The 113,650-nt window shown below is 45.6% G+C and overlaps 1 protein-coding gene and 1 long non-coding RNA gene across 3 annotated transcripts; one reads left to right on the top strand and one right to left on the bottom strand.

Moving 5' to 3' along the window:
• Positions 1-41,903: 41,903 nt before the first annotated feature.
• Positions 41,904-96,039, bottom strand: LOC132827724 (phosphoribosyl pyrophosphate synthase-associated protein 1). 2 transcript variants are annotated; one of them, XM_060844412.1, is made up of 12 exons: positions 95,947-96,039; positions 94,161-94,262; positions 88,896-88,948; positions 84,641-84,707; positions 79,881-80,053; positions 76,595-76,710; positions 58,995-59,050; positions 52,016-52,161; positions 50,702-50,746; positions 45,760-45,830; positions 43,037-43,183; positions 41,904-42,384 (listed from the first exon to the last, which is right to left on the bottom strand). In XM_060844412.1, the coding sequence occupies exons 2-12, from the start codon at positions 94,241-94,243 to the stop codon at positions 42,226-42,228; spliced, it is 1,116 nt and encodes a 371-aa protein (XP_060700395.1). In that variant the 5' UTR covers positions 94,244-94,262; positions 95,947-96,039; the 3' UTR covers positions 41,904-42,225. The 2 variants fall into 2 exon arrangements, with proteins under 2 accessions (XP_060700395.1, XP_060700396.1); XM_060844413.1 differs by lacking the exon at positions 50,702-50,746.
• Positions 96,040-101,660: 5,621 nt separating this feature from the next.
• LOC132827737 (uncharacterized) lies at positions 101,661-108,002 on the top strand. The gene is made up of 3 exons (XR_009646036.1): positions 101,661-101,743; positions 104,614-104,685; positions 107,989-108,002. It is a non-coding gene; the product is annotated as an uncharacterized LOC132827737 (long non-coding RNA).
• Positions 108,003-113,650: the final 5,648 nt, after the last annotated feature.

Here is a 113,650-nt window from a genome sequence, read left to right as displayed (position 1 = left end):
TAGGGGCAAATCTGGTTCCAGCAAAGAGAACTGACCAAAGGGAACGAGTGACCATAGTATGTCCAGATTCACATGGTGGGCAGAGGGTCAGAGACATGGGGGCAGGGGACTGGGGGGTCATGTCAGTGGGCTAGTGCTGCACAACTACAGGCTCATGTTTCACCATGGATTCCACCATGACAGGTGGGACAATCGGAATTTCATAAAAGGCTGGAATTAAAATTAAACTACTGGACAAGAACCGAGTAGCCATCATCAGGTTTGGTTAAAAAAACGGATTCATTCCTGCCCCTTAGGGAGGGATGTCTCTTGTCTTTCCCTGGTCTGGAATCCATGTGACTCCAGACACACAGCATTGGGGTTGATTCCTAATTAACAATGAGATTGGACAACAATGACTATATTACATGCATTAAAAAGGTAATTAAACAAGACAAGGGTTAATGGGGTTAAATAATATATTCAGATTGATAGGTTCTCAGACAGCCAGGAGACTTTCGATTGATGGGTAATTTTCTGATTGGCAAACTGGAATGAGGCAGATACTCTCGGGATTGGTGCTGCAGCCTCCAAGGTTCATATCAAATGGAATTGATTGGGTAACTCACGTCCAAGACACACGGGGATCCATGTCCAAGCCAAGCTCTTGGATTGAGCACAAAGTCCAGGCTGACACAGGGCACAGTGTTGCACTGTTGGAGATGTTGCACTGTTGGTGGTGTTGCATTGTTGGAGGTGCGGTACTGTTGGAGGTGCTGTGCTGGTGGAAGTATTGCATTGTTGGAGGTGCTGCACTGTTGGTGGCGTTGCATTGTTGGAAGTGTTGCACTGGTGGAGGTGTTGCACTGGTGGAGATGCTGCACTGTTGGAGATGTTGCACTGTTGGAGGTGTTGCACTGTTGAAGGTGCTGTACTGTTGGAGATGCTGTACTGTTGTAGGCGCTGCGCTGGTGGTGATGCTGTACTGTTGGAGGTGCTGCATTGTTGGAGGTGTCGCACTGTTGGAGATGCCGTACTGTTGTAGGCGCTGCACTGGTGGTGATGCTGCACTGTTGGAGGTGCTGCACCGTTGGAGGTGCTGCACCGTTGGAGGTGTTGTGCTGGTGGAGATGCTGCATTGTTGGAGGTGCTGCACTGGTGGAGGTATGCACTGTTGGTGGAGCTGCACTGTTGGAGATGTTGCACCGTTGGAGGTGCTGCGCTGGTGGAGATGCTGCATTGTTGGAGGTGCTGCACTGGTGGAGGTATGCACTGTTGGTGGAGCTGCACTGTTGGAGATGCTGCATTGTTGGAGGTGCTGCATTGTTGGAGGTGTTGCACTGTTGGAGATGCCGTACTGTTGTAGGCGCTGCGCTGGTGGTGATGCTGCACTGTTGGAGGTGCTGCATTGTTGGAGGTGTTGCACTGTTGGAGATGCCGTACTGTTGTAGGCGCTGCGCTGGTGGTGATGCTGCACTGTTGGAGGTGCTGCACTGTTGGAGGTGCTGCACTGTTGGAGGTGCTGCACTGGTGGAGGTGCTGCGCCGTTGGAGGTGCTGCGCCGGTGGAGATGCTGCACTGGTGGAGGTATGCACTGTTGGTGGAGCTGCACTGTTGGTGGAGCTGCACTGTTGGAGGTGCTGCGCTGTTGGAGATGCTGCATTGTTGGAGGTGCTGCACTGGTGGAGGTATGCACCGTTGGTGGAGCTGCACCGTTGGAGATGCTGCACCGTTGGAAATGCTGCACCGTTGGAGGTGCTGCACCATTGGAAATGCTGCACTGTTGGTCGTGCTGCACTGTTGGAGGTGTTGCACTGGTAGGGATACTGCACCATTGGAGGTGTTGCACCGTTGGAGGTGCTGCATTGGTGGAGGTACTGCACTGGTGGAGGTGTTATCTTCAGGTGGGATGTTAGACTGATGTTCTGCTAGTAAATCATCTCATGGCAGTATTCTGAGTAACAGTAGGAATCTATCTGAATGTTCGTGTCAATATTTATCCTTCAGTCAGCATCATAACAAATCGATGATCTGGTGATTAGTACTTTGAAAACAGAAAATGCTGGAGATCACATTGGCTCAGGCAGCATCCATAGAAAGGCTAACTTTTTAAGTCTCGATGTTTCTTCATTAGAGCTGCCATGAAGATAAGGAGGGGGTGACATTAATGCTGTAGCAGGGGTTGGGCTGCTGGGGTAGAAATGATGTTGATTGTGGAGTCGAACTCAATGTGGTCGATTAAACACAATGTAAGAGCAAACCCCTGCAGATGCTGGAATTTGTCCTGACAACAGAAAATGCTGCACATTCCGATCACTTCATGTGATCTGTCAACATCCTTTCTCCTCCAACAGTCCAAACCCTAATGCTTCCCCCAAAGTACAGCATAAATACTGCCCCCTCCGCACCTGCTCTGATGAAGAGTTATCTTGATTGCTGAGCTCGTTTAAACCCCCTCAAATAGGTTTGAGTATATTTACGATGAGTATATTTAAGGTTGAGTATATTTAAGGTTGAGTATATTTAAGGTTGAGTATATTTACGATGAGTATATTTACGATGAGTATATTTATGTTGAGTATATTTAAGGTTGAGTATATTTAAGGTTGAGTATATTTACGATGAGTATATTTACGATGAGTATATTTACGATGAGTATATTTACGATGAGTATATTTAAGGTTGAGATCAATAGATGTTTGAACTTTCAGGGAGTCAATGGATATGGGGAGCGACAAGAGAGAGTCTGAGCATTGGTCTTGACCTTGGCCCAGGACCAACTCCTATTTGAATTTCCTGGTGCTCCCAGGGACTTTCCCAATCACTTACACCATTAAACTTAAACAACACACAACATCAGGTTATAATCCAATTGGTTTATTTGGAAGTACTATATTTAGGAGCGCAGCTCCTTCGTCAGGTAGCTGTGCTCCTCCACATCATGGCTACCATTTTGCTTGCTTGTCATCTGAATGGTTGAGACAATTCTAAGTCACTGGCAGCGGTTGGCTCAATCCTGTTTTCTGGGGATTGGTCACTGCTCTTTGTGGTGAGATGAAAGTCTGCAGATGATGCAAAGCTTGGAATTGTCATAAAAGGAGAAAGTGAGGACTGCAGATGCTGGAGATCAGAGCTGAAAATGTGTTGCTGGAAAAGCACAGCAGGTCAGGCAGCATCTAATGAGCAGGAGAATCGATGTTTTGGGCATGAGCCCTTCATCAGGAATGAGGAGCCCTGAAGAAGGGCTCATGCCCGAAACGTCGATTTTCCATCAACACATTTTCAGCATTGTCATAAAAGGAAAGAATTTGAATCTGTTTGGGGATTGGTGACTGACTGTTTGCTAGGAATTGGTGTTGGTACCATCAATTCTGCTATTTTTATTATTAATTGGATGGAGGCACCATCAGTAATTTCCAGTTGTTATAAAGACCTTTGTGAGGGTTCAGACTGGACATGATGCTCAGACAAATTTTAATGTACCGGGAGACTGAGTTCATGGCTGGCACATGATATTTGACTTGGATCAATACAGTACTGTTTGTATGTCCAGGAGAACAGTCAATATTTATTTATTTATTGCCCTAAGTAGCTTGTTGCAAAGTCCAGTGAAAAGTGTTGCATAGTGTTACCACACTCTGGTGCCATCTGAAAACACAGAAATATAAACCAAAACAGAGAATATACAGGCAAAAAAAGAAGGAATAAAAGAATATCTAACCTTTCAATCCTTCTTCCGTTGTCATGGGCCCTAGGCCTTTTGGCCAGACACCCAGACCCACTCTTTGGCACCATTTCACCTCCATCACCACCCTCATCACTATGAGGCCTCACTGGCCCTCACCACTAGGCCTCATACTGGACTGGCCCTCACCACTAGGCCTCATACTGCGCCCAAACTCACTTCCACTATCTGCATGAATCTGTGCTGGAAACAGATGCTACCGGGAACCCAAACTCAACTCAGCCACCACCATGTGTCCGTGCTGTTGGACCCACTCGACACCGCAAACAATCTCTTCACCAAAAGGTAAATAAAACAAAAAAGAAGAGAAAGAAAAAAAAGGAGAAGAGAGGCAAAACCTAAAGCAAATGAGCCCTGGGCCCAGACGTCCTACTCCACTGCCACCAATATTCAGACACAGTTGAAGGAAAACATTAAGTTGGAGAAAGTCTGTGTCAATGAGCAATCTTCTGAATGTGCATTAGAGCAATGTTGTGATGCTACAGCTCAACAATACTGCGTGCATTTACAGGGTCACTGATCAGACATACTATCTCATCCCTGTAGACAGTCTTGATCAGGCCTCACTTGAAATACGGTGTCTTCATGTGAAGTATGATAGAGAGGCTTTGGAAAAGGTGAAGTGGAGAGGCACTGGAGTATTTCCCAGTATTTTCTGGTCACTGATACAAGCCACAGGTTCAGAAAGCAGCAAGGATGGCAAATGGTAGTTTGACTTTCATTACAACAGGGTTTGAATACAGGAGCAAGGAAGTCTAACTGTAGCTGGACAGGGCTTTGATGAGACCACATTTGGAATATTGTACGCAGATTTGGTCTCATTAACTAAAAAAAGATAAATACTTGCTATGGAGGGAGCACAGCAAAGATTCACCAGACTCATTTCCAGGATTGCAGGTTTATTTATGAAGAGAGATTGGGTTGACTGGATCTGTACTCACTGGAGATCCGAAGAAGGGAAGAGGATCTAATTGAAAGATAAAATTCTGATGGGGCTGAACAGGCTGATTCCAGTGATGAGGCTTCTCCTGGTTGGGGGGATCAATAACAAGGGGTTACAGTTCAGTTCAGACTGAGATAAGGAGAAATTTATTCCCCCAGAGAATGGCCTCCCCCTATTCAGCTGGAGTCTGGGCTGCACACATTAGGAAGAATGTTATTTCGGAAGAGATGCTCATATCCCAGAGAGAAAAAGGTTAGGGTTGGGGTTTTCAGGAACAGTGTCAGGGCTGAAACCTTTAGAGTGTAAAATATCTGCTGTGGGCCCAGATATTGTTCACCAACGTTGCTAAAACAGGATTAAATACCTGCTCCAGGTGGAGGATATGGAAAAGCAGTGGGCCTTGGTGTGGCATGGAGTGAAACATTAACTGCACAGTACCCAATGACCCATAACCACTGTGGGTCAAAGCCATCAAACATGTCTGAACAGCTCCAGCTACTTTGTACATGAGCCAGTCATTGAGACAGATTGACTGACAAACAGTTCACCAAGTACATTCTGTCCATATCAGAACCAAGGCACACTGTTGACATTCATTGTTGTCCTGTGCCCAGGAACTCAACAAGCACAGACATGTAACTCAAGAGCAGCTATTTCCTGTCCCACTAAATTCCTAAATCCCACCTCAGTTCGGAGGAACCTTACGTTCCAAACCTCAATGACATGGATCCCAGTTTCAACCACGAGAACAAAAGATGGAAGCCACAGGAGCTGGGAATTTACCCCCGACACACCTAAACAGAAATGTATTTGCTATGAGTCCAAGATCAATAACTGAGAATATTGCACACATCACTTTTGGAGATGACAAAGTGGGGGGGAGCTGGTGTTGGATTGGGCTGGACAAAGTTGAAAGGTCACACAACAGGCAAAGGCAGACCAGCTGTGCCAACTCTGCAGGGTCCTCCAGACTAACATCTGGGCACTAGTGTCAACATTGGGAGAGCTGTCTCACAGACGAGTCAAGGAACAGCCTGACACAGTCATACTCACGGAATCATATCTTACAGACAATGTCCCAGATCCCACCATCACCATCCCTGGATAGATCCTGTCCCACCAGCAGGACAGACCCAGCAGAGAGGGCAGACAGTGGGATACAGTCAGGAGGGAGTTGCTTTGGGTGTCCTCAACATTGACTCCAGACTCCATGAATGGGCAAGGAAACCTCCTGCTGATGACCATGTACTGTCCTTCCAAGTTGAACAACATTTGGAGGAAGCACTAAGGATGGCAAGGGCGCAGAATGTACTCTGGGTGAGGGACTTCACTGTTCACTAGCAGCACTACTGATCGAATTGACATTGGGAGAATAGCTGTTGGTGTGGCATGATGGAAGTTCATAGAATCATAGATTCCCTTCAGGGTGGAAACAGGCTATTCAGCCCAACAGGTCCATGCTGACCCTCTGAAGAGTATCCAGACCCTATTACTCTACATTTACCCCTGACTACTGCACCTAATCTACACAACCCTGAACACTACGGGCAATTTAGCATGGTCAATTCCCCTGACCTACACACCTTTGGACTGTGGGAGGATACCGAAGCACATGGAGGAAACCCACGCAGACACAGGGAGAATGTGCAAACTCCACACAGACAGTCATCTGAGGGTGGAATTGAACCCAGGTCCCTGGCGCTGTACCGGGTCAAAGTTTATGATATATTATTTTCTTGGGAACTTGGATTCTAAAGCGATTCTAAAGCTGATGTCACAAGGAATTAAGGGCTACGGGAGAATGCTGGTAAGTGGAGTTGAAATGCCCATCAGCCATGATTGAATGGCGGAGTGGACTCGATGGGCCGAATGGCCTTACTTCCACTCCTATGTCTTATGGTCTAAAATAGGATTTTTGAGTTTCTGTTCTGTGAAGGTGACTTGTTTTGAAAGGATCAGAAAGTCACTTTTTTTTTAAACAGCAGTCAGGACAACATTTCCAAGAAATCATTGAACGTTACTTGCTGAGATAATTACGGCTTATTGTTGATGTGATGTGTTTATCACCTACAGCAAGGCAGAAATGCAGAGGCCACAAGGGGGTGAATTCACTAGAACAGCTTCATCCCAGATGAAGTGCAATGCAGTTTTGGCAATCTTCAGGCCATCAGAGCTGGGCAGAAGTCTTGAGCTGTTTTATCAGCCCTTACTGCTTTTCCTTAGAGTCCGGTAAGAAACGTCGGTGATTTAGTCAGTGTCTGTTTGTCCTTAGTAGAGACAGAGAGAATTATACCTAATGAAAGTGCAGAAAGTCACTGAAAGGAAACATGTGACCTCCTCAGTTGAACAAACCGTTCTGAACTGGAGACAGTAATGATACTGCATTGGGTGGAGTGTCTCAATAACCTGATGTCTAGTGAGTGACCACAATGCTAACTAAATAGTAAATATAAACCTCACAATCTACCAAGGCAGGTTTCACTCTGGAACCAGACGTGAGGAGATAGTGGGGCCCCTAGCAGAGATACTCGTATCATCTATAAATACAGGTGAGGGGCTGAATGGCTGGAAAGTGGCTAATGTTTGTTTAAGAGGGGAGGTAAGGAAAAGTCTGTGAAAAGTGAGTCTGACTTAGATGGTGGGTTATTTGTTGCAAGTGATTCTGAAAGACAGGATTTAAATGGATTTGGAGAGGCAAGGAATGATGAGGGATAGTCAGCACATGGTTTTGTGCAAGGGAAATCATGTCTCATAAACTTGATTGAGTTTCTTGAGGAAGTAACCTAAAAGATTGGCGAGAGCCAAGTGGTAGACATTGTATATTTGGATTTTAGTAAAGCCTTTGACAAGATTTTGCGTGGTAGACTATTTAGTAAAGTTAGATTAATGGGATTCAGGATGATGGGTTTGCCAATTGGATACAAAATTGGCTCAATGGCAAAAGACAGGGAATGATGGTGAAGGATTGCGCTTTGGAGTGGGGGCCGGTTACCAGCAGGGTCCCACTCCCAGTTCCCGGATCAGTGCTGACTCAACTTTTGCTTGTCATTTTGTATAAATGATTTGGATGAGAATAAAGTAGGCAGGGTTAGTAAGTTTACAGATGACACTAGGATCAGTGGCGTAGTGGACAGTAGAAAAAGGATTTCTAAGATTACAAAGAGATCTTCTCAATTGGGCCAATGGGCTGAAGAGAGTCAGAAGGAGTTTAATTTGGATAAATGTGAGGTATTACATTTAGGTAAAACAAAGACAAGACTTATACAATTGGGTAAAGTTGTATAACAGAAGAATCTCGGGGTTCAGATACATGATTCTTTGAAGATTGCATCATAACTAGACAGAGTGATTACAACGGTGTTTGGCAGGTGGGCGCCATTGCTCAGACCTTTGAGTTTAGGAGTAGGAGTTTATGTTGAGGTTACACAGAATATTGGTGAGGCCTCTTCTGGAGTACTGTACCCAGTTCTGGTCAGCCTGTTTAAGAAGGATATTATTAAACTGGAGAGGGTTCAGCAGAGATTTACCGGGATGTTGCCAGGATCGGAGGGTTTGAACGACAAGGAGGGGCTGGGATTGGCTGGGACTTATTTCAGTGGAGTGAAGGAGGTTAAGAGATGACCTTATAGAGGTCTATAAAATAATGAGGGGTATGGAGTGGTTTCCCCAAGGCAGATGGATTTCAAGACTAGAGGGCATGTTTGTAAGTGAGAGGAGAGAGATTTTAAAAAGACATGAGGCACTTTGTTTTTAAACAGAGAGTGGTTCTTGAGTGGACTGAACTTCTCGAGGAAGTGATAAATGTGGGTACAGTTACAAGAATTAAAAAACATTTTGATAAGTATATGAATAAGAAATGTTGATCAGTGAGATATGGGCCAAGTGCAGGTGAGACTAGTTTAGTGTGAGATTATGTTCAGCATGAACTGGTTGGACCGAAGGGTCTGTTTCTGTGCTGTCTGACTCTGTGACCAGTATTACCGTCAGCTGGCATCATGACACATGCTGGAGGAGGAAACCTTCATTTGTTCAGATGTTCAGCCTCACTGTGGCACTATCACCATGCTAAATGGGGCAGATGGCAGACAAATCTAACCATTCAAAACTGGGCATCCATGAGACACTGTGGTCATCAACAACAGAATTTTATTCGACCACAATTGGTAACCTCGTGGTCCAGCAGACCCCCATTTTGCCATTGATCTCAAGCCAGGGGTTCAACATTGGTTTAATGAGGAGTGTGGATGCCAGGAATATGACCAGACTGAAGCAATCATCCAATCATCGGATTAGGTCAACATTCAACATTCTACAAACAGGATGTTCTCCACCTGAACCACACTTTCCAAAGCTACGCTAAATGTGAGGCAGTTGTGATCACTGTCACCAAAGTGTTCTCCCACCGTGAGATCTGACACTTGTCCTGGCTCGTTGCCAAGCACCAAATCCAAAATGGCCTCTCCCCTCGTCGATCTGTCTACATACTGAGTAAGGAAACCCTCCTGAACATCTGACAAAAATGGCTCCATCCAAACTATCTGCACTAAGGAGGTTCCAGTCGATATTGGGAAAGTTGATATTCCCTAGGAGAAAGTGAGGACTACAGATGCTGGAGATCAGAGCTGAAAAATGTGTTGCTGGAAAAGCGCAGCAGGTCAGGCAGCATCCAAGGAGCAGGAGAATCGACGTTTCAGGCATAAGCCCTTCTTCAGAAAGTTGAAATCACCCAGAACCACAGCCCTGCTACTTTTGTATTTTTCCAGAATCTGCCCTCCTATGAGATCTTCAATCTCTCTACTGCTATTAGGTGGTCTGTAGAAAACCCCCAATGTGGTGGCTGTTCCTAACTTCCACCCATACTCTCTCAGTATACAAACCTTCCTCAACAACCTTCATTTCTGTAGTTGTGATGCACTCTCTGATTAGCAATGCTACCCCCCCCCCCCCACCTCCTCCCCCCCTCCTCCTGCAGCCCTGTAAACTGCAGGAGATGGGTACAATTGAAATTTGGAGCTTATTCAAGGAACAGTTACTGTGTGTCCTTGATAAGAATGAATCTGTCAGGCAGGGAGGAAGTGGTCGAGCGAGGGAACAGTGGTTTACTAAAGAAGTTGAATCTCTTGTCAAGAGAAAGAAGGAGGCCTATGTAAGGATGAGACATGAAGGTTCGGGCGCTTGAGAGTTACAAGTTTGCCAGGAAGGACCTAACGAGAGAGAGCTAAGAAGAGCCAAGAGGGGACGAGGAGTCATTGGCAGGTCGGATCAGGGATAACCCTAAAACTTTCTACAGTTAAATCAGGAATAAAAGAATGATTTGAGTAAGATTAGGGCCAATCAAGGATAATAGTGAGAAGTTGTGCGTGGAGTCCGAAGAGATTGGGGAAGCGCTAAATGAATATTTTTGTCAGTATTCACACAGGAAAAAGACAATGTTGTTGAGGAGAATAGGGAGATATAGGCTACTAGACTAGACAGGATTGAGGTTCACAAGGAGGAGGTGTCAATAATTCTGGAGAGTGTGAAAATAAATAAGTCTCCTGGGCCAGATGGTATTTATCCCAGGATTCTCTGGGAAGCCAGGGAGGAGATTGCAGAGCTTTTGGCTTTGATCCTTATGTTGTCATTGTCTACAGGAATAGTGCCGAAGACTGGAGGATAGCAAATGTGGTTCCCCTGTTCAAGAAGGGGAGTAGAGACAACCCAGGTAATTATAGACCAGTGAGCCTTACTTTGGTTGTGGGTAAATTGTTGGAAAAGGTTATAAGGAATAGGAATTATAAACATCTATAAAGGAATAATTTGATTAAGGATAGCCAGCACAGTTTTGTGAAAGGTGGACTGTGCCTCACAAATCTTAGTGAGTTCTTTGAGAAGATAACCAAACAGATGGATGAGGGTAAAGTGGTTGATGTGGTGTATATGGATTTCAGGAAGGCGTTTGATAAGGTTCCCCACGTTAGGCTATTGCACAAAATACAGAGGCATGGATTGAGGGGAACAGCGGCTTGGATTAGAAATTGGTGAGCTGAAAGAAGACAGAGGGTGGTGGTTGATAGGAAATGCTCATCTTGGAGAGTTCAGTTACTAGTGGTGTACTGGAAGGATCTGCTTTGGGGGCCACTGCTGTTTGTGATTTTTATAAATTACCTGGATGAGGGCATAGAAGGCTGGGTTAGTAAATTTGTGGATGACACTAAGGTCAGTTGTGGATAGTGTTTAAGGATGTTGCAGGTTACAGAGAGACATAGATAAGCTGCAGAGCTGGGCTGAGAGGTGGCAAATGGAGTTTAATGTGGAAAAGTGTGAGTTGATTTACTTTGGAAGGAGCAACAGGAATAAAGAGTACTGGAGTAATGGTAAGATTCTTGGTCGTGTAGATGAGCAGAGACATCTTGGTGTCCATGTACATAGATCCCTGAAAGTTGCCACCCAGGTTGATAGGGTTGTTAAGAAGGCATACAGTGTGTTAGCTTTTATTGGGAGAGGGATTGAGTTTCGGAGCCACAAGGTCATGCTGCAGCTGTACAAAGCTCTGGTGTGGCCGCACCTGGAGTATTGTGTACAGTTCTGGTCATTGCATTATAGGAAGGATGTGGAAGCTTTGGAAAGGGTTCAGAGGAGATTTACTAGGATGTTGCCTGGTATGGAGGGAAGGTCTTATGGGAAAGGCTGAGGGCCTTGAGGCTGTTTTCATTTGAGAGAAGGTTGAGAGGTGACTTAATTGAGATATTTAAGATAATCAGAGGGTTAGATCGGGTGGACAGTGAGGGCCTTTTTCCTCAGATGGTGATGGTTAGCACAAGGGGACATAGCTTTAAATTGAGGGATGATAGATATAGGACAGATGTCAGAGTAGTTTCTTTATTTAGGCAGTAGTAGGGGCGTGGAACACTGCCTGCAGCAGTAGTAAACTTGCCAACTTTAAGGGCATTTAATTGGTCATTGGGTAGACATTTGGACGAGAATGGAATAGTATAGGCTAGACAGGCTTCAGATTGGTTCCACAGGTCAGCGCAACCATCGAGGGCTGAAGGGCCTGTACTGTGCTGTAATGTTCTGTGTTCTGCAGCCCTGTAACATCCAGTCACAAATGAGGGTAATTACTCAATGCTAGTAAAACCATCACATTTGAACCATAATTTCCGGAGACAGTTCCACCAAGACAGAATGATGTCTGGGGTGGGGTGGGGGGGAGGTTAGCTGAATTGTGCTTTAGACAGTGTGACCCAGGCTCCAGGGACATGGCTATAACCGTCCTCCCGGTTTAAAAATGAGGCCAGTGAGTAATGAGATCAGGTGATCTGAACTTGGGTTTTCAATGGATGCAGGTTGTAGAAGGACAGTAAAACATTGTCTCTGGTGTGGACACCATCATCTTGTAGCTAAAAGCAGCAGCCAATCTAAACTCAGCAAGGTCTATAAATAACAATTGAGATAAGGAACTAGTTAATGGTGGTGGTGCTGGCTCACGGCTGGATGTTGCCAGGATACCAAAACAACACCAGACTCTTTTTAAAAAAAAACCCAGAATGTTTTCCATCAATCTGCAGAGGCAGAAGGGGTCAGTATAACATGTTGTCTGAGAAACAAGAGTGCTTGTTTACTGTACTGGAGTGACAGCCACACCATGTCCCCTCAGGACATTGCAACAGAACTCTGAGGCATACAGAGCGTCAATCACTGAAACAGGCTGATAGCATTCAGAGCTGGCAGATAAAATCCCTGTGGGACAAACCCATTACAACAGGAAACACATCATGGGGATCAACATGTCAAAAAGACAGGTAAACAAGACTTAAAAATGGGAATGTGTTTGTGACTCAGCTATTCACAACTTGTGTGAATAATTAGATGTGGGGATTAAATGTACTATTTATCATCCTAAATCCAAATTAGTGAATGATACCAAACTAGTTGGGAGTGGGAGTTGTCTACAGGTTTCAGACACTTTGAGGGGGATTTAGAGAGGATAAGTGAGTGGGCTAAAAATCAACAGATGGAATACAATGTGGAGAAATGAAAGGTTATCAACTTTGGTAGAAAAAAATATAGAGAATGTTAAATGGTGAGAGACTAAGGAAGTGTTGAACTTCAAAGAGACTTGGTCCTTGTTCATGACTCGCTGAAACTTACCATGAAGGCACAGAGCTTTTCAGAGACCACATCTGGAATACTGGGTATAGCAGCAGGTGAAGGAATATGGGTAACGCCAGTGAGTTAATAGCCCAGAATTCCAGGGTAATGTTCTGGGAACAGGGATACAAATCCTACCATGGCAGATGGTGAAATTTGAATTCAATCAAAAAAATCCAGAATAAAAAGCTAGTCTAATGGCAACCATGTCATAAAAACCCATCTAATTCATTCATGTCCTTCAGGGAAGGAAACCTGCTTTATCTGGTCCGGCCTACATGTGACTCCAGACCCACACCAATATGAGTGACTCTTAACTGCCCTGTAGGCAATCATGAGTAACAATGCTGACCTGGCCAGTCTCACCCACATCCCCTGAACAAACTGGGGGAAAACAAAACATCAGCCTTGGCAGACACTCCAAAGGATAATCCAAAGATTCTACAAGTAAGTTAAGAGCAAAACAGGGACGGAATACGGTTCCTTAAAGATTAATGAGGTCGGCTATGTGTCAAACCACTGGAGATGGGAGAAACACTAAATGAATATTTTGGATCAGTATTCACCATGGAGAAAGGTTTGGAGGCGAGGGGACTCAGGGAAATAAATACTGATGTCGTGAAAACAGTCCACATTACAGATAGGGAATGCTGAAAGTCTTAAAAAACATAAAGGTGGACAAATCTCTGGATCAAGTGCATTCCAGGACATTGTGGGAATTTGGGAAAGAAATTGCAGGGCCCCTGGGAGAGATTATCTACACCATCTACAGCCTCAGGTGAGGTGCTGGAGGACTGGAGGGTGCTAATGTTGTGCCTTTAGTTTAAAAAGACCCAAAGACACATCTACCAAACACTTCTTCAGCAAGGACAGTATCATCAAGCTGGTGGCCCTATGCCTTCCCACCCACTTCACCTTCAACAACAAAACCTACAGCCAAACCAAAGGAACACCCATGGGATCTCCAATATCAGGGTTCTTAGCAGAGGCAGTAATGCAGAGACTTGAACAAACAGTTCTGCCAACCATCCAACCCAAACTCTGGGTCCGCTACGTGGACGATACCTTTATCATTGCTAAACGAAACAAATTAGAGGAAACCTTCAAGACCATCAATAATACCCTTACGGCATAACATTCACTAAAGGAGGAAAACAACAAACTGCCATTCCTAGATGTCCCAGGAGAGCAAACAGTCAATGGGCAACTTCAAACCAGCGTCTACAGGAAAACAACACGTACGGACCAAATTAGATTAGATTAGATTCCCTACAGTGTGGAAACAGGCCCCTTGGTCCAATCAGTCCACACCAACCCTCAGAAGAGCAACCCAACCAGACCCATTCCCCTCTGACTAACACACCTAACCTATGGGCAATGTAGCATGGCCAATTCACCTGACCTGCACATCTTTGGGCTGTGAGAGGAAACCAGAGCACCCAGAGGAAACTCACACAGACAGTCACCCAAGGCTGGGATCGAACCTGGGACCCTGGTGCTGTAAGGCAGCAGTGCTAACCACTGAAACACTGTGATAAATACTCAACTACAGAAGCAGTCATCCCAACACCCACAAACAAAGCTGCATCAGAACATTATTTCAATGATCCACCACACACTTGCAGCACAGAGGAACTATGAAGAGCAGAGGAAAATCATCTATACAGTGTATTCAAAAAGAATGGGTACCCAATGAACACAGTCCGCTGATTTCTCAGCAACAAACCCAAACAAGCAGATAAAACCCGTCCAGAAACCCTCGCCACTCTCCTCTACATCAAAGACATCTCAGAAATGACTGCCAGACTACTCAGACCCCTTGGCATCATGGTAGCCCACAAACCCACCAACACACTAAAACAGCAGCTAATGAACTTGAAAGACCCTATACAGACAACAAGCAAAACTAATGTCATTTACAAAATACCTTGGACAAACAGGCAGAAAATTAGCCACCAGGATACATGAACATCAACTAGCCACAAAAAGAAATGACCCTCTCTCACTAGTACCCTCACATACAGATGAGGAAGGACATCACTTTGACTGGGACAACACATCCATCCGAGGACAAGCCAGAGACACACACTAGAATTCCTAGAAGTATGGCATTCCAACTGGAACTCTATCAACAAACACATTGACTTGGATCCCATCTACCACCCCCTGAGAAAAAGAACAGGAAATGACATCACCAGAAAACATGACATCACTAACCCAAGGAAATCTAAACATATAAATAGAAAGTGGGTCATATCAACAGCGTTTCACCAGAGGCTCACTGATGATATTACCTAGTGTGGTGACGAAACGTCTGAAAATGAACCTTCCAACCTTCCAACTTAGTGAGCAAACCTACATCCAGGTGTTCAACAGGGATCGGTGCTGGGTCCACTTTTGTTTGTCATTTATATAAATGATTTGAGTGAGAATTTAGGAAGCATGGTTAGTAAGTTTGTGGATTACACCAAAATTGGTGGGCAGTGAAGAAGATTATCTAAGATTATAAATGGATCTTGATCAACTGGGCCAATGGGCTGAGAAGTGGCAGTGGCTAAACGTGATGTATTGCACTTTGGTAAAACAAACGCAGGCAGCACTTATACAGTTAATGGTAATGTCCTGGGTCAAGCTTTGGAACAGGGACCGAGGAGTTCAGATACATAGTTCTTTGAAAGTTGCATCACATTTCAACAGGGTGGCTAAGAAGGTGCCTTCACACTTGCCTTCAGTGCTCAGACCACTGAGTATAGGAGTTGGGGGTGTCATTGTTAAGGTTTTACAGGACATCAGAGAGACTGTTTCTGGAGAACTATTTACAGTTTTGGCTGCCCTGCTATGAAAGGATATTATTAAATTGGAGCAAGTTCAGAAAAGATTTACCAGGATGTTGCCATCTGGATAAGTTGGGATTTCTTTCACTATAAAGGTTATAAGGTCTTGAGGAGCACAGATAAGGTGAATAGCAAATGTCTTTTCTCTAGGGCAGGGGAGTTCAAAACTAGAGGGCCTTTTTTTACAGGGAGAGAAGAAAGATTTAAAAGGGACCTAAGCAGGAACTTTCAAACAAAGAGGCTGGTTGGTATGTGGAAGCGAGCTGCCAGAGGGAGTGCAGGTACAATTACAATATTTAAAACACATTTGGACATGCACATGATTAGGAAAAGGGTGAGACGTAAATGGGCCAAACACAGGCAAGTGGGACTAGTTTAATTTGGGAAGTTTGATTGGCACGGGCACATTGGACCAAAGGGCCTGTTTCCTTGCTGTATGACTCTATAAACCCATGAAAGGGAGTACAACAAAGGTTCATGTAAAATCATAGAATCCCATACAACATCGAAACAGACCATTTGGCCCACCACATCCACACCGACTCACCCAGACCCACCCCCCTACTCTATCCCTGTAACCCTGCACTTCCCATGGCTAACCTAACCTGCACATCTTTGGACTGTGGGAGGAAACCGGAGCACTTGGAGGAAACCCACGCAGACACGGGGAGAATGTGCAAACTCCACACAGACAGTCACCTGAGGTAGGAATCGAACCTGGGTCCCTGGTGCTGTGAGGCAGCAGTGCTGACCAGTATATACAATAATTATGAGGAGAGGAGTCTTGGATTTGGAGAGGAGCTCTTCCTCACACGATGAGTATAGTAATTAAAAATGATTAATTAATTATGATTGCATTGAAAATAATTGCATTTCAAAGACATGTCAGAAGTAAATTATTGCAACGAAGTGAAAAGATAACAGTTAATCATTCAGAAAAAACAGGAGATCAAGCAGCTACCAGCCACTGGGTCTGAGAATTGGGGAAACACAGAAATGTGTGAGTTTTCCAGAGGGGCATGACATGGGGATGAAATGTTAGCTGAGTGTAGATTTACAATAAGTTGAATTCAGAATCACCACCAAAAGTGAAGGTTTTGATTTCCTTTTAAATAATTTTACTGACGTGGGATTTTTGACAAGGTCAGCATTTGTTACCTGTTCCTAATTGCTGTATATTAAGTCCTTTCAGAGGGTAGTTAAGAGACAATCATTGTTGCTGTGGATATAGACGAAGGAACTGAGGGCGTTGTTGCTAAGTTTGCAAATGACACAAAGATAGGTGGAGGGACAGGTAGGTGTTGAGGAAGTGGGGAGGCTGTAGAAGGACTTAGACAGGCTAAGGGTGAGCAAAGAAGTGACAGATGGAATATGATCAGGGCAAGAGTGAGGTTATGCACTTTGGTAGGAAGAATAGACTATTTTCTATGTCTAAATGGGGAAAGGCTTTGGAAATCTGAAGAGTAAAGGGATTTGGGTGTGCTCATTCAGGATTCTCTTAAGGTTAACGTGCAGGTTCAGTTGGCAGTTAGGAAGGCAAATACAATGTTAGCATTGATTTCGAAAGGAATAGAATACAAGAGCAGGGATGTGCTGCTGAGGCTGTATAAGGCTCTGGTCAGACTGCATTTGGAATATCATGAGCAGTTTTAGGCCCTGTATGTAAGGACAGATGTGCTGATGTTGGAGGGGATCCAGAGGAAGTTCACAAGAACAATCCTGTGGATGGAGGGCTTGTCATATGAGGAAAGGTTGAGGATTCAGGTTCTGTGCTCAATGGAGTTGAGAAGGATGAGTTGTGATCTCATTAAACCTTATTGAATACTGAGAGGCCTGGATAGAGTGGATGTGGAGAAGGTGTTTCCACGAGTGGGAGAGACTAGGGCCCAAGGTCGCAGCCTCAGAGTGAAGGGATAACCCTTTTGAACTGAGATGAGGAGGAATTCCTTCAGCCAGAGGGTGGGGAACCTGTGGATCACATTATTGCAGAGGGCTGTGGAGGCCAAGTCATTGAGTATATTTAAATCAGACATAGATAGATAGGTTTATGATTAATAAGGGGATCAAAGGTTATGGGTGAAGGCAGGAGGATGGATTGAGAAATATTGGCCATGATTGAATGGCCGAGCTGATTCTGACTAAATGACCAAGTTTATGGTCAGGTAAAACTGGCAGATTTCTATCCCAAAAGAACATTATTTTTTGGCAGCAATTATTTATTTATATATGGGATGTGAGCGTCACTGGCTGGGCCCAGCATTTATTGCCTGTCTCTAGTTTCCCCTTGAGAAGGTGGGAGTGAGCTACCTTCTTCTACCGCTGTAGTCTACCTGCTGTGGGTTAACCCACAATGCTCTTCGGGAGGGAATTTCAGGATTTTGACCAAATGACAGTAAAGGAATGGCAATATATTCCCAAGTCAGGATGGTAAGTGGTTTGGAGGGGAACTTGTGGAGGGTTCCCATGTCTCTGCTTCCCTTGTCCTTCTAGATGGAAGTGGTCATAGGATCTTTAGTGAATTTCTGCAGCACATCTTGTAGATAGTACACACTACTGCTACTGAGCGCCGGTGGTGGGGGTAATGGATGTTTGTGGATGTTGTGCCTGGATGGTGTCAAGCTCCTTGAGTGTTGTTGGGGCTGCTCCCATCCAGGCAAGTGGGGAGTATTCCATCATACACCTGACTTGTGCCTTGTAGATGGTGGACAGGCTTTGGGATGCCAGGAGATGAGTTACTCGCTGCGGTATGCCCAGCCTATGACATACTCCTGTAGCCATTGCATTTAATTGGTAAGCCCAGTTGAGTTTCTGATGAATGATAACTCCCAGGATGTTGATAGTGGGGGATTCAGAAATGGTATCATAATTGAATGTCAAAGGGTCGTGGTAATATTGTTTCTGGTTGGTAATGATCATAGCCTGGCATTTGTGTGGCATGAATGTTACTTGCCACTTGTTGGCCCAAGCATTTGAACACAGACTGCTTCAATATCTGAGGAGTTGTGAATGGGGCTGAACATTGTGCAATCATCAGTGAACATCCCCACATCTGACCTTATGATGGAGGGAAGGTCATTGATGAAGCAGCTGAAGATGGTTAGGCTGAGGACACTACCCTGAAGGACTCCTGCAAAGATGTCCTGGAGCTGAGATGACTGACCTCCAAAAACCACCACCATCTTCCTTGTGTCAGATATGATTCTAATTGATCACATTGCTGAGTTGACCATGAAATTAGCTTTTAATTCCAGTTTATTAATTGAATTCAAATTCTATCAACTCCCATATCTTCAAAGCAATTAACTTGTGTCTCTGGACAGTTTGTTCCAGTTACAATACCATGACCTCAACACCACCCATTGGAAGGGCCAGAGGCAGCTGTGAATATGAAGACCTCCAGGACTCCACTCAGAGAATGAGAGAGGGTCTTGGACAGTTGCATCAGTGTTGTAGGGTGGAATCTGGGAATAAATGAAGATCCCTCCAGCTGGAGAATCAAGAATGAGACTCTGATACAAGATGAAAGAATACCTTAAGAACCAATGGTGACCATGCCATTGACACAGAAGGTTGCTGCTCACAGTCCACTCTGTGCTTGATCCCTGTAGATCTACTAAAGGAGATTTAAAAAAACAAGAAGCTATAGACCAGTTAGCTTAATGCCTGTGTTATTGAACAAAATGTTATGTCTATAATAAAGAATCTAATAGAGCATTTAGAAATAAATAAAAAGATCAAGGACAGTCAGCACTGTTTCATGAAGGGGAAATGGTATCTGACAAGTTTGCTATAATGTGAGGTGCTAACAAGCAGGATAGATAAATGAGAAGTGGTAGATGCCACATTTGGATTTTCAGAAAGGTTTTGATAAGGTACTATATCGCCATCTACTTAAGATGAAAGTCATTGGTGTTGGCAGCTGTATATTAGCATTGATAGAGGACCGGCTAACTAACAAGAGTTGGAATTGATGGGGCATTTTCAGGATGGCAACCTGAAACTAGTGGAGTTCCACACAAATCAGTTCAGGCACCTTAACTATATACAAGATATGGATGAGGAAAGTGAATTTACTATCGCCAGTAAAGGAAGGCAGGTGGAGAGGATGAACCAGTTTGCAGGGGGATACAGACAGGTTAACTGCGTGGGTAAACGTTTGACAGATGGAATATACTTTATTGTGGAAAAGTAAGAATACACACTTGGGCAGGAAAACTAAACTGAATGTTATATAAATAGAGAAAGATGGAGGAATTTGCCTGAACCACTAAAAGCTAGCAACCAACTTTAGTGGATAATAGGGAAGGCAAATGGAACTGTGGCTTTTATTTCAAAGAAATGGAATATTAAAAATGAGGAAGTCTTGTTAAAACTATACAATGACTCGTCAGCCCAAAGCTAACATATTGTTAACTCCTTATTTATCTAAGGAAAAATATAGACTGGCATTGGAGACAGTCCAGAGACGGTTTACTAAAGCTGGTCCAGGGTGTGGAGAGGGTGAGTAGATTAGGCCTGTACTTCTTGGAATTTAGAATGAGAGGTCATCCTTTTCATAGAGTCATAGAGATGTACAGCACGGAAACAGACCCTTCGGTCCAACCCGTCCATGCTGACCAGATATTCAAACCCAATCTAGTCCCACCTGCCAGCACCCGGCCCATATCCCTCCAAACCCTTCCTATTCATATACCCATCCAAATGCCTACAAGGCTCTTAGGGACCTTGATAAGGTAAATGTGGAAAGTCTCTTTCTCCAATGTGGGAGAGCCCAGGGCCACATGTCATAATGTGAGCTAGTGTTTGCTCTGCTTAAGACAGAAGGTAGTGAATCTATGGAGACCTGTAAATGACTGGGTCATTCTGATTCAAGACAGTTAGACAGATTTTTTTAGACAGTAAGGAGAAATCAAGTGTTATGGAGAAAAGTCAGGAAAATGGAGTCAAGGACGATTAGATTAGCCACAGTCTCACTGAATGGCAGAACAGACTCAGTGGGATGAATGGCCCACTTCTACTGGACATGGTATCCTCTGGGATGTTGTCCATAAGGAATGATTTTGTGAGTATGTCCGACTATTCTGAGACAGTTTTCCCAATTTTGAAACAAGCCCATGATATGGAGGGAACATGGAGTCATCTTGGAGGCAAACTAAATGAACAACGTGGTTCAACAGACAGTGGTTAGGGGTCGATTTGGAGTCACTGCCGGGCAAATAGTGTTTGCAGTGGGGTCCAAAGACAATTGCTTTGCCCTTTCTGAGACTTCAATTCTCCTGAATAGAGAGGAGAAAGAAAGAGAATACAAACTTGGAATTCTCTAATTAAGTGAAAGTAAAAATAAAAATGTTAGATCCATAAAACAGAACAGGACAAAGCTGAATTATAGGAGTACAGGAGAATTGGGGGGGGGGGGGGGGGGGGTGGAAAAGGGATGGAAGAAAGGAGTGGAAGGGGAAAAGAAGGGATGTAACTAATACAAAAGGAAACACCAAAGGATTTTAGAAGCATACACACATTAGAATTAGAACAGAAGATGAGGCTGATCACAGAGCACATGAGATCTTCTCGTAGAGGCAGAGGGCATTGTGATCACAGGGTATTGGTCATCACGGAGAATGCTGCCAATGTGATGGTAAAGGTGGCCAAGGAAGACTGATTGGGGTGTGACCACCTTTTTATAGAGAAAATAAGCAGTGAATGTTTGTGATGCAAGATCACACTATAGCTAGAACTAGTAAATATTTTGTGTTACAGGATAAGATTTTGGGGATTAACTCTGTTTAGAACAGCATGCTATTCCTTCAATAATATCACAAGATATGATGTATACACCTGAGCTCGTTCTCTGTTCAAAGGTTTGTTCAAAATGCATCATGTCAACAATGCAAAACTGTCTCTGCCTGGATCAAGTCCTAGGCTTTTGAGAAGTTGTGAAATGTTTGTTTCCATCTGGTCTTGGAGAACAAAGCAAGAGGTTTGTTTAGTTTATATGTCCATCGCACCATTGTGGTTTTCTGTCTGACGTTCTCCTGTTGATACTGAAGCAACAAAGCTCATTGTTATAAACCACTGAAGCACATCATTCTAACATTCTCTGTTCTCCATAATCATCTTTTGTTGGTGTCTTTACTCATCTGAGCTGCAGGTTTTGTTACCTTTTCATGATGCTGGTTCATTTTAATAGGTAAAAGTAAAGTTGCCCTAGTCTTACAAGACCAAAGGGCTGCTCTCTCATCAGAGAGATAACTGATGGTGGCTTAACCAAGAAATTCCTCATGGTCACCTCAGCCAGTGTGGGAATTGAACCCACACTGATGACATCACATTGCACTGGAAATCTGCCTTTTTTAAAAACCTAGAATTACCTGTTCACTAATTGATGGTGCTAAAGTCTACCATCATATATACTTAGCACATACGTCATATACAGACTGCAATGATAATGAGGTTGTTTGACTGTCCCTGCTTCAGCCAGACTAGAGTTGATATCAACACTGCTGTTTTTAACAATACCCCTGATTCTGGGCAGTAAAATCTGCTCTGTTTCAATATTTAACATACATTTGCTCAAAGTGAAACCAAACTGGTGTTGTTTGTCTAATCCCATGCTCCATACACACAGCTTCCTGGGAGAACTGTAATCAAATGTTATTCTATACTCCTATAAGTTTTGTCAGCAGACATCAATTCTTTATGTTGGGGAAACTCCTTCTAAAGAAATGGAAAGTCCAAAGTCACAGCTGATGAAGGAGCAGTGCTCTGAAAGCTAGTGATTTCAAATACACCTATTGGACTATAACCTGGTGTCATGTGACTTCTGACTTCCAACACCAGCACCTCCACATTAAAGAAACACATTTCCTAAGAGTGGAATATAGCATCCATATCTGAGAGACACTCTTCAAATTCCCCTTGTGTTTCTCAGCAGAATGCAGTCAAGACACACTTCAATAATGGGGGAACATTATGTTTTTCAACGAATGACCTTTGATGGAAGCCTTCTATATCTAAATCCCATCGTCACAGAATGATACCAGGAAACTAGATGCAAGGAAAGATAAGAGGAATTGGGCTTATTCTCCTTGGAGCAGAGAAGATTAAGAGGTGATCTTATTAAGGTATTCAAAATTATGAACGATTTTGACAGGGTAAAGAAGAGCATTCTGTTTCAACTAACTGGTATATCAGTAACTAAGGGTCACAATTTTAAGACTGTCAGCAAGAGAGCTCAAACTCAGATGAGGAGAATCTGCTTTAACCACAGAGTTATTAGGATTTGCAATGTGCTGCCTGGGAGAGTGGGGGAGGGGAAATCCACTGGAAGTTTCAAAAGAGAACTGGGTATATATTTAGGAATGAAAAGGAGGCTCTATGGAGATAAGACAGATGATTGGAGTAAGCTGAGTAGCTCATTTGGGGGCCAGTACAGGTACGATGGACTGAAAGGTCTCCTTCTGTAAAATTCTACCATTCTAGGGTTTAAAGAAAAAAAATACACAAGTCCATCAGTACCTTCTTCACCAGCCCTCTGAGAGAAAAGACTTAGAACATAGAACATTACAGCGCAGTACAGGCCCTTCGGCCCTCTGTGCATACCTGTCATACCAATCTGAAGCCCATCTAACCTACACTATTCCATGTACGTCCATATGCTTGTCCAACGATGACTTAAATGCACTTAAAGTTGGCAAATCTACTACCGTTGCAGGCACAGCATTCCATACCCTTACTACTCTCTGAGTAAAAGAAGCTATCTCTAACATCTGTCACCCCTCAATTTAAAGCTATGCCCTCTCATGCTCACCGTCACCATTCATGGAAAAAGGCTCTCCCTGTCCGCCCTATCTAGCCCTCTGATTATTTTATATGTCTCTATTAAGTCACCTCTCAACCTTCTTCTCTCTAATGAAAAGTCCCTCAACCTTTTCTCGTAAGACCTTCCCTCCATACCAGGCAACACCCTAGTAAATCCCCTCTGCACCCTTTCCAAAGCTTCCACATCCTTCTTATAATGCGGTGACCAGAACTGTACACAATACTCCAAGTGTGGCTGTACCAGAGTTTTGTACAGCTGTAGCATAACCTCATGGTTCCGGAACTCGATCCCTCTATTAATAAAAGCTAAACACTGTATGCCTTCTTAACAACCCTGTCAACCTGGGTGGCAACTTTCAAGGATCTGTGTACCTGGACACCGAGATCTCTCTGCTCATCTACACTACCAAGAATCTTACCATTAGCCCAGTACTTTGCATTCCGGTTACTCCGACCAAAGTGAATCACCTCACACCTGTCTGCATTAAACTCGATTTGCCACCTCTCAGCCCAGCTCTGCAGCTTATTTATGTCTCTTTGTAACCTACAACATCCTTCGTCACTATCCATAACTCCATCGACCTTAGTGTCATCTGCAAATTTACTAACCCACCCTTCTACACCCTCATCCAGGTCGTTTATAAAAATGATGAACAGCAGTGGACCCAACACCGACCCTTGTGGTACACCACTGGTAACTGGGACTCCAGGATGAATATTTCCCATCAACCACCACCCTCTGTCTTCCTTCAGCAAGCCAATTACTGATCCAAACTGCTATATCTCCCACAATCCCATTCCTCCACATTTTGTACAATAGCCTACTGTGGGGAACCTTATCGAATGCCTTGCTGAAATCCATATACACCACGTTAACCGGTTTACTCTCATCTACCTGTTTGGTCACCTTCTCAAATAACTCAATAAGATTTGTGAGGCACAACCTACCCTTCACAGAACCGTGCTGACTAACCCTAATCAAATTATTCTTTTCTAGATGATTAGAAATCCTATCTCTTATAACCTTTTCCAACACTTCACCAACAACTGAAGTAAGGCTCACTGGTCTATAATTACCAGGGTTGTTTCTACTCCCCTTCTTGAACAGAGGAGCCACATTTGCTCTCCTCCAGTCTTCTGGCACTATTCCTGTGGACAATGACGATTTAAAGATCAATGCCAAAGGCTCGGCAATCTCCTCCCTAGCTTCCCAGAGAGTCCTAGGATAAATCCCATCTGGCCCAGGGGACTTATCTATTTTCACACTCTGCAGGATTTCTAATACCTCTTCCTTGTGAACCTCAATCCCACCTAGTCTAGTAGCCTGTACCTCAATATTCTCCTCGACAACATTGTCGTTTTCTAGAGTGAATACTATTGAAAAATATTCATTTAGTACTTCCCCTATCTCCTCTGACTCCACACACAACTTCCCACTACTATCCTTGATTGGCCCTAATCTTACTCTCATCATTCTTTTATTCCTTAAATACCTATAGAAAGCCTTAGGGTTTAGCCTGATCCTATCCGCCAACAACTTCTCATGTCTCCTCCTGGCTCTTCGGAGCTCTCTCTTTAGGTCTTTCCTGGCTACCTTGTAACCCTCAAGCGCCCTAACTGAGTCTTCACATCTCATCCTAACATAAACCTCCTTCTTCCACTTGACCAGATTCCACTTCCTTTGTAAACCACGGCTTCCTCCCTGCCTGACAGGTACAGACTTATCTAGGACACTCAGGAGCTTTTCCTTGAATAAGCTCCACATTTCTAATGTGCCTGTTCCCTGCAGTTTCCTTCCCCATCCTATGCTTCCTAAATCTTGCCTAATTGCATCGTAATTGCCTTTCCTGCAGGTGTAATTCTTGCCCAGTGGTATACACCTATCCCTTTCTATCACTTAAGTAAATGTAACAGAATCGTGATCACTATCATCAAAGTGCTCACCTACTTCCAAGTCTAACACCTGGCCAGGCTCATTACCCAGTACCAAATCTAATGTGGCTTCGCCCCTTGTTGGCCTGTCTACATACTGTGTCAGGAAGCCCTCCTGCACACACTGGACTAAAACTGACCCATCTATAGTACTTATTGTATAGTGTTCCCAGTCAATATTTGGAAAGTTAAAATCCCCCCATGACAACTACCCTGTTACTCTTGTTCCTGTCGAGAATCATCTTTGCCATCCTTTCCTCTATATCTCTGGAACTATTCGGAGGCCTATAGAAAACTCCCAACAGGATGACCTCTCCTTACCTGTTTCTAACCTCAACCCATGCTACCTCAGTTGAGTCCCCAAACATCCTTTCTGCAACTGCAATACTGTCCTTGACCAACAATGCCACACCTCCCTCTCTTTTAACATCTTCTCTGTTCTTACTGAAACATCTAAACCCTGGATTCTGGATCAGTGGTGCTGGAAGAGCACAGCAGTTCAGGCAGAATCTGAGGAGCAGTAAAATCGACGTTTTGGGCAAAAGCCCTTCATCAGAAATACAGGCAGAGAGCCTGAAGGGTGGAGAGATAAGTGAGAGGAGGGTGGGGGTGGGGAGAAAATAGCATGGAGTACAATAGGTGAGTGAGGGAGGGGATGAAGGTGATAGGTCGGGGGTGAGGGAGGAGTGGATAGGTGGAAAGGAAGATAGGCCAGTAGGACAAGTCCGGACAAGTCATGGGGACAGTGCTGAGCTGGAGGTTTGGAACTAGGGTGAGGTGGGGGAAGGGGAAATGAGGAAGCTGTTGAAGTTCACATTGATGCCCTGGGGTTGAAGTGTTCCGAGGCGGAAGATGAGGCATTCTTCCTCCAGGCGTCTGGTGGTGAGGGAGCGGCGGTGAAGGAGGCCCAGGACCTCCATGTCCTCGGCAGAGTGGGAGGGGGAGTTGAAATGCTGGGCCACAGGGCGGTGTGGTTGATTGGTGCGGGTGTCCCGGAGATGTTCCCTAAAGCGCTCTGCTAGGAGGTGCCCAGTCTCCCCAATGTAGAGGAGACCGCATCGGGAGCAACGGATACAATAAATGATATTAGTGGATGTGCAGGTGAAACATTGTTGGATGTGGAAGGCTCCTTTAGGGCCAATAAACACAACAGGTCTTCTTGTGTATGAGAAAAAAAATTCTCTGTCAAAACCAAAATAAATTAGTAGCCTCTGTGTTGCAGTCTTCCCTGGGTATTTTGCTGTGCCGAACTGAACAGTTTCTCCACACAGTAACACCCACCTTTCCAAATTTCTAAACCCAGCTGGAGTTGTTAATCAAGCATTGTTCACAAACTCATTTTTTGTACCTTCCTCACCAATATTTATGATCAAGACTGCCATTCCTTATCCCGTGTTAGAGTTTTTCACACCTCCCTAGTTTTATTTCCCTTTACCAATAGCAAGACATGACCGATATCCATCATCTACAGCCCACATTCAGCTCCAAGGAGCGAAGGGAAAAGGAGGTGCCTTTCCGCCACACCATTGGGGCTCCTGCTATTTAACACCCACCAACCCCCCCCACCCCAAAAATCTTCTATCTTCCAGAAGGCAGCATTACCTTGTCAACCCCTTCCTTGTTGGTCTCAGTGTTCTTGCGGAGTTGCAGTAGGTTCCACATATCTTGCACCGACTTGCCATGTTTCTTGCTGCTCTCCAGCAGCTCCATGCCAGTGGGCAGCCTGCTCAGTTCCTGCACTTGCTGCTCCACATCCAGCAGCTTCTCCTCCAGCTGTAGGTATGGTCCCCGACCCCTGGTCCCACGGGGCTCTGGCCTCAGCAGTTGCTGCTGTAGTAGGGGCTGGGGTCTGCTGTCCAGTGGGGCTCTGCCTGTATTGTCCAGCAGCTTGAGGAGCTCGGGTTGCTCGGTCTGGACATGCTGGATGTCCAGGGTCTTCAGGATAGCGTGCAGCAGGGAGTGGAGAGCCAGGAAGTTGACCATCCCGGGCTCGGGGTGGCTGATGGACAGATTGGCCAAATCAAAGAGGCTGATGGTGACCGACATGTCGCCGCTGGGAGGGCCGCTCTCCGGACACTGCTGCCCGCTGCGGCTCCGACTGAGCGGCCAGTGGCCGGAGCCCAGGACCGGGGCCGGAGCCGGAGACACCGCTCCCCTGGACACGCCCCTTCCATAGCAACCGTCACTAGGGACCATTGTTACCAGAGGGCGCAGCCAATCCAGCGGCAGCAAACACCCCCATTGGATAAGGAACTTGTCACTCACACTGCACTGACCAATAACAGCGAGCTGCTGACTGTTACCCAGCAACAGGGGACGCGGAGGGATGCCAGCGAGAGAGGGACAGAGACAGAGAGAGGAGACAGACAGAGGGAGAGGAGAGGGAAGGGAAGAGGGGAGAGGGGAGGGGAGGGAAGGAGGGAGACAGGGGAGACAGCCAGGGAAAGGGGGAGAGGAGAGGGGTGAGAGAAGGTGAGAGGGAAGTAGACGGAGGGAGAGAGGAAACGAGAGGAGGAACAAAGAGAAATGGGGAAATAGTCTGGGAGGGAGAAAGGAGAGTGAATATCCAAAGGTGATAGAGTGGGGGGGGGGGGGGGGGGGGGCGGTGGTAGGACTGAAGGCTAGTAGGAGCTGATGATGGATGAGTAACTGGAGTGACCACAAGGAAGATGAATAACAACCTCCGTGTGACACATGGAGTCAGTAAGATAACGAGGCAAAATCAGTGCTGGAATTTCAAACTAAGAATTCAGTCACATTTGGAGTCAGACAGAGGGAAGGTACAAATGCTGCTCACAGACACCAGTAAACGCTGCAGGAGAAATCACCAACTGTCAAACAAGAAAGGCGAGCAATGTCATTCCTGTAATTAATCAATTTCTGTAAAAACCCATCTGGTTCACTAAGGTTCTTCGGACAGGCAAATTTGGTGGCCTGACCCAGTCTGACATATTTGTGACTCCAAATCCAAATCTGTGTGGTTTACTCTTAACTGCCCCCAGCCAATCAAGGATTTTTACTTACTCATAGAACATAAACATATCTGGCTGTTGGAGAATTTATTTCCTGTCCTTGTCGCCCGTGAGGTGGTGGGTGTGAGCTACCTTCCGGAACCACTGTATGGGTATAGGTTAACCCACAATATCATTAGGGAGGGAATTTCAGGATTTTCACTCAGCAACACTGAAGGAACAGTGATATATTTCCAATTCAGGGTGTGAAGGGCTTGAATGGGGATTTGCAGGTGGAGGATGTCCCACGTACCTGCTTCTCGTAACCTCCTAGCCGGAAGTAATTGCAGGTCTGAAAGGTATAAAGGATCGTTGGCGAATTTCTGCAGTGCACCTTGTAGACAGTAGCAGTGTACAAAGTGTCAGTGGATGGAAGTGGTAATCAAGTGGGCTGCTTTATCCTCATCCAGGCAACTGGGGAGTATTGACGTGTAGGTATCTACAGGATTTGGGAAGTCAGGAAGCAAGTTACTTGCTCCAATATGCTAGCCTCTGATCTGCCCTTGTAGCCAGCATTTTATATGGCAAGTCCAGTTCAGTTTCTCATTAATGGTAACCCTCCCCCAGGATATTGATGGTGCAGGTTTCAGTGATGTAACACCAGTGCATGTCAAGGGGAGGTTGTTGGATAGTAGCATATTGGAGATGGCTATTGCCTGGCATTTGTGTGCGTAAATAGACAATAAATGCAGGTCTGGGCAACTTAAATCCCAACTTTCAACTCCTCATTCCTGATGAAGGGCTTATGCTCGAAACGTCGAATTCCCTATTCCTGAGATGCTGCCTGGCCTGCTGTGCTTTGACCAGCAACACATTTTCAGCTGTGATCTCCAGCACCTGCAGACCTCATTTTTTACTCCCAACTTTCAACTCCAGGACATGGGACTATAGGAGGTATCACCATGTTTGTGTACATAGATAACTAGTTACAGGGTGGAAACAGGAGATTACAATCTCAGACTTCTTCTAATGAGACAGTTGTTCTCCAAGGTTTCAGTTGTGCATTCATGGCTTATTGGCATCAACAAAAAGGTCAGTATTATTCCACATAGGCAGCAGTCCAAGATTGTGGTGGTAGGGCTGAATTGCCTTCTTGAACCACTGCAGGCATTTAGTGTAAGGTCGTTTGGGAGTGGAAGAGTTCCAGTGACTGAAGATACAGCAATAAATTTCCAAGTCAGGATGGTGAGTGGAAGCATCAAATTGTGGCATGCCCATGTAGCTGCTGCCTCTGTCCTTCCAAACATTTGAGGTACAGCAATATAGACTCTGCACGCAGGAAGCAGCCACCAGCTGCAACAGAGCTCGCTCATTGAAACAACTCCATGTCTATGAGGTCTTAACAGGGAAGATGCTGAGAGACTATATTCCCTCTAAACTATTTTACCCTATCTTGATCATCCTTTGCTGATTTTTTAAAAAACCTTTTGGATCCGCAGGCTCATTATTTTTTCTACATTATAAACCATTTCTTAATAAAATATAGAAAATAAGATCGTCAACTTTCAAGGTACTATCACTATGAGGATTAAGGACTGGCTAAAGATTGCATATTCATTGAAAATTATGACTAATTCCTTAAATGTTTGCCACTACTTATCTGTCCTAATATCTTTTAACTGAAAGCTCATTCTATCTCAATCAACCCTCTAAATTTATCGCAAAGTGAAACAGAAACTCCCAAACACTCAAAAAATTCCCATGTTATGAGCATGTTGCACTGAAAATCCTTCAGTACATTAAATAACGCTATCGTGTTGCAAATTTAAATAGCCTGCTTCCACATTTATCATTGTGGACTAAAATGGGAAAGGAACTGTTTTAAAACCAAGAATCGTGGAAGGAACTACCGCTCAATAACGAGAACTTTAGTTGTGCTTACACTCTGGTTGTAAGTTTGTTTGCTGAGCTGGTGGGTTTGTTTTCAAATGCTTTGCCACCATGGCAGGTAACATCAGCAGTGAGCTTCTGGTGAAGACTGGGTGTTCTGTCCCATTTGTGTGTCTTGGTTTGTTGTAGTGGGTGATATCATTTCCAATTTAGTTTCTGAGAGATTGGTAAATTGGGTCCAAATGTTTATAAATGGAGATCTGGCTTGAATGCTCGGCCTGTTGGAATTGCCGTGCAGGTCTTTGTTTAGCCTATCCCAAGATTGATGCATTGTCCCAGTCGAACTGGTATCCCTGTGTCTATAGATAATAGCGATAGTTGATCATGTCTTTTGGTGGCTAGTTGGTGCTCATGTATCCTCATGCTTAGACTGTTTCTTTGCCATTGGTGCAAGAGAGGAGATAAAACCCTGACGAGGGAGTTAAGGAGGGAATGGTCTCTGTGGAACACTGATAGGGGTGGGAGGGGAAATCTCTCGCTGCTGGTGGGGTCTGACTGTAGGTGGTGGAAGCGCACAGGATGATGCATTCTACCCTAGAGCTTTGGGGGAGGGGAGGAGAGAAGAGAGTTGAGGATCAGGGGGGGTTCTGTCCTTGTTGCAATTGGAGGGGGTGGGTTCAAGGGCAGAGGTGTGGCAAGTGGAGGAGATAGGCATTGTTTATCATGTGGGAGGGGAAATTGCAGTCCTTGATGTAAGAGGCCACCTGGAGTGGAATTACTCCTCCTGGGAGAAGGAATTGGGAGTAAGGGATAGCACTATTACAGGAGGGGGGTGGGAGGAGTGTAGTCCAGGTAACTGTGGGAGTCAGTGGGTTTGAAGAAGCTATCCACGTTGAGTCGGTCGCCAGAAATGCGGACAGTCTGGGCACCACATTACCAAAAGGATGTGGACGTTTTGGAGAGGGTGTAGAGAAGGTTTGAGAATGTTGCCTGGTATGGAAGGTGCTAGCTATGAAGAGAGGGTGAGTAGGTTAGGATTGTTTTCATTAGAAGAGATGGTGGGTGGGGGGAAAGACCTGATTGAGGTCTACAAAGTCACTAAGGGTTTAGAGAGGGTAGATAGAGATGAGCTTTTTTTCCTCAGGGTGAGGGTTTCAATAACAAGAGGTCATGCTTTCAAGGTGAGGGGTGAAATGTTCAAGGGAGATACACACGGCAAGTACTTTACACAGACGGTGGTGGGCGTTTGGAACACGTTGCCAGCAGAGGTGGTAGAGACAGGCACAGTAGATTCATTTAAGATGCATCTGGACAGATTCATGAGTAGGTGGGGAGCAGAGGGATACAGATGCTTAGGAATTGGGCGATAGGTTTAGACAGTAGATTTGGATCGGCTCAGGCTTGGAGGGTCGAAGGGCCTGTTCCTGGGCTGTAAATTGTCTTTGTTCTTTAAAATGGTGATGGAGAGGTCCAGGAAGGGGAAGGAGGTGTTCAAGATAGTCCAGGTGAACTTGAGGTCAAGGTGGAAGATGTTCGTGAAGTTGATGAACTGTTCAACCTCCTTGTGGGAGCATGAGGTAATGCCAATACAGTCATCGAAGTAGCTGAGGAAAAGGTGGGGATGGTGCCAGTGTAGCTGCAGATGATCGACTGTTGCACGTACCTGAAGAGGCAGGCATAGCTGGGGGCCATGAGGGTGCCCATTGTTAGCCCTTTGGTCTGAAGGATGTGGGAGGATTTGAAGGAGAAATTGTTGAGGGTGAGGACCAATTCAGCCAATCAAATGAGTGTGTTGGTGGAAGGGGAAGAAATGTCATGGTGGATGGATATATACAGGGACTGGATGTTCATGGTGAAGAGGAGGCTTTGTGGGGCTGGCGAACTGAAAGTCATGGAGAAGGTGAAGGGTATGGGTGGTGTCCAAAATGAATGCAAGAGATCCTGGACCAAGGGGTACAGGATGGTGCGAAGGTAGGCAGAGATAAGTTTGGTAGGGCAGGATGGATTGGCTGGGGCAGTCAGGCTTGTGAATTTTGGATAAGGAGCTAGAACCAGGTGCTGCAGGGCTCCCAGACAATGGGGTTGGAGGTTGTTGGTGGAAGGTGAGTTGGTACCTGGCTTCAACGGTGTACAGGTTGGTGTGCCAAACTATAAATGCACCCCCATCCCCCCACCTTGTCTGCTGGTTTGATGGTGAGGTTGGGGTTGGACCAGAGGGAACGGAGGACTAGATAGTGAGAGGTTGGAGTTGGGGAATGGGGTGGACAGGTTGAGGTGATCAATGTCAAGCGGCAGTTGAACATGGAGATCGAGGGCAGATAACAGACCTGCACAGGGCATCCAAATGGATGGGGTGTTTTGGAGGCAGAAGGTGGGTGGAAGTCCTACTGGAAAAAGCAAGCACGAAGACGAAGGCGATGGAAGTTCAATGTCGTGATGTGTATTGACTTTATTGATGTGGGAGCGTAGTGGGATGATGATGTGGCCTTTATGGAGGACTGATCGTTAATCCTCAATGAGGGGGGGCCTGGGGGAAATGGTAAAAACATGGCAGGGCTGGGGGCGAAAGGATCTGGTGTGGGGCTGGATCTGGGAGTCGGGGGGGGGTGGAGACAGTCTCTGGAGTGGATGTGGTTATGAGATCATGGGTGATGTCACCAATGGAAGTGATGCACAGCGTGGGGTCAGAAGCGGCATTCGGTTTCCTATGGGTGTGGAAGTGAGGTCCCATGTAACGTTTGTGATGTCTTCAGCGGTAGCTGCCTGTTTGTCGGTGGTGTCTCAGTGAGTGATATCAGTGGGGGCAGAAGTGGCTGAGGCAGTGGCAATGACGGGCAGAAGTGACATGCAGGGTAGTCTTCGTGGGGGTCCGGGTGGAGATCACTGAAGGGGGGGCCCTGGCAGTGATCACTGAGGGGGCGGGGTCCTGGTGGGGATCACTGGGGAGGGAGGGGGGAAAGAGAGGTCCTGGCGGGGATCAGAGGGGGGAGGGTCCCAGAGATCACTGGTGGGGGGGGGGGTCCTGGCGGTGATCACTGAGGGGGTATGGTTGGTGGTGGCTGTGGTGTAAGTGACATCAGTGCTGCGATGGTGGCAGCTATCGCAGCCATGTGGCTAATGGTATCTGAACAGTTCTGGAGGCCTGGAGAATAGATGATAGATGAATCCAGAGTTTGGAGGTTAAGTACATGAAAGTTTGGTGTACTTACGTTCCTTGATGTCCGATAAGCTGGAGAAGCAGCATTTGTTGAGTGTATGGATTCTTCGCAGGATGAAGAACAGCAGAGGTCCTTTGCAGGTCAGAGAGTGTGTGGCCCTGAGCTGGCGCAGAGCTGACTGCAGGGTGTGTAGGTGGCTGCGCATGGCTGACTGCAGGGTGTGTAGGTGGCTGTGCATGGCTGACTGCAGGGTGTGTAGGTGGCTGCGCATGGCTGCAAGAGTGGAGCAGAAGATCCAGAGGGCAGACTATGGGATGGGCACTGTGTGTGTTATGAAGATGTGGGTGTACTGTACCTTTAAGAAAGTTAAAAGCAACAGAACAACCTGACAGAACCAAGTGTTCTGAAAAGAAATATAATGTAACATTAGGTCGAACAACTCGATTAACTGGTTGCATGGAAATAACAAAGCAGATTCGAATTAGGCCAATCAGTTTAAATTATACCCTGAAAAAAAATACCAAACTCCAAACCAGTTTGAATTTAGTATGTTGTCAATCTTAAAAGCCAATGACACAATCCGATGCTCTGGGGTGGGGGTGGGGGTGGGGGGTATAAGACCAGGGAAAATTGAACAGTTGAGATGAGAACTGCCAAGCTAATGTCATCTGCACACTGCCCAGAAAATAGCTCTCTTAAAAGGTACCTTTATCAATCAGTAACCTGTAAAGCAGAATCCCCCCCAAAAAAAGACGACAGGAATACAGAGAACATAAAGCTGCCTGGCATTGAGATGAGAAGTTTTGTAAATCTTAATTGGGAGTTTTAACAGACTAGTATTATAGAAGGGAAGGTTAAAGATAGGTTAGAAGGAGGAACTGTAAATAGTTGTTAGTTAAATATTCTCTGTTATACTTTAAGAAATAAAGTTGTTAATTTTTACTTTAACTAGTTCTTGGCCTCTTGAATTTTCACAGATTACTGCACGGGATAAATCTTTTGTGTTGCTGTTTTTTTAAACCAGAAGCAGGCGTGTTTACCCCATGTCGTAACCGTGGGGACTGCTTCCCCAATACCCCGTGTCGTAACCGTGGGGACTGCTTCCCCAATATTTTGCTGCACCCACAACAATGTTTTAGACATTTGTATTTAAAGTGGGTTAGAGTTTCACCCTAGTGGAGATAAATGTTGATCAGCATTATTTTGTTTACTTGTGGCTAGAATTTAACTTGTTTATGATGAAGTTTTTTTTACAAAGTACAGGAATCCAAGTCAGCGTTTTCTGTCAAACTGATACCAAGCATGTAAATTAGTAACTTTGTGTAATTAAAGTCATTATCTTATGACAACCCAAGGAACAGTCGGCTTGAGATTCAGCACACCTTCCCAAGTGAAACGTAACAGTTTTTAAAAATAATACTCTTCCTAGTTACAATCTTAAATCTCATCTGTCCCTTGAACATGCAGATTGATCCTCCCCTTCTGCCTGGTAGCTGAACACCAGTAAAAGGGAGGTCTTTTATCACAGCACCTTTCAAGATGGTGCATTGTAGAGGGCTGAACAGTGAGTGCCGAGGGGCAGAGGTTTACAGATAAAACAGAGCCTGCCAGCCAGGAAGACAAACACTTCTGGTGGGCATACAGATTTTGCTTGCAAAGGAACAAAACAGCAGAACTTGCTAATGCCATCAGATCCAACCAGAAAGATAATCATCATATTGAACCTTGGAAGGAGCACACTGGAGGAAGCTGGAGGCAATTGTTAGTTCAGGTTGGGCATGAGAGAAATAAAATTCACATTTACAAAGTTGCAAGTAAAGGAGTTTGTTGATGTGCAACTGATAAACCTGATGCTTAACCTGCACCAAGCAGCTCACCACAACGTCAGGCTAGAGTGTGTGAATAATGACTTTCAAACATGAAGCCAAACAGGATACTGGTTACATTCTCCCATCACAAACCAGGTTATGTTTGTCAGCAGCTCACTGAAGTAGCCACATCCTCCGCCTCTGCTCATCTGTTCCCAGGATGACCAATTCCACCTTAGAAAATGCCAGTTGGCATCCTTCTTCCAAGATTGCAAATTCCCTTCCCACGTGGTTGATGATTCCCTCCAGCACGGTGGGCGGCACGGTGGCACAGTGGTTAGCACTGCTGCTTCACAGCGCCAGAGATCCGGGTTCAATTCCCGCCTCAGGCGACTGACTGTGTGGAGTTTGCACGTTCTCCCCGTGTCTGCGTGGGTTTCCTCCCACAGTCCAAAGATGTGCGGGTCAGGTGAATTGGCCATGCTAAATTGCCCGTAGTGTTAGGTAAGGGGTAAATGTAGGGGTATGGGTGGGTTGCGCTTCGGCGGGTCGGTGTGGACTTGTTGGGCCGAAGGGCCTGTTTCCACACTGTAAGTAATCTAATCTAATCACACCACCTCCACTTCCTGTACCTCTGCCCTTGAACCCCATCCCTCTCAGCATATCAAGGACAGAATCCTTCGATCCTCACCTTTCACCCCACCAACCTCTGTATACATCACATAATTCTCTGCCACCTACAAACTGACCCCACCACCAGGGATATATTCCCCTCCCGACTCGTATCAGCGTTCTGGAGAGACCATTCCCTTTGCGATTCTCTTGCCAGATCCACGCCCACCTCTCACCCCTCTCACCCCCCCCCCCCCCCACCAAACACCACCTTCCCCTGCCACTGTAGCGAAGCCTGCCCCCACACCTCCATCCAAGGTCCCAAAGGATCCTTCCACATCCGACAGAAATTTACCTGTACTTCCACGCGTCATCTGTTGTATCCGTTGCATCTGATGTGGTCTCCTCTACATCGGGGAGACAGGACGCCAACTTGTGGATCGTTTCGGAGAACATCTCTGGGACACCCGCACCAGCCAACCCCACCACCCTGTACACTTCAACTCCCCCTCCCACTCCACCCAGGACATGCAGGCCCTGGGTCTCCTCCATCGCCAAACCCTAACCACCCGACACGTGGAGGAAGAATGCCTCGTCTTCCACCTGGAGACCTGCAACCACACAGGATTAATGTGGATGTCACTAGTTTCCTCATTTCCCCTCTCCCCCATCATCCCAGTCCCAAGCCTCCAACTTAGCACGGTCCTTTCAGCCTGTCCATTGTCCTTATCTATCCATTCCACCCTCCTCTGACCTATCACATTCCCAGCTACCTTCCCCCAACCCCACCCCTCCCACTTCTCTCTCAGCCCTGGCCCACAAGCCTTATTGCTGATGAAGGGCTAATGCCCAAAACACCGATTTTCCTGCTCCTTGGATGCTGCCTGACCAGCTGTGCTTTTCCAGCACTACACTCTCTACTCTGAATTGGCCACATACAGAATAGAAAATCGAGAGAGAAATGCTACCATTCTGCTCAGAAGTTTAGATGAGGCAAGCATGAATGAAATGTATCTGCTGCACACTCAGTACATGGTGCTCCCCATGACCAGCAAGCAGTTTTATCTGCACTCAGAATACAAATAGCTTTCCATTCTCAAATTCAAAAATAGCACCAGCCTGCGTTGATATTTACTGCTTTGCCCAATTACTCTAAATTCACATTTCAGTGCATTATAGTCCTAATATGGTCACAAAATATTACATTTTAGATACACAAACTGAGCAAGAACTGAAACCTATATCAGATTGGCAAGTAACTACATAGTGCAGAGCAATATAGAGAGCCCTAATCAATGTGATTGCCCCAAAACATGAACAACTGACAACGTTTGGTGAAACTGATCATTAAAGTGCATGGAAGCAAATGGGAGCATTTGAGCTGTGAAACTATTGGGAGAAAGTGAGGACTGCAGATGGTGGAGATCAGAGTGGAGAGTGTAGTGCTGGAAAAGCACAGCAGGTCTCAATCCTGATGAAGGGCTTATGCCAGAAACATCAATTCTCCTGCTCCTCGGATGCTGAATGTCCGGCTGTGCTTGCCCAGTGCCACATTCTCCACTATGAAATGACTGGCTTCTCCTTTACAAATGGTGATAGGCCAACAGATTCAGAATAAAATACACGCTGCTGAAAAAACATTGTTAATTTAGCATCAACGTCAAATCTGAAAAGCCAGTTAATGGATGAACAATCTGTGGAAGAGGTCTGGGTTAGAAAAGGATTTTCCCAAAGATCTGTTCTCAACATACTACAGCATAGTCACTGTTTGAGAGTACGCTGTATTGCATGCCAAACGTTATGACACATCCAAGAAAGATGCAAGATATCAACCAGGAGCTCACTCTTGTTTCCACTTCAAAGATAGTACATGGTGACAGGTCTCTGGGGTAGGAACCCTTCCCATTCAAACTCCAACACACACTACTTTTCTTCCACAAGGTTCACCTCCTGAGGTTGGAAGCATCACAACCCACAGTCCAGCAGGGAAACATCCAGCAGGTTGAAGGGCTGAATGGCCCACACTCCTGCTCCTATTTTCTATTTGCCAGCTTGACCCACCATGTAGAGAGGTACTTGGCACCAACGTCATTCATCAGTAGCTCCTTAAAGAGATGAATCCCACGAAGATGCAGTCACCAAGACAGAGGCAGAGCACATCTGACCATCCCATGAATTCGGTGGTCAACTGCAAAAGGAGAAAATACAGCAGCTGACCACTGTGGAAATTCTAAAATCCATCAGAGAGGATTCAAGCTCAGAACTATACACACAGAGCAACACGAGTGACTGAACTGATCTTGAAGTCTTTTTAGGAGATATTCCTGCAATGCTGGTTTTGAATAATTCACAAAGCTCATTACTTCAAATACATCAAAAGCCACTCAACCACGACAGACATTCATTGATCCATGAAAGTAACGTCTACAGACTTGACCGCTGCTAAGACAACAGGCCTCAGGGAACATCTAGCAAACATTCCTGGTTCTGACAAACTCAAAGTATACATTATTCATGTAGATGACAAGAATAGGGAGTGTACAGTGAAAGAATAACTGACACTCAGTGGAATAAAGCCAACCTAATGCCATTCCAGAAAAGAAACTAAGCATGAAGGTAAACTTATCAAGACCCCAATGACTCATACAATATAATAACCGGGAATCATCCAGTCAGCACAGCCAGGGATCAGATTTACCTGATCAATCCTAAAGATGGCTTAAGTCAGCAGCAGGACCATCTGCTCAGTCCTCAATCATCATGGAAAAGGAAACAGCTATGATTAACCTGTTAGTTACCTGGGTCAACCGGAGACTAGCTTTAAGAAAGAAGGACGAAAAAAGTCACAGACTCAAAGCATTAACCATTTTTCTCTCAAGATGTATTTTATCGGTAGGATTGAGGAGCCATGAGGTCATGCTGCAGCTGTACAAGACACTGGTGCAGCCGCACCTGGAGTATTGTGTACAGTTCTGGTCACTGCATTATAGGAAGGGTATGGAAGCTTTGGAAAGGGTTCAGAGGAAATTTACTAGGATGTTGCCTGGTATGGAAGGAAGGTCTTACGAGGAAAGGCTGAGGGTACTGAGGCTGTTTTCCTTGGAGAGTGTTAGATAGGGAGGACAGTGAGAGCCTTTTTCCTCGGATGGTGAAGGCTAATATGAGAGGACATAGCTTTAAATTGAAGGGCAACAGTTTTAGGACAGATATCAGGGTAGTTTCTTTACTCAGAGTAAGAGGCGTGGAACGGCCTGCCTGCGACAGTAGTAGACTTGCTGATGTTAAGGGCATTGGACATACATATGGATAATAATGGAACGGTGTCGGTTAGATGGGCATCAGACTGATTTCACAGGTTGGTGTAACATCGAGGGCCGAAGGGTCTGTACTGCGCTGTAACGTTCTATGCTGTCAGATCTTTTGAGCTTCTCCAGCATTTCCTATTTTTGTTTAAGAAAGAAGGGAGAGTTGTTTACTAATTGTATTGTTACTATACTAAATTCCTGATACAATTGAGAATATAATTTAGAAGTAGTCCTGGGCAAATAGAATAGTGGTTGTTTGCGTCCTCTATGAAACATGTTCTTTTCAACAAGTACTAAAGCCCATAACTAAGGCCAGGAGATGGTTATCAACAAATGTTGCATAACCCATAAGTGGATGGTCTTATACTCTCCAAGCACTAACAAAGATATCTCACCACAGCAATCAGTAATAGCATTTCACTTTCACCTCACTGCAGGTTAGTTTCCAATGTCAGTTCTACCTCCTTGTATCTTTCTCAAACGCAAACAACTCATCCCATCCTTCAAAACGTACAGAGCCTTCCTGCACTGCATAGAACCTCAGCTACTCCCAACATTTTACCCACCCATCCCCTGAAGCACCCTCTCTCACTCCGCACACTAGCTTTACTTTTCTGTCTTCTTCCCACCTCTCCGTTAGCCCCCATCCTCAGCTCCCAATGTCCTAGTTGGTGCAGAGCTTCCTCTCACCTGCACCTTCCCTCATAATACCTGCCATCACCCCCCCCCCCATCCTCTTCCCAATATTGTAAGCTACACTCCCCACCCCACCATCCCAGTGCAGAGTCCCTCTCATGCACTATTGCTCTCACTTCCCCCTTACAAACAAAATCTGTTCGAAACATTACCATGGCCTCACTGCTTCCTGTGTCACCAATGTTTCTCTGCTACACTCTGTGCCCTCCACTGCATATTTTGTGTTTCTTACAATAGAGTTCAAGGTTCATACATGGTTAAAGTAGTCTTTTCAAGCCTGGATCGCTAATGACAGCCAATAGAAACTCAAATTAATCTAAAATCCAAGACTGTCAGCAGCTGCAGAACCATTCATGAAAAGATGCGGAGAAAGAAGTGGCAGTCATTCAGTCCCTCAAAGCTACCTGCATTTCAGTTAGATCATAGCTGATCTGTACCATCACCCCACACTCACCTTTGCTCATAACTCTGTATACATGAGCCCACAGATCTAAGAATTTCCATGGACCCCGGCATCAATAATTTTGAGGTATATAATAAAACAAATAAACTTGGTTAGTTTGAAAAATTATTTAACAATTAACAATCTAATATGAAAATGCATCACCTTACTCCAGCAAGTTAAAGACAGATGGCCCCTGGAACAAATACACTGTTCTGTAAAATAATTGGGATGGACCAAGAAGAAAACTACCTGTGGGATAGATATTTTAATCAAATTGGGATGGCACGGTGGCTCAGTGGTTAGCACGACTGCCTCACAGCACCAGGGACCCAGGTTTGATTCTAGCCTCAGGTGACTGTCGGAGTGGAGTTTGCACATTCTCCCCGTGTCTGTGGGGGTTTCCTCCGGGTGCTCTGGTTTCCTCCCACAGTCCAAAGATGTACAGTGCAGGTAAACTGGCCATGCTAAATTGCCCATAGTGTTAGATGCATTAGTCAGGGGTAAATATAGGGTAGGGAAATGGGTCTGGGTAGGTTACTCTTCAGGGGGTTGGTGTGGAGTTGTTGGGCCGAATCTAACCTAATCTAAACCTTTTCAGAGATAGAGCAGGTGGGATCTGAATTAGGTCTCCTAGAACAGAGAGAGGGACGCTACCACTGCATCACAAGCACCCTTCGTATATTAGCTGGGGGGTTCTGGATTTAGCCCTGCAACAATATCTCTCACCCACTGAGTGGATATCAACAAGGCCCAAGGCCTAAGCTGATGACTATAGGCAGCAGAGTGGCTGGCACAGCTGCCTCACAGCGCAAGGACCCAGGTTCAATTCCAGCTGCAGGTGACTGTCTGTGTGGTGTTTGCATGTTATTCCTGTGTCTGCGTGGGTTTCCACCCACAGTCCAAAGGTGTGCAGGTTAGGTGAATTGGCCATGCTAAATTGCATTATACAGTGTCCAGTGATGTATAGGCTAGCTGGATTAACCATGGGAAATCCAGGGGTACAGGGTTGGGGGGGGGCGGGGAGGAGAGGTGGAATCTGTTTGGAACATTTCTTGACAGTCAGTGTTAAATGACCTCTTTCTGCACTGCAGCTGAACCAGTTCCTCGTTAAAATTGAGATCACAGTGAACCTTGGTTTATGCAGTGCACGTCGTAACCACAGCTAATTCTGAGGTAATCACGATAGTTTAGTGGAGCAGAACTTCAAGGTGGGCATATCTGGAAGAGAAGTGGCAGTGCTTAAACACTAAATAAAAACCTAAAGAACTGCAGATGCTGTAAATCAGAAACAAAAACAAATTGCTGGAAAAGCTCGGGTCTGGCAGCATCTGTGGAGAGAAATCAGAGTTAACATTCGGGTCGAGTGACCCTTCCTCAGAAGCATTAACTCGGATTTCTCTCCACAGCTGCTGCTAGACCCCAGCATTTCCAGCAGTTTCTGATTTACAGTATCTGTAGTGTTTTTGGTTTTCATGATAAGTTAGTGTTCAGTTCGGAAGCAGCCTGTTACTTCCCTGTTCCCCAGGAGAGACAGTCAAAGTTTATACCTGAATAAATAAAAGAAAATTCTGATTGTGGAGTCAGCAGATACTTCACTATCAACATTTCATCTCATCTCTCTGGCACGATTTGTCTAAGCAGTTCATACAGGAAGTTGAGTTACCAAATTGCATGGAGTTTATTGATAATATACAGCATTAAAACAGCCATCAAGCAGCAATTTTCAACAGACTGTACAATCTTTATCTACAGAATGAAATGACAATACAGTAACTATTTAAAATGTTGATTTGAATGCAGGACATCCCTTGTGTTCTCGCACAACAATATTTTTCACAGACAGAAATACTCAGCCACTGGAGGCACAGAACAGACTGTGCACTTAGCAATTACAGCTGTTCCAGGCAGTACTATAATGCAATTGCATTACTGTCTGCTACATACGTTTTAGCTTCAGAGAGGGGACCCAGAAAAAGCTAGTCATCAACGGTGATGTTGCGAAACAGGTACGACATGGATTCCCCGTTGTGGATGCGACGAATGGCTTCAGACAGTATCATACTGACATCGACAGTTTTGATCTTGGGACACTGCAGTTTCTGAACTTCGTGAGGGATGGTATTGGTTACAACCACCTTCAGGGAAAAGGAGAATTAACTGATATTTATACTTGAGAAACTGGAGTACACGGGAAACAGAATCAAAGTGGTGAACACACTTTTGGGAGAGTGGAGTGGCTTGCACTTTGTCTTACACTCTTCAGAACTGAAAGCAAATAGGTGAGTTTTTAAACACAATTGTACTAAACAAAAGGCAGTGTACAGGGGAGTGAACAGCCAACACGAGAGCACATCCAGGAAATAAGTGCTCAGTGAATGTAACAAAACATTTAACTTGCACTGCAGGCCGACAGCGAAAGGAATTACATTTTAGAAAATAACGTAGCAGGAGGCTCAACCTTAAACTAAAACACGATTGAAAATATTAACCTCTGAGGAAACTCTTAGTTCTTTCCTCCTCAAAACTTCTTTAGCTCCCTGTTAATTGTACTCTCGTTACAATCATAAAGTGCCTTGCAACATTTTGACATTAAAAAGGATAGCATGACATTTCTCACAAGCTGCTAGCTAACTCCATCTTCACCGGATGAAACTGCAGACACAGCCCAAAACTAGTTCACATCCACAGTTACACATCTAGTAGGACACCGAGAACAAGTATGGGGCTTCTTAACTCCTCACTCACTGCCTAGAATTCAGTCAGATACAAGGATAATAAAGTCCATACCTCATTAATGGCTGACTCCTCAATCAAACAAGGGGCATCAGCAGAAAGAAGACCATGAGTAGCCATGACATATATTTTATATGCACCCCGCTCCTTCAGAATCTCAGCAGCTGCTACAAAACCATCAACGTCATCGATAATATCATCCTGTTCAGAAGCAGGGTATTATTGTGTTGTTGTTTGGGGGGTGGGGGGGGGAAAAAATGAAGAGAAACAGCTGTCATCAGTATAACTTCAGCAAACAGCTCCATCCTACATTCCAGAGAAATATTACCACAGCTTCACTTTATAAACATCTATTGTTTATTTAAGTACCACTACCCAGGATCAGCTTAATTGGCTATTTACTACATTTACAGAATCTTGCGCCATATAAATCACCACATAAAGGAAGAAACCAGTTGCGTTTAAGATCAGTCTTGAGCATTAATTGCAGATTTTCCATCTATGATCAGTGAAGCTCCCAGGGCCTAACTCAGTGCCACCTGCAGGGGAACCATTTAGAATATAGAACATTACAGCGCAGTACAGGCCCTTCGGCCCTCGATGTTGTGCTGCCCGGTCATACTAATCTGAAGCCCATCCCACCTACACTATTTCATGTACATCCATATCCCTGTCTAATGACAACTTAAATGCACTTAAACCTGGCAAATCTACTACCGTTGCAGGCACAGCATTCCATACCCTTACTATTGAGTAAAGAAACTACCTCAGACATCTATCTTATACCTATCTCCCCTCGTGTTTGCCGTCCCCATACTTGGAAAAAGGCTCTCCCTGTCCACCCTATCTAACCCTCTGATTATCTTGTATATCTCTATTAAGTCACCTCTCAACTATCTTTTAACGAGAACAGCCTCCAGGCCCTCAGCCTTCCCTCGTAAGACATTCCTTCCATACCAGGCAACATCCTAGTAAATCTCCTCTGTACCCTTTCCAAAGCTTCCACATCCTTCTTATAATGCGGTGACCAAAACTGTACACAATACTCCAAGTGTGGCCGTACCAGAGCTTTGTACAGCTGCAGCATAACCTCCTGGTTCCAGAACTCAATCCCTCTATTAATAAAGGCCAAAACACTAACAACACTATCAATCTGGGTGGCAACTTTCAGGGATCTGGGTACATGGACACAGATCTTTCTGCTCACCTGTACTCCCAAGTATCTGACCATTAGCCCAGTACCTTGCATTCCGATTACTCCGTCCAAAGTGAATCACCTCACACTTGTCTGCATTAAACTCCATTTGCCACCCCTCAGCCCAGCTCTGCATTCTATGTCTCTCTGCAACCTACTACATCCTTCGTCACTATCCACAACTCCACCGACCTTAGTATTGTCCGCAAATTTACTAACCCACCCTTCTAAGCCCTCATCCAGGTCATTTATAAAAATGACAAACAGCAGTGGACCCAACACCGACCCTTGCGGTACGCTGCTAATAACTGGACACCAGCATGAACATGTTCCATCAACTACAACCCTCTATTTTCTTTTAGGAAGCCAATTACTGACCCAAACTGCTTGGTCTCCCATGAGCTCATTCTTCCGCATTTTGTACAATAGCCTACTGTGGGGAACCTTATCGAACGCCTTGCTGAAATCCATATACACCACATCAACCGGTTTACTCTCATCTACCTGTTTGGTCACTGTCAAAAAAATCAATAAGATTTGATAGGCACGACCTAGCCTGCACAAAACCGTGCTGACTGTCCCTGATCAGTGAGACTCACTGGTCTGTAATTACCAGGGTTGTCTCCACTACCTTTTTTGAACAAGGGAACCATATTTGCTATCCTCCACTCCTCAGGTACTATTCCTGTAGACAATGATGATTTGAAGATCAATGCCAAAGGCTCGGCAATCTCTTCCCTTGCTTCCCAGAGGATCCTAGGATAGATCCCATCCGGCCCAGGGGACTTGTCTATTTTCACACTCTGCAGTATTTCTAATACCTCTTCCTTGAGAACCTCAATCTCTTCTAGTCTAGATGCAAGTATCTCTGTATCTTCCTCGCCAACATTTTCATTTTCTGTAGTGAACACTGTCGAAAAATATTCATTTGTGTTCAGTTTTAAAACTGAACACAACTAACGTTAATCTCACTAGCAGTGATCACAATTGAGGTGCTAATGTGGTGAAGTTATGAAAAGCAAAAGCAGCACGTACTCCCCACTACAAGCACACAGCAGCAGTAGTGAGCACCAACTGCAAAATATACTGTAGCAACTCACCAAGGCTCCTTTGACAGAACCTGCAAAATCCATGACCATTGTAGCTAGAACAACCAGGGAAGCAGATGCCTGGGAACACCACTACAGATAAGTTCAGCTCCAAGCTGCACACCACCCTGATTTGGAAATATATCACCATTCCTGCAGTGTCACTAAACCAAAATCCTGGAACTGAATCCCTTCCAAACAACAATCCCCAAAGACTGCAGCAATAACTCACCATCACACTCCTTGTCAGAGATGGACAATATATGCTGGCCTAGCCAGCAACTCCCCTATTCCATGAACATATAGACACGACCTTGACCAGAGATTGCTGAGATTCTTGTAACTTGTACTGATGAGCAGTTGCTGTTTCATCTTCAACACAGTCTAATGGAGAAACTATTCACTTTGGTTCACTTAGTCAGAGACCACCAGTCAATCAGGTCTATCTGAAAATACCAGTGATAAATAAGAAATGTGTAGGAGTCCATTCTTACCACAATGATGGCTATTCTTCCACCAACATCTCCAACTACTGTGATAGGCGGCTTTTCTTTTGGCATCATCACTACGCAATGCAAAGAGACAAGATATTTAAGTCAGGTAGTTTTAGACCAAATCCAATCCCAATTAATTCCCTCTCTGGGAGTGAAACAAAAAGCACATTCCACAGAAGTAGCATGCTTGAGACACCATTTCATAAATTCTCTCAGAAGGTAATGTATAATATGATTTATAGACAAGACTGTGATATGTAATAGAACCAGACATGGTGGCAAGGGGTTTCGTTATTATTTGGCCATTGGGATGCTTTGCAGCTGTGCGTTAATCCTAATCCTGAACCTATCAGGGGCTCCTGCCTCAATTCCCTTAAACTTGAATACTTGATAACTACCAGTTTCCCTTTCTCTACTGTAAACAACTCCAAGCCCTTAAACCTCCCATGCACACCACCCTGATTGAAAATATATCATTTCTTCAGTGTCACAGTCAAAATCATAGAACTGAATCTCTTCCCAAAGACCGCAGCAACAACTCACCACCACACTCCTGGTCAGATCTCATTCACAGGGTCATATGTCACAGAAAAAGAGCTTCAACCCATCCAGGCCATTCTGGTCAAAAACAATCACCGGACTATTCTAATCCCGTTTTCCTGCACTTGGCCCATGGCCTTGTATTCCCTGGCACTACAGGTGTACATCTAAATGCTGCTTCAGTGTAATGGAGAGTTTCTGTCGACACCACCCTTACACAGCGTTCCAGATTCCCACCACACTCTGGTGAAGTATTCCTTTACATTTCCTCTAAATCACCTGATTCTTACTTTAAATTTACAACTCCGTCATTGATTTTCTCCACGAAGGAGGGAAGTTCCTTCTTGTCTACTCTCTGCCCTCTCTCAATGCCCTGTGCTCTATGGAAAAAACTCCAGGCTGTGCAATTTCTCTTCATAAGGCAAACTCTTCAGCCCAGATAACATCTTGGTAAATCTCCTCTGTCCCCTCTCCAGCTCAATCACATCTCCCCAGAATGTGGATTCCAGAGCTACACACAATCCTAACCAACTTTACACAGTACCAAGCATCACTGCCCTGCTCTTAAACTCTATGCCCTGTCTAATAAAGGCAAGCGCACCATACGCCACATTAATCACCTTATCCACCTGCCCTGCTACCTTCAGGGACAGCATTAAGGGACTGGGCAATATGAACTCCAAGGTTCCTCGGATTCCTCATGCTTCCCAGGTCCTCCCATTCATCCCAGTATTCCCTTGCCTTGCTCAGCATTGCTGAGTGCATTATCTCTCACTTTTTCTGGATTGACTTCCACTTGTCACTTACCAGCCCATCTATATCTTCCTGTAATCTCAGGCTATCCATCTCCTCACTATTTACCACCCCACTAACTGTTGTGCCATCTGCGAACTGACTGATCCAGCCTCTTAGGTTCAGGTCAAAATCATTTCTACAAATCATGTGGTACCTGGACATGGGTTTCCCATCACAGAAATACGTCTCACGTCACGCTGTTCAGCCAATTCTGGATCAAATTCACCAAATTTCCTTGGATTCCACGTGCTTTGCTTTCGTTCTCCCATGCAGGAGTTATTAAAAGCCTTGCTGAAGTCCAAGTAGACTATGCCGAATGTATTAGATTAGATTAGATTACTTAGTGTGGAAACAGGTCCTTAGGCCCAACAAGTCCACACCAACCCTCCGAAGAGCAACCCACCCAGAACCATTCCCCTATATCTACCACTATGGGCAATTTAGCAAGGCCAATTCACCTAACCTGCACATTTTTGGACTGTGGGAGGAAACCCACGCAGACACAGGGAGAATATGCAAACTCCACACAGTCAGTCACCTGAGACTGAAATTGAACCCAGGTCTCTGGTGCTGTGAAGCAGCAGTGCTAACCACCGTGCCACCGTGCCACCCTCTGATTGCAATATAGAGGCGGCAAAGGCTGAGTGGTATTATCGCTCGACTGTCCATGCAGAGAGACAGGTAACGTTCTGGGGATATGGGTTCAAATCCCATTATGGCAGATAGCAGAATTTGAATTAAATTTTTAAAAACCTGGAAGTAAAGGGTCTAATGATGACTGTGAAATTATTGTCAATTGTCATAAAGACCTATTTGGTTCATTAAAGCCCTTTAGGGAAGGAAACTGTTATCCTTACCTGCCTGGCCTACATGTGACTCCAGACCCACAGCAATGTAACTGTCCCTCTGGGCAATTAGGGACTGACAATAAATACTGGCCTAGGCTGCGATGTCCTCACCCAGTGAATGAATAAAAATAAAATCTTAAGAACCTGGTCACCTCTTCCAATAATTCATTCTAGTTGGTCAGACATGACCTTCCCTTAACAAAAGCAGACTCTTCATAATTAAGCCCTGCCCCTTCAAATGCACTTTTAATTCTGGCCCTTAGAACCTGCTGCCATTAGTTTTCCCATTATCGAGGTTATACTGACTGGCCTGTAGTTTCCTGGTTGGTCCCTTGTGTCCTTTTTGAATAATGGTCCCGCATTAGCTATCGAATATTCCTTGAGCACCTCTCCTGTGGTCACTGAGGAATTGAGAATTGTTGCCAGTGTCTGTTATTTCATCCTGTGCCTCACTCAATGCTTCATCTGGCCCTGGCCATTCATTGACTTTTAAGCCTGTGAGATTACTCAGAACCCCTTCTCTTTAGCACAGTCCTTCTCCCTGACTTCTATACCAATATTATCCCTCTCACTACTGAACACCAACACAAGGTATGAATTTAGAACCCTACCTACATCATCTGGCTCCATATAAAGTTATCACTGAGCTCCTTAAGGGGTTCTTGTTTCCCTAGTTCTCCTTTAGGTTTGGGCATCATCACTAACACCTTCACACCTTTGTTCCACAGCAGCAAACATGATTGAAGGGCTAGACCCTATCAACACTTTATACAGAATCATCACCTTGAGGTCTTGGCCCTTCTCTTCTGCATACTAGTCTGGTCTGTCTCTCTTTATTAAAACACTGCTGTATGCAGCAACAGAATGTTCAATTACAGAAAGGAAAAATACACAGAAACAAAGCTCCATTTCCTTTGCATCCTGGATCTCTCTTAACATGAACAGAAATGACTCGAGATTCGAGTGCTAGATCCAGAGGGTGCCACAATTAGCTCGGTTGTAGAATGTGCATTTTATTGAACTCCAGCACATTGGGAGATCTAATTCACTGCATGCATTAAACATGTGGCACAGTTAAGATTCCTTCAATCAATGCCACCCAATGCACTAAGAATGAGAATGGAGAGAAGTCGGAAGGCCTTTTCAAAACAACAATAACTGAAGGTTTGGGTCATCCGTGGTTAATCTCCAGCCACCTCATTCATTGCTTATCCAGCACAAATGCAAAGAAACCAAACCCAATTTCCCAAAAGCTCTCACCACCCTAACAAAAGCCAAACATACAACACCCAGCAATCACTCTCAGGGACTGCTCCAGTGTTTGCTGTGTGTGGCATATGCAATGGCCAAGCCTCATTGCTACAAACCCAAGCACAATCGGCAGATCAAGCTCACAAACTGTTCACCAGAACACACCAGGTTTGTAATAATGAGTTTGGAACTGTGCAGCATGGGAAGGATTTGATGGGCATGAGGGCTCTGAACTACTCCCCATCCTTTTCCAAAGCTGAATGCCTGTGCCCTTCATAAATGTCCTTTCTCAGGTACTCCTGGTGAAATGTCACAGAGAACAGCTGTGGAAGTAGAATGGCCCAGTCCTGCACAGTATTTGAAACATGCAACAGATAGCTAATCACAATAGCAGGAAAGCAGAACAAAATGTGTGTAAAAGACCACAGAGCAGAGCAAACACTCATCCATTACTTCAGAGGTTTTAAATGCTCCTATTTCAAGGCCACTGGCACACACCTAACACCACCACCCCCTCCCCAGCCTCCACTCCTTCCCCGTGTGGACTGCCTAAAGGAAATACACTTTTTATTGGCAGACTAGCTTTAGAATGTCCACCAACAGGAACACCGTCCCAGCGAATCAAAAAGCGAAGACAAAATCTGAACAATCTCACAGTGCCCCCTTGTATATGAAAATTCAAGTTATTACAGAGTCCCTACACTGCCATGGGTCAAGCAGAGTTCCTGTCAGGTACTGGTCACAAATCAGCAATAACAAAATGGACGCAATGCTCTGGTTAAGCAGTTCTTACTGCCAGTGTTTGACCTTTACATTTTTGGGAAGGATGTAAATTCCAACAAATTTTGAAAGTTGACCAATAACCTTTGACCTCCATGCACATGGGAACCAATCAATGCCTCCTGAAAAGGTAGTTTGTTCAAAGGCTACAGAATATCCAGGCAACCTAAATGGGATTGTAACACTTGCTACTATCAGTGCAACAATGAGCAAGAACTGAATGGATATCTAAAATATAAAGGTGCCAGGGCCTTAAGGGACAAGATACTCCATATGCACCTGTAAAGCGCGAGCTTCACGCCTGGTTCCTTTCAGTGAAGTAGTTTGTTACCAGTCTGACACTAATGTCCCAAAACAGAAACCTGTTCTCTCCCCCCGCCTATGCTCAGAACTATTGCACGTGCCCAACAGTCTCAATTTTCAAACATTCTGTGGCTGTACTTAAAATTTCTGTATGTCGACACTGCTGTAAGGGTAGTGTGTTTTTTTTTGAAAAACAAATTCCTTATTTGAATAGCAGGACACTCAACGCTATGGTCATTCCATACATTTAGAAGTAGTCACAAAATTCTGCTTCACTGGCTGTTGAGTCTGACACTCAAGGCTTCTTCACAAGTTATTTGCCCATTCACACATGCAGTTAATAAGCTGGAAATCACAAACAGCCCTGTGTATCTCAGATTCAGGCCTCGCCCAAAATGTAAAACAGAAGAATTATACTCTCATACTTGGAAGCTCAATGCCAGGAAACGGGACTTGCAGCCTATGTATAGCTAAAAGCACAAACGTACAAAGGCAGAACATAAAATTAATAAAACAAAACAGAAAAAGTTACAGTACAACATAATCTGAAGGACTAAACGCAATGGTGTCAAACAGACAGGAACCTGCCATATTCCAGATGATGAGAGAGTGCTATTAAATGCCACTCCCAATAATACTTTGTAACTTCAACCAACCAAACAGATTAAAACCTGGCAGGTTCACTTGTGTCTCCGGAGAGAGACTGAGTTTTCTCCTAATTTCCTGAAATGCAAACAATTTGGTGAACGTGAATGCCAGCTGCCAATTGCTCCAGGCCACAAATATTCAGCTTCAGGACAATGGAAATCATTGGCGTCATCAGACCCATGAGTCACTATGATGGCTTCATGGTTTAAGAGTTCAGGAGGACTCCAGGCTCACTGTCCCTTGGATTTTAAGGTTAAGTGACATGAGGCACAACAGCAATTACAGCATGTCAACTGGACTCTGCCTTGGACTCAAGCTACTTAGAACTCCAGCCCAGGAGGATAAATGGAAGCCACAAACATAATATATATGTTTGTATGTCTGTCTGTAAGAACAAGAGACAAAGGGGGAGAGCGCGCGCTTGTGTGTGGGGGTGGGGGGGGGGGGGGGGGGGGGGGGGGGTGAGAGGAGGAGAGCGCGCGGGAAGGGGGGGGAAGAGGAGGAGAGCGCGCGGGGGTGAGGAGAGCACGGGGGGTGAGGAGAGCACGGGGGGTGAGGAGAGTGCGCGGGAGGGAGTTAAGAGTGGGGGGGGGGGGGGGAAGAGCGCGACGGAGAAAGAGAACATATAGTACAAAGCAAGAGCAGAGGTACAGCATTCAGGAAAGAGACTAAATGAAAGGGACAATGGTTGAACAAAACAAGGACAGAGGCTATGTATCAGACCATGTCTGATAACAAAGATAGCAAAATCAAACTTTCTGAAATTGATTTTAGGAAGAACAATAAAACAGCAACAATAGTTAGTCAAAGCGGCCCTACCCGTTAAGATAGATTATGCATGGATTGGACATTCAATTCTTTGTGCCAAGTTTTCAAGCAATAGTCACCCATGTTAATGAAGAAAACCGAATGATTGCAACTTGAATTCAAGCACAGTCTATCAATATGCAGCATTCCCAATACTGCCCACAGTGTGAAAACAACTGCCTGGCAAGGGGTTAGAATGAGTCTTTATACTCAGCTTGTTTGAAGTTGTATCAGAACCTTAAACAGCAACAATCCTGAGAAATTACATCCAGTATATGTCTTACATGGTAACTCCAAGCCAGAATGTATTGTTGTGTTCTTCACAGCTGGAGGGGAGTGACGACCATCCACCAGATCATATTCTGCATACTGAGCTTCTCCATGGATTACTGCCAGTCCCAGGCGTAATCGCTCTGCATAAGATTGTGCTCTGAAAGACAAGGATGGCAGACAGCAGCATGTCAAACAATAAATACGCTGCCCTTTTACAAGATGTATATGGCTTGATGTGCATTCCTCCTGACTTTGATCAGGTTTTTAAAAAAATGCATTCAGTGAAACATGAATCCCTCATTCTAAGCAACACAGTTCACTTAAAACTTGAACAATTGTGTAAAATTTCTGCAAAATTTTAAAGAAATAAATATTTTAATTCCTGCTTTTTGCGATCCCTGTACACTCCATACGTCAGTTTCACTGAAGCAAGATGGAAAGTCAGGATCGTTATGCAGCTCCTTTGTGCACACAGCCTTCGGTCTTAGCTGATGGAAATTTCCTAAATTCTGGTCTCCTTCCTATTGGAAAGACGTGAAACATCAAAGGGTTCAGAAACAATTTACAAAGGATGTTGCCAGGGATGGAGGGTTTGACCTATAGGGAGAGGCTGAACAGGCTGGGGCTGTTTTCCCTGGAGTGTCGGAGGCTGAGGGGTGACCTTATAGAGGTTTACAAAATAATGAGGGGCACGGATAGACTAAATAGACAAAAATCTTTTCCCTGGGGTTGGGGAGTCCTGAACTAGAGGGCATAGGTTTAGGGTGAGAGGGGAAAGATATAAAAGAGACCTAAGGGGCAACGTTTTCACTCAGAGAGTGGTACATGCATGGAGTGAGCTGCCAGGGAAAGTGGTGGAGGCTGGTACAATTGCAACATTTAAAAGGTATCTGGATGGGTATAGGAATAGGAAGGGTTTGGAGGGATATGGGCCGGGTGCTGACAGGTGGGACTAGATTGGGTTGGGATATCTAGTCGGCATGGACGGGTTGGACCGCAGGATCTGTTTCCATGCTGTACATCTCTGTGACTCTATAAAGCCAGTCTGAACTGGCACAGGGGCTTAAGTTAAGAATTGATTAAGCAAGGAAGGGATGGTAGTTTGAAAGAACTTTGAGTGACAGGGGATGTGGAATATCTAGTCAAGAGGAAGGAGGAAGGTTACTTAAGGTTGAGCAGCAAGGATTAGACAGGCTTTAGAGGTTTATAAAGGTAGTCAGGAAGGAATTGAAGAACAGACTTAGGACAGCTAGAAGGGGGCATGAAAAGCCTTAGCGGGTAGGATTAAGGAAAACCCGAAGGCATTCTACACTTAGGTGAGGAACAAGAGGATGACCAGGGTGAGGGTAGGGTCAATCAGGGAAAGTGGAGGGAGCTTGCACATGGAATTGGAGGAAGTAGGGGAGTTCCTTAATGGATATTTTGCTTCGGTATTCACTACTGAGAGGGACTTTGATATTTCAAAGGACAGCATGAAACAGACTGATATGCTAAAACAGGTTGATATTAGGAAGGAGAATGTGCTGAAAATATTGAAAAGCATCAGGATAGATGAACAGGTTACTACAGGAAGCGAGGGAAGAGATTGTTGTACCTTTGGCGATGATCTTGGTGTTCTCTGTCCACTGGAGTTGTACCAGATGATTGGAGGGTGGAAAATGTTATTCCCTTGTTCAAGAAAGGGAATAGGGGTAACCCTGAAAATTATAGACCAGTCAGTCTTAGGTCAGTGGTGGGCAAAGTACTGGAGAGGATTTCGAGAGACAGGATTTATGATGACTTGGAAAACCATAGCTTTGAGGGTCAGGTCATGCCTCACAAAACTTATTGAATTTTGTGAGGATGTGATAAAACATGTTGAAGGAGGTAGAGCAATGGATGCGGTGTGCACGGATTTCAGCAAGGCAGTTAATAAGGTTCCACACGGTAGGCTCATTCAGAAAGTGAGGCAACATGGGATACAGGGAAATGTGGCTGCCTGGATACAGAATTGGGGGGGCCCATGGGAGACAAGGGGTCATAGTAGATAGAAAGTATTCAGCCTGGAGCTGGGTGGCCAGTGATGTTCCGTAGGGATTGGTTCTGGGACCTCTGCTCTTTGTGATTTTTATTAAATGACTTGGATGAGGAAGTGGAAGGGTGTGTTAGTAAGTTTGCCGGTGACACAAAGGTTGGTGGAGTTGTGGATAATGTGGAGGCTAGTTGTAAGTTGTAACAGGATATTGACAAGATGCAGAATTGGGATTGGGCTGATAAGTAACAGATAGAGTTCAATCCAGAAAAGTGTGATGTGATTCACTTCGGAAGGTCACATTTGAATGCAGAATACAGAGCTAGAGGCAGGATTCTCAGCAGTGTGGAGGAAGAGAGATCTTGGGTCCACGTCCATAGATCTCTCAAAGTTGCCACTGAAGTTGATAGGGTTGGTAAGATGGAGTAAGGTGCGTTGGCTTTTATTAGCAGGGGGATTGCAGAGGAGATTTATCAGGATGCTGTCTGGATCTGGAGGGCATGTCTTATGAAGAAAGGTTGAGGGAGCTAGGGCTTTTCTCATTGGAGTGATGAAGGATGAGATGTGATTTGATAGAGGTGTACAAGATGATGAGGGGCAGAGAGTGAGTGGATAGCCAGAGACCTTTTCCCAGGGTGGAAACGTCTATCATGTGGGGGCATAATCTTAAGGCAATTGGAAGAAGGTTTAGGGGCGATGTGAGAGGTAGGTTCTTTATACACAGAGTGGTGGATGTGTGGAATGCACTGCCAGCTGTGGTAGAAGAGTCAGATACATTAGGGACATTGAAGCCTCTCTTGGAGAGGCACATGGATGATAGTAAAATGAAGGGTATGCTGGTTAGTCTGTTCTTAGAGTAGGATAAGAGGCCGGCACAACATCAGGGCTGAATCCGTGCTGTATTGTTCTATGTTCTCAGTTCAATGATGTTACAACCAGGATAGCATACTTTTATAACAACCCCCCGATCTACTCACCAACAGCTCACAAAGCCCAAGGTTGAGAAGTGTAAGAAAAATCAATAGCATTCAAGATGCAGACATTTTAATATCTATACTTTCCACAAAGAGAAACCAGATTCTTTACCGTGTTCCTCAGTTAGGTTTAATCCGGCTGCTAAATGGGAGGGACCAAGTCAGTTTCTCTCAGAATGACTGAGTTCTGATGCAAATCCATTTACTCTATCTGCTAGAAACAGCGCTCAGAATCTGAGCCATCAAAACCGATTGGACAAAATGGAACTACATGGAGTCAAGGACATCGAGTAAAACAGATACCAATCGCTAAAACAGAAAAAAAGAGAGAAAGGGCTCATGGATAGTCACTCCTTTGAGTAAATGGCATGCTCAGGGGAGTGGGGAGGTACGGCGACCCATAGGAAGGTGTTGGGGCTTGGCTCTTCACTTACTTCACCTTGAAAGAATCTGAACTCTAATTTCAAAGCTTCATTCGGAGGCTCACTGAAGATGTTACAAAACGTCTGAAAACAAACCTTCTTTAAATGTAAGGTTAAAAAAAAAAGAAATGAAGGGGACTCCTGACTTCCTCTACATCCAGCCTCACAACCAGCACCTGTGGCTTGATGGGACAAAAGACAACAGATTTCACACCCACAGACAATAGTGACAGCAGCTGCACTGACTGGTTAACTGGTTATTCCCAAAATCAAAACACTGAGGATACTGGGAATCCGAAATAAAAATGCTGAGTTTTCCCATCACTTTCTCTTCAGACAGATATCAATAATATCAGATTTCATAAGTTATTCACTTTGAATGGTTTGCAATTTCATGACAGAAAGGAAGCTAGAAGATGGCTAATGAACAGTGCCACCTGGATAAAGAGCCCATGTGATTCATGTTTGAGAGGAGAGCTTTGAGAAAGGAAAAGTCCATGGCATTAGCTTCAAGGGTTTCGAAGATAACAAACTCAGATACAAATCAGTCTGCAGTTGAAGACAGAAAGCTAACCCTATGCCTGACACAGAGAAGAGACTGACCTCTGATGTGCACAAGGAAGAACACTGGCTTGGGCCATGTTTGAAGAGACTGAGTTCATGAGTATTTAAAAATAGCTTGAAGATTCATTGAACCTCCTGTGTAACCCTTAGTGAAAGTCAGTTCTGAAATTAGTGAGTTTACCTAGCTGGTGAAGGATATAGGAAGGAAGCCATCAGGATGAAGGTCAAAGATGTCTACTCAAGAGAGAGTGCTAATAAAGTGTAACTACAACAGGAGTTAGTGGGCAACCTCTTTTCTGTAATCTATTTTGCAGACAATGTGTGTTTCCACGTTTGGAGAATGTTGCTTTTAATTTGGCCGGTCAAAAAGGTTTAAAACATGAAACATTGTCACATAACCTGTTCAGTCACTGGAAATTCACAGACATTTTGGCAACAATAATGAGACGACTATGTACATCTTGGAAAGTAATAATCCCAAGGAGAAAAAGAAGCAATCGATTTTTTTAAAAAAAGAAATAGAATATATGAGCAATGATATATCAAAACTGTTTAGAGCTTTGGTTAAACCACAACATCGATTGCTACGTGACAAATAACAATCTCACCACCAAAATACCAGGCAATAACCATCTATCCTAGATGTTCAATGGCATCACCATCTCATTCTCTCATGGACATTCTGGAAGTTATTATTACAATGAAATCAATTTTCAAGCATTTGTTTGTGTTGCATTAGCTAGAAGTTTGGAACAGCTAAGCACAGACTATTACAAAAGTGACATTTGATTCCACCTACTGACGTAGGCTGGACACTCTGGGAATGTCAGTGAGTTAGCAGCAGACTGAGGCTCTAGCCAGCTCAAGTGCTGCTGTTATGCCAGTTCAGTATCATTGAGGTTTAGGGAAGACCACTGAGATATTGTTTGGTAGCTCCAAGCTGCAGGACTGGTGGGCTCAAGGAAACAATGGAGCACATCATTTTCACGAAGTGGAAAGGAAGCGTTTGACTAGAGGGTTGCCAGGTGGGCAAAAATGCCCAAAATAGTGCTAGCGGTGCCTCTGAGCACTCTCAGGAATCCTGGAGAACTCTGACTCTGAAGAAAGCATTCAACTCCCAGGATGTGAGTGGTTATTGAGGCAGTCCAAATCATAGTTTGCAGCACGTTTGAGATTAGGATTTCAAAAGTGAAGCCAGGCAGCATCAGGAGGGACAGGTAGGAGGCCGGGGGAACACACCTCACCAGGCAGCATCAGGAGGGACAGGTAGGAGGCCGGGGGAACACACCTCACCAGGCAGCATCAGGAGGGACAGGCAGGAGGCTGGGAGAACACACCTCACCAGGCAGCATCAGGAGGGACAGGTAGGAGGCTGGGAGAACACACCTCACCAGGCACATCATGAGGGACAGGTAGGAGGCTGGGAGAACACACCTCACCAGGCACATCAGGAGGGACAGGTAGGAGGCCGGGGGAACACACCTCACCAGGCAGCATCAGGAGGGACAGGTAGGAGGCCGGGGGAACACACCTCACCAGGCAGCATCAGGAGGGACAGGTAGGAGGCTGGGAGAACACACCTCACCAGGCACATCATGAGGGACAGGTAGGAGGCTGGGAGAACACACCTCACCAGGCACATCAGGAGGGACAGGTAGGAGGCCGGGGGAACACACCTCACCAGGCAGCATCAGGAGGGACAGGCAGGAGGCTGGGAGAACACACCTCACCAGGCAGCATCAGGAGGGACAGGTAGGAGGCTGGGAGAACACACCTCACCAGGCACATCATGAGGGACAGGTAGGAGGCTGGGAGAACACACCTCACCAGGCACATCAGGAGGGACAGGTAGGAGGCCGGGGGAACACACCTCACCAGGCAGCATCAGGAGGGACAGGTAGGAGGCTGGGAGAACACACCTCACCAGGCAGCATCAGGAGGGACAGGTAGGAGGCCGGGGGAACACACCTCACCAGGCAGCATCAGAAGGGACAGGTAGGAGGCTGGGGGAACACACCTCACCAGGCACATCAGGAGGGACAGGCAGGAGGCTGGGAGAACACAGCAAGGCAGGCAGCATCAGCAGGGTCAGGCAGGAGGTTGGAGGAACACAGCAAGCCAGGAGAGGCTGGTAGGAGGCTGGGGGAACACACCTCATCAGGCATCAGGAGGGACAGGTAGGAGGCCTGGGGAACACAGCAAGGCAGGCAGCATCAGGAGGCTGGAGAAATATAGCAAGTCAGGCAGCATCAGGAGGGACAGGCAGGAGGCTGGGAGAACACAATAGGGGAGGCAGCACCAGGAGAGGGAAGAAGTCGACATTTCGGGTGTAACCCTTCTTCAGGGCTGGGGATGGATGTGGGAGGAGCTGCAGATAAAGGGGGAGGTGGGGGGCAGGGTGGTGAAGTCAGGCAGAGGGTATGACCTGGTTGGTCAATGGGAGAGATGGATCCGGTTGGTGGCAGGGAGCAGTGGAAGTGAGGGGGAGGGACTGGGTAGGGAGTCAGGGGTGCGAAATTTGAAATTGTTTGAAATTGGAGAACTCAATGGTGAGTCCTCCGGGTTGTTGGGTGTCCAGGCAGAAGAGAAGTTGTTCCTCCAATAGGAGCTGTGGTTTGTTACGACAACAGAGGAGGCCAAGGATGGCCGTGTTGGAAAGGGAGTGGTTGGGGGAATTGAAAATGGGCGGTGACTGGGAGGGCCAAACGGCCCCTGTGGACTACAAAAAATATATTTCATACCATTTATGAAACCCCACCATAAGGCACTATAGTTTCAACAGAACAACTTACATTTATATAACATTGTTAACATTACAAAATGATCTAAGGTGTTTCACAGGAGTGTTACCAACAAATTTTGACTGAGCTGCATAAGGAGACAGCATGACGGACGATCAAAAGCCTGATTAAAGGTAAAAAAATCCCAGGTAAGTTGCAAATTAAGACACTTTGAGATGGGGCATGGACAAGCTTAGAATACTCCTTGTCCTCCAATCTACAGAGTAGACCATTCTTACCTCTTGGCAGCTGCTGGTGACTTGGCAACAATAATTGCATTTCTATAATCGTGAATCTGTCGAGAAAAAACATACAACTTTAAAAATTCTGAAGGAGGTGTGAATTATTGAATTTACTTCATCATCTATCTGGGCCTGTTTTAAAGACTGTTTCCATGCCAGCATCAAAGGCTGTGACAGAACTCCACGCGACGCATCATACAATTAACAACAGATTAGAAAGATCATGCTTGGGCTTAAATAAAATACTAGATCACAAAATATTTCATGTTAAAACAGTAGCTCATAAGAGCCCACTTCCTGTCACCAGTAACAGCAGTAGGAATCTTACTTTATCCTAGAAATGTAGTTGGACAGCAAGGTCACTACACCTATCGACATCACTAGTTAGGTCAAAATAAATAGGTGTCTATTGGGAAAAAAGAATTCTGTAAGCACAGGAGGTGCTGGACTCTGAGCTGAGTGGCCTCCTACAGTACCCCAAAGATTCTTCATTAATCCAGAAAAAAACGAGAAAATTTTATGTTCTTGCAATAGTTCAATTTTACACAAAAATTATTAATTATATAGAAACAATTAGCAAGGTCAGAATATGCTTACATTTGTTCCAAATTACACACCACTGTCTCAATTGACCATTTCATTCACCCTCATTTTTAGCTTTCTGTTTTCAGAGGCAAAGACTAAGAAAGGCTCTGTACATTCCCATGCTTTCTTTTGAAGAAACAAATATTGAACGGGAATATACGAACAGGAACAGGGCTAGGCAATTCAAACCCTCTAATTTACTTTGCCTCATCATAAGATTATACCCTAACCTGACTGAAGCCACTTTCCCACCTAGCCCTGATAATCTTCCATCACCCCACCTCTTGCTTAACAATCATCTATTTACCTCAGTGGACTCTGCTTCCACTGCCTGTTCAGGAAGGGTTCCAAAGACTCCGGTACCTCAAAAATATTTCAGCTGATCTTGGTTTTAAGTGGGCTAACTGATTTTTATACAATGACTCTTAGTTCTAGATTCTTTCAGAAATGAAAACATCTGCAGGTCCCTCAGGATTTTATATGTTTCAATCAAGTTGTCTCCTACTCTGTTACAGTCCATAAGATCCAAACATAACCGGTCTAAACTTTCCTTACAAGGCAACCTATCCACTGCAGGCAGCAGTTTGGTAAAACCTCTCTGATCAGCTTCCACCTGAAGCACCTTTCCTCAACAGGGAGGCCAAGACATTATTACAATAAAACAAAGAACTGTGGATGCCAGAGATCTGAAACAAAAAACTGGAAGTGGAGACACTCAGCAAGTCTGACAGCATCTGTGGAGGGAAGAAACAAGTTAACATCGAGTCTACTGACCCTTCATTGGAATTCTGAAGAAAGGGTACTCAGCTCGGAATATTAACTGCTTTCCTCTTCACTGTACAGAGTCCTTCATGTATGGCCTTGTCCTCCCGAACTGAATGCAGTAAGTGAAGGCATTCCAATTCAGGGAATGCAGTAGATGAGGCAGTATATGGAGTCCAAAGATGAACTTTAAAAGATTCCAATGTATGGTTCAAAGTCATTCTTTTAGGAGGGGGGCCGGGGGGATTTTCTTTCTCTCTCAGATTATTGTAGTAACTTTGAAATTCTCTGCCTCCAAATGGTGACAAAGGAGTCGTTAAACATTGTTCAGATGGCAGCGGATAGATTCTTGTTAGGTATGGGAATTAAGTGTTTGGAGATAGATGGGAGTGCGGATTTTGGAACACTAACAGATCAGCCACAATCTTAACAAATGACAGAGCAAGCTCGAGGGGACAAATGGCCTCCTCTTGCCCTAATTCACACGTATAGAATGCACAAAACAATCTAATAGTGAATTTGAGTTTCACATGGTTTTATCATAGAATAACATACGTATTACGGTGTAAAAGGAGGCCACTGTGCCAATCATGACTGCACCACTCATTAAATGAGCATCGTTACGTAATGCCAATCTCCTCCTCCCCTCAAATTCCTGCACTACATTGCCATCTGAAAAACCGCACAATGCTCCCCCAAATGCCTCAACTGAACCAACCTCACCACATTTCACAGCAGTTCACTCCAGATCCAGCAGGGATTAGAATTGTTAGCTGGTTGCTTTGGACTAGTGCAGGTGTGATGGGCCAAAGGCTCCTTTTTTGTGCAGCAGAGCTCTCTGACTAATTGCCGAGAGAATGCTTTTTTACTCCCTCACTTCATTCTTGAACCTCTTGGAGGTCACATTAAACCTAGACCTCCTCCTTCCTTTTACAGGGAGCATCAGTTTTTCCCTATTTACACTGCCCAGCCCACACGATTTTGAAATGGTCTATTATATCTCATCTTAGTATTCCCTTCTCCAAGAAGCACAGTCCCAAATTCTGCAATCTATCCCCATAGCTAAAGCTTTTCATCCTTGGAACCATTCTCGTAAACTGCTTCTGCACACTCTCCGATGCATTCACATCTTTCCTCTGATGTGTTGCCCAGAACGGTGTACAATACTGCAGCTGAGGTCAGACAGGTGCCTTGCACAGGGTCCAATATCACCTTCTTGCCCTTATTATAGAGTCATTGCCATAGAGACATACAACACAGAGCAAGACCCTTCGGTCCAACACATCCATGCAGACCTGATATCCTAAATGAACCTAGTTCCATTTGCCAGCATTTGGCCCATACCCCTCTAAACCTTTTCTATTTGTATATCCATCCAGATGCCTTATAAATGTTATAATTGTACCATCCTCCATTACTCTGCTGGCAGTTCATTCCATATGTGTATTACCCACTGAGAAAAATGTACTCTTTAGGTCCCTTTGCCACCTCAACTTAAACCTATCCCCTCTATTTTAGGACTCCCCAGCCCTGGGGAAAAGATCTTGACTATTCACTTTATCCATGCCCCTCATGATTTTATAAACACCTACAAGATCACCCCTCAACCCCCAACAGCCCACAGAAAATAGCCCCAGCCCATTCGGCCTCTCCCTGTAGCTGAAACCCTTGGATCCTAGGAACATCCTTGCAAATCTTTTATTGACCTCTCACTCAATGCACTAACCAATAAAAGCAAGCATACCAAACACCACCTTCATTATTTTGTCTACCACTTTCAAGGAACTAGGAACCTGCATTTCAAGGTCTCTGTTTGGCAAATCTCCCAGGACCTTACCGTTGTGTACAAACCCTGCCCTGATTTGCTCTGATAAAATGCAGCACCTCACATTACCTCAATTAAACTCCATCTGACAATCCTCAGTCCACTGTACTTGGAAGTAAACATCTTTGTTGTATACTGCGCACTTTACTTACTGCTCCCTCTACATGTTTTGCCATCTTCAATGATCTGGGCAAATATACACACATAGGTCCCTCTGTTTATGCAGCTCCTTTCAACTGTGCCCACTTCTATATTGCAGTTCATTATCTTTCCTATCAAAGTGCATCACCTCACACTTCACTCTGCATTGAACCTCATCTGCCACCTATCCACCCACTTCACCAATTCTTGGAATTGTACACTGATCTCCTCACAGCTGACAATTCTTTCAAGTTTCACATCACCTGCAAACTCTGAAATTGCCCCTTGCAAGGCAAGATCTAGATCATTACTATATATTGGGAAAAGCAAGAATTCCAATACCAACAGCTGGGAAACTCTAAAACGTCACTCAGTGTGAAAGGATCACTATCTGTTACATTGCTTATCTATCACATAGCCATCTGTATTTTATATTTGAGAACTGCCATGGGATTTAGTTTTGCTGCTTTGGCCGTGCAGCTCAATCTCACCATCTCATACCATGGTTTTCACTTGATTTTTTTTGAACCTTTCCACTCCACCGGTCAGGTACTGGGTGTATCAGGATTCATGGATGGCTTCTCCTCATTGATAATGGGGTAACATCTGTGCTGGAGTTTGTTGCTGCGTTACAGTAAGTTGCTACTAAGTGAGCTTCGGTAGCCTTGAGGTACCTTGGTTTTCTGCACAAGACAGTTCTGTGTCATGAGTGACTCTACCAAATAGCTATTATTCTGAAATCTTTGTTGGAATCAGTTTGATTTGTTGCAAATATAGGCCAGTGAACATACTGCATTTGGCATGACAATCACTTTGATGAATTGAGGAGCCATTCCTATGGATCCTCCCTGAGAGGAGGCCAGTGGTTGATGCCTATTCTCATTCTGCCTCTGGTCTTTCAGGGTTGATTCCATCATCGTGCAGTTTGGTATCAGTTTTCACTAAAACAGAGTTCCCGCAACATACCAGTCATTTGGCAAGTTAGCAGATAACATTAGCAAGAAACCAGCTTTTTAAAACCGTAAGAGGTAGGGACAGGAATAGGCCATTCAATTCCTTGAGCCTGCTCAGTCATTCAAAAGGATCATAGCTGATCCAACATTTCTCACATCCACTCTCCTGCCTCTTCCCATGAATAAATGCTTTACTGATCAAGAATATGCTCATGGTATTCCAGGTGTGATCTCACTAGCATCTCATACAGTTGCAGTCAGATTTCCCTACCCTTAAACTCCAATCCCCATGAAAGGAGGGCCAACATTGCATTCACCTTCCTGTTTACCTGGGTGCTAGCTTTCTGGGTTTCATGTGCAAGTTCCACCAAGTCCCTTTGTGTTGCAGCTTTCTGCAGTTTCCCTTCACACCGGAAGGCAAGACCTACATCTGGGGGAAAGGCAATTACAATACGATTAGGCAAGATTTAGGATGCATAAGATGGGGAAGGAAACTGCAGGGAATGGGCACAACAGAAATATGGAGCTTATTCAAGGAGCAGCTACCATGTGTCCTTGATGCACCTGTCCGACAGGGAGGACGTTGTCGAGCACAGGAGCCATGGTTTACAAAGGAAGCAGAATCTCTTGTCCAGAGGACAAAGGTGGCTCATGTTAGGGTGATTGAGCAGTACAAAGTAGACAGGAAAGATCTAAAGAGAGAGCTAAGTCGAGCGAGGATGAGACATGAGAAGCTGTTTGCGAATAGGATCAGGGAAAACCCTAAAGCTTTCTATCGGTATACAAGGGATAAAAAAATGACTAGAGTAAGATTAGGGCCAATCAAGGACAGTAGTGGAAGTTGTGCGTGGAGTCAGAGGAGATGGGGAAGCGCTAAATGAATATTTTTTGTCAGTATTCACACAGAAAAGACAACGTTGTCGGGAGAATACTAAGATACAGGTTACTAAACTAGATGGGATTGAGGTTCATAAGATAGTGGTGTTAGCAATTCTGGAAAGTGTGAAAATAGATAGATCCCCTAGGCTGGATGGCATTTATCCTAGGATTCTCTGGGGAGCCAGGGAGGAGATTGCAGAGCCTTTGACTTTGATCTTTATGTCATCATTGTCTACAGGAATAGTACCAGAAGACTGGAGGATAAGACTGGGGAGGAGAGCCAACCCTGGAAATTATAGATCAGTGAGCCTTACTTCAGTTGTGGGTAAACTGTTGGAAAAGATTAGAAGAGGTGGGATTTAAAAGGCTAAATGTGCTATCGTAAGGACAGACTGACTGGCAGAGGGGGTGGGGTGGCCCTGTTGGTAAGGCATGATATTCAGTCCCTTGCGTGGAGGGACCAAGAATCGGGGGATGTAGAGTCAGTATGGATAGAGCTGAGAAATTCTAAGGGTAGAAAGACCCTAATGGGAGTTATCTACAGGCCCTCAAACAGTAGCCTGGATGTAGTGTGCAAGTTGAATAAGGAGCTGAAATTGGCCTGTCGCAAAGATGTTACTGCAGTTGTTATAGGGGATTTCAACATGCAGGTAGACTGGGGAGAATCAGGATGGTACTGGACCCCAAGAAAAGGAGTTTGTGGAGTGCCTCCGAGATGGATTCTTACAACAATTTGTGCTGGAGCATACCAGGGAGAAAGCAATTCTGGAACTGGTGTTATGCAACGAACCGGATTTGATCAGGGACCTCAAAGTAAAGGAGCCATTAGGAGGTAGTGACCACAATACAATAAGCTTCAATCTGCAGTTTGAAAGGGAGGGAGTAGAATCGGAAGCGACAATATTTCAGTTGAATAAGGGGAACTAAGGAGCTATGAGGGAGGAGCTGGCCAAAGTTCAATGGTGTAACACCCTAGCAGGGATGGCAGTGGAACAACAATGGCAGGTATTTCCGGGTATAAGGCAGAAGATGCAGGATCAGTTCATTCTAAAAAGGAAGATAGACCCCAAGGGGAGGCAGGGATGGCCATGGCTGACGAGGGAAGTTAAGGACAATATAAAGATAAAAGGGATAAAATATAACATTGCAAAGATGAGTGGGAAATCGGAGGACTGGGAAGCTTTTAAAGAACAGAGGATAACTAATAAGGAAATACGCAAGTAAAAAATAAGGTACGAGGATAAACTGGTCAAAAAAATGGAGGATAGCAAAGGCTTTTTTAGGGATGTGAAAAGAAAAAAAATGGTTAAGACCAAAATTGGGCACTTGAAGGCAGAAACAGAGGAATATATTACGGGGAACAAAGAAATGGCAGAAGAGTTGAATTGGTACTTTAGACCTGTCTTCACTGAGGAAGACACGAGCAATCTCCCAGATGTAATAGTGGCTGAAGGACCTGAACTGAAGGGAATTTATATTAGGCAGGAAATGGTGTTGGAGAGACTGTTAGGTCTGAAGGCTGATAAGTCCCTGGGACCTGATCATCTGCATCCCAGGGTACTGAAGGACGTGGCTCTAGAAATTGTAGATGCATTGATCATTTTCCAATGTTCTATAGATTCAGGATCAGTTCCTGCGGGTTGGAGGGTGGCTAATGTTGTCCTACTTTTTAAGAAAGTGGAAGGAGAGAGAAAATAGAATTATAGACCAGTTAGTCTGACCTCAGTGGTGGGAAAAAATGCTGGAGTCAATCATAAAGGACGAAATTACGACACATCTGGATAGCAGTGACAGGATAGGTCAGAGGCAGCATAGATTTATGAAGGGGAAATGATGCCTGACTAATCTGAAATTTTTTGAGGATGTAACTCTGAAGATGGACAAGGGAGATCCAGTGGATGTGGTGTACCTGGGACTTTCAGAAAGCCTTTGATAAAGTCCCACATAGGAGGTTAGTGAGCAAAATTAGGGCATATGGTATTAGGGGCAAAATTCTGACATGGATTGAAAATTGGTTGGCTGACAGGAAACATAGTAGTGATAAACAGCTCCCTTTTGGAATGGCAGGCAGTGACCAGTGGGATACCACAGGGATCCGTGCTGGGACCGCAGCTTTTTACAATATATGTTAATGATATAGATGAAGGTATTAAAAGTAATATTAGTAAATTTGCCAATGACACCAAACTGGGTGGCAGGGTGAAATGTGAGGAGAATACAGGGTGACCTGCACAGGCTTGGTGAATGGACGGATGCATGGCAGATGCAGTTTAATGTGGATAAATGTATGGATATCCACTTTGGTGGCAAGAACAGGAAGGCAGATTACTACCTAAATGGAGTCAAGTTAGATAAAAGGGCAGTACAGAGAGATCTGGGTGTTCTTGTACACCAGTCAATGCAAGCAAGCATGCAGGTACAGCAGGTAGTGAAGAAGGCTAATAGCATGCTGGCCTTCATAACAAGAGGAATTGAATATTGAAGCAAAGAGGTTCTTCTGCAGCTATACAGGGCCCTGGTGAGACCACATCTGGAGGACTGTGTGCTGCTTCTGTCTCCAAATTGGAGGAAAGACATTCTGGCTATTGAGGGAGTGCAGCGTAGGTTCACGAGGTCAATTCCCGGAATGGCGGGACTATCTTACGCTGAAAGATTGGAGCAACTGGGCTTGTATACCCTCGAGTTTAGAAGGCTGAGAGGAGATCTGATTGAGACGTATAAGATTATTAAAGGATTGGACACTCTGGAGGCAGGAAGCATGTTTCCGCTGATGGGTGAGTCTCTAACCAGAGGACACAGCTTAAAAATAAGAGGTAGGCCACTTAGAACAGAGTTGAGGAGAAACTTCTTCACCCAGAGAGTGGTGGGTGTGTGGAATGCTCTGCCCCAAAGGGCAGTGGAAGCCCAGTCTCTGGATACTTTCAAGAAAGAGTTGGATAAAGCTCTTAAGGATAGTGGAATCAAGGGTTATGGAGATAAGGCAGGAACAGGATACTGATTGACAATGATCAGCCATGATCATAATGAATGGTGGTGCAGGCTCGAAGGGCAAAATGGCCTACTCCTGCACCTATTCCTATAGAGATGATTATAGACAATAAGTTGATTAGCGATAGTCAACATGATTTTGTGAAGAGGAGGTCGTGCCTCACAAACTTATTGGGTATTTTGAGGAGGTGACTAAACAGGTAGATGAGTGTAAAGCCATTGGTGCATATGGATTTCAATAAGGCATTTGATAAGACTCTCCATGGCAGGCTACTGCACAAAATATGGAGGAATGGGATTAAGGGGGATTCAGGGCTTGGATCAGAAATTGGCTAGCTGAAAGACGACAGAGGTTGAGGTTGATGGGAAATGCTCATCCAGTGATATTTGTCATTTTTATAAACAGGAGAAAGTGAGGTCTGCAGATGCTGGAGATCAGAGCTGAAAATGTGTTGCTGGAAAAGCGCAGCAGGTCAGGCAGCATCCAAGGAGCAGGAGAATCAACCTTTCCAGCATAAGCCCTTCATCAGGAAGCAGCCTCATTCCTGATGAAGGGCTTTTCCAGCACCACACTCTTCAACTCTGATCTCCAGCATCTGCACACCTCACTTTCTCACAGCATAGGGAAGGCCTTGGAAGCTTGGAGGTGGTCTCCGATGGGCGCAGAATATCCAAACAGGCCACCAGTCCCAAACCCCTCACCCCAACCCTCCTGTACCTCACCATGCCCACAGTGGAAGAAGGATCAATGGCAGTAACTGGAGACCCTTCACTGTCTTCAACTGACCCCAGATAAATAGCTGAAAATGTGTTGCTGGAAAAGCGCAGCAGGTCAGGCAGCATCCAAGGAACAGGAGAATCGACGTTTTGTGCACAAGCCGAGGAAGGGCTTATGCCCGAAACGTCGAATCTCCTGTTCCTTGGATGCTGCCTGACCTGCTGCGCTTTTCCAGCAACACATTTTCAGCATTTTTATAAACAACCTAGATGAGGGAGTAGAAGGACGGGTTAGTAAATTTGTAGACGACTCTAACGTCAGTACAGCTGAAGGATGTTGTAGGTTACAGAGAGGCATAGGCAAGTTGCAGAGCTGGGCTGGGGGCGGGGCACAAGGATGGAGTTTAATGCAGAAAAGTGTGAAATTATTCACTTTGGAAGGAATAACCAGAATGCTGAGTACTGGGAGAATGGTAAGATTGTTGGTAGTGTAGATGAGCAGAGATCTATGTCCATGTACATAGGTCCCACAAAAGGTGCCACCAAGGTTGGTAGGGTTGTTAAGTCTTATGGTGTGTTAGCTTTTATTAGTAGAGCGATTGAGTTTTGGAACCATGAGGTCACGCTGCGGCTGTACAGAACTCTGGTGCGGCCGTACTGACGCAGTTCTGGTCACCTCGTTATAGGAAGGATATAGAAGATTTGGAAAGGTTTCAGAAGAGATTTACGAGGATGTTGCCTGGTGTGGAGGGAAGGTCTTACAAGAAAAGGTTGAGGGACTTGAGGCTTTTTTGTTAGAGAGAAGGTGGTTGAGAGGTTACTTGGTTGAGACAAAAGTTAATCAGAGGGTTAGATAGGGTGGACTGTGAGAGCCTTTTTCCTCAGATGGTGATTGCTAGCACAAGGGGATAAAGCTGTACATTGAGGGGTGATAGATATCGGACAGATGTCAGAGGTAGTGTCTTTACTCAGAATAGTAGGGGCATGGAATGCACTGCCTGCAACAGTTGTAGACTCACTAACTTTACAGACACTTGAATGGTTAGGCATTTGGATGAAAATAGAATAGTGTAGGTTAGATAGGCTTCAGATTGTTTCACAGGTCGGCGCAGCAGAAGGCCGAAGGGCCTGGACAGCGCTGTAATATTCTATTTAAATAATACTCTGCTTGTTTGCTCTCCCAAAATGTTCAACTTTATCTTTTCCTACATTACACTCCATGAGACCCTGCATTAAACTGTATACTTTTTGTTCTGGAGGGAAAAACAGAGTGATGGCCAATTTATACTTTTGAGTACATACCTGCACATGTTCGGCACCAAAAACATGGATCACCAAATAAGGAAGGTCGATTTAGTTTAATTTTGGGAGTAACCAGAATAGAGTGGTAATTAAATCATGATTGATTCGTACAAGGCAGTGGTCAGACCAGCGTTCTGGGTGACTCACTTTGAAAAGGACATTCCAGGAACACTGATTCACCAGGAGGTGGTCAGAACAAAAAAAAATATAGTTATCATGCAAAACAAGAGTTCTGTACTAGAGTAAAGAAAGCAAATGGAAAACTTAGAAGAGGTTAAAAAGAGAAGTGATTGTTTTGTAGTCTGAGATAGGGAAACATTAAATTTTTCTGGTTGGGGAATCAGTGAAGAGCACTTATTAATGTAAAATTATCTAAGACCTAAGTTTGAAAGAAAGTTATGTTCAAGGTTGGTGTAAAGATTTGTAGCTCAGGTGCCGGTTGTATTTGTTGTGGGTATGTTCTCTGAGCCAGGAAGTTGGTTTGCAGACGTTCTGTCCCCTTTCCAGGGAGAAGCTCAGTGCTGTGGAGCCTCCTGGGAAGTGCTGTCTCCTGTGTCAGCTGGAATGGATTTGGTTTTGCTCCCCCTGGTTCAGATTGTTTGTTGCAGTGATCGGTATATTGGGTCTAGGTCAACATGACTATTGGAAGAGTCCATGGATGAGTGCCATGCTTCTAGTTCTCTGGCTGTTCTCTGTTTGGTTTGCCCTATTATTGTTGCGTTGTCCCAGTCAAATTTGATTAAAAGAACAAAGATCAAGAGCGCACACTGAATTATCAACACCATGCTCACAGGGACCAAATTTACGAGACAGGAGGAAATTAACAACCAACCCCCATTCCTAGATGTGATGGCAGAAAAAACACAAGACAGTAATGCACAACAAAAGTGTACAGAAAGGCCATACACACAGATCAGATCCGGAATTATCACAGCAACCACCCGAATGCACAAGAGAAGCTGCATTAGGACTCTGGTCACAACATATTGCAGCACTACCAAGCTATGAAGAGAAGGAAAAGAACGCCTCTACACAGTCTTTGTCAGGAACAGATATCCTACAACTTTATCCGCACAACAAGGACATGCCACGATCCAACACACGAACCACACTATATAAATAAAGTCTTGGAACAGACAGTCAGACTCCTCCAATTGCTCAGTAGGGTGTCTGATAACTAAATTTCTGTTTATATCAAAGACTCTGAACAAAAAAAAACTTATACTCAATAGGAAAAGAACTTGTAATTTAATAAGCTGAGTGGAATATACATATAATAGAACAATCCTGATATATTTCCATGTATACCACACTGAACAAATTTGGATTTTTGAAGCTCAGCTCCCTCATCTTAACTGTCATAGAGATGAACAGCATAGAAACAGACCCATGAGTCCAACCCGTCCATGCCGACCAGATGTCCCAACACAATCTAGTCCCACCTGCCAGCACCCGGCCCATATCCCTCCAAACGCCTCTTAAATGTTGCAATTGCTTCTTCAAAAAAAACTCAATCGAGTTTGAGAGACATGATTTCCCATGCACAAAGCCATGTTGACTAATCAGTCCTTGCCTTTCCAAATACATTTACAGGGTAAAAACAATGACTGCTGATGCTGGAAACCAGATTCTGGAGTAGAGTGGTGCTGGAAAAGCGCAGTTCAGGCAGCATCCGCGGAGCAGGAAAATCGATGTTTCAGGCAAAAGCCCTTCATCAGGAATACAGGCAGAGTGCCTGAAGGGTGGAGAGAGCGATCTCTAGGAAAAAACTGACCTAGTAAGGTAGTTGGAAGATGCTCATGTGTGAGTGAGAGAGAGAGAGCAAACATTATTCTGTAAATTACATTCATTGACTGAAGAGCTCAAGGGACACAGAGCCAGAGCCAGACAGGACAGAAGCTTGCGGAAAGATTAACTCTTTATGGTCTGAATTGAGTGAGCACTGGTTTGTCACAGATTGAATGTTTGCGTCTTGTATCCTGGAGCTCGAGATCCAGGAGGGTTATGAATTTAATTTGCATTCTGGGAATCTAAGACGATTTAAAAAAAATGCCATTTTGTAGGACAATGATACTGCTGGGCATGTTAGCTGAGCGAGGTTACCTCATGACCTTTCCCACATAGGTTAGACTAGTCCCTTGTCATGATGTACCGTGAAAAGAGGTTATCTAGCCAAAGCAATCGACCATTTGGATCCTGATGTGCATGTAGATTAATTAGTCAAGTGTACACACACCTGTCCGAGCTTCTCTTTCTCTGCAAACTTTTCTCATTTTATTGCTGCTTCTCTGATTAAGGACATGCGGCTTTTTTTTGTCATTTTAATACTAATTTCTGCATAAAGACAGCTTGTTTGCAGCAAAAAGGGGAGTAGCCTGAGAGAGCTCTTAGGGGCAAGAGCTGGTGCTGCTACTATAAGGTTTTAGAACCTTAGCTCTAGCCTGGCTTTTAGGCATCTATGTTATAGTGTAACTTCGATGCCATTGGTAAATAAAAGGTAATAATTTAAACTGAATTGTCTGTTCAGAGTTTTATATTCCAGACTACCAGAGTATGATCTCTGGGACAAACCGAGAGAGGCTACAGGTCAAGTCCATCGGGGATTCCCTCAGCCATCCAAAATAGGTACTTTAACAACCAGAACAAAAGACCCTGTACCCATAATGTGCAGGACAAACGTTGCAGAGACTGCACGAAACATTGTATAGGACAAACTGGCAGACAACGAGCCATCCACATTCATGAACACCAACTAGCCATGAAACCCCACGACCAGCTGTCCCTACTATCTATACACATGGATGACGAGGACCAAAATTCAACTGGGACAACACAACAATAATAGGACAAGCCAAACAGAGGACAGCCAGAGAACTCCTAGAACCATGGCACTCATCCACAGACTCCATCAATAATCATGTTGACCTAGACCCAACATATAGACCACTGCAACAAACAAACTGGAAGCTGCGGGAACAAACCCAAACATATTCCAGAAGAGACAGTACAGCACCGCTCCACAGGAGGCTCCTCAACACTGAGGATGTCTCTAGAAAGGGAACAAAACATCTGCAAACCAAATGCCCAGCTCGGTGGACACCCCCACAACAACTGCAAAGTTATGTTTCTATTCCCTTCATGCCAGTGCTTGACAAAGAGACAAAGGCTTGACAAAAGGACCTAGAAACAATCATCACGAAGGTGGCAGCATTGGGCAAACTAATGAAGCTAAGGGTGGACAAGTTTCCTGGCCCTGCGGCAGTTCCAGCAGATTGGAAAACAGCAAATGTGGCGCCACAGTTTAAAAAGGGAGGTGGACAAAAAAGATGGGGCATTATAGGCTGGCTAGCTTAACCTCTGGAGTGGGGAAGGTGCTCGAGTCATAGAGTCAGAGATGTACAGCACGGAAACAGACCCTTCGGTCCAACCCGTCCATGCCGACCAGATATCCCAACCCAATCTAGTCCCACCTGCCAGCACCCGGCCCATATCCCTCCAAACCCTTCCTATTCATATACCCATCCAAATGCCTCTTAAATGTTGCAATTGTACCAGCCCTCCACCACTTCCTTTAGGAGAAAGTGAGGACTGCAGATGCTGGAGATTCAGGGCTCATGCCCGAAGCGTCAATTCTCCTGCTCCTTGGATGCTGCCTGACCTGCTGCACTTTTCTAGCGACACATTTTCAGCTCCACCACTTCCGTTGGCAACTCATTCCATACACGTACCACCCTCTGCATGAAAAAGTTACCCCTTAGGTCTCTTTTATATCTTTCCCCACCTCACCCTAAACCTATGCCCTATAGTTCTGGACTCCAACACCCCAGGGAAAAGACTCCTATCAATGCCCCTCATGATTTCATAAACCTCTAGAAGGTCACCCCTTAGCCTCAGACTCTCCAGGGAAAACAGGCCCAGTCAGTTCAGTCTCTCCCTATAGCTCAGATCCTCCATCTGAGAAAGTCACAAACAGTTTACAGAGAGATACTGAGAAGGTGAGTTGGCAATAAGTTGACATGGAGCATAATGTGGAAAAATATGAAATTGTTTATTGTAGTAGAGATAATAAAAGAACAGCGTATCATTTAAAAGGTGAAAACTGTAGAAGGCTGCACTAGACAGGGACTGCAGGATAATTGTTCAGGAAACACAGGGACAAAGACAGAACAAGTAATAATATCTGAGAGTTGGCTTGGGGAAGTGACAGGGTGGAAAAGAGTGTGTTGGAATGTGAGAATGGGGGATTCCTTGTCGCACACAGAGCAGGGGAACAGAGTGAAGACACTGCTGAGCCAGGAGGTGAGGGGACTTTATGAATGCCTTCACTCATTTGGAGTAGGGGAACGGTTTCTCCCTGAGGTGACTTTGCCAATGTATTTACAGAACGGATGAGTAATTGAAACCCTTCCCACAGTCCCCAAATATCCACAGTTTCTTTTCAATGTCACATTGGTTTAGTTTCAAAAAGTCACATGTTAACCTGAAGTCCAGACCACACAGATTGTGTAAAGTTTCTCCTCCCTGTCAATGGTGCATCCCTCTTCCATGTTCTAAAATCTAACGCTACTCATTTTACAGTAAATGAAACATCTCTCACAGATCCTGGTGTGATGTTTGGTCTGTCTCTTAACTGCATGTCCCCAATTTATAAAACACGTTAGAATTGACCTAAAATGTTTTTAAAAATGAGAGATAAAGATTAAACTGAAAGCAACTTGTGAAATCAAGGGGCATTAATTTAGTAATGAGTGGGTTTGGCAATAAGGAATAGTGACCATAAAAGCTATCAGGTTGTTGTTAAATCACCAACAGATTCACTCGTGTTCATCAGGGATGGGAACCTGTCACCCAGTCAGCACCGTCACCAATGTGGAGGGAGAGGGCACTGGGCAGGGGCTGAGAACAGTCCATGGGCTTTTCACACAGTCACTGGGAGAGCTTACAGCCTCTGTATAGCAACCTGAAGGGGCTGCTTCTTTAGTACATAATCCACTCAATCAATACATAATCCACTCAATCAATACATAATCCACTCAATCAATACATAATCCACTCAATCAATACATAATCCACTCAATCAATACATAATCCACTCAATATAAATTAAACCAAAATCAGCAACCAAGTCCAAAACAATGGAATGGGACATGGGAAGCTTTCTAACTACAACAGAATGTGTTGCTCCGTATCTGTTAGGACACGGTGTCCTGAGGGTCCACTAGTTCTGGAAGGTATTAAGTCCACTGCTGGTCACCCCACTCACTTCCTTTCACTGGATAACCAGGCACGGAAAGATGGACAAAGAAGCAGGAAACCCTGGCAGGAAAATGAAGTGAAGGCCACAATTGGGTGAGCTACAATTGGGTGTTCAATGTCAAAGCAGGCTTGATGGGCCAAGAGGACACTCACATTCTCCTCTATCATTCAGTTAGTAACAAGCCTCTCACACGCTCTCCATTCAGGTCCTACAGATTAGTTTTAACCAAGTGAAGATCCTACAACATCCCTATGCCCTCCACAATGCACGATTATCAAGGAAGAAATAGCAAGGCATCTCGATAGAAATCGCCCCTTGGGCAGACGCAGCATGGGCTCATGAAGGGCAGGTCACGCTAAACAAATCTTTAGGAACTCTATGAAGACATTACAAACACAATGGACAACAGGGAACCGGTCGATGGGATGTATCTAGATTTCCAAAAGGCATTCAACAAGGTTCCGCACAAGAGGCTGCTGCATAAGGTAAAGATGCAAGGCGTTATGGGTGAAATATTAGCATGGACAGAGGATTGGTTAACTAATAGGAAGCAAAGAGTGGGGATACATGTGCGCTTTTCTGGCTGTTGGTATACCTCAGACCACAATTATTCAGTTTACATCGATGATTTGAAGTTGGGAACCATGTATAGTGTGTCAAAGCTTGCAGATGACATTAAGATGTGTGATAGTGCAAAGTTTCACAGTCCTCTGCACACTTTGCAAAGGGACATAGATGGTTTAAGTGAGTGGGCAAAGGTCTGCCAGATGGAGTACAATGTTAATAAATGTGACGTCATCCATTTTGGCAGGAATCGCAGTAAAAAGGACTACAATGTGAATGGTAAACAATCACAGCATGCTGCTGTGCAGAGGGACCTGGGTGTCCTTGTGCATGAGTCACAGAAGGTTGGTCTGCAGGTGCAACAGGTAATTACTCCACTTGCCCACCATCTCACTATAACCCTTAATCCCTTTACAACAAGGCAAATGGAATTTTGTCCTTCATTGCTAAAGGGATTGAGTTTAAAAGCAGGGAAGTTATGTTGCAGCTATACAGGGCACTGGTGAGGCCACACTTGGAGTACTGCATGTAGTTTTGGCCTCCTTACTTGAGAAGGGATATACTGGCAATGGAGGGGGTGCAGAGGAGGTTCACTAGGTTGATTCTGGAGTTGAGGGGGTTGGCTTATGAGGAGCGCCTGGGATTATATTCATTGGAATTTAGAAGAATGAGGGGTGAGTCTTATAGAAAAATATAAAATTATGAAGCGAATAGATAGGATAGAAGTAGAGAGGATGTTTCCACTGCCAGGTGGGAGGATAAGGGCAAGGGGGCATAGCCTCAAAGTTAGGGGGAGCAGATTTCGGACTGAGTCGAGAAGGAACCTCTTCACCCAGAGGGTTAGGAATCGATGGGATTCCCTGCCCAGAGAAATGGTTCCTCAGTAAACATTTTCAAAGCTAAGATAGATAAGTTTATGAACTGTAAAGGAATTAAGAATAATGGTGAGAGGGCAGGTGAGTGGAGCTGAGCCCACAAAAAGATCAGGCATGATCTTACCGAATGGGGGATTGGCTCAAAGGGCCAGACAGCCTACTCCTGCTCCTAGTTATGTTCCCGTAAAGTGGTTAAGAGATCTAGCTAAATATTTTTAAAAAGTAAAAAAAGAGGATGAGTCGGGGAGTCCAGAACTAGAGGGCATAGGTTTAGGGTGAAAGGGGAAAGATACAAGAGAGACCTAAGGGGCAACTTTTTCACTCAGAGGGTGGTAAGTGTATGGAATGAGCTGCCAGAGGATGTGGTGGAGGCTGGTACAACTGCACCATTTAAGAGGCATTTGGATGGGTATATGAATAGGAAGGGTTTGGAGGGATATGGGCGGGGTGCTGGCAGGTGGGACTAGATTGGGTTGGGATATCTGGTTGGCATGGACGGGTTGGACTGAAAGGTCAGTTTCCATGCTGTACATCTCTATGACTAATGATGAGAGACAGTGGGACAGTTAGGTTACTCCTGAGTTTCCCTTGTAAAGATGAAGACACAATTAGGAAAATGGTTATATTGCAAACACCAATTTGTGTCTAATCAAGTCTGAAACAGCTTATTAGCATCTCTGAATCTACTTGGAGAACCTCCCGAGGAAGCCCCGGGATTCCCACCAGTTGACAAGGTTTCACAATCTCACCTCGTCCTGGATGTACTGCAGGAGGAACGGTGATGCTCGAAGATTGTCAACAGGAATGTTGAAGAAGCCCTGGATCTCCTTCTGATGCAAGTCCATGGTGATGATGTGGGTTAAACCTGAGGACACAGTACACAAGTCTCATCAAACACTCAAAACAGATTCCAAACCAAGGCCACAAACGGACAGAGAAAACAGGAGAGCGAGGTTGTTCAGCCCTTCAATCCTGCTCCTTTATTAAATACAATCATGGCTGATCATCTCAGTTCCTTGTTCCTACAGCTTCGCTTCAGCGAAGGTTTATATCCAACCCCTCTTCAAAACCATACAATGTTTTGGTCTTGACTACTTACCTTTGTAGCAAATTTTAGAGGTTCACCACTCCTTGGGTAAAGAGATTTCTTCTCATCTCAATCCTAAATGGCCTCCCTCATATCCTTAGACTGTGACTCTTGGTTCTAGACACTCCAGATATTGGAACCATCCTTCCTGCATCTACTCTGTCAGGTCTTGTTAGACTTTTACAGGTTTCATAGACATCCATTTCATTCTTCTGAACTCCAGTGAACATAATGGTAACTGATTTAACCTGTCCTCACGTCAGTCCTGCCAAGTGAAGGATCAGTCCAGTAAACTTTGCTGCACTACCTCAGCAAGAGCATCCTTCCCCAGATAAGGAGGCCAATACTGCACACAGTACTCCACGTGTGGTCTCACCAGGCCCTGCATAATTGCAGCGAGACATCCCTGCTCCTGTATTCAAATCATCTCGCTACAAAAGCCATTTACTTTCTTAACTGCCTGCTGCAAGTGCATACTGACCTTCAGTGACTAGTGTACAAGGACCCCCAGGTCTCACGCCTCATTCTCCTCTCGCGATTTAAAACCAAGTAATAATCTGCTTTGCTGTTTTTGATCCCAAAGTGAATAACCTAACAGTTATTCACATTATGTCACATCTTGGGAGATATTACATTTAGTTCCCTCATCTAAATTAGTAATATATACCGTAATTAGTGAGGACAGAGCACAGATCTCTGCAGAATCCTATTAATCACTGTCTACCATTTGGAAAAAGATCAATTTGTTCTTATGTTTTATCTGCCAGCCAATTTCTATCCATCGTATTATACTACTCCAAATCCCCACGTGCTTTCATTTATTGAATTGAACTGAATTTATTGTCATGTGTACCAAGGCACAGTGAAAAGCTTTGTCTTGTGAGCAATACAGGCAGATCACAGTGAAATAGCATAGATAGTAAATAATAGGTAAACAGCAGCAAAATACAAAAACACAGGTACAGGCAAATATTAAGAGTTTGAGAGTCCATTCAGTATTCTAACAGTCAGATAGAAACTGTCTTGAAACCGGCTGGGGCGTGTTCAGACTTCTGTACCTTCACCCCGATGGTAGAGGTTGTAGAAAAACATTGCCAGGGTGGGATGGATCTTTGAGAATGCTGGCGGCCTTTCCTCGACAGCGGGCCTGGGAGATGGATTCTATCGATGGGAGGTTGGCCTTTGTGGTGTCCGGGCTGAGTTCCCCACTCTCTGTAACCCTCTCCGATCTGGAGTGCTACAGTTGCTGTACCTGATATTGATACATCCAGACAGAATGCTCTCGATGGCGCACCTATAAAAGTTGGTAAGGGTATTTGCTATCATGCCAAATTTCCTCACCGGCCTTTGTAACCAGTGCGTCCACATGAAAAGTCCAAGAAAGCTTGTTGTGGATGACCACTCCCAGGAGCTGGACACTCTCCACCCATTCAACCTCTGTGCTGTTAATGTGTCGGGGGCATAAGCTGAAATAAGTTTAAAGTCAATAATAAGTTCCTTGGTTTTGCCAGCATTGAGAACTAGGTTGTTCTCAGTGCACCATTTTTCAAGGTCTTCCATCTCCCATCTGTAGTTTGTTTCGGTGCCATTTGGAGATTTGACCGACTATGGTGGGGCCATTAGCGAATTTGCAAATGTCATTAGTCGGTATTTGATGGGTATACAGTGAGTACAGTAGGGGGCTGAGTACGCTCCCTTGGGGGGGTTCCAGTGTTGAGTGTCAGTGAGGATGAAATATTGCCCCCAATCTTCACTGATTATGGCCTGTGTGTCAGGAGACTAAGGATCCAGTTGCAGAGAGTGGGGCTTAGTCTGAGATCACTAAGTTTAGTAATCAATCTCGAGGGGATGGTAGTGTTGAAGGCTGAACTGTAGCCAAACAGTAGGATTCTTTCATAGCTGTTCTTGGTGTCAAGATGTTCTAGGGAAGCGAAGGGCAAGTGATATGGCATCTGACGTGGATCTGTTGGTCCGAGAAGCAAATTGCAGTGGGTCAAGAGTAGTGGGGAGGCTGGTGTTGATTAATGCCATGACCAGCCTTTCAAAGCATGTCATGCCCACTGAAGTTAGGGTCATTGTGCAGTAGTCATTGAGACATGCTGCATGAGCCTTCTTAGGCACAGGGATGATGCTCAGGCAGGGACAGTGGCCTGCTGCAGGGAGAGGTTGAAGATGTCAGAGAAGACTTCTGCCAGTTGTTCTGTGCATGGTCTGAGTGCACGGCCTGGTACTCCGTCTGGTCCCATTGCTTTCCTTAGATTCACATGAAGGAAAACTGATCTGATCTCTGATGCAATTACAAACAAAACAAATCCACCAGCTTCCTCTCATCAGCTCTACTAGTTACATCCTCAAAGAATGCCTGAGATTTGTCAAGTGTGATTTCCCTTTCCTAAATCCATGCTGACTGTCCAAACCTACCAGTAAACAAATTAACAGTCTCCGATACTGAAATAAAAACAAAGAATTGTGAATGCTGGAAATCTGAAACAAAAACCATGTAGAGAAACTCAGCAGAATTAATGTTGAATTCAGTGACTCTTCATTTTGGAGTTCTGACAAAGGATTATTAGACTCAAAACAATGACTCTGTTTTTCACTATACAAGTGCTGTCAGACCTGCTGAATTTCTCCAACACTTGCTGAAGAAATTCTTAAATACTTAACCCGCTTCAACATAACCCAAGCCCTTGGCTATCAGGCAGACCCTTCAAGCTAGCACTGGCTTTTCCTTGTGGTGAACGAGGAGATAATCGCAAATACATTTAATGAAAAAAGATGAGAGAGAAAGGCAAGAGCATCTGTTTCTAGGAGTCACTATCAGTCCCACCTCAATTGTTATCATCAAGGAATTTATAACTTTGCCAATTGAACATCAGTTACTATTCACGGTAAGTAGTAACATACCAAGAGCCACACAAACTCTGCTCCTCCCCTATATTGCTCACCTGCTTTAGCTAGCATGCATGCAAGTAGTTTACACACAATCGAGCCCCTTTTCCTCATCTTGCACTGCTTGCTGTAGGGGAAGTATGGAATTACACCAATGATGTTCCGAGCACATGATGTTTTGCAGGCATAGGCCATGACCAGCAGTTCCATTACAGCCGTATTAACATCTCTGCAAAAGAATGACACGTTAAACCTGCTCAAAGTCTTTTAGCGTTGACTCAACATTACCAGCACAGCCAGTGTCACAATCCCACTTAACCATTCATTTCCAAAAAGGTAAAGATACACCCCGAAAGGCAGTAGGAACAGAAGGTGGCTGTTCTGCCCCTTGAGCCTGCTACACCAATAAAGATCAGACATTCCTCATGTTTACGTTCTTCTCTGTAACCCTTGATTCTCCAACTTATCAAGAATCCATTTATCTCAGCCTTAAATATACAAAAGGACTCTGCCCCTACAGCTCCTCGTGGAATTCGAAAGACTTAACCCTCAGAAGAAATTCATCCTTATCTTAGTCTTAAATTGATGCCCCTTAATTCCGAGAGTATGCTCTGTTCCTAGATTCTACCCAAGAGGAAAACAGCCTCTCAGCATTGACCGAGTCAAGCCCCTTAAGAATCTATATTTCTCAATGAGATCACCTCTCATTCTTGTAAACTTCAAATACAGTTAACCTATTTAGCCTTTGTCAGGAGAATCCCTCCATACCTGGTGAACCTTCTCTGAACTGCAGTGCAAGATGAGGAAAAGGGGCTCTTTTAATGGGTGAACCAGCCCTGCTGACAGTACTCCAGCTGGGGTCTCCCCAGCCCCTTGTACAGTTGCAGTAAGACTTCCCTACTCTGATACTCCAATCCCCATGAAATAAGGACCAACATTCCACTCGCCTTCCTGATTACATGGGTGCTAGCTTTCCATGTTTCAGGCACAAGTCCCACCCAAATCCCTTTGTGTGGCAGCTTTCTGCAACTTTCTTCCATTTAAATACTGTTCTTTTGTCCTTCCTTCCTTCCAACATGAACAACATTTTCCCCACATTACACTCCATTGCCAACGTTTTGCCCACTCTACCAATCAGTATCACTATTTACAGATACAGTCTGCATCCATCTCAAGCTGCCTTTCCACCTGTTTTTGTGTCACCTTCAAATTTAGCTACAGTACATTCACGTCCTTTTCAAAGTCATTTATAAATTCTGTAAACAGATGTGACCCAAGCAGTGAACCCCATGGAACCCACTGGTTACAGGTCTCCAAAACGGAAAATGAACTCCTTATTCTCACTCAATGTTTCCTACCCATTGGCTAATTCTCTGTCCATGCCAATCCATTAGCTTCAACACCGCAGGCTCTCATTTTGTAACTTAATATGTTGAGGGGTACCTTGGTGAATACTTTCTGGAGGTCCAAATACAACATATCTATTGGTTCTCCTCTATCCACTCTGGTTAAGACTTCCCAGAAAAACCCTTAATAAATTGAGTCATACAGCATTGAAACAGACTCTTCCATCCAATCAGTCCATTCTGATCATAATCCTAAACTATGGAAAGGTACAGCAGGCGTAGCAACATCTATGGAGAGAAATCAGAGCAAGCATTTTGGGTCCAGTGACTTTTCCTCAGAACTGGCCCCACTTGCTTGCACTTGGCTCATATCCCTCCAAATATTTCTTATTCATGTACTTACCCAAATGTCTTTTAAATGTTGCAACTATAGCCACATCCACCACTTCCTCTGAAAGTTCACCCCACACATGAACCACCCTCTGTGTAAAAAACATGCTCAAGTCTTTTTAAAATCTTTCTTCCCTCACCTTAAAAATATGCCCCTAGTCTTGAAAATCCCCCATCCGAGGGAAAATATACCTGTTCACCTGATCTATACCCCTCACGATTTTATAAACCTCAAATTTTACCTCAATGTTTTACAGTCAAGTTTAAAAAAAAAGGTGCCAGCCTATCCTACTATTTCTTGTAACTCAAACCTAGCATTCCCAGCTACATCCTGGTAAGTCTCGAGTCCTCTCCAGCTACTCCAGAAAAGGACTCAACGTCCTGTAGAACTTCAACATAACGCCCCACCTTTTATTCCCAAAGGTCTGAGTAACAAAACAAGAGTGCTGCACTCTTAACCATCCTGTCTAAGTGAGATGCAAACTTCAAAAGAATAATGTGCCTAAAGCCAAGGTTTCCCTGTTTGACAACACTACCCAAAGCCCTAACTTTAATTGCATAAGTCACACATCATTTCCCTCTAATGAAGCCATTCTGACACTGCGTGATGAGATTGACTTCCCAAACGTTCTGCTATTACTTCCTTAATAATTGATTCTAATAATTCTCCAACAATAGATGTTAGACTAATTAGCCTATAGTTATGTACTTTTCGTGTCCCTGCCTTTTTGAATAGAGGTGTCACATGAGCAGTTTTCCATCCTTGATACTTCTCCAGAATCCAAGGATTTCTGGAACATTACAATCAAAGCATCCATTATCTCAACAGCTATTTTATTTAGGATTCGAGGATGCAAGCCACCAGGGCCAGGGGACTTACCTGCCTATATTCCATTAGTTTGTCTGGCCTCCAGTAATGGTACTTCATTCCTCTCCTTTAGTATTAATAAAATGGGGAGAAAGTGAGGACTGCAGACGCTGGAGACCAGAGTTGAAAAGTGTAGTGATAGAAAAACGTAGTAGGTCAGGCAGCATCCAAGGAGCAGGAGAGTCGACGTTTTGGGCATAAACCCTTCTTCAGGAATGAGGCTGGGGTGCCAAGCGGGCTGAGATAAAAGGGGGGTTGGGGGCTGGGAATACGATAGGTGGAAGGAGGTGCGGACGAGAGGCCGGAAAGATGATTGCAGGTCAAGAGGGCCGTGCTGAATCTGAGGGTTGGGATTGAGATAAGGTTGGGAGGGGGCAGGGGAATGAGGAAGCTGGAGAAATCTACATTCATTCTGTGTGGTTGGAGGGTTCCTAGGCGGAACCCTCCAACCACATGGGATGAATGTAGATTTCCCCAGCTTCCTCATTTCCCCTCCCCCCACCTTATCTCAGTCCCATCCTCCGGATTCAGCACTGCCCTCTTGACCTGCAATCTTCTTCCCGACCTCTCCGCCACCACTCCCTCTTCGGCCTATCACCCTCACCTCCTTCCACCTATTGTATTCCCAGCACCCCTCCCCCAAACTCCCCCACCTTTTATCTCAGCCTGCTTGGCACACCAGCCTCATTCACGAAGGAGGGCCCGAAACGTCAATTCTCCTGCTCCTCGGATGCTGCCTGGCCTACTGCACTTTTCCAGCACCACACTTTTCAACTCCAGTATTAATAGAATGTTCAAAGCATCTTCCACTGTAAAGACTGATACAAAATCTCTGTCAAACTCCTCTAACATTTCCTTGTTCTCAAAACTGTCTCAGATTAATTTTTGAAGAGGCCTTTGTGCACTTTTTGACCCCTCTCTTTTCTATATATCTAAAGCAGCATTTATTGTCAGTTTTTATATTCCACCCTCATTTGCTGGATTCGGAATCTCGGGAAGCTGTTTAGTCCATCCCCTATGGAAACTCTCAATCTCACTGCTGGATTTTAAACTGCCTTCAGCACCGAGTCTCTGCCATCGTGTGGAAGTAAGCTCCTTTGAAGCTGCCCAAAAACTCTTGTTCCTTTCAGTGTAAAACGGATTATAAAATCAGTTCAACATGCAAACAGATAAGAGCAGCCTCGAACTGGTAGATTTGTAAAAAGTTCTCCAGTTTACCAATTCTCCAGCGAATGGGAATGCAAAGATTTGTATTCCGAGCAGGGAAATGATAAGGAGAGCATGAACCACATATTTGTAACCCTTTCAAAATCAATAGATGAGGAGCTTCTTGGCCTATTCAGCCCCCAGTGTTACCACTGCTTCTGATAGTTTGGAGGTTGGGATTTGGATCCTGAGCTCGATGATCAGCCATGATCACACTGAATGGGGGAACAGGCTCAAAAGGGCCAAATGGCCTACTTCTTCTCCTATCTCATAGGATTACATCATTCCAAATCTATGCCTTCTCTTTTTTTCCTTTTGTGAGCAGAACAGCTTCTCCTTTTCCATTCTGTTCAGCTCACTCATGATGTTGAAAATCTCTATCATATCTCCTCGCGTTATTCCTCTCTCCAACTTCCTCAATCTGTTCTTGTCACTAAAAGTTTCTCATCCCTTGAACCATTGTTGTGAATTTGCACCCTCTCGATGTGGTGTCCACAATTGTACACAATACTCGAGCGGAGGTCTTACAAAGTGCCTTGTACAAGTTCAACGTCACCTCCTTGCTCTTGTATCTATGCTCTACGGCAATGAGAAAACCAAACTGATACAAAGCTATTCCTCCAACACCTCCTTACTCCAACCACTATCCACAGAGGGGCCTCTGGAGAAACTCAGACCATTACAACACTACAAAAGTAAGTGCACCGAGCAGCCTGAGTAATTTGCAAAATAAGGAAGCAGACAGAACAATCAATTCCTTGTGAAATACAGAATGAGGAAACATTGTGTTGCCAAAGCTTGCTTGTTTCTATAATACAGAACAGCAAGTGGCACAGGGCTCCTGCTTTCCTCTCACTGACTAACGTGGATCCAACCACCCGCTGCAATCACATTGTGAAATACAACAGGAGGATTGCATCACCTGCTGGGTGCCCACCTCATCCCTCTCCAGTGAGGGTCTCCATCACAGAGAACAACGCTGATTACTCAGGAACCAGACACTGACCTGGAGATGGTCTGTATGATGAAAATATCCTGTCCACGAACCGATTCTTTTATCTCCACACGGGTTTCTGCAAGACAATGCAACATACAGAGAAATAAGACACCTTTTCGTCAAGGGCAGGTCACGTCTCTCAAACCTCACAGTGAGTTTGAGAAGGTGACCAAGTATGTAGATGAGGGTAGGGCAGTTAACATGGTATACATGGACTTCAGTAAAGCCTTTGATAAGGTTCCACATGGTAGGCTGTTGGAGAAAATGCAGAGGCATGAGATTGAGGGTGATTTAGCAGTTTGGATTAGAAACTGGCTTTCTGTTAGGCAGCAGCAAGTGGTGGTTGATGGAAAGTATTCAGCCTGGAGTTCGGTTACTAGTGGTGTGGAACAAGGATCTGTTTTGGGACCTCTGTTGTTTGTCATTTTTATAAATGACTTAGACGCAGACATAGGTGGACAGGTTAGTAAGTTTGCAGATGACACTAAAGTTGGTGGAGTAGTGGATAGTGTGGAAGAATGTTACGGGGGACTTGGATAAACTGCAGAATTGGGCTGAGAGGTGGCAAATGGAGTTCAATGCAGCTAAATGTGAGGTGATGCACTTCAGGAAAAATAACAGGAAGGCAGAGTTCTGGGTCAATGGAAAGATTCTCGGTAGCGTGGATGTGCAGAGGGATCTTGGAGTGCACGCACATAGATCCCAGAAAGTTGCCACCCAGGTTGATAGTGCTGTTAAGAAGGTATACGGTGTGTTAGGTTTCATCGGTAGAGGGATCGAGTTCCAGAACCATAATAGCATGCTGTAACTATGCAAAACGCTAGTATGGCCACACTTGGAATATTGTGTACAGTTCTGTTTGCCCCATTCCAGGAAGCACATGGAAGCATTGGAACAGGTGAGAGGAGATTTATCAGGATGTTGCCTCGTCTGCAGGGAAGGTCTTATGAGGGAAGGCTGAAACACTTGGGTCTGTTCTCATTGGGAAGGCGGCGGCTAAGAGGGGATTTGATAGAAACATACAAGATGATCAGAGGATTAGATAGGGTAGACAGTGAAAGTCTTTTTCCTAGGATGATGTCATCAGCTTGTACAAGGGGGCAAAACTACAAATTAAGGGGTGATAGATTCTTTACTCAGTGGTAAGGGCGTGGAATGCCCTACCTGCCAATGTGGTTAACTCAGCAACATTAGGGAGATTTAAACAATCCTTGGATAAGCACATGGATGATATGGGATAGCGTAGGTTAGATGGGCTTAGATTAATTCACAAGCCGAAGGGCCTATTCTGCGCTGTGTTGTTCTATGTTCTTTTGTTCAATGTAACTGAAGTTCAATACTATAAGCTTATATACAAACTATTTCAGAGATAACAGCCCAATCGGGGAAATACATAGATATACTTTGCGTACTAAGCCTGAGCTCAAATTCATTCAACCGAATCCAATGGGATATAGAAAGAAAGATTGAACTGGTGGTGTATGTCCTGAAACGCTTGAAGGAAAGTTGTGAAAACGTATGAGAGATGCTCATATAATAGCAAGGAGGCCACAGGCAAGTTTTACAAAACCCCACTTGAAATCTCAGAAAAGGTTCACAGCAGTTCAGTGGAGATTTTACAAGAAACATACCAAAGGTAAGGGATTTCAGTTACATGCAGAATTTGAAGAAGATGGATCATTATTTTTTGTTGCTTCAAATGAAGTTTGTGGCATTTTGGTTCGCTCTTATTTTGTTACTTTCTGTTCATGCCTGTGCTTCCCTATTCAAAGTTTGTGCGAAGATTTGTAGCTCGGGTGCTTGTTGTAGTGGTTCTGTTCGCCGAGCTGGAAGTTTTTGTTGCAAACGTTTCATCCCCTGGCTAGGAGACATCATCAGCGCTCTGGAGCCTCCTGAGCTTCCCTATGAATGGGCTCAATGTGTACTTATAGAATCATAAACGGTTTGGGTCTATAAACCAAAGGGGATTGTTTCCCAAAGGGAACATGCTCAAAATTAAACCCAACAGCAACAGGGGAAACTGTTTCTTTTTGAAGATATGATTTATAATTTGGAACGTGCTCCCTTAAAGACCAATGGGAGCTTATTAATGAGTTACATTGGAAAGCAAATTGGAAATGATACAAGGGGAAAGGTGTGCAGGTTTCTTGGGAAAGCCAAAAGGGGCTGGTATCAACTGGAGAGCTCTTTCAAAACAGCCCACACAAGCACAGTGGGTTGAATGGCTTTTGCTGTTTAATTTTTCAAGTTAACTGTTCTCTTTCCACAACTGACACCAGAACTCTATTTCGGCAGATTTTTAAAAATTCATATTTCCAGGTTTTTTTTCAATGTTTGTTTTGTTTTCCTTATTTTTTTTTCCCATTCACTCATGGGATATGGGCACCACTGGTTGGCCAACATTTATTGCCAGTGACTAGTTGCCCTTGAGGTGGCGGTGGTCAGCTGCGGTCCACGTGATTATCTCTATGATTCCAGGTCATGACTACTCAGCAGAGATACAGTGAAGCAACTCAGAATGGTGCATCCAAGAATACATGATGAGACATTGATCTCACTGTCACTTAGTGCAGTAACTCATTTAGTCCAATCATTGACAAGTATGCCAATGTTATTTTCAGCATAGCCGGCCTGGGAATAGAATCCTGCATGATTAGCACAATAGCTACCAAGATTGAAATCAGCTTCCAGGAAAACGGAGGAAGTGCAGACAGGAAGAGAGAGAGAGAGCAGAAAGTTAAAAACAACAAACCAAAACACCACAAGCTCAAATTTGAGGAAACATCATAGCCAGAGAGACTGCATTATACTACGCAGCACTCCATGTCCACTAGAACAGGCCTATGTCTAGCTTCTGATTGGAGAACAATGCTCCCTCAGCATTCAGCCCCCGTGACATGGTGCTTCTTTAGTCTTGGCCACCAACCTCCCCTCTGTCATGGTGGGGTGCTCCCTCAGCATTTAGCCCTTATAGCACAGCACTCCCTTGGCATTGATGTTAATCGGAATTCAAGGTTCATATCCTGCATTCACAATGTGAACCTACACACAAACTCAGATGTTTGACAAAGTTCCTGCTCTGATTCACTGGAAGTGTTTGACATAAAAGCAGCACAGTGAGCTCCATCCTTAGCCCAGTCTGCTCCCAAAGTGAACAGGTAAGTGTATTCACGTTACAGACCCAATATCAGCAAGTGTGCTCCTTCCCAATTTATTACTGTCCGACCGTGATACCAACAGAAATGGCTGCACTTTGGTAACTTGTCAGTTAGAAAATCCACAAGTTTCTCATTATTATTGGTCATTTCAGAGATGGGGAAGGAGCAACAGCAAAAGGTCTTAATTCCAATGTAATAAAAAGGTGCTGAAAATACTCAGGTCAGACTTTTTCTGGAGAGAACCAGAGCCAAATGTTTCAAGTCAAGATGAGTTTTCATCAGAAATCCTCCGTTCAGATGAAATTTCCCAGGCGCCCCATGAATGATGCCTAACCTACGGAGATTTTACAAATATTCTATGTTTATACTCCAAATTTCCAGCATTTGCACCATGTTGCTTTGTACGTGCTCCCTCAGGATCATTGCTTCGGGGGGAGAGAGCGAGCGAGAGCGAGAGAGGAGCGAGAGAGCGAGAGAGACCAAATGAAACCCACACAGACACAGGGAGAATGTCTGTGTGGAGTTTGTACAGTCACCTGAGGCTGGAATCAAACTGGAAAAGCAGCAGTGCTAACCACTGAGTCACCCCGTTTATCTGAAAGCATCCAGTCAGGGCAATTATGGGCTTTCCAAAACGGGCATAGGAGCATTTTGGCACCCGCCTTCACAATGCAACCCCTGCCCTGCCCCCCACCACTTCACCCTCCCTGTTTTGGTAGTACTCTTCACCCCCAAACAGGCCCCACTGAAGGGATGCAATTATTTTCAAGACCTCTGACGGGGTTAAGGAAGCACAATGTAAATATGAGGTGCTCCCATGAATCCAACCTGCCCCCAGAGCCTGTACACCACAGGTAGCCCACAACTTCAGTAAGAGATTCCGAGGTAACATGGCCCCTGTAGTTTGTATCACAGAATTACTATTTCTCTCAGGCTTGTGGTGGGCAGGGGGGGGGGGGGGGGGAGGAATTTTAGAGGAGAAACAAGGAAGCTAGATAATTACAGGCTACATATACAGATGTCATGCATGCTTACAGCACTGAACAGTACATTAATAAACCGATACCATCACTTTACCGTGTACAGTAGAGAACAGAGCCCCTTACCCCGGTTTGGTTCCTGGTACACCACAGCTTTGCCAAGTTCAACTCCAAGACGTCTAAAGAAAAACAGTGACGAGATTAAACATTTATAAATTGCAGTTTCAGTGCTGTTCAATGTGATCAAAATTTTAGCTTCAAACTGGGTCTGTGACTCAGAGCAACTAACAGAATTGTACCACAAAGAGACATTTGAAGATCTCAAGGCCTTGCAATTCCTGATTTCTTTCAAATTAACTTTTGGTTAATGGTTATTAACTTTTTAGTGCATAGAAGATCAAACTGCACAATTTTCATTTCAAAAAAACCACAGAACCAGTTCCAAGTTCAATTAAAGTCACGGCAAAAATTACAAGTGTAAAATTTCCGTTAGCTCAGTTTTAGCTGTTTGAAGCTAGATACACACCAAGTAATTGGTATCTAATTAAAAAGGAGTGATTTAAAATGATCATTCAATGTCCTGTAATTCTGCATCATCGCAGAATCTGAATTGACAGATTGTAAATGGATTTCTCAACAACTCAAACTAGAAACCACCTTTAAGATAATAAATGTTGCAGTGAGGCTTCACACACACATTACAAAACTAAGTGGAATACTGAGCTCTGTTTGGAGATATGAGGCCTGATCAGAGTTTGGAAAGAGGACTTTTATGGTGGGGTTTAGGAAGCAAGGTAGAGATATGCAGAGAGTGAACTAAAGAGTTCAGGACACAACAGCATTGGACTAATTAAAATAAAGGATAAACAGAATAAAGAGTACAACTAATATTTCAGGGGATTTAAGATGGCAGAGATGTGGACAGGAATGGAGAGATTGGAAAGCAAGAATAAGAATTTTAAAATCCACACACTGCTTGAACAGGACACTTGGTGTGCATAGGGATGACAGGGATCCAGAACTTGCCCTGAATTATGAAACAGACAAAGTTCTGGATCCCTCAAAAGGTAAAGTTGTGAGAGACCAGCCAGTAATGCTTTGGAACAGAACTAAAAATCAAAAGTAATGACAAGGTGAACGAGTGTTTCAGCTGCAATGATCTGAACCAAGATGAAGATCAATATTTTAACAGAGCTGGAAATGGGCAATTTCACTGATACCATGATTGAAGTCAGGTAAATTAGGAATTTTCTGGATTTTTATAAAATCCTTAACTTTTGAGGAGAATAGCAGTGAAGCATGACACTCATCGGAGATGCAGACATTGAGGCAAGGTCAACATTCCTTGTATAATTGCCTTGAAGGAAGTAGCTGAGGTCTATCTTCTGTTGGTCAGCCATTTCAAGAGCATTGTTAAAAGTCAATCTCATTGCTGTCGAATTCCATAAACATTAGTTTGGTTAAGGATGTTGGTGAACCAGGCAGCTTTCTACAACAGCTTGGGCGTTGCATGGGCACTATTCCTAACACTTATTCTATATTTTTCTTTGAAGTTTGATTAAATTAAGTATCGCAGATTTTGGAAATCTGAAATAAAACAAAAAAGGTGCTGGAGAAATGCAGCGAGTCTGGCAGTATCTGTGGGGATGGGAACAGAGTTAATGCTTCAAGTCTGAAACAGCACTGAACAGTACATTAATATACCGATATCATCTTCTGAAAAAAAGCAGCAAGTTTCTTCAGCACTGTCTTTTTAATTAAAGTTCAGTTCACCAAATGTATGGTGAGTTCAGATTTCATCTCTTTAGATGATTGACCCAGGCCACTAAATTACTAGCCTAGTAACATAACCACTAGAAACAGCTGTGGAACACAAAATGATAAAAACAGCAGTGAAAAGGGAAGCACAGATAGTCACTATCAATTTACGATCATTGGGAAACAGAGTACTGATTAACAGATGACGTATCTGTATCACAGTACAACCAGGGTATAATTACAACTCTCAAAGAGTAAAGTCACAAAGCCACTTGGAAACATTTATGAACTCAGGGCGTTACCTGGTCAAATAGTAACCTTGGGAGGATTCCTCAGATCAATGGAACTTTACTCTGTCTCTAACCCCAAGTTACACCTTTCCTGAGTATGTTTGACGGGAACAGTGTCGAGGGAGTTTAATTTTGGTTTAAAAGAGTAGACAGAGTTGATTTTTCAATTGAGAGAGAGCAGAGAAAGCTTTACTGTGTATCTAACCCTGCGCTGTCCACATCGTGGCAGTATTCAATGGGCACAACGCAGACAGTGTTACTTTCGGTTTAAGGGAGCAAATGAACTTTGACTGTGTTGCTCGACACAGCCAATATTCGTCAAGAACTAAGTCCACATCTCCAGCAAAGCAACACTTCTATGGCACATTCCAGAGTTTGATGATGACTTTATTCCACTCTGAAGCTGGGGATGGGGACGGGGTTTGGTGGTGGTGGTACCTGAAGAGGGTAGGGGGGCACATGTTTACACACACATTCCTTCTATTGTTTGGGTTTGCCTCCACCTGGGCCCATTAGAGGTGCTCAAGATGGCTGACATCTTCACAGATACTTCAACACCAGCTCTACCCTCACTGAATTCACCCCATCCACAAGATCACCATCCTGCAGGATGGCCAGATTGACCAGAAAAGGTAACTAGACCTGCCATATAAATAACATGGGTAAAAGAGTGGTCATTGACCCAGCTTCTCACAACCCTGAAACCCAGGGACTGTCCGCTTGCCTGGATGAGCACAGCTCCAATATCACTCCAGTCAAACAGCATTCAGAACAAAGTAGCCAGTCTTACTGGCACTCTATCAACCACATACACTCTCTGTCCCAACAACGCAGCCTACATAAAATGCAATGAGTAATTTGCAAAGTCTTCATCAAGGGCACATTCTAAACCACAATCTCCAAGGACAAGAACAGCAGATACATGGGAACACCACTACCAGTAAGTTCCCCTCCAAGTCACTCATCACCCTGTCATGGAAGTAAAATTGCTATTCCTTCCCTGTCACTGGGTTCAAATCCTACAACTCCCTCCCGAAAAGCATTAAATTCATCTACATAACCCAAAGGACTGCAACAGCGAGAATGCAGCTAGCTGACCACCCAACGAGGGGGCAGCTAGGAATAGGCAATAAAAGCAGGGCCAGCATTTTTCACATTCCATGAAAAACATTTAAATTCCCTGACACTTTGCTTGGTTCCGCAAGGATCATTCAGCACCTGAGAGCATTACAATCTGGGTCCCAATTGGAATAAAAGCACTGAATTCCAGAAGTGAGATGATAATAATTGCCCTTGACATCAAGGCTGCAAGGGGCCCAACCAAAACTGGAGTTGTTAGAAATCAGGGGGAAATCTCTCCACTGAGTTATACCTGGCACACAGGAAGCTGGTCATGGTTGTTGGAGGTCAGTCATCCCAGCTCCAGGACATCTCTGCAGGAGTTCCTCAGGATAGTGTCCTGGGGTTCCCTCAACTCAGCACCGCCCTCCTAACCTGCAATCTTCTTCCTGACCTCTCCGCCCCCACCCCACTCCGGCCTATCACCCTCACCTTGACCTCCTTCCACCTATCCCACCTCCATCGCCCCTCCCCCAAGTCCCTCCTCCCTACCTTTTATCTTAGCCTGAGCATTCCTGATGAAGGGCTTATGCTCGAAACGTCGAATTCTCTATTCCTGAGATGCTGCCTGGCCTGCTGTGCTTTGACCAGCAACACATTTTCAGCCCAACCATCTTCAGCTGCTTCATCAATGACCTTCCCTCTATCATAAGGTCTGACATGAGGATGGTCACTGATGATTGCACAACATTCAGCACCATTCACCATCACTCAGATACTGAGCCAGTCCATGTTCAAACGCAACAAGATCTGGACAATATCCAGGCTTGGGGTAAGTAATATCCATGCCACAAAAGTGTCATGCAATGAACATCAACAAAGGACAATCTGACCATCTCCTTTTGACTGACTTTGTCACTATCAGCATCCTGGAGGTTACAATTGACCAGAAACTGAACTAGAACAGCCACAGAAACTCAGTAGCTACAAGAATAGATCAGAGACTGGACATTGTGTCAAACGACTCACTTTACAATCTGTTCAAATATGCCCAAATGGAGTTCTCCCCGCCTGCCTGGAATGAGAGCATCTTCAGCAGCTTCTGATACGATCCAGGACAAAACAGATCAGTTATCAGTTTCATCATCTTAAGTTTTCACTCCTCCAACACAGACACGGTTGTGGCAGCAGATACTATTCACGAGAGGCAATGGAGCAACTTGCCAAGCTTTCTTTAACAGTGTTTTGCTATGCTTTCATTGTTGCTGGGTCAAAATCCCTAACTCTCTCTCCAAACGAGCACCATAGAGTACAGAAGATCAAGACAGCAGCTCATACCACCTCCTTGAAGGAATAAACACAGGGCTCGTCATGCTAAAGTTCACCAGTCTCGACAGACTGCCTCAACCTGCAGGAGTTATTGAAGCATTCCCTGCTCTCACAGGATATTGTTTATAAGTAAAACATGCAAACTTTATATTTTACCCAAGGAGATTTTCACTAGAATGTAATCTCCCTTCATAAAATTACACAAATTCTACTGATCAGTTTCAAACATTCATTCAACAAAGTAATAGGTCAGGAGATGTATTAGCGAAGACGAAATGATCAGAAAAGACAGACTTATTCATAAGCAAAGGAAATAAGGGCTGTCTAGTTGCAAGAAAATTTAAGAGACCTGATTGTTTGAGCAACCTATCAGACTTTACTGGTCAGAATTCAGTAAATATATCAGGGTGACATATTTAAAGATCTCCCAAAGAGTGACGGCACTGTTACCCAAATATACATCATTTGGGATATTCCCAGAAAGTGGGAAAATGAGAATAAGTGGACTGCTTTGGAAGTGCCAGTAAGTGATCGCCCCCACAGCCTCCCTGCCACCCCACCCCACCACAATCCCTCCCCAACCAGAGTGCACAGACCCTCACAGATTTTTGTTTTTTATAGAACCCCCCTAGTGTGGAAACAGGCTATATGGCCCAACACATCTACACCGATCCTTCAAAGAACATCCCACCCAGACCCATCCCCCTAATCTATCCCTATAACTCTGTATTTCCCATGGTTAACACACCTAACCTACACATCCCCAAATATTATGGGTAATTGAGCATTGCCAATCAACCTAACTTGCACATTGTTGGAATATGGGAGGAAACCAGAGCTCCAGTTGACATGTGAAATGTAGGGCAAGCAAAAACTGAGCTGCCTTCAGCTGCAGTAAATTTTTCCATGCACTATTGATTACAAAACAGCAAAAAACAAAAGGTGTTCAACTTACTCTGTGATGCGTTTGGCTAGTTCGGTACAGGCTGCATTGGAATTGGCCGAAAATACACGATAACCACCCTTGGCCACATTCATCTTTAGAGATTCCACAATTCTGCAGGGTCAGGCGGGGGGAGGGGGGTCAGGCAGGCAGGGGGAGGGGGGGGGGAGGGGGGTCAGGCAGGCAGGGGGAGGGGGAGGGGGGTCAGGCAGGCAGGGGGAGGGGGAGGGGGGTCAGGCAGGCAGGGGGAGGGGGAGGGGGGTCAGGCAGGCAGGGGGAGGGGGAGGGGGGTCAGGCAGGCAGGGGGAGGGGGAGGGGGGTCAGGCAGGCAGGGGGAGGGGGAGGGGGAGGGGGGTCAGGCAGGCAGGGGGAGGGGGAGGGGGGTCAGGCGGGCAGGGGGAGGGGGAGGGGGGTCAGGCGGGCAGGGGGAGGGGGGTCAGGCGGGCAGGGGGAGGGGGGGTCAGGCGGGCAGGGGGAGGGGGAGGGGGGGTCAGGCGGGCAGGGGGAGGGGGAGGGGGGTCAGGCGGGCAGGGGGAGGGGGGTCAGGCGGGCAGGGGGAGGGGGAGGGGGGTCAGGCGGGCAGGGGGAGGGGGAGGGGGGTCAGGCGGGCAGGGGGAGGGGGAGGGGGGTCAGGCGGGCAGGGGGAGGGGGAGGGGGGTCAGGCGGGCAGGGGGAGGGGGAGGGGGGTCAGGCGGGCAGGGGGAGGGGGAGGGGGGTCAGGCGGGCAGGGGGAGGGGGAGGGGGGTCAGGCGGGCAGGGGGAGGGGGAGGGGGATCAGGCGGGCAGGGGGAGGGGGAGGGGGGTCAGGCGGGCAGGGGGAGGGGGAGGGGGGTCAGGCGGGCAGGGGGAGGGGGAGGGGGGTCAGGCGGGCAGGGGGAGGGGGAGGGGGGTCAGGCGGGCAGGGGGAGGGGGAGGGGGGTCAGGCGGGCAGGGGGAGGGGGGTCAGGCGGGCAGGGGGAGGGGGAGGGGGGTCAGGCGGGCAGGGGGAGGGGGAGGGGGGTCGGTCAGGGGCAGGGGAGGGGGTCGGTCAGGGGCAGGGGAGGGGGTCGGTCAGGGGCAGGGGAGGGGGTCGGTCAGGGGCAGGGGAGGGGGTCGGTCAGGGGCAGGGGAGGGGGTCGGTCAGGGGCAGGGGAGGGGGTCGGTCAGAGGCAGGGGAAGGGGGTCAGGCAGGCAGGGGAAGGGGGTCAGGCAGGCAGGGGAAGGGGGTCAGGCAGGCAGGGGAAGGGGGTCAGGCAGGCAGGGGAAGGGGGTCAGGCAGGCAGGGGAAGGGGGTCAGGCAGGCAGGGGAAGGGGGTCAGGCAGGCAGGGGAAGGGGGTCAGGCAGGCAGGGGAAGGGGGTCAGGCAGGCAGGGGAAGGGGGTCAGGCAGGCAGGGGAAGGGGGTCAGGCAGGGGAAGGGGGTCGGGCAGGGGAAGGGGATCGGGCAGGGGGAGGGGGTCGGGCAGGGGAAGGGGGAGGGGGTCGGGCAGGGGGAGGGGGTCGGGCAGGGGGAGGGGGTCGGGCAGGGGGAGGGGGAGGGGGAGGGGGAGGGGGAGGGGGTCAGGCAGGGGAAGGGGAGGGGGAGGGGGTCAGGCGGGGGGAGAGTGAAGATGAAGATGACAGAATAACAAAAACAGAACCAGGTTACACACTGACTGCAACCCCGAGCGTAAACACCGCCTTACTGCCTGGTAATGTACACCCCGCCGGACTGGGAGGGCTGGGGTCAAAGGGGCAGGAACCCAGAGCTGGGAGACCGGGGGGGGGGGGGGGGGAGAGGGGTGCGGGGCCCCCCCACAATAACAGTCGCTCTCCCTCACCCTATAGAATCTATACTGTGGTCGGGTATAGATCCCGCTCGCGCTCCGGAGCAGCTCTCCGTCCTCACCGGAAGTCTTGCCAGCCCCTGACATCGACCTTTAACCCAGGCCCTGACTGACAGCCGCTCCATCCAATCAGCACCAGGACAATGGGCGGGACCTCCGCTCGGAGCTGGGGTGTGTGACATCACCCTGTATAGCACGGTGTGGGGGGTGGATCACCCTGTACAGCACTGTGTGGGGGGGGGATCACCCTGTACAGCACTGTGTGGGGGGGGGGGATCACCCTGTACAGCACGGTGTGGGGGGGGGGGGGGGATCACCCTGTATAGCACGGTGTTGGGGGGGGGATCACCCTGTATAGCACGGTGTTGGGGGGGGGATCACCCTGTACAGCACGGTGTGGGGGGGGGGGGGGGATCACCCTGTATAGCACGGTGTTGGGGGGGGGATCACCCTGTATAGCACGGTGTTGGGGGGGGGATCACCCTGTATAGCACGGTGTGGGGGGGGGGGGGGGAATCACCCTGTATAGCACGGTGTGGGGGGGGGGAATCACCCTGTATAGCACGGTGTTGGAGGGGGGGATCACCCTGTATAGCACGGTGTTGGGGGGGGATCACCCTATATAGCACGGTGTTGGGGGGGGATCACCCTGTACAGCACGGTGTGGGGGGGGGAATCACCCTGTATAGCACGGTGTTGGGGGGGGGATCACCCTGTATAGCACGGTGTTGGGGGGGGGATCACCCTGTACAGCACGGTGTGGGGAGGGGGCGATCACCCTGTATAGCACGGTGTTGGGGGGGGGATCACCCTGTATAGCACGGTGTGGGGGGGGGGGGGAATCACCCTGTATAGCACGGTGTTGGGGGGGCGGATCACCCTGTATAGCACGGTGTTGGGGGGGGGGGATCACCCTGTATAGCACGGTGTGGGGGGGGGGAATCACCCTGTATAGCACGGTGTGGGGGGGGGGATCACCCTGTATAGCACGGTGTGGGGGGGGGATCACCCTGTATAGCACGGTGTGGGGGGGGGGGAATCACCCTGTATAGCACGGTGTTGGGGGGGGGGATCACCCTGTACAGCACGGTGTGGGGGGGGGGATCACCCTGTATAGCACGGTGTGGGGGGGGGATCACCCTGTATAGCACGGTGTTGGGGGGGGGGGGATCACCCTGTATAGCACGGTGTGGGGGGGGGAATCACCCTGTATAGCACGGTGTTGGGGGGGGGATCACCCTGTACAGCACGGTGTGGGGGGGGGGATCACCCTGTACAGCACTGTGTTGGGGGGGGGGATCACCCTGTATAGCACGGTGTGGGGGGGGGGATCACCCTGTATAGCACGGTGTTGGGGGGGGATCACCCTGTACAGCACGGTGTGGGGGGGGGATCACCCTGTATAGCACGGTGTGTGGGGGGGGGATCACCCTGTATAGCACTGTGTGGGGGGCGATCACCCTGTATAGCACGGTGTTGGGGGGGGGGAATCACCCTGTATAGCACGATGTGGGGGGGGATCACCCTGTATAGCACGGTGTGTGGGGGGGGGATCACCCTGTATAGCACTGTGTGGGGGGGGGGGGGATCACCCTGTATAGCACTGTGTTGGGGGGGGGGATCACCCTGTACAGCACGGTGTTGGGGGGGGATCACCCTGTATAGCACGGTGTGGGGGGGGGGATCACCCTGTATAGCACGGTGTGGGGGGGGGATCACCCTGTACAGCTCAGGGAGGGGGGGGGGGGCGGGATTTGCCCGAAACGCCAAACCTCCTGCTCCTCGGAGGCTGCCTGAGCTGCTGCAGCACATTGTCAGCTCTGAGAGAGAGAGAGAGAGAGACACCCTCCCAGAGAGAGAAGGGCAGAGAGGAATCATCAATATGTGCAGAGAGGCTGAGGTTAGGTTTAAGTTGGGAAACTAAGTTAGGAGGGGAAATTTCAGTAGGGAGAGTTAATTGCAGAGGGGCAGGAATAGGCTGAAACAATGGGTCTGCATGGCCATCCCCTTTGTGGACTTTGGGAAGGAGTTGAAGGTGGGCTATACAGGATGATGAGGTGAGAGCTGTGGAGGGGAGATCTCCAGAGGAGGTTAAGTAGGTGACAATCCTGGAAACGATTTGGAGATGCTGGTGTTGGACTGGGGTGTACAAAGTGGCCGAGCAGAGGCTGATAGCTACGTCCGGTACCCATAGGGAGAGCCTCAACCGGGACCTTGGGTTCATGTCACATTACAGGTGACCACCATTGCACCACACACACATGTACAGGCACTCCTATGCACACACATATACACAGATACACCTGACACAGACACACACATAGACACTCACACACACCTACAGACACACACACACTCCCACACTCTCACGTGCACCCTCTCACAGACTTAGACACTTTACATTCACACACACATACACACTCTCTCTCACAGACACTCACAACCCCCCCCCCCGCCACCCCAGACACACACACACATATACACTCTCCCACACTCTCTCTCTCTCTCTCACACACACACACACACACTCCCACATGCACCTTCTCACAGACTTAGACCTATTTACACTCACACACATTCACTCTCTCACAGACACTTACAACCCCACACCCACACACAAAAAACCCCACATGCACACATATACATATATGTTTGTGGGGTGAATTTGTACTTGCAGAGTTACATTGTATTTTGCTCAAAAACTGCATGAATTCATGTAAGACTCTGTTAACTCACTTTTTAGATTAGAATCAGTCTAAACATTATGGCACAGACAAAGAACACGGGGCTAACACCTTCAACATCTCAACATCTTCTCTGGGCTGATACCAATTGTTACAGTTAACCTGACAATGTAACTTTTATATTAAAAAGTTTTGTGATTTACATATGAAAGAAGTGAAACTAACATGGTCATTCTAACAGATGAGAGACTTAACAAACAATCAAGGTATTTTTCAATGTATAATTTCAGTTACATCACACTGTAAACTTTTGCTATAAATTCTGTGTCTTACAATCTTATTTTCCACAACACCTGATGAAGGAGCGTCGCTCCAAAAGCTAGTGTGCTTCCAATTAAACCTGTTGGATCAAAACCTGGTGTTGTGTGATTTTTAATCCTGGAAATAACTGCCTGATGTTCAGTGCTTGAGGTTAGAGCTGGTAACAGGAGCAAGGATCTGAGGTTTGATGCTCAACCTTCATCAGGTAAAGGTTGGACTTTCTTTTGATAACAGTACACACTGCCTGACAGTCAGAGAGAGATGAGCAGCTAATCACACACTCACACAGGCGCACACACAGAGACACAGGCACATTATGATACAGGCAGACCGAGACAGGCGCACACAGTAGTACAGGCACACCTACAGAGACACAGGCATGTAGAGTTACAGGCAGACAGAGACAGGCACACAGAGACGAGCACACACAGTGATATAGGCACACGGATACAGACACAAATACATAGTGATACAGGCTCTCACAGAGAAACACGGGCACATAGTGATACAGGCACACAGATACAGACACAAATACATAGTGATACAGGCGCGCGCGCACAGCGAAACACAGACACAGTGATACCGGTGCACAGATACAGACACCAATACATAGTGATAAAGGCACACAGATACAGACACAAGTACATAGTGATACAGGCACACAGACAGAAATGCAGGCATGTAGTGATATAGACAGACAGAGACAGGCACACACACAGAGACAAACACTGTCAGACATCAAGTCTGTCTCTCGTGTGGTGGCGGAGATATTGGTATTGCTGGACTATTAATTCAGAAACCCAAGTAATGTTCTGGCGACTTGGATTTGAAACCCACCTTGACAGATGGTGGTATTTAAATTCTGAAAAAAATTTGAAATTCAAAGAGTCTAATGATGACCATGAAACCACTGTCAATTGTGGGAAAAACCCATCTGATTCACTAATGTCCTAAAATGAAGTCAACCTGCCATCCTTACCTGGTCTGGCCTACATATGACTCCAGACCGACAGCATTGTGAGTGTCTCTCAGATGCCCCCTGGGCAATTAGGGATGGACAATAAATGATGGCCTCCGTTTTCCTACAAAAATCCAAAGCTGCGCAGGTTAGCTGGCTTGGCTATGCTAAATTACCAAGTGTAGGTTAGGTGCATTTGTCAGGGCTAAATGTAGAGTAACAGGAGAATGTGTCTGGGTGGGTAACTTTGTGAGGTAAAAACAATGACTGCAGATGCTGGAAACCAGATTCTGGATTAGTAGTGCTGGAAGAGCACAGCAGTTCAGGCAGCATCCGAGGAGCAGCAAAATTGACGTTTCGGGCAAAAAACCTTCATCAGGAAATCAGTGTGGACTTGCTGGGCTTCTAAGATTCTCTCTCCCTCTCTCACTCACAGACACACACGGTAATAAACATGCACACGATACACAGTGATAGAGACAGTGACACACACAAACACTGATACATTGTGATACTTTGAAACACACAGTGATAGAGACAGTGCTACACACACTGATACATTGATACACGCAGTGATAGACTGTGATACACACACACACACACACTGATACATTGACACAGACACTGATAGAGACAGTGATACACACACACACACACACACTGATACATTGTGATACATTGACACACACAGTGATAGGGACAGTGATAAACACACTGATACATTGACACAGACACTGATAGAGACAGTGATACACACACACACTGATACAGACAGTAATACACACACTGATACATTGACACAGACACTGATACAGTGATACACACACACAGATACATTGACACACAGTGATAGAAACAGTGATACACACACTGATACATTATGATACATTGACACACACACATTGATAGAGACGGTGATACATTGACACACATACTGATATATTGTGATACATTGACACACAGTGATAGAGACAGTGATACACACACACACTGATACATTGTGATACATTGACACACACTCTGATACATTGGGATACATTGTCACACACACTGATAGAGACAGTGATACACACACAGTGATACATTGACACAGTGAGAGAAACAGTGATACACACACTGACACATTATGATACATTGACACACAGTGATAGAGAGTGATACACACACTGATAGAGAATGCATCACAATGTATCATTGTGTGTATCACTCTCTTTGTGATACATTGACACACACACACACACTGATAGAGACAATGATACACACACACGCGCTGATACATCGACACAGACTCAGACAGAGTCCGCTGATTGGGCCCCGCCCTGGGCCCCGCCTCTGTCCTAATCCTGCTTGCTGATTGGTGGAGCCCTATCCCCCCGGATTCCAGGATGTGCACCACCCTCGTTGTGCTCAGTTCCCTGGCGCTGTTACTGCGCAGGCGCTTCTTCAACAGGGTCCGGCCCGGGTACAGACCCCCCCACCCCCCACCCCCATGTCCCTGTCCCTGTGTCCCTCCCTCCCCCCCCCGTGTCCCTGTCCCTGTCTCTGTCCCTCTCCCCTCTCCTCCCCATGTCCCTGTCTCTGTCCCCCGCCATGTCCTTGTATCTGTGACCCCAGCCCCCCACCCTCTCTGTTTCTCACTCTCTCTCTCTCTCTCTGTAGGTCTGGCCCTGACGGTGCTGAGCAGCTGCCTGAGGATCTGCTTCTCAGACAGAGCCCCCCGGGGGGTGGGGAATCTGGAAGGTGGGTCACAGACAGAGCCCCCCCGGGTATGGGGAATCTGGAAGGTGGGTCACAGACAGAGCCCCCCCGAGGGTGGGGAATCTGGAAGGTGGGTCACAGACAGAGCCCCCCCGGGTATGGGGAATCTGGAAGGTGGATCACAGACAGAGCCCCCACCCCCCCCTGTGGTGCTGGGTTGATGATACAGCCCCTGGCTTTCGCTGCCCCCCCCCCCCCCCCATAACCTGCTTGGCTTCTGTCTGTCTTCGGGGAATGTTTCTGATTTGTCCGAGTGCGGGAGAATCCCACTCTGGGTGTCAGTGTAACCTGGTTCCATTTCTACAGAGACGTTCCGTGGTCTAGATATTACTCATGTGCAGGATTGCATAAAGAAAGCTGCAGATTGGGTGTCTCTGTCTGAGTTAAACTGTGTGAGAGTTTACAAATAATTTCAGTGGCTCACACATTGGGACCGACCTTCACCTGAATCAGAGCAGAGTTTGTTGTGACTCGGGTCATTAACTCCAGACGATATGAAAGCTTTCTGAAGAAGTTCTACCAGATTTGAAATGTTACTAACTCTCTCTCTCTCTCCTTCCGTAGAGATACGGTCAGACCTGCTGAGATTCTCCAGCACTTTTGTATTTTTCTGTCAGATTTGTAAAATCTGTATTCTGATGTAATCTGCAGAGTTTACATCTGATCGATTGGTTATGGGATTGCTTCACACTATCACTGGGGGTTTATGCTAGTTTTGGAATCTCATTTTCAGGTGTCCCTGGTGCTGCTCCTGGCATGCTCCCCAACCTCTCCAGGAAGATCCCCTTGGCTGGATGGTAATAAAACTGATCCCTGGGATGGCAGGACTGATGGACAAGGAGAGATTGAGTTGGTTGGAATTATATTCATTGAGATTTAGGAGAATTGGAGTTCTCATAGAAACCTATAAGATTCTAACAGGACTAGACAGAGGAGATGCAGGATGGATGTTCCAGGAAGAGTCTACAACGAGGGGTCACAGAATTTTAGGTCTAAGAGGAGGCGAATCTTTCCTACCCAGAGTGTAGTGAAATTAACTGCCACAGGAATTAGTTGAGGCTGAAACATTGTGAAGGAGCTAGTTATAGTTATAGTTATAGTTCTTGTGGCTAAAGGGATATGGGGGGAGGGTGGGATTAGGTATTAGGCTCAAAGGTCAGTGTTGACAAACGAGCTTGAGGGGCCAAATGGCCTGCTCTTGTCCCTATCTTCGAGTAAAAAATGAGGTCTGCAGATGCTGGAGATCACAGCTGCAAATGTGTTGCTGGTCAAAGCACAGCAGGCCAGGCAGCATCTCAGGAATAGAGAATTCGACGTTTCGAGCATAAGCCCTTCATCAGGAATGGGGCTTATGCTCGAAATGTCGAATTCTCTATTCCTGAGATGCTGCCTGGCCTGCTGTGCTTTGACCAGCAACACATTTGCAGCTGCTCTTGTCCCTATCTTCTACATTTCCGTTAATAGGATATGTCAGGCCATGAGGTTACAGATTGTGTTGGAGTACAGTCCTGCTGTTGATGGCCCAGCGTCTCATGGATGCCCGTCCTGAGCTGCTAGATGGTTTGAAGTCTGTCCCATTTAATACGGTGATAGTACCACACAACACGATGGAGGGTATTCTCAATGTGAAGGCAGGGCTTCGTTTCTACAGGAACATTCAATGAAGGGGCAGAGCTCTGAAAGCTTGTGATTTCAAATAATCCTCTTGGGCTACAACCTGGTGTCATGTGACTTCTCCACGCCAGTCCAACACTGGCACCTCCACATCAGGAATAGTTGGATGCAGTGAGTGGGAATTAAGGGTCATTGAATGGTCAACCAGGACAGAGCAGGCTTGAGGGGCTGAATGGCCTATTCAGCATGGAACTAATGATCTGAGGCTTCAGTTTCTGATCATGTTAATAACTTTGATGAATTAAGAGATTGACGGAGCCTGCCAATTAGAAGGAACTGTCTTAGGCAGTTGGGAGCAGAATGTTTCAAAAGGCCAAAAGGTAAATTCAGTAAATGGGTAAATGTGCTCCTTGTGGGGAAGGTCATTGTTTTTGAAATTAAGGAAAACAAATTGGGATATTTACTGAATACTGAGAAACGAGGGATTGTGAATGGGCGAAGAGGTTTCAGAGTTGGTTTGAGAGCTAGCTGAGAGGCATTGAAAGAAATCCAAAGATGTTGGCATTTTTCCCAGGGCTAAATCAGAAAGGGGTGGTAGTTACTAATGTTTTACAAAGCTTTTGTCTGCTCCAATCTAACATTTTAATTGCAAGCTTCAGGTAAGAAATACTGACTTTGGAGGGAGTGCACCACAGAATAAGATTGGAGCTGAGATTTGTTATGGAAGGAGAGCAGATTGCCCAAGACTAAAAAGGACCATAGAGCAGGAATAAGCCATTCATCCCCTTGAGTCTACTACACTCTCATTTTGTTTTTATTTTTAATAGAATCCCTACAGTGTGGAAACAGGCCTTTCGGCCCAACTAGTCCACACTGACCCTCCAAAGAGTAACCCACCCAGACCCATTTTCCCTACCCTATATTTACTGCTGTCTAATGCACTTAACCTATGTATCCCTCAACATTACGGGACAACATCCCATGGCCAATCCACCCTGATCTGCACATCTTTGGACTGTGGGAGGGAACCCGCACAGACATGGGGAAAATGTGCAAACTCCACACACAGTCGTTTGAGGCTGGATCCCTGGCGCTGTGAGGCAGCAGTGCTAACCACTAAAATATCTCATATTCACCACCATACAACACATCCCAACTCGAGCGGGAAACTCTGTTGCATGGAGTGCTGACGTTATCAGCTGGTGAAATGTCCAGGTGTCTTAATGTTCATCCATAGGGACGTGAAGCTGTTAGAGCTGTGACTGCCAGTCTGATTGGCTACTTCTGTCTTGTTTTACACGGAAAACTTTGCTTTCTGTTTTGCAGAGGATTGAAAATGTAGCTAATTAATTCCGCCGGAATGAATTCACTGGGAATGAGCTCTGGAGATAAGGGAAGGTGAGTTGTGTACTGTCTGTGATTTTACACATGTCCTTCTATTGAGCAGATTCTGATCAGTATGACTGGGCTCTGGCATAGTGGCAAGATTTAGCTCTGCACTGACCCGACTCCAACCCTAGTCCAGCTTCGGTCTTCCACTCCCCACCCCGGGGGTGTTTACTGACAATTGCACAATGTTCAGCATCATTTGCGACTCCTCAGATACTGAAGCAGTCCATGCCCACATGCAACAAGATCTGGACAATATCCAGGATTGGACTGACAAGTGGCACGTAACATTCATGCCACACGAATGCCAGGCTATGACCATCTCCAGTAAAAGACAATCTAAGCACCGCCCTGGATATTCAATGGTGTTACCATCACTGAGTGCCCCATTATTAACATTATGAGGGTTATCATTGACCAGAAATGGACTCATCATATGAACACAATATGATGAACACTTACAAGAGCAGGTCAGAGGCTGGGAATATCGTGGTGAGTAACTCACCCCTGACTCCCCAAAGCCTGTCCACCGTCTACAAGGCACAAGTCAGGAGTGGGATGGAATACTCCCCACTTGCCCTGGATGGGGGCAGCTCTAACAACACTCAAGAAGCTCAACACCATCCAGGACAAAGCATCCCTGTTTGAATCGCACCACATTCACAGACATCCACTCCCTCCATCACTGACACTCAGTAGCAGCAGTGTGTACTGTCTAAAAGATATAGTGCAGAAATTTACCAAAGATCCTCAGACAACACATTCCAAACCCATGACCACTTTCATCTAAAAGGGCAAGGGCATCAGATACATGGTAACACCACCCCCTGCACGTTCCCCTCTGAGCCACTCACCATCCTGACTTGGAAATATATCACCGCTCTGTCACTGTTAGTGTCTTCACACTCCAAGGCCTGTAACGTTTCTCAATGGAAGCTCACTACTGCCATCTCCAGGATGTGGAGTGATGGGCAGTCAATGCTGCTGGCCCAGTCAGCAATACTCACATTTTCTTTAGATTAGATTCCCTCCAGTATGGAAACAGGCCCTTCGATCCAACAAGTCCACACTGACCCTCCAAAGAGTAACCCACCCAGACCCATTCCCCCTCCCTATATTTATCCCTGACTATTGCACCTAACACAAGGGCAATTTAGCATGGCCAACTCACCTAACCTGCACGTCATGAACAAATAACAAAAGGGCCTGTCCATTATATCCTCACGGAGCATTGTTGTTTTTGTTGTATCTTTATCTAAATTCCAATACAACCTGCTCAGGTTGAGCTCCGGTAGGAAACAAAATTACATATCTCTGAAGAAAATTACACAATTCCAGACAATTAAACAAGACGGAATTCCCGAAAATGAAACCAGACAGGACCAACACCCCACGATTCTATGGATTACCAAAAATCCATAAACCAGGTGCCCCCCTCAGACCCATAGTCTCACTACCCGGAACACCAACTTACAGACTGGCCAAAGAACTACACGCAAGACTGAAATACCTAGTAGAAGAGTCACAGCACTCCATCCACTCCACCCAGGAATTCCTAAAAATCATCAAAAACACCAAAATAGAGGAAGATGAAGCAATGATCTAATTCGACGTAACAGCACTGTTCACCTCCATCAACATCGACCTGGCAAAGGAAACACTCACCACACTTTTAGAAGAGACCATCACACACACACCAACCACCATCAGTCACATTACCAACGAAAACATCATGAAGCTAGTGGACCTGTACCTCACCACCCACTTCACTTTCAGCAACATAGTCTACAAACAAACCAACGGCACACCCATGGGATCTCCACTGTCAGGATTCCTAGCAGAAGCAGTAATGCAAAGACTAGAACAAACAGCCCTACCAACTATCAAACCAAAAATCTGGGTCTGCTACGTAGATGACACCTTTGTCATCACAAAACGAAACAAGATAGAAGAGACATTTAACATCATCAACAACACCCTCACAGGCATAAAGTTCACCAAGGACGAAGAAACCGACAACAAACTCACATTCCTGGATGTCACAGTCAAAAGAAAGGACAACGGAGAACTACAAACCTACATATACAGAAAACCGACAAACACTGACCAAATACTTAACTACACCAGCAACCATCCCAACACACACAAACAAAGCTGTATCAGAACACTATTCCAACGAGCCACCACACACTGCAGCACAGATGAACTTCGGAAAACAGAATCACCTATACAACGTATTCAAGAAGAACGGATACTCAAAAAATACAGTCTGCAGATTCCTCAAGAACAAACCACGACAAGCAGACCAAACACAGCCAGAAACCCTAACCACCTTACCATACATCAAAGAAGTTTCAGAAATGACAGCCAGACTACTAAGACCCCTTCGGAATCCTAGTAGCACACAAACCCACCAACACTTTCAAACAAAACTAACAAACATAAAAGACCAGTACATCCCATGGACAAAACCAATGTCATCTACAAAATTCCATGCAAGGACTGCCACAAACACTACGTAGGACAAACAGGAAGAAAGTTAGCTATCAGGATACACGAACACCAGCTAGCCACAAAAAGACATGACACTCTCTCCCTCGTAGCCCTACACGCGGATGAAAAAAGCCCCCATTTTGACTGGGACAACACATCTATCCTGGGACAAGCTAAGCAAAGACATGCCAGAGAATTCCCAGAGGCCTGGCACTCCAACCACAACGCCATAAACAAGCACAGACCTAGATGCCATCTATCAACCCCTCAGAAAACGAACAGGAAATGACATCACCACAAACTCCAGGAACCCCATCCAGGAGAAAGATATAAATAGAAAGCAGGAGACAACAGCTTCGCTTCACTTGGAGGTTGCCACTGATGATGTTACCTAGGCAGGTAATGAAACATCTGGATATCAAACCTACAGCTCAGCGAGCAAACCTACACCCTAAATCCAATACAAACTTTTTACTTTTGAATGGAAATCTTCTGGAGTAGGCATTAGATACAAGGAAGAGATGGAGGAATTAGGTTTTACGGGGAAGCTCAGGAAGAGACTAGGTGGATGAAGTGAATGGTGTAATTTGAAGTAACTGTGCTTACGTTAGCATATCATACGCTTAGGATAATGTTGGAGGGTTATCACTGAAATATTGTGTCTCTGAAAAATAAATTGACATTCTGACTGTGAGACCTAACACAGCAGGGGGATTGTGTGAATGCAGTGGGGAGCAGGAGGCCATTTTTAACATTAATTATTTTCATTTTTAGTATAATTCCACAAAATTCTTCATCAGATTTTCTTATACTTTCCAGAAGCAGAGCCAGTACAAGGTGGCTTCCCCTCAACACAAGACGAGTCCCAACCTGCTAGAACAAGGATCAAGTAGATGTGTTAATGGTAGAATGACATCGCTGCGTGGGGTTAAACCATGCAGGTTTGAAGGAGGCTCTGGGAGAGAAGCCTATTGGGCAGAGTTCAGCTGAAACATCATGGATAAACATCTCATGATCAGTGTCATCATAGCTGCTCGGCTGCCTCTGAATCTGTGAAGTGAGTGTGCACGCTGTTTATTTCCTGGAACACTGCAGATTTGTATTTAGTTTTGTTATTAAATGCTTTCCTCCACTGACTGCATCCTCCTTTCATTGTAGTTATTGGTGATCTTCCAGGTAACGTTTGGGGTCATTTCTGCATAACCCTGGGGTTATCAATTCCCTCACTCTCACAAAGCCCCCTCCCACCATCACTGAAAGAATATCAATCACTGAATATAGACTAAGCTGCATTTCAAAATGACTTTGACTTGGATCTTAAGTTGGGGTCAATTCAACTTATGTCCCACCCAGAACGATAGGAATTCCTCACAATGCACTTTGTTTCTGATATTGCAGAGGGCTCCAATCTGATAGTATTCCTGGGGAGTATGAATGATTGTGTCATCTCCCTTCGCATATCCTCTGGGCAGGTTCATAATGTTGATGATGTGGAGGTGCTGCTGTTGGGACTGGGTTAGACAAGGTCAGAAGTCAGTGACATCAGGTTATAGTCCAACAGGTTTATTTGAAATTACAAGTTTTCAAAACACTGCCCCTTTGTCAGGTGACGTAATATTGATGGGAAAGATAGAGGGATCCACCTGTTATTGAGTGGAGTCGCAGATATTCGATGTAATTGAGTTTGCCTCAGCAACGGTTTAAGTTTTAGTTCATTCTCTTATACTGAAAGCTGTGAAAAGCAGCCTGTCACTAATCGGTTGGTGACCAATGATCAGGTTTATTGTGTTTTTCCAAAGCCCCACCACTGCACCATAAGAGTCTGTTGTTACCGCTGAGAGAGGATTGGATGATGAAACAGAAATGGGGATAATCCAGGAATGAAGATGAGTGAACTGGGCATGTATTTGGGTTAAATATTTGAAGGAATTTTGAGTGAGGTGGAAATGATAAATCCAGGAGAACAGCAAAAGGGAGTTAGCCAGCATTCATCAAAAACATCGTACCAAGTACCTTTGTTGGAAATTCTTTAAGGAGCTGACAGATATAATTGAAAACTGTAGCTGGTTTGAATTTCACATTTTAGCTAAACACCCAGTTAGGGGCAAGTGAGAAGTGTCAGATGTGTAAGCCTTGTCACATGACCTGAGAATTCCCTGATGAAGGGGGTAAAAGGCATCTTGAGATCACTGATATATCATCGTAGGACGTGGCCAATCATTGGGTATTCTCAAGCGTTCAATCCCACTCCACTAACTACTCTCCCCTACCCTTTAATACCCCACCCCACTCTTGATCTGATTCCATGCAATATTCTTCTTTTTCTTCAGTTAGTGAGTCCCCGTGTGAGATAAAAACTTTGGATCCCAGCAGATACATGGGAACATCACCCCCTGCAAATTCCCCTCTGAATCACTCTCCATCCTGACTTGGAAATATATCGCCATTCCGTTAGTGTCACTGGATGAAACTCCTGGAATTCTCTCCCTAAGGGCATTGTGGGTTAATCACTGACTGTAGTGATATCCTGCAAATCAGTCTTGGCTGTCTCCGACTGTATCACAGTTAAATGTGGAGGAATTGCTTAGATTACAGATCTATACGGAATGATTATTTAAGAAACTTTGGAAGATCTAGAATCACTAGTTTATTAAAGCAACTGCAAATACTGGAATTCTGAAACAATAATAGAAATTGCTGGAGAAACTCAGCAGATCTGGCAGCATCTGTGGAGAGAAAACTGTCCAGTGACCCGCCCTTTAGTTCTGACTGAAGAATTCTAGTTTGTGTTTTGTGAGGTTGGATATTTTTAGTGACAGTTGTTCTCACTCATTCTGGAGCTGCAAGGGGCGGTATTTGTGTGTTGGTCCAGGAATGCAGGCAGTGCGTTGATCTCTGCTGGCAACATTTGGTTTGTTCTTAGCTTTGCTGGATTCACGATAGTTTTACATCCACCACTTTCTGTGCGATAAGCTGCTTCATGACCCATTCAGGCTGGGGATGGTATTAAAGATTTTCCCTAATCAGGGCATCAGTGACGCTGTGATCCAAATAAAGCTGATTAATACAAATCTCCGCACACTCTCATTCAATCCTGTCACAGTCAATCAATCACACAGCTTACCCTGTTTCATCCATGGTCACATCCAACCCACTCGTTTCACACCTGATCACAGCATTCATTTATTCTGATTGATTTATTTAGGTTCCCATAGAATACCAAAACATTACATTTAATTCCAATGAAGGATTGAATGCTCAGTGTGTTTTCCATGTCCTCCCAAATTATTTCATTTAGCACAATACGTTTCTTTTTTTCTAAAGCTCCAGTTACAACCTTGACATCCTAAGGTGCTCTCTAGGTAATGACACATTTTGAAATTGTGTTATCGCTCCCCTCCCCCCGCCCAAATGGCAATGTGATAATGATCTGGTCATGTGTTTGTGATAAATACTGACTGAAATTCCCATACTTTAACATCATGCCATGAGATCTTTCTTCACCCCCTGACAGGTTGGACAGGACTTTGGTTTAATATCTGTCACATAAGATAGCATCGTTGACAGAGCAGCACTTCCTCAATACATCTCTATCTCACTCTGGGAACAATTATCCAAATCACTGCCCTTGAATCCTGCCATATCCTCTTACTGTGTCATCCTGCATTTACCCTCTGTTAGACCTTCCTCCCTGTGGGTAAAAAGTGAGGACTGCAGATGCTGGAGATCAGAGCTGAAAATGTGTTGCTGGAAAAGCGCAGCAGGTCAGGCAGCATCCAAGGAACAGGAAATTCGACTTTTCGGGCCAGAGCCCTTCATCCAGCGTCGAATTTCCTGTTCCTTGGATGCTGCCTGACCTGCTGTGCTTTAACCAGCAACACATTTTCAGCTTCATCCCTGTGGGTCAGGTTGTGTCTGTGATGAGGGTGGGGGCGAGGGAAGATAGATCACACTCGGGGAGGAGCCTGGTGTGGGAAACCAGCTCAGGCCAGAGCAGGTCACTCAACCACAAGCATCTCATTGCCCTGTTCACAGAAACCTGAGGGAAGGGGGTGATGTGGGCGGGGGGGGGGGAGATGCTGTACAGACACATCTGGGGTTTTGACCTGGAGTAGAGTGAGCTCTGTCAGTGCAGGTTGTGGCTGATGTTGGGAGCTGAGGAGCAGGTTATCAATGAGGCAGAAAGCACACGATCATTTCATTTGTGAATCCTGTGAGAGCACGATGCAGAGCAGCAGTGAAGGGGAGGGACAGGGTGGGGGTGGGGAGGGACAGGGTGGGGTGGGGGTGGGGAACGCTGCATCATCACATGATCAACATTTCCACAAACCTCATCGGGTGGGGAGGACACACGATCTCAAGGCTGCGTCATCCCTGAGCATCTTGCAGCATTGTCCCTCCCTCAGACACAGTTCCTGCTGGAGATTGTTCCCTCAGACACAGTCCCTGCTGAGAACACCCTCATACGCTGTCCCTGCTGGGAACACTCCCACAGATACAGTCCCTGCTGGGAATACTCTTTTACACATTGTCCCTTCTGGTGAACACTCCCTCAGACTTGGTCACTGCTAGGAATGCTCCCTCAGACTCAGTCCCTGCAGGGAACACTCCCTTACACACAGTCCCTGCTGGGAACGCTCCCTCAGACACAGTCCCTGCTGGGAATGCTCCCTCAGACACAGTCCCTGCTGGGAATGCTCCCTCAGACACAGTCCCTGCTGGGAATGCTCCCTCAGACACAGTCCCTGCTGTGAAAATCCTGAACACACAGCCCTAGCTGGAGAATGCTCCCTCAATCACAGTGCCTGCTGGCAATGTTCACTCTCACACAGTCCCTGCTGGGAATACTCTATGACACACAGTCCCTGCTGCTCTGCTGGGAATACTCTATGACACACAGTCCCTGTTTGCTCACAGACAGTTCCTGCTGGGGAATGCTCCTTCAGAAACAGTACCTACTGGGAATGCTTCCACACACAGTCCCTGCTGGGAATACTCTATGACACACAGTCCCTGCTGGAAATTCTCCCTCAGACACAGTCCCTGCTGGGGAATGCACCTTTACACACAGTCCCTACTGGGGAACACTCCCTCAGATACAGTCCCTGCTGTGAAAATCCTGAACACACAGCCCTAGCTGGAGAATGCTCCTTCAATCACAGTGCCTGCTGGCAATGTTCACTCACACACAGTCCCTGCTGGGAATACTCTATGACACACAGTCCCTGCTGCTCTGCTGGGAATACTCTATGATACACAGTCCCTGCTGGGAACGTTTGCTCACAGACAGTTCCTGCTGGGGAACACTCCTTCAGACACAGTACCTACTGGGACCTTTCCCTCAGATGCTGTGGTAATCTACTTTCGGGTTGGGGGGTTGGGTTTGGTGGGTGTCCTGGCTTTAGTTCTGAGGCCGATGTGCACAGAGATATTGAGCTGTTCCCTGAGAGTGAGAAGGCCACATGGAGGGGTGGAGTCTGTGTGTGTGAGTGTGTGTGTGTGTGAACATGTGTGTGTTTGTGTATGTGAGTATGTCTGTGTATGTGAGTGTGTCTGTGTCTGTGTGTGTGTGAACATGTGATGTCTGTGTGTGTGTCTGTGTGAGTGTGTGTGTCGGTGTGTGAGTGTGTGTCTGTGTGTGAACGTGTGTGTTTGTGTATGTGACTGTGTCTATGTATGTGAGTGTGTATGTGTGTGTGAACGTGTGTGTCTGTGTGAGTGTGAACATGTGTGTGTAGGTGTTTGTCTGTGTGTGAACATGTGTGTGTCTGTGTGAGTGAGTGTGTGTGTCTGTGTGTGAACGTGTGTGTATGTGTGTGGGTGTGTGAATATGTGTGTGTCTGTGTGAACACGCACGTGTCTGTGTGTGCCTGTGTGAACACGTGTGTACCTGTGTGAGTGTGTGAACATGTGTGTGTCTGTGTGAACACGTGTGTACCTGTGTGTGTGTGTGAACACGTGTGTGTCTGTGTTTGTGAGTGTGTGAACATGTGTGTGTGTCTATGTGTGAACTTGTGTGTATCTGTGTGAACATGTGTGTGAACATGTGTATGTCTTTGTGTGTGGGTGTATGTCTGTGTGTGAACATTTGTGTGACTGTGTCTGTGTGAACATGTGTGTGAGAGTGTGTGTCTGTGTGTGTGAGTGTGTGTCTGTGTGTGAACATGTGTGTGTCTGTGTGTGTGTGTCTGTGTGCGAACATGTGTGTGTGTGAGAGTGAAGGTGTTTGTGTGAGTGTGTGTGTGGGGGGGGGTGTTTGTGTGTGAGTGTGTGTCTGTATCTGTATGTGTGTGGGTGTGGGTGCGTTTGTGTAAATGTGGGTGTGTGTGGAAATGGGTGTGTTTGGGTGTGTGGGCATGTGAGAGTGGGTATGTGTGTGAGTGTATGAGTGTGTGTGTCAGTGAGTGTGTGTGTATGTGTGTTGGTGGATGGTGGTGTGTGTGAGTGAGTGAGTGTGTAGGGTTTGTGGAGTTGGAGGATG

Source organism: Hemiscyllium ocellatum, chromosome 25 (genome assembly GCF_020745735.1).
Source record: "Hemiscyllium ocellatum isolate sHemOce1 chromosome 25, sHemOce1.pat.X.cur, whole genome shotgun sequence".
NCBI lineage: Eukaryota > Metazoa > Chordata > Chondrichthyes > Orectolobiformes > Hemiscylliidae > Hemiscyllium > Hemiscyllium ocellatum.
This window is presented reverse-complemented; position numbering and strand designations above follow the sequence as displayed.

What these genes read in the sequence shown, in the direction of transcription:
- LOC132827724 (XM_060844412.1), bottom strand. Translation starts at nt 94,243, where the DNA reads ATGAATGTGGCCAAGGGTGGTTATCGTGTATTTTCGGCCAATTCCAAT. An exon ending in CTAGCCAAACGCATCACAGA is followed by an intron (nt 88,949 to 94,160) that starts GTAAGTTGAACA and finishes GTTTTTCTTTAG; the next exon opens with ACGTCTTGGAGTTGAACTTG. An exon ending in TCACCAGCAGCTGCCAAGAG is followed by an intron (nt 52,162 to 58,994) that starts GTAAGAATGGTC and finishes CTTGTCTTTCAG; the next exon opens with AGCACAATCTTATGCAGAGC.